Genomic DNA, 144179 nt, shown 5'->3' on the forward strand with positions numbered 1-144179 from the left:
TGCTTTTAAAGATGTGATCCTGAATTGTAAAGAGGGTCGTGCTTGGAATAAATATATGCTGAATGATGGGTATTTGTTTAGAGCTAACCGCCTATGCATTCCAGTTGGATCCGTTCGTCTTCTCTTGTTGCAGGAAGCACAATGGTGGAGGTTTGATGGGCCACTTTGGAGCCACAAAGATGTTGGATGTGTTGGCCAACCATTTCTTTTGGCCACAGATGAGGCGAGATGTTCAGAGGTTCGTGAGTCACTGCACTACATGTCAAAAGGCTAAGTCACACTTGAATTCACATGGTTTGTATATGCCTCTTCCTGTTCCTTCTATTCCTTGGGCGGATATTTCTATAAATTTTGTGTTAGGATTGCCTAGGACTAAGAGGGGGAGTGATAGCATTTTTGTTATGGTGGATCGGTTTTCTAAAATGGCACATTTTATACCATGTCATAAAAGTTATGATGCTGTTCATATTGCTGACCTCTTTTTCCAAGACATTGTACGCTTGCATGGTATGCCTTCTACTATTGTTTCAGATCATGATGCGAAGTTTTTGAGTCACTTCTGGCGTACTTTGTGGAACAAGTTGGGTACAAAATTGTTATTTTCTACCACTTGTCATCCGCAAACTGATGGACAAATGGAGGTGGTGAACCGTACCTTGGGGACCATGTTGAGGGCTGTTTTAAAGATGAATTTGAAGATGTGGGAAGAATATTTGCCTCATGTGGAGTTTGCATACAATCGGGCAACACATTCTACCACCAAGGTAAGTCCTTTTCAGGTAGTGTATGGTTTTAACCCCCGCGCTCCTATTGATATTTTACCTTTGCCTACTAGTGAGCGAATTCATAGTGAGGCTAAAGAAGGTGCTGAATTTATATTGAAAATACACGAAACAACTAAGCAAAATATTGAAAAGATGACTGAAAAATATAGAGTTGCTGGTAGCAAAGGTAAGAAAGAATTAAAGCTTGAACCGGGTGATCTAGTGTGGTTGCACTTGAGAAAAGAATATTTTCCAGATTTGAGGCAGTCTAAGTTAATGCCAAGAGCTGATGGTCCATTCAAAATACTTGAGAAAATTAATGATAATGCATACAAACTTGAGTTGCCTCCCGAGTTCGGGGTTAGTCCCACCTTTAACATTTCAGATTTGAAACCTTACTTGGGAGAAGAGGATGTGCTTGAGTCGAGGACGACTCCGATTCAAGAGGGGGAGGATGATGAGGACATCACTTCTATGGATATACAAGAGGTTCCTCAGCTGGATATTCAAACCATTCAAGGTCCAATCACAAGAGCTCGCGCGCGATAATTAAATTTAGAGGCGAGCTCGCTCCTAAGCGTTTCTATTAATAATTGTGAGAATGTTTTGCTACCTAATTTTTACAATGTGATTAGGAACCAAGAAGAGGTCCAGGAAATATATGGAGAGGAGCATGGAGGTGTGGAGGAACAGCAAGGGCCGCCAAGCCACATGGAGCCCAATCCAATTTAATTTCGAGTCCACCTCAGAGTCCAAGACCAGCCTGACGTAAATTGGATGCCCAGGCCACATCCGAAGTCCAAATTTGACGATCCACATATGGACGGAAAGCTAATTTCATGGAGCTTCTATTGGCGTTGGTTTCAGGCCCAAACTCATTCTGAGTCGTCGGGAATTGTCCGAGGAAGTTGGCATCCAGAATCTGTCCCGGTGCTGCGACGGCGTAATTTGGCCTTTGGGCCGTGTATCTTCGTTGAGCCCATTAGGGGCGCGTCCAGGGGGAAGCCACGCCCCTATTCCCTATATCTCCGTAGCCGCTGCCCTCATTAGAGTTCGGGTTTTGCTTTAGATCAATCTGTCTTTGAATAGTCGCCGTCTTTCGGTTTGTAGAACCCCAACTTTTGAGCTTAATCATTCATCTGCAGTTGTCACTTCAATTTGAGTGCTGCGTTTCTTTCGAGTTCTTGCTTGTGTTCTTCGTTTCGCAGGCAGGGATTAGCCTTCTCGGCGAGGTCAACCGGATTGTGACTGCGGTTGATAACCAGAGGAGTTGTGGTGCTAAGATTGCGGGGTTCGAGTTGCCGACTCGAAGCCGGATCGGTGTGTCGCATTCCGACCAAAACGAGTTATCCTTCACCTGACGAAAGATCGGGCACCCCGTTCATATCAATGTCTTTGATGGAATCCGATTTCTCTTGTTGCCGCAGGAAGTCATCGACGGCAATGCACTTCACCCCTGGCTGGAGTTTCTACTTCACGCGCGACACGCGGCAAAGCGGCAACCTGTCCATGGCCGCGTATGAGGCCAGCACCAGCCATTCCCTTTGGTTAATTCCATGACAGCCGCCAAAGCTAACTTCTTCGCTGGTATACGTGTAAATGTACGGATATTTTCCGACCGACCGTCCTGCCGAGAAGGATCGGATAGTGATTTGGATATCATTTTCGGATATCCGGTCATTTTTTCGGATATCCGATACGAATTCGGATACTTTATCGGGATATTGGATTCGGATATAAGAAGGACGGTATCCGTCAGATATCTGATCGGATAATCTAGATAGTTCAATCAGATATTAAATTCGGATAGTTGAATTACACTAGATATATACATTAATAAAAAATCTGATTTAATCTCTAAAAAATTATGACTTATTCATTTCAAATCAGAAAAATATAAATTTAGCACCATAGTTTTCTGAAAAATATAATCTACCTATTGGCACTCTAGTGAAGTTGGATCTTATTTATTCCTAGTCTAGTTCAAGAACTAAACTTGAACTTTAGCAATAATTCGACGGTTCAAAATAGACTTGTTCTATTTTAATAAAAACTTAATATCATCACTCTAGCAATAATTCAATCGCTTCTACATCTGTATACATGAAATAATTTAGAATTACAATGTTATGTAATTGAGTGCCTAGAATGGTATTGGCATTTATTGTTAATTTGGTTAATCAAGCACGATTTTAGTTTGAATCTAACCTCCTGAAACAGATGAATCTATTCGAGTGCTTGTAAAGTATTATCAATATAATAAGTCACAGTGTTGTATAATTGAGTGTCTCTAATCTAAGCTATGTAGCAAGTTGGAATATCATGTAATCGGATCTCTCTCATCTATATAATAAGTTAGAAATGTCATGTAATAATTTGTTAATTTACTTCGAGAAGCATAATTCAATTAAAATTTAGACTCAAAGGATGTTCGAATGTTAAAACACGTGTGATATCAATAAATGTTACCTTTACTCGATATCTGAATAAACATCCGTGTCCGATATGATCCGCATCCGATTCACTCCGCATTCGATACACATCTATTCGTATTTGTAACCGAAGCAATCCGGATTCGTATTTGTATCCGAGACTATTCGTGTTTGAATTTAAATTCCATAGAAGATGTGAAAACAAATACAGTATCGGTGATATCTGTCATTATGGGATCCGTTTACATCGTTGGGGCGCTGGGTTGACCTGGTTCTACCTCATCGACGGTACGGTATGGAGGAAAGCAGATATCTGTCCGTGAACAAGGATCGCTTGTGTTGAGGAATTTGACGGCGAGATCCACGTAGGACAAGTTTGATACGCAGTAAAAATAGAAAAAAACAGATTTACTCGATCCTAAAGTAGAAAATAATGGTACAACCTTTCGAACGAAGTACGCAGACAGAAGCTGCCGTTAGCTGTGGGTCGTGAAAAAGCTAATGTAAAAAAGCTGCTGTGGGAAAAGTAGAAGAATGTTTGGGTATAGCAGCTGTGAGCTGTGGGAAACTGTATGCTGTGGGTGAAATACCTGTAATACCCCTGAAGGTTTGTGGGACTGTCCATATACCAAAATACTCGTATAAACCTAATTGTTCACTATTTCGCATGTAAATATATCTTTTGAAAAGGAAAACATTAAATTTTCTAAGTTTTTCATCCATACAGTCCACATAAATAGAACTGTAGTAATTACACAGGGCAAATGGCTCATAAAATTATGATACATGTTAACATAAGCTTAGTGTTTGGCAATTCTGATTATTTTCAGCCGATTCTCTGAGGTGAGTGGTAAGATATCTGAAGTGCCCCCGAGACTGACAATATCTTATTTATTTACTAAATATAAAGAGATGTCAATAATTTCTTTATTTTTTTATCTTAAATAGATATACAATACATTTACAAGAAATTAAAATAATAATTAGCAGCCAATCCATACATCAACTTTACACTAATGGTCCATTAACATATCTAAAATCTAATAGTGCCGGGGCAGGGCGGCGCGGGGTGGGGCGGCTCCAAGCGGGGCGGGGAGCTAGGTCGGGGCGGCGATGCGGCGATCGGCGGGGCGGCAACGGATCGGGGCAGCGGGGCGGGGCGGCGTCGGGTCAGGGACGGCGACGGACCGGGGCGGGGTGGCGCCGGGGCGGGGCGGGGCGGCGATGGATCAGGGCGGGGTGGAGCGGCGCCGAGGTACAGGGGCGAGGCGGTGACGGGGCGGGGCGGGAGGTGCGGGTGGGACAGGGGACGGAGTCGAACGGGTGGGGGGAATAGAAGTGAACCGTTTTTTCATAACTAGTGGCAGGTGGGTAATTTTTTACCCTAAAAGCCACTAAAAGTAGGGGGAGATGTTCTTTTGCATTTGTACTACGGTGAAAGCTGCTTTTGGGCAAAAGCACCTAGAGCGTTTAAATCTTTTGGTTGGCTTTTGGCTTTTGCAAAAATAAAAACATATTGAAAAGCCCGACCAAACGCACCCTCACACTAAGCCACTCAGGGGCAGTTTTAGGTTCCCAACATTCCGTAACCCTGGCACCTGAGTTTAGCTACGCTTGTTCGCTGCGCGCGTCTCCATGAATTTTGATGAGATACACACTGCTCTCCTATTTGAAGGACAGCTTTGTGTTTGGGTTGAGCCGTTGAGGCGCAAAGGAAGTCTGCACATACGGCTGAAGCTTGAGGTTGACCAGAGTCGTTACCAACCTTGAGGAGGGAACGCTTCGTTGCTGGGCTCGGTGTATGCATGTCATGTGCTGTGTTGATCAGATTGTTCATCGCCTCACGCTCACGAAGCCAGTCACCAGAAAGCTCAGAGACAGACAGTACAATCATGAACCATCTGCAGCCTGAACGCCAAACTGACGAGGCGAGCGCCTACAGAGAACTTGAGACGTGACCGACCCGGGGCTGAATTATGGCTGCAATTGTCGCATCAAAATCCAGCCAGCAATAGCTAATTCAACCATTTGCACTCCCATACATGCTCCGTATAAATTCCTCCTGGAGATCACATTTTTTAGCCGCTTTCTGGGCTGGGCCCATCGGTACAAGGGGATGTTTGGATCCAGAAGCTAACGGCTAAACTTTACTCCATATCATATGATTACTAATTAGGAGTATTGATTATAGACTAATTACACGACGGATGGAAGCTATTTCAGGAGATAAATATATTGAGGCTAATTAATCCACCATTAGCGCATATTTACTGTAGCAACATATTATCAAATCATAGACTAATTAGGGTTAATAGATTCGTCTCGCGAATTAGCATCCATCTGTACAATCTGTTTTGTAATTAGTCTATATTTAATATTTCTAAGTAATCAAATATTCGAAATAATATATGCTAAAATTTAGCGTTGGGATCAAGCACCTGCTGCAGAGGCCGCCGGAAGATTTGTTGGTTCGGTGGATTCAGGAGATCGTTCTCGCGTCCATGCTGCTGGCATGAATGAAGAGCGCGCGCACGTGGCAGCGGGAACGGGACGCCAAGCGGGATCGGGGCGCTGCTGCTGCTGCTGCTGAGCACGACGACCGGAGGAAGGCAGACACGCCAGACAGCGCCAGCCAGCTGCGTCCAGCTACGCACCGTGCGTACCGATTCAACGGGAGGGGGAGGGCTCTCCATTGGTGTCGACCCCTGCCTAGCCAGTTGAGTTTCGACTGAACCCACGGACGCACGGGGACGACGACGACTTGGTCGTGGGCGCTGCCGCTCACGCTAACCGAGAGAGAAGAGAAGTCGGTCAACCGTCAAAGCTAGCCGCGGCCACACGCGATGCGCTCGATGGAGAGCTTTCTTTCTTTCATGCGATCGCACGACGTGAGCACCAAAAAAAAAAGAAAAAAATTAAAGAGGCGTGGAGGCAGGCAAGTTGGCAAGTGATTGACAGGAACGGGTGTGAACGGGACAGTGTGGACGCACGACGGTGGACGGACGTGCGTGCTCCTACTTCGGCCCCGTTGAGCTTGAGCAGCGGGGAGGGGTTCTTCTTGATCGCGGCGGAGCTTTTGTCCGGTTCCAACTTTTTATTTCAGGCACACAAACGGTAGACATGTGGGAGCTGTCATGTCCATATCCTCGGAAAACACCGCACACGGTTGACATTCCACGGATCGGCGCACGGGGAGCCATCAGGAGCCAGAGAGGTGGGGTGGGGGGGGGGGGGGGAGGGGCAGCCAGCTCGGATCTGCCCAGCGGCCCGGCCCGGAGGGGCAACAACCGCCGAGAATGGCCGCACGCCACGCCGAGCTGGCTAGCTGGACAGCCGCGGAAACGGAATCATTTCTTTTTTTCTTTGTCCCGAGAGAGAGAAAAAAACGGAATGGAAGTGAAGAGGTTACTACTCGGCAAGCTTGGATGCTAGCTGGGAAAAAATCTTTTACGATGAACTCGTCGCGAATCCAGAGCTTCGCCACGAACGCACAACCAAACCTGAAGGAGGAAAAAAAAACAGCTGATTTTTGTTCGTGTCCCTAAGTAGGAGTAAACAAACCTCCCTACACAGCCTACAGATTCCGAGCGCCAGCGAGGCGCTTCTAGCCACCACCACCGACGTGCGCTCGCGTTTCCACCCTGTCCCCGTCGCCGCTCCCCCACTCGGCCACTCCCACTCCCACTCCCACTCCCGCCGGTCAAACCCCGGCTGCCCCCGCCGTCCGCCGCACCCCACGCACCTCGACCCCACCCGCCCTCGCTGCCCGGTGGACCCGCCCGCCCCGCGCCTCCGGCCGCGCGGCTCACATGTAGGCGCGCCGCCCGGGCCCCGAGAACGCCCGGTAGAAGCCGATTTTTCAGGCGCCTTTTCCTTTTCTTTTCAGTTATTTATTTTATTTTTCCTTTTTTTTACGGGGAGGAGAGAAATACTCCCTCCACTCGAGGTACAAGTTCTCCCCCTTTCTTTCCACCTCGATTCGTCTCCGCTCTTATCCCCCGCTGCGCCCCTGCCTTTCCTCTCCGTCTCCGCCGTCGTCGTTGCCTCCCACCCGCAACCGCACTACTTTCCCCGGCGGATCGGGACCTCTGCTCGGCGCGGTCCATCCATGGCGGTAAGTGCTGCTGCTCTGGACTGGCTTCGCCGTGTGCGGGTGTCTTTTCTCTCTCTTTTTTTTCCACCCCTCCCGGTGATGTTAGCTTCCGGAGTTGGTGTTTCTTGTCTGGATCGAGGTGAGCGCGCCGTGTGATGAATTTCGGCGCAGATACTTTGGAGCGGGGATTTGTTTGTCCTGTTTGTTGGTATATGCAACTCGAGTGGTGGAGTAGGGGATGGGGGGAACGCTTGCGCAGGATGCGATAGGATTTGCTGGTGGGATGGTGTCTTCTCTCGTGTGGTTGTATTGGGGTTCAGATGATCCATGGCTCCTGCAAGTGTTGGGGGTACGTACGTGTAGGGAGGAGGCGTTCCGTTCCGCTGGATTGGTGGGGGTCCTTCATTTTTGCTTTGGATGAGAGCGGCTGATAAGGAATATTGCAAGGTTTTGCTGTAACTGAAACAAAACCATTTAGTGGTCCAGGATTGAAATTTAGCTGTTGTCGCGTATATGCAGAGATAGAAACTCAGCATGAGGGGTTTGAATTTCTTTGTTCGTTACATTTGTGGGTAATACCTTGGGCTGCAGTTTTACTGATCAAACAATAGATTAACATGTTAAAATTATTTGAGGTTAGCATTGAAAATGCAGATGCGGAGATGTAAATTCGAATGGGTGGAGATGGGTGCATGATTTTTGAGGGAACTTCTGTTCACTGAATGTGTGCAGAGTTAGACTTTTCATTCCCGCATGCTGAACCTTGCAGAATTAGAGGCTAATTGTCGTTCAAGAGGCCTGATGCCTTACTAGTACAAATAGAAAGCTACCCCCTCCGTTTCAAATTGTAGGTCGTTTTGGCTTCTCTAGATACTTAATTTTTACTATGTATTTAGACATAGTCTATATCTAGGTGCTGTGCATAGCAAACTCCCTTTACCTAGAAAAGCCAAAACAACATATAATTTGAAATGGGGGGAGTAGTTTAGTTAGTAAAACTTACATTGATGCCCCTTGTATTTCTGAATAGCATGCTTGTCAAGTGTGGTTTGCAGCATTATGAAACTGGATTATTGGTTTCATAATGGAGTATTAGGTTGTCCTTAAGAAAGATACTGGTGGATCTCGTTTTTATATTAGCTCAATGATCAATTTATCAGTTACAAATACAAATAGTGATGCTGCACTTGATGATTGGTTTCATAATGGAGCAGTTGGTTGTCCTTAAGGAAGAAACTGGTGGATCCCTTTCTTTTGTAGTATAGCTCAGTGATCAATTAATCTGTTGCAAATACAAATAGTGACACTGCAGCCTATCCTTCATATAAAGGATGAACCTAATTCCTGTTTTAAGGGGCTGCCGATAGAATCATGCCTGGAAATATCAGCACGGCAGCTGAATCTTCCCATGAAGCTGTTCAACATCTCAGTCTTACCAGATCAAATTTGGCTAACTCTTTATTGTTGTCAGTTGGATCTCTCTCTTTCTGATTGAATATGAACTGTCAACGGTCAAGATATGCTTGTGCAATAAGTCCATAACTTTGTACACAATGTCTTTCGTCTAATGAACTTTGAGCTGCTACTATTCTCCCATGGTGGCATATTATGTTTGTAATCAGAGTACATATATAACTCATGATTGCTGCAAGGCTATTCTCTGCCCTTCTCTGAATATTTTGTTTTGTTTGCATCATCATTCGCATCATCAAGACGCCTGCATATGATGAAGCACAGTCATTATTAGATGCATCTGCCCTGCAATAGGACACCAGCATAATTAGTGGAACCCAACCACCAAAGTCTTGTATGATATATTTGATTTATTTTTCTGTTTTTTCCCCTCAATGGTCTCCTTTGTACCATGACGGCAATCTGCTACTTGCAAAAGCCTGTATTTACTTTATTATTAGTAGATAACACAGTCACACTCAGTATGTGTATTTTGCATGCTGACATGAGCTTGGCATTTCTGATTTCTAATAACAGCTGTTGCTTGGGCACCAGCAAGTCAGCAATATAATGCAGTTTTCACCCTTATTCTTGTCTCCTTACAAAATCACAAGTAGATTCACCCTTTTAACATGGGTAATGGTGTTGTTTCCAGGAGGAATCAGGTCGCCCCTTGCCTAAGTTTGGTGAATGGGACGTGAATGACCCAGCTTCCGCTGATGGATTCACAGTGATATTCAACAAAGCCAGAGATGAGAAGAAGGGTGGCAATGGACAAGAGACCGATTCTCCTTCCAAGGACACCAGGACCGAGAGGGTGGAATCTTATGCTGCCAAGCCGAACTCGGTATGTTTCTTCATGACTTGGATCAGTGCTCATCTTTGAACTCCACCTGATGTCAACACTCGCATGCTCATGATCTTTCCAGTTATCGTTAATGGTATTCTTTGCACTTGCAGAAGAAATGGTTTTGCTGCGTGACAGCCAGCCCCACACAATCCTGAGGAAGACAATCGCCCCCTTGCGGGAATACTGCCCCTTTAATTTTTCTATACATACTATCCATAAGACAGTGTAGAGGTACCCAGGGCTCTCGGGCTCCAGGATGGGTACCTCGTAAAACTCTGGAGTGCGTGTATGTATGTGTGTGTGAGGGTTGTCGACGCACATTTGCAAAGTGGACTTCTGAGTTCTGATTGTAATTGTAGTCCCCCGTCTGTCTTATTTTTGTTGGTTTCGCTGCCTGAGTGATGCGAATGGTTGCTGACTTTGCCCTAGGATATGTGGATTGGTAGAGACGGTGTCGATGCAGCAGGGAGCCGGGAGCGGTAGTTCTATTAGACGCATTCAATCTTGTTACATTTCACGTGGGGGCTCGTAGTGATTAACTGCTGATATCTCGTATCTATGTGGCAGGACAGATATGCTATCCCCCGGCCCCGAGAAATCTGAGAGCACATATCGATGTGTCTTCTCTAGTTTAGCTCGTAGCAACAGAAAAATGTTTTCCAAATAAATGTAAAAGATAAATAGGTAAGAGTGGTAACATATTATGACCTCATGTTCTCACAATTTAATTAAATTTTGAGCCTAAACTTTAAAACTTTTAGACCCTTCACTACCCGTAGAAATTGGGGGGGGGGGGGGGGGGGCGATATATATCCTCTTCCAAAGTTGCTTACATACCTTTCATTTTAACAAAGTTGCTTACATACCTTTCATTTTAAGAGGGTGTTTGGTTTCAAGGTTTATTTTAAGTCCTGTCACATCGAACGTTTCAATACCAGTTAAAAAGACTAAATATAAGTTAATTATAAAAGTAAGTGCATAAGTTTAGAGCTTATTTTCGAGACAAATCTATTAAGGCTAATTAATTTATGATCAGTACATATTTACTATAGCATCACATGAACTAATCATGGACTAATTAGGTTTAATAGATTCATCTCGTGAATAATCCTAGAGGTTATGAAATTTATTTTATTATTAATCTATATTTAATACTTCTAATTAGCATCAAATATCTTTCAGGGTTTAAAATAAAGCTCGGGAACCACGCATGCATGTTTCGGAGATGGGCTGAGGCAGATCGGGTTGGCCCATCAATGAACGTGCGAGCATGCTAGCTAGGACTAGAGGGCAAGGTTTTAAATAACCGGCTATAGCCGCCGCTATAGCCGGATTTAGCTTTTTGGGAGCATAGACGCTAGGAGAAGGTCCATTTGGTGCTAAGCAGGATAGCCCGCTAATAACCTGCTATAGCCAGCTAAATCAGCTAAATTACCATCTCTTAGCCCGCTAAATTTTGACTGGAGATCGAATGGGTCGCTGTCGCTGGCCCGCCTGCTAAACGCAGTGCATCATTTAGGCCGCTAACTTATGGTTGTTGCATCATCTGAACTTTGTGTTAGATTTGTGAAAGCATGAAGTTGAAGTCCTATGTTGTTTCTCTACATGATGAATTGATGATGTACTGAATATTCTGAAAATGTGAACTTGATTTGCAAAATAGCTAAATAGGTTAGCTAAGGCTATAGCTGGATATAGTCTTTTCTTAGCTTTTGAAAAGGTAACCGCTAAGGATCTTAGCAGGATATTTAAAACCTTGGTAGAAGGTCAGCGGGGACAGGTGCAGACAGGTTAACAAAATGATTCGTAATTCAAATGTCAACATTTTAAATATAACACTTCAACATTTTAGGTATACTATTTCAATATTACCTGATAAAATGTTGAACTCGTTTATTTAAAATGTTGAATTGCATCTGCAAAAACGTTGAATCTAGTATTTTGAATGTTGAATATACTAGCTCAGCGTTTATTCTATTTTCTTTTGCCAAAAGATAAGTAAGATATAACGAAAGCGAGTAAAAAAATATTACCATGATCGATGCCCACATCATTTTATTAACGACAGCAGCTCACGCGGTTCTGTACACCCCCACCCCCCGGGGCTCCCATCTGCCTTCCGGTAGATAGATAGCTTGTATATCTATAATCCACTAGAAGCCCAGTAAGCAGCCCAAAACAGCCCGCGAAAGCTGGTCGTTGCCTTCTTTTAGTCTGATGCGCTGCTCCAACGAAAACACAGACGTCTTAGAGTGTGATTGGTTGGGTGGCTTAGCCCCTAGCCAGGCTTATGTAATGCAACTTTGGCCAACATGAGCTAATGCAAAAGAGAGGAGATATCCTGGCTTAGCTAGAATGGAAATATCGGCCGTGCTAGGTAAGCAGTAAGCCAGGCTTGCGCTGGCTCATGTTGGCCAAGCGGCGTGATGCGGTCACCTCTGTCCATGCTTCCAATCCGCATACCCCTACCACGCCGGCATCGGCGTCGCCGAAGCCGCGGCTATTTGGGTACATCGCCTCCATCTCTCCAAGTGAAGGTGCCGCCGCTGCCGCCCATGCCCGCACGGCGGAGGCCCTGGCCGCGGATGGCATGCAGCAGCGCCGGCCCTGCTCCAGTGCTCCTCCACCATCCTCCACCTCCAATCGCTGGATTGAGAGAGGAACAGCAGCAAGGGATTGGTGGAGGAGCTCAAGCTGCTTGGATTGAAGGAAATTCAGAAGAGGGAGATAGTTGTGTGCTGCAGCTGTTTGCTGCCGATTGGAGAGGCCGAGAGGGGAGCAAAGGGAGAGAGGAGCAGAGATTGGATGCAGCACTAGGTGCTGCTCTGCTTGCTAGCTTGCTCGATAGGGAGAAAAGAGCAGAGGAGATGGCGCCATGAACTGCTTGCCATGTACACGGAGGACGGGAGGAGACGACATAAATTCGGAGGAAAATTTAGGTCAGCGGTGCTCTAATTTTGGCCGAATTGAAGGAGTCAGACGGGGAGATTGACCTGGTTACTGAAGGCTGGAGTTTTAAAACTAGAGATTGATTTTTTTTTAAACGAATGAGATTGATGGCTTTGATAGCTGCTGCTCCCTGGGGAAGAAGAATGAAATTGATGGTAAACTCACCGTATGCAAGAAAAGGTGAGCGCATACAATGCAAGTTACACAACCAAACACGATCTTAGAGAGCCAGGATAACCTTACACGACAACCAAACACAGTATTCTTTACTACTACCAGGTTAAGTGTGGCCATGGCTAATTCTTGAGACAATTCTCTGTGAGCCATTATAAAAATTCTCAATTCCATATGTGCCACTGAAAAAAATACTCGCTCCCACCCAGCTACTAATCCAACTTTGTCTGGACTCCGGAACCCTCGCCGTCTATATCAGTCACGTTGACTCTTTGTTTGACTGAATATGAACCAGCAGAGGATGAGGAAGTGCCTGTTTTACCCCTTTGTGTCCTGTGAACTGACCTTGACCCTATCCTTGACCAAACCCAAGTCTCATTTGCCTACTCTTTCTCTTCTCTCCTCCGGCCCGGTCTCCATTCCCACTCGAAACCCTAACAATAGTGTCGGCGGAAGTGGCGGGCGCGGCAAGGGCGTTGAAGACCCCATCCAATCCCTTTAATCTAGCAACAAGAAAAAGGGGGCATAGATGGGTTAGGGAGGGAGGAAGCAAGATGCTGGATCTGTGATCGCGCATCCTGTGCGAAGGCTCGCCGATTCGCAATGGCTGGAGCGGATGAGAGACCTGCATGGCTTCCAGAAGGGTGAGTGTTCCTTTTCTTTCCTTCATTTTCAAGCATTTCATGGTGTTCTTGTAGATGCTAGGGTTAGTGTAGTGTGGTATGTGGAAATCGGTAGTAATGCCTCCATTGGTGTGTGTTCATCTGTAGGATGGACCCAAAAACGAGCTACAACTTAGAAATAAGGATTATTGCCTACAATACCCAAAGCAAATGGTATAGCTTTTCAAAGGTTGTTGATGCTTACACAATAAATTTTAAAGATCTGGTGGAGAAAATTGAGGATAAGTACCCCTGTGGGTATGGTGATGTAGTGAAATTATTCTACTATGCCACTGACACAAAGTCCAACATTGAAGTGACATCTGACCAGGAATTACTTGATATGTTTGACAAACATATCAGTACTAAAAAATGCTACCTGTCCATTGCTTATCATACTCCTAGTCTTGAGCCACCACCCATACTAATATGGGATGATTGTGTTGATTTCCTATATACCCCTTCTATACCAGTTCCTTTGGCAATAGATGGAAGCCATAGCCACTTCACACAGACACCAGCTTGTAGTGAGATAAATGCTGAGGACAAGTTCCTAGAAAACCCTAAACCAGAAAATGAACATGTTGGTGTAGATAGGGAAGGCTTGTACATTGACATTGAAGATGGTAATGCTGCTGATTGGGCTGAAGATGGTAAGGCTGAGATTGACCTTGGCTATAAAGGGCTTTCTGACTCTGAGGATGACTCTGACTCTAATTCTGACTATGTGGAGGATGAGGTTGATGAGATGGTGAAAGATAAATTGCCACCTCATAATCCTAAAATAGTGTATGATAAAGTTGATCCCCTATGGCTGCAGAAAGCATATATCCTGATATAAATGCTTTTAAGTTAGCTTTAGCAACCCATGCAATAAGGAATGAGTTTGAGTTTAACATTCAGAAGAGTGAACCAGGGAGGTACAGGGCATATTGCAGTGGGAGAGCTGATGGTTGTAGATGGAGGATTCATGCTTCTACAATGGGAGACAATTTGATAGTGAAGGTAAATGTTTGTTGTTTTATTTTTTTAATTTTAATTATGAATGTGTTGCTGTTAATTTGTTCATTTGACATATGCAGGTGAAGAAGAACCCTCATGAACATGACTGCCATAGCACCAGAAGAAGTGGAAAGGTGAAATGTGCAACAAAGTAGTGGGTATGTGAGAAGGTAAAGGACTAGGTCTTAGAGAATCCAAAGGTGACTGCTAAGAAACTGCAGAGGAGGATAAATGATGAATACAATGTACTTGTGCACTACAAGAGAGTTTATCATAGTAGAGAGCTTGCAGGGTTCACTAAGCTTGCACTTACTGAGTTGTTTGGTGATTGGAAAGAGAGTTTTGACAACTTGTATAGATTCAAGCTTCAAATTGAGCAGTCTTACCCTGGGAGCTTTGTAGTGATAGATCATCATACAATCAATAATAAGATTAGGTTTAACAGACTATTCTTTGCACTAAAACCATGCATAGATGGGTTTCTTCAAGGTTATAGGCCATATTTGACAGTAGACAATACATTTCTAACTGGCAAGTTCAAAGGCCAGTTGTGTGTAGCTTGTGCAGTAAATGGACACAACTGGATGTATCCGGTTGCTGTAAGAGTAATAGATTCAGAAACAAATGAGAATTAGGAATGGTTCATGGAGAGACTTAAAAGAGGCTATTGGAAACCCAGATGGTCTCACATTCTGCACTCATTGTGGTCAAGCTGTTATGCATGGGTCAGTGAGGTTTTTCCATATGCAGAGCACAGAGAGTGCATGCGACACCTTGTATAGAATTTCAAGAAAAGGTATTCAGGTAAAGTTTTTTATGATAATTTATGGGCATCAGCATACAGTTGGAACTCTTATCTGTTTGAGAAGCAATGGCTATAGCAAAGCCTAAAGAAATGCAGTACTTGCAGCAGAATCATAGTAAGATATGGACAAGGAGTCAGTTCTGCACACTCCCAAAGGTGGACTATGTGACAAATAATCTGGCTGAAAGCTTTAACAACTGGATCAAGCATGACAAGAGTAAGCATTTGGATGATTTGTTGGATGCTATCAGGTAGAAGCTTTTGATCAAGTGGAACCACAGCAAGAAGATTGCAAGGAACATGGATGGCAAGATTCTTGAGCATATTGTGAGAAAGCTGAAGGAACAAAGCAGGAACTTAGATATCAATGTCATATCCAATTGTGATGCCATTGCAGAGGTGAGTGCAAGAGGAGCTTCAGGTTACAGGTTTGTTGTTAATATAGATGAAAGGACTTGTTCATGTAGGGCTTGGCAAGTATTTGGGCTACCTTGCAAGCATGCTCTTGCCTTCTTTACAAGCATCAGTAGAGAGAAAATTGAAGATCATGTGGACCATTTCTATTCAGTTGAAAAGTTCAGAGCAGCATATGAGGGCATCATTCCTACTATACCAGACAAGACCATGTGGCCCAAGTCAGACCATGGGTTTTTCATGTATCCAGCTCTACTGAAGGCAACAACTGGTAGGAGAAGGCATAATAGGAACAAATCAAGTGCAGAAGGTGGCACTGGCACCAAGGGCAAGCACCAATGTCCAATTTGTCGTGATTATGGCCATCACTGGTACACTTGTAAAGAAGTAGATCCTGCTGATATTGCAACAATATTTGCTGAAAGGTCTGCTCAGCAACTTATGAATATTTTACAACTCTATACCATATCTACTAACACAATCTGTTACAATGTAGGGGACCCCCAAAGAAGAGGAAGAAGACACAATCAGCATCAACTGAAAGAAGCCTTGTGCCTGTCTGTGACCCTATGCAAACCAGTATGGTTTTCCCAGCATTGCCCAGTACAACATCTTCTAGGAACCAAAGGAACAGCATAAACACATCATCAGCAACCGATAAGAAGAAAAAGAGGAGCACAAGCACATCATCAGCAGCTGCAAAGAAGGAAAAGAGCACAAGCACACCATCTACAGCTTTCGACTCTGTCAGGTTAGCTACCTATTGTTGCTCATCATCAATAACTACATAAACAACATGTGTTCTAACTGGTTCTGGTTCTAACATATCTGCAGTAAAAGATCTGCTACTGGTTCTAACCAGCTGGATCATGTCACTCTCAGCACTGAGTTCCCTGCAGGATGCATCATGAACAACAACCAGATGAACTCTCTCCATTATCACATGTGCATGTTAGATTCCCCCCTCTCGATCTCATTGTATACTTTAAGCTGATGATGTTCACTTCAATTTTTGAAAAGAACATGAGTAAAAGCAAAGCCAATATGTTCAACATTTTGAAATAACACTTTCCACATTTCTTCAGATCTAACTCAACATTTGAGATAAACTAATTCTACATTTTATATAGTAACGTTGAAAAGAGTATGTCGAAAATATTGGAACAATATATTCACAATTTTAAAATGTTATATTCAGTTTGTTGATTTTTTAAAGAACAAATAATATAAAAGTATATTCAAATTGGATCTCATTTTGTTGTATTAATTCTAAATAATATTTAGGTTCAAACGGAATCTAAAATAGGTGCATGGTTTAAGATAAGTTCCTTTGAATGTTCAGTTTCTAAAAGTTTTACAACCCAGAGCTGCAATTATACTTGGCTTTGCTACGTACGGACGTACCTCCGTTTCCTCCACATGGTCTGGGAAAGCGCTCGGTCACTTGGATGGGATTGGTTGCAATGCGGCTGATTTCTAGATATTGGATTCATGCATGCACACGGATCTTAAACGGAAGTTAGAGCATCTCCAAAAGACTAGATATATCCCTAGTTAAAAATAGAGATTTGGAGGGCAGCTAAAAAATAAAATACTTCCTATGGGGTAAACCAACGGCCTAGCTAAAGCTGGACTCTCCATATTCAAAAAAGGCCCACGTCATCTCCTGAAGCGTCGCTGCGCCGCCCCTCGCGATTTCGCGCGCCGCCGCGCCTCGCGATCTCCCGCGACGCTGTGCCGCTGGCCATCTCAAGCTGCATAACTGATAAACATTCTTGCCAAAATAAGATTGATTGCATACTGGCCTGACGATCTGTGCAATGCCTAATTGCCTAACTGATCCGAAAAGAAAGCAAAAGACAAGGGACTCCAACTAGGAGTTGAACATCGATACTAGCTAGGAAGATTGAACAGGACTCTGAAAGCAACGACAACACCTGAAGTTGAGCAGGACTCTGACGAACTGAAAGTCTAAAACAAAGACACTAGCTAGGAAGCTTTTTTTGTCTCAAGCACCATTCCAGTGCATACATATAATAAACATTATCCTGATAATTAAGATAACAGTACCCATAATTTAAAATCTAGACTATCTGTCAGTGAAATCTAGATACGATAAACAGTATCCATAATTAAGATAACAACACTTCCAAAAAAGATAACAGTTTAATCACTTCCAAAGATCACATGGGTGTATATTTGACATATACTTGATTTTCAAGCAAAATAGTGTCTCTGCCCATCAGGATAGCACCGTTCCTTCCCAGAACATGTGAATTAGAGTGGAAACCGAATTAGTTTCCACCTCGATCTATCTCAATATGTATGGATTGGAAGGGATTTCCCTCCCTATTCAATTAAGGACTAATGCAGCCATGTAGGTTTAGTTGAAATCACACAATTTCTCCCTATTGGAAAATAACACCATTATTATTACTTAGTTCTTTGACTGCCATGCACATGCCTATATACGTAGTACATTTGCACCTTTAAATAGTTTGGGACTTGTATGATTTTATCCCATCACAAAATTTCAAGCTCTGCATCCATTGTTGATGACTCAAGTCATTTGCAGTATCAAAGATGAAACCCCCCACTTTTTCATGGTTGTGTACACCGTGCTCACAGTGTTAACTTGACTGCAAATAGTGTTAACTTAGTTCAATTTCAACTCTTCCATGATAACGATTTGTGGCCGCACCAAATTCTTATTCTTTTCTCGTTCTTAAGTGCATTACTGCTCTGACCAAATTTTTTGCTTATCCCAGTTATCTGTACCAACCATAGTACATTTACTAATATAATGATTTGTAGCATACATGTGCTGACACTATTTTCATATAATCTCTACTGGCCCTTTTACCTATGTTAGCAGTTGATCCCAAGCTCTATAAAACAACACCTAAGGCAGAAGTATGGCATCGTATCTGGGGCTATTAGGTTATTGATGAAATTTTCTCCCTCTGCCATTGAAGTAGTAAAAATACCAGCATGCCTTAGTGCCATACTGTCATTCAACCGCTTGTTTTGAATGAACGGATTTAATTGTTTAGCTGGGACCTTAGCACTCTGAATACTCTTCTGTTCCATGACCCTTCCACTTGAACATAACAAAATGGCCAGGGATTCATCTCCTGGTTAGCAATTCCACAGTCTCATGGATTCTATGAAATTATGATTGCTTTGTTTGATTATCTAGCCAAGGTGTTTGATTATGCAATCTCTGTGTGGTGCACAGCCACCACGGCTGTTTCACAGTTATTCTAGAGTTGAGAGACCAACTGACGACCTTGTATGCTTGACACAGTTTACCAGTGACCTTGAGGACATGTAATGTTCATTTGCTGGTTCAGTTTTTGAGAGATTAACTCGGGTTCCTATATATCTATGTTATTAATTACAAGTAAACTTCTGAGACCAAGCCCCAATCCTTTGGACAAATCAACTAATATAGTGTATCTCCTATTCCTGCACCTGTAGGCAGTAAACACGGATAGAAAGGATGTTCGTGTACGCAGACTTAGGAAGGAGAAGAGTCAAGAGATATGGTCCAAGCTAATTGTGTTCATTCATGGGAAGTAGCAGTTGAATTTCACTAAGACACACTGGTGTCGTAACTACAGCAAGGGCAGGGATTTGTGCCCGCTAGTAATACTTCTTGTTAGTTGAGCTTGGTTGCCCCATTTCAATATTGTGAAGCGCGAACCATTGGCACTAGTTCCTGAAAATATGTAGTGGTGATCATACACAAAAGAGTTGTATTTGGATTTGACACCAGTGTGAAATTAAGTACTGTTATAATATATCTGTATAAATAGATAAAATGAATGCTATTATTAAACTTTTTGGTTTATAAAATACACTCATTTCCTTTAATATTTATTGCATTGAAATCTAATTCTTGTGCCACTGATTGTGGGTTTCTCAAAGGCAGTTCTGAATGGATTTTGGACTTGCGTTAAAATACTGATCTAATTTTCTATGAACCAATGTATGGTAGGTACATCAAGGATGAGTTAAAAACAATCCAGGCAGTCCTAAGAGCTGCCGAAGTAGAGAAGAAGAAAGATGAGTTACTAAGGGCGTGTTTGGCATGACTCTCGAGTCCAACTCCAAAGGGGAGCCGGCCAGAGCTAGCCAAATGTCGCAACTTCAGAGCAAAATGCTCCCGGAGCCGTAGTGCATTTTCGATCGGAGTTTCGGAGCACCTGGTTTCCAGCTCCGAATGCTCCTCTTACGAACCTCGTCGTGGAGTTCCGATGAAATTACCCGCCACTGCCACTCGTTACAAGAAAACGTTTCAATTCTCTCTTTTTTCTTCTCTCCCGAACTCGTCTCTCCCGCTCCCCACAACTCTCCACCGCCCCTTCTCCCCTAACCCTAGCCGCCCGTCCGGCCACCCGCCGCCGCCCCTCCTCCGGCCCCCAGCCGACCCTCCGCCGCCCGTCCTACCAGGAGCCGCCACCCGCCACCGCCGCCCGTCCGGCCAACCGCCGCTGCCGTCCTCCGGCCACCCGCCACTGCCGCCCGTCCGGCCAGGAGCCGCCCCTCCTCCGGCCCCCCGCCGACTCTCCGCCCCTCCACAGACCGGCACTGCGTCGCCCCTATCTCCCTCCGCTGCCCCTGCCCAATGTGAGTTCATTTGTTTCTGTAACATCCCAATTTTCATCACTTTGAAGAAGATGCAAGACAACTCTCTAAGACCTTCTCCATTAAGCAAAAGCGAGATATTTTCAAGGCAACTCTCTAGATCCTTAGCCACTAAGCCATAGTGAGATATTTTCAAGACAACTCTCTAGATTCTTAGCCACTAAGCAATAGTGAGATATTTTCAAGGCAACTCTCTAGATCCTTAGCCCCTAAGCAAGAATAAAATATTCTCAAGGATCCTTCTCCACTAAGCAAGGGGGGAGATATTTTCCATGGAAGACTCTAGAAATAGTAATAAATAAAATTTTGAAAATGTTAAGATATTTTGGAATTCTCTAGAAGGAGGACACTTGTCCTAATACCATGGCTTCCCTTGACCTATAAATAGAGCCCCCTCCTTGCCATGACATCCACCCATGAGCAAGGTAGATAGGTTGTGGTAGGGCTAGGAGGGTTAGTGCTGGACTAGCCACTTAAAGGCGCGTGTTCCTTCGGGACTTTGCCGCTCCAATAAGGTAAGTGTTTTTATAAGCGTTAGCCTCCTAGTTAATCTTAAGTACTTAGTATATAAGTTGTGATTCAAAAGGACCCGGTACACTAAGTAACCAGAAGCCTCTCAAGTCACCGCACCACGCCCTAATTCTCAGATAATCATAACATCGCCTACTTCCTTCACAATAACTTCATCATCCCCTGGAAACCACAAAGTACTCACACCATTGACCTTGGAATAAACCGTCATGCACAGTGCCGGCCAAGATATTTTTCCGCCGCGCACGCTCGCTCTCGCCCGCGCACGTGCAACACGTCGGCCCCACGACGGGACCGCGCACTGCCGCCGGCACCACGCCGTGCCGCCCACCTCCGTGGCCCCACGACGGGACCGCACACTGCCGCCGGCACCGCGTCGTGCCGCCCACCTCCGTGTCCCCACGTCGCCCACGCCACCGCAGCGTCCTTGCCGGCTTTGCCGCCTCGATGCTCGCGCCTTCAGCACCGTCACTGTTTGAGTTGACGGCGAGCTGCCGCAGCCCACGCCGTCGCCCGTCCCCGTGCGACGCCACTGCTACTCCCCTCGCCTATAAAAGGAGCGAGGCCGTGACGAACTCCATCACCAGCCCAAGTACACCGAGCCGCTTCACTCCGCTAGCTGAACCACTCCTCACGAGCCCAGCTCACTCACGAGACGAAGCCCCAACAGTGGACCCTATTCCTCGAGCTGTTGCACGCCAAGGTGAGATGGCAGGCAGCCCCGATCATTAACTCCGCAATACTAATAAAGGCCCAAAACATCCACCAGGCCGTGAGCACCTAACCCAAATCATACTATTTAAGTACCAACCAAAACTATAAACCCAATATCTCCTTCATATCAACTCCTATTGTCATTTCCATTTGAGCTTATTTTATAGCTTGCTTGTGTTTGTTTGCCGGTTGTGCCGTTTCCGCCCGTAGATCACGCAGTGACCGAGGAGGAGCCTGCCAAGGAGCCAGAAGACCCATACCGCGAGCAGGAAGCCGCCGCCAACGACGCATACGTAAGCGAAGGCAAGTTTCATTGACCCTTACGTGAGCGATTGCATCCATGTGAGGACGTTTAGTTGTAGCCTGATTTAGGATCGATTACATGTACCGGTACTTGAGTGATCGAGTGTGCTCATACCTACATATGAGTAGTTATGCATATCCAGAGTTGAGGCTAGGTTATGAAGGAATTTGGCTGAGGCTAGGGCAGCTGGGTATGCTGGAAGCCGGCGCTACCGTGGTGGTAGACTGGCAGGTGAGTGCTACCGTGGAGGTAGGCTCGAGTTGATGTGTTGAGGGATGGCTGCTGCCCTGGCGAACCATAAGGACCGAGTTGTTTTGACATCTCACCTAGCTTACCTTAGTACGACCACAGGTTCCGTTATGGGGCGGACTTAGCCTAATCCCACTGGTTAGCCTGACGGTCGCGGGGATGTTTCATGGGTATAGACTATTGTGGTCAGGGCCCGAGGGTTTGTGCAGCCGGGCTGGGGCGTGACCACGGCTGGGTGTCAGCTATGTCGATTGTCCATGCGGGCAGTCGAGCTTGTGGGTACAGTGTACGACCTCTGCAGAGTGTAGAATCCATTCAAATGGTCCGTGTCCACGGAATGGACAAGCTACGGTGTGGTCCTAACAACTAGTGAGCTACCTACTGTGGGTTGTGTCGGGAAGAAGGGCGTACCATGAGTTGCATTGCATATGCATTGTGGTTAATGTGAGTCATGCATGACATTCCCCTCCCGTAGGGTGAGGTGGAACTTGCTGAGTACTCTTGTACTCAACCCTTGTTGATTTTTCTCTAGAGGATCCCGACGTTGTTCCAAAAGACTGTGAGTAGATCGTGTCCGCACCCAAGCTGGTCGAGTGGAGTCATGATGGATGAAGAGCTAGTCCTCCACGCCGTCATGATAGTCACTATCCTATGTTTGAGTTGTGTAGCTCTGTGTTGTCGCATTACTCCTCGTGTACTTGTAGAATAAAGCTCTGTATGACTCTGGACTCCACTTGATGTAACATGTATTATGCCGGAGACTTTGTTCGGTAATTAATACATGGTTTAGCCTTGATCTTCGGGTCGGGGCGCTTCAGGTGGTATCAGAGCCATGCTTGGCTGTAGGACACGAATCGGTAGTAACGAGGACCGTAGGAGCCCTAGGATGGTCAATTCTTGAAACCCTATTACTCCTTATAACTTTATCCTTATTATGCTAACCCTACCTTTGTAAGTTAGATGGCGGATGACTGGACCACCACCTACTGCATCAACGAGGATGGATTCCCCAGGGTGCTTTATGCTGCCACGGTGTGACTAGATATTCCGGAACGATCGGAGTACGTGGGTCGCGAGTTCATGGAGCATGGCACCGAAAGCTGTGAGGTCACCGTCCATATTGGCGCCAGCGATAAATACTTGGAGATGCAACCCTGGAGTGTCACCGCCACTGGAGCCCGTATGCCTGACACCATTCAACTTGCAGCTCGCAAGGCACTGCGGCACCTGTGCCAGATGTTCGAATGGCACTTGGGTTCCACTCCCATGAAGTACTTTCCACTGTTGGATCGTAACCGTCCTGCTTGGGCGGCAAGGATCCGCAACCTAGAAAGTCCTGCTGGGACAGAGAAGAACCCCACAGTTGTCGCTATGTCGGGCTATTTGCTTAGCCTCGATGATTTGTGCGACCAACTGCATCAACGCGTGAGAAATTTGATCCAACGTGCTGAGAGAGCGGAGTCCCGTTGGCATAAGGCTAAGCTGGCCTTAGCGCAGGCAGAAGCCCGAGCAGCTGAAGCAGAGAGCCGCCTCGCCATGGCCGAAGAAAATCTTAGGGAGCAGGCAGACCGCCATAGCCAGCTTCTTAGAGGTGTCTACCTAGTAGATCGCGCCAAGCGTAAGGGACACCATCCTGGGACTGCCACTGAGTCAACCATCCTAGAGGGGATCCCACTATACCCTTTGTCTCAACCGCGCAGGAGGATTTGCGAACCAGTGCCGCCCACGCCTCCCGCGTCTCCCCGAGATCCTGGAAACAGTGATCCCGAGGACCGTGTTGTAGGGATCAGTAGTCGAGTCATCCCGGCTGACCCTTAAAAGTCGAGCCTCGTTATTGTAATCCGTCGTGACATGTATCCCTGCTTGTTTGAATGAATGCTTGTGTGGTGCTTGAATGACTTGTTGATATTGTGTGCTATTATATATTTATATACATGCAAATCTACCCTAGTAATAAATAGGGAGAGCCACCTAATTTTATCCTATCCCTCCTTGACCGCAGATGTCCCATCGTTCGAGCCGAGTCCAGGGACTCCATGCTCAGGAGGGCGGTGACGAGGTCAATCCGAGGAACCAGGCCCCTCCGAATGTAGCTCTAGAAGAAAATGGACACCTACCGCAGCTACCTCCTCGTGCCCCCGCACCCATTGACCTAGCAGCCATACTACAGCAACAGAACCAACTCCTTCAAGTTCTTGTGACCACCCTCACAGCTCAAGCTCAAGGCAATCTTGGCAACAGTAGACCTGCAATGCATCAAGGCAATGGCAGCAGGATTGCAGACTTCAACCGCTTGCAGCCACCTAAGTTTGGAGGATCCGACAACCCGATTGAGGCTGATGACTGGATCAGAGAAATCGAGATGAAGCTAGAAGTTGTTCATGCTGATGACCGTGATAAGGTGTTATTGGCCGTCCAGCAACTGAGAGGACCAGCTTTAGCATGGTGGCAAAGCTACAGAGAGATGAATGAGGATGCTAACGCCATGCTTTGGGATAGATTTGTCAAAGTGTTTAAGGAGCATCACATTCCTAGGAGTGTGATGAAGCTTAAGTTGGAGGAGTTCATGAGTCTCCAGCAAGGGAATCTGTCAGTGACAGAGTATCTGCATAAATTCATGGAGCTGTCCCGTTATACCTCAGAAGTGCTGAAGACAGATGAACAGAAGCAAGATGCCTTCCTTCGTGGTTTGGATCCGGAGATAAGGACCCTTCTTGGAGTTTCTATTTACCCGGATTTCAACACCCTAGTTAACAAGGCTATCACTAGTACGAAGCACAAGAAGGAAGAAATGAAGGACAAAAAGAGGAAGTTTGAAAGCAAGAAGGTGTTTCACCAGGAGAAGGCCCAGAAAATTTAGCACCCAGCTTATTCTGGACCGAAGAGTCATAGTGTGGTGTCTTACAAGGTGCCTACTACATCATTCAGGCAGCCATCTCAGTCTGCACCTGCTAAGACTCAAGGTATTAACCACACTCAGTCAGCCGGAGGGAGCCAGCTGACCAACCCGAAGGCTTGCTTTAACTGCCGTGAGACAGGGCACTTTATTGCCAACTGTCCCTATAAGAACAAGCCAGCACCGTCTGTCTTCTCCAACTCAGTGAATGGACCAAAGCAAGCATCTGGAGCCAGCCGTGGAGCACCAGCAAAGAGTCAACAGTCATTTGGAAAGGCGAAGGTGAACCACGTCTACGCCGAAGAAGCTGAGGATGCCCCAGGAGTGATACTCGGTGAGTTCCTGGTCCAATCAGTTCTTGCAACTGTGCTTTTCGACTCCGGTGCATCGCATTCCTTTATCTCGTCAAGCTTTGCGGAAGCTAATAATGTTGATACGGTAGCCCTTAAGGGGCCATTAATAACTCAGTCCCCGGGAGGCCACATACCTTGCCACTTAGGAGTTATCGGCATCCCTATTAACCTAAGTGGGTAGTGTTCTTAGCCAACCTAGTGGTACTCAACTCCCAAGGGATAGATGTTATCCTCGGGATGGATTGGTTAACCAAGCACCGAGGAAGCATAGCGTGTGCAGAAAGGACTGTGACCGTGACCAATCATCATGGAGAAACGGTCACTTGCCATGTTAAGGTCAGTAGACCAGGCCCCATGCTGCACAACCTAAAGGCTGAAACACCGAAGGAGGTACCGGTAGTAGCGGAGTATATGGATATGTTCCCTGAAGAATTACCGGGTATGCCTCCAGAGCGTGAAGTGGAATTCGCCATTGACCTAGTCCCCGGTACAGCCCCTATTGCTAAGAGACCCTATAGGATGGCAGCCCCAGAGCTAGCCGAGTTGAAAAAGCAATTAGATGAGCTTTTGCAAAAAGGTTATATAAGACCTAGCTCATCGCCGTGGGGAGCACCTGTCCTTTTTGTCAAGAAGAAGGATGGAAGCATGAGGCTATGTGTGGATTATAGAGCCCTGAATGAGGTCACCATCAAGAACAAGTACCCATTGCCTCGGATAGATGATCTGTTTGATTAGCTGAAAGGAGCCAAGTTCTTTTCCAAGATAGACCTGAGGTTAGGCTATTACCAGTTGAGGATTAGGCCAGAAGATGTGCCTAAGACGGCTTTTGTGACTCGTTATGGTCAATACGAGTTCACGGTAATGCCGTTCGGTTTAACCAATGCTCCTGCTTACTTCATGAACCTCATGAATAAAGTGTTCATGGAGGAGTTGGACCAGTTTGTCATTGTTTTTATCGACGACATACTAGTCTACTCTCGGAGTGCCGAAGAGCACGAGCAGCACCTTAGAGTAGTTTGGGCAAGCTTAGGAGCCACCAACTGTATGCCAAGTTCAGTAAGTGTGAATTCTGGCTACAGAAGGTAAGCTTCCTTGGGCATGTCCTGACTGCTGAAGGAGTAGCAGTGGACTCGGAGAAAGTAACTGCGGTGTCAGAGTGGAAACAGCCAACCTCCGTCTCAGAAATCCGAAGTTTCCTTAGATTAGCTGGCTATTATCGGAGATTCATTGAAGGATTTTCTAAGATAGCCAGACCAATGACGGAGCTGCTCAAGAAGGACAAGAAGTTTGTCTGGACAGAAGCTTGTGAGCGGAGTTTCCATGAACTAAAGGAAAGACTAACTACCGCACCCGTGTTGGTCTTACCTGACATTCGCAAGGACTTTGTTATTTTCTGTCATGCTTCCAGACAAGGCTTAGGCTGTGTGCTTATGCAAGAAGGGAGAGTTGTAGCCTATGCCTCTCGTCAATTAAGGTCCCATGAGCAGAACTATCCAACTCATGATTTGGAGTTAGCAGCGGTAGTGCATGCTCTGAAGATTTGGAGGCACTATCTGATTGGGAATAAGTGTGAGATCTATACGGATCATAAGAGCCTTAAGTATATCTTCACCCAACCGGACCTTAATCTCAGGCAAAGGAGATGGTTGGAGTTAATTAAGGATTATGATCTGGAGATTCATTATCATCCGGGTAAAGCAAATGTAGTGGCAGATGCCTTAAGCAGAAAAGCTTATTGCCACCACTTGGTTACCCAGGAGCCACGGTTACGTGAGGAAATGGAGAAGTTGAACCTAAGTGTTGTACCCCATTCCTATAATTACAACCTTAGTGTTCGACCAGTCCTGGATGACCAAATCAAAGAGGCTCAAAAGGATGATGAGAAGCTAATGGAGATCAAGGCCCAAACCGGAGAAAACAAGGCCTCGGATTTTAGGGTGGATAAGGATGGAGTTCTATGGTTTAAGAAGCGGCTGTGTGTGCCAAAGCAAGGTCATTACCGTCAAACCATTTTGGATGAGGCACACAACTCAGCTTACTCTATTCACCCTGGTGCCACCAAAATGTACTTGGACCTTAAGGAAAAGTACTGGTGGAATGGAATGAAAGGCGATATAGCTAAGTTTGTGGCATACTATGATGTATGTCGACGGATAAAGGCTGAGCATCAGAAGCCTAGTGGATTACTCCAACCGTTGCCAATTCCAGTTTGGAAATGGGATGAAGTTGGTATGGACTTCATTATTGGCCTGCCCAGAACCAAGAGTGTAATGATTCCGTCTGGGTAGTGGTTGACCGCCTCACAAAAGTTGCCCACTTCATACCTGTGCGCACCACTTACGGAGGTGACAAACTAGCTAAGCTGTACATCGACCGTATAGTGAAGTTACATGGAGTGCCCAAGCGTATAGTCTCAGATCGAGGGACCCAGTTCACCTCAAGGTTTTGGAGGAGTCTGCATGAAGCACTCGGCACTAAGTTGGATTTTAGTTCGGCTTATCATCCTCAAACAGATGGCCAAACTGAGAGGATCAACCAGATCCTAGAAGATATGCTGAGAGCTTGTGTCCTCACTTATGGTAAGGACTGGGAAGATAGTCTGCCATATGCCGAGTTTTCCTATAATAATAGCTATCAAACCAGCCTCAAAATGTCGCCGTTCGAAGCCCTCTATGGAAGGAAGTGTCGGACTCCGCTGATGTGGTCTGAAGTTGGGGATCGCATCGTGGAGCGACCGGATTTTATTGAAGCAGCAGAAGACAAAGTGGCCGAGATAAGAGCAAATTTGAAGGCAGCTCAATCGCGCAAGAAAAGCTATGCGGATAAGAGAAGGCGTGAGCTCAGCTTTGAGGTTGGAGATCATGTGTACCTTAAAGTCTCTCCAATCCGTGGCACGCGCAGATTCCAAGTGCGTGGGAAGCTGGCCCCAAGATTTATCGGTCCTTTCCCGATCTTGAAGAAAGTGGGAGCCGTAGCTTATAAGATCCAATTGCCGGAGGAGATGTCAGATGTGCACAATGTCTTTCATGTGTCCCAGCTGAGAAAATGTTTAAGAGTGCCAGAAGAACAAGTGGTACAGGACACCATTGATCTGCAAGATGACTTGAGGTATCAAGAGGTGCCCGTTAAGATTTTGGACACTGTGACTCGTAAGACCAGGACGTCCACCGTCAAGCTTTGCCGAGTCCAGTGGAGCAGGCACTCAGAAGCGGAAGCGACATGGGAGAGAGAGGAAGCGCTGAGAGCCGAGTTTCCCCACCTTTTTCAGGACCCACCCGAATCTCGAGGACGAGATTCAACCTAAGTGGGGTAGGTTTGTAACATCCCAATTTTCATCACTTTGAAGAAGATGCAAGGCAACTCTCTAAGACCTTCTCCATTAAGCAAAAGCGAGATATTTTCAAGGCAACTCTCTAGATCCTTAGCCACTAAGCCATAGTGAGATATTTTCAAGACAACTCTCTAGATCCTTAGCCACTAAGCAATAGTGAGATATTTTCAAGGCAACTCTCTAGATCCTTAGCCCCTAAGCAAGAATAAATATTCTCAAGGATCCTTCTCCACTAAGCAAGGGGGGAGATATTTTCCATGGAAGACTCTAGAAATAGTAATAAATAAAATTTTGAAAATGTTAAGATATTTTGGAATTCTCTAGAAGGAGGACACTTGTCCTAATACCATGGCTTCCCTTGACCTATAAATAGAGCCCCTCCTTGCCATGACATCCACCCATGAGCAAGGTAGATAGGTTGTGGTAGGGCTAGGAGGGTTAGTGCTGGACTAGCCACTTAAAGGCGCGTGTTCCTTCGGGACTTTGCCGCTCCAATAAGGTAAGTGTTTTTATAAGCGTTAGCCTCCTAGTTAAACTTAAGTACTTAGTATATAAGTTGTGATTCAAAAGGACCCGGTACACTAAGTAACCAGAAGCCTCTCAAGTCACCGCACCACGCCCTAATTCTCAGATAATCATAACAGCGCCTACTTCCTTCACAATAACTTCATCATCCCTGGAAACCACAAAGTACTCACACCATTGACCTTGGAATAAACCGTCATGCACAGTGCCGACCGAGATATTTTTCCGCCGCGCACGCTCGCTCTCGTCCGCGCACGCGCGACACGCCGGCCCCACGACGGGACCGCGCACTGCCGCCGGCACCGCGCCGTGCCGCCCACCTCCGTGGCCCCACGACGGGACCGCACACTGCCGCCGGCACCGCGCCGTGCCGCCCACCTCCGTGTCCCCACCTCGCCCACGCCACCGCAGCGTCCTCGCCGGCTTTGCCGCCTCGACGCTCGCGCCTTCAGCACCGTCACTGTTTGAGTGGACGGCGAGCTGCCGCAGCCCACACTGTCGCCCGTCCCCGTGCGACGCCACTGCTACTCCCCTCGCCTATAAAAGGAGCGAGGCCGTGACGAACTCCATCACCAGCCAAAGCACACCGAGCTGCTTCACTCCGCTAGCTGAACCACTCCTCACGAGCCCAGCTCACTCACGAGACGAAGCCCCAACAGTGGACCCTATTCCTCGAGCTGTTGCACGCTAAGGTGAGATGGCAGGCAGCCCCGATCATTAACTCCGCAATACTAATAAAGGCCAAAACATCCACCAGGCCGTGAGCACCTAACCCAAATCATTCTATTTAAGTACCAACCAAAACTATAAACCTAATATCTCCTTCATATCAACTCCTATTGTCATTTCCATTTGAGCTTATTTTATAGCTTGCTTGTGTTTGTTTTGCCGGTTGTGCCGTTTCCGCCCGTAGATCACGGAGTGACCGAGGAGGAGCCTGCCAAGGAGCCAGAAGACCCATACCGCGAGCAGGAAGCCGCCGCCAATGACGCATACGTAAGCGAAGGCAAGTTTCATCGACCCTTACGTGAGCGATTGCATCCATGTGAGGACGTTTAGTTGTAGCCTGATTTAGGATCGATTACATGTACCGTACTTGAGTGATCGAGTGTGCTCATACCTACATATGAGTAGTTATGCATATCCAGAGTTGAGGCTAGGTTATGAAGGAATTTGGCTGAGGCTAGGGCAGCTAGGTATGCTGGAAGCCGGCGCTACCGTGGTGGTAGACTGGCAGGTGAGTGCTACCGTGGAGGTAGGCTCGAGTTGATGTGTTGAGGGATGGCTGCTGCCCTGGCGAACCATACGGACCGAGTTGTTTTGACATCTCACCTAGCTTACCTTAGTACGACCACAGGTTCCGTTATGGGCGGACTTAGCCTAATCCCACTGGTTAGCCTGACGGTCGCGGGGATGTTTCATGGGTATAGACTATTGTGGTCAGGGCCCGAGGGTTTGTGCGGCCGGGCTGGGGCGTGACCACGGCTGGGTGTCGGCTATGTCGATTGTCCGTGGCGGGCAGTCGAGCTTGTGGGTACAGTGTATGACCTCTGCAGAGTGTAGAATCCATTCGAATGGTTCGTGTCCACGGAATGGACAAGCTACGGTGTGGTCCTAACAACTAATGAGCTACCTACTGTGGGTTGTGTCGGGAAGAAGGGCGTACAATGAGTTGCATTGCATATGCATTGTGGTTAATGTGAGTCATGCATGACATTCCCCTCCCGTAGGGTGAGGTGGAACTTGCTGAGTACTCTTGTACTCAACCCTTGTTGATTTTTCTCCAGAGGATCCCGACTTTGTTTCCAGAAGACTGTGAGTAGATCGTGTCCGCACCCAAGCTGGTCGAGTGGAGTCGTGATGGATGAAGAGCTAGTCCTCCACGCCGTCGTGATAGTCACTATCCTATGTTTTGAGTTGTGTAGCTCTGTGTTGTCGCATTACTCCTCGTGTACTTGTGAATAAAGCTCTGTATGACTCTGGACTCCACTTGATGTAACATGTATTATGCCGGAGACTTTGTTCGGTAATTAATACATGGTTTAGCCTTGATCTTCGGGTTGGGGCGCTTCAGTTTCCCTCTTTTATTGATTTGTACACTGTGATGTGTTGAATGGATTGGGGATGTTTTAGAGGATAGAAATTGATGATTTCTGAGTTGTTTTAGATGGTTGAATTGATTGGAATGCTGTGAACACTCGGGAACTTTGCAAATTGTTTGCTGAACAAGTTCGTAGAGGGAATCATCCCAACACGTATTTGAATTCGGTTAGGTATGCTGAAGTTGAGAAAGGGATGAAAGATAGACTCGGTATTGAGGTGAGCAAGCTGCAAATAAAAAACAAATGGGACAAGCTGAAAGAAGATTTCAGGGCATGGAAAAAATTGTTGTTGAGGCAAACAGGAACAGGTTGGTGTCCTATAAAGGGCACCATCGTTATGGACAATGAATGGTGGAAGAAAGCTAGAGCGGTAAGTGTTGAGCTGTTGCTTACATGTTGCATCTTTGTGTACATTTCAGGTTGTATTTATGTGGTTTTTTGTTGCATCTTTCAGGACATTCCAGGTTGTGGAAAATTCAGGAAACAAGGACTCCAAAATGAGGAGGAACTCCAAGTGTGTTTTGGTAGCATCATTAGTATTGGTATAGATCATTGGTCTCCGCATATGGCGAGTGCTGAGGAAGGACAAAATGGCACCAATGAAGAAGACACAGAAGAGGATGCAGCTGATGTTGGGCAAAATAGCACCAATGAAGAAGACACACAAGACGATGCATCTCCTGTCAATGTAAATGGCAAAAGAGCACCAAGGTTTATCCAAGATAAAGGCAAGAAGCTGAAAACAGGGACTGCACTACTCATTCAAGAGGCAGTGACATCCATGGCTACTTCAGCTAGCTCTTATGCTTCCAAGAAAGAAGGAAAATATTCTATTGATGAAGTGATGGGCCACGTTCTTGCTTGTGGTGCCGATTATTTGTGAATTATTTAATTGCATCTGAATTATTTGTGAAAAAGGAACAGAGAGAAATGTTCATGAGGTTTCCTTCTAATGAGCTTAGGTTCAGCTGGCTTACTAGGAAGTATATGGGCAAGTATAGAAAGTAGTGATTGTGGGGCTCCTATATTTTTTTCCCATTTCATGGTATGACTTGTGTCATGTGTTTTTTCCAGATTGTGGGGCTCCTATGTTTTTTTTCAGATTGTTAAACATTCATGTTTTTTTAGATTGTTAAACATGTATCATGTTCTTTTTCCAGATTGTTGCCTATGTGTTCCCTTATCTATTAATTCAGCTTATATCACTTAATAATTTCTTATATTTTCAGATGTCAGAAAGTGAGAGTGACAATTCTAGTGATGATGGTGACCAATTTTTTGACATAATCAGCAAAGGTGCTAAACTTGCTGAGATTTATTGTGATTAGTATTTGCACAAGGCTCCACCAAGAGTATCAATTCAAACTGGAATTGGATGGTTACAAGAGACCATGAATACACCAGGAGAGTGTCACAAAATGTTTTGGATGAACAAAGAAATATTCATTGATCTTCATGATGTATTGGTTGAGAGGTACGGGCTACAACCATCCAAACATATGAATACTTATGAGATGCTTGCAATTTTCCTCTTCATTTGTTCCGGTTGTGACTCCAATAGGAGGGGCCAAAACAGGTTCAAACACTCAGGTGAAACTATTAGTAGAAAATTCCATGAGGTGCTAGATTGTCTGGTGGCGATGGCTGAACACTACTTGAGACCAACCAATCCTAATTTTCCCACCGTCCACAAGAGGATTCGGAATGATAAAAGAGCATATCCACACTTCAAGGATTGCATTGGTGCACTTGATGGCACTCATATTCGTGTCTCTCTTTCACCTGATGAACAAGTCAGGTACATTGGAATGACGGGCATTCCTACTCAAAATGTGCTTGCTGTTTGTGATTTTGATTTGCGTTTCACCTATGTGGCTGCTGGTCAACCGGGGTCTTACCATGACACAAGTGTATTGTACCATGCATTTGAGGTAGATGAAGATCACTTTCCACATGCTCCAGAAGGGAAGTACTATATTGTAGATGCGGGCTATCCTAACCGCCCGGGATACTTGACTCCATACAAAGGTGAAAGATATCATTTGCCCGAGTGGCATAGAGGTATGGAACCTAATAGTCCAAAAGAGAAGTTCAATCGGGTGCACTCGTCTGTTCGTAACATTATTGAGCGGACATTTGGACTATGGAAGATGAAATGGCAAATCTTGTACAAAATGCCTAAATATGCCATGCACACACAAAAAAAGATTGTTGCTGCCACTATGGTCCTCCACAATTTCATTCGTGAGCACTCAAGTGGTGATGTGGATTTTGCTAACTTTGATCGAGATCCTGACTTTGTGCCTACAATCCCTGATAGGTACAACAAGTATGCAGTGTCACCACATGCCTCTGATGATTCAACAACTGAAGCAAGCTTTCTTACCATGGATGGATTTCGTGATAGAATAGCAACATCTCTTTCTCTAGCTTGGAATTAGAATCTAATAATGGTTAGATGAAGATAATGGCCTTGTAATATTTTAGTAATTTTGATGAGTACAATGACTCATTTCTCAGTAACTTGGGCGAATATTTTAATTTCCTTTCATGAATTAACGGCAAAAACAATTACATATGCTTCATTATGCTCAACAAACATACATTCAATAAACAGAGGTAAGAATGTCTTTCGACACTCAAAAACCTATTTTCTGGAGTTGTGGACACCAATCTTGCCAAACACCACAAAAACTCTGGAGCAGAGTTGCTCCACTATGGAGTTCTGGAGCAGAGCATCTCCGGGACGGAGCAGAGCCCTGCCAAACACCCCCTAAAGGTATGGGCCGAGCAAGTACAAGATCTATCGTATGACATTGAAGATTGTCTAGATGAGTTTAAAGTTCATGTAAAGAGCCAAAGCCTGTCTGGCCAACTGCTGAAGCTTGGTGATCGCCATCGGATTGCTGTCCAGATTCGCAACCTCAAATCAAGAGTTGAAGAAGTGAGCAGCAGGAACACACGGTACAGCCTAATGAAGCCCATTTCCTCTAGCAGTGCAGTTGAGAGGGATTCCTACACGGAAGACATTCGCAACCAAACAGCTAACAACATAGATGAATCAGGACTCGTGGGCTTTGCCACTCCTAAAAAGGAGTTGCTTAGGCTGATAGATGTCAGCTCTGACGATGGTCCTACTAAGGTAATCTGTGTTGTTGGTATGGGTGGTTTAGGCAAGACTACTCTGGCAAGGAAGACCTACGAAAGCAAGGAAGATATCCCAAGCTACTTCTCTTGCTGTGCTTGGGTCACTGTATTCCAGTCATTTGACAGGAAGGAGATTCTAAAAAATATGATCAGACAACTCACTACTAGATTTTAGGGCTAATGCCACGGAGCACATTGCAACAACACAAAATATATTACATTAGATATGTGTTATTGCAACCATTTTGTAATTCCGTTGCAAATGATTGATGCAATTGCAACCATTTGAAATATGGTTGTGAGTAGCTGATAATTTTGCAACATTTATTATCCGTTGTTATAGTTTTTATTTTTGTTGCAATATGTAAGGGTTATTGCCACCAAATTCAAAGTGGTTGCGAGTAGTAAATGATATTGCTACGAATTTGTTGCATTGCATTAAATCCTCACGTGCATTGCAATACATTTATCTATATTGCAACAAAAAATTTAGTGGTTGCATGAAGATGATGCTATTGCTACCGATTATACTTTTTGGTATATGCTAATTTAATTTGTGGCAATAAATCATTGTATTGCAACAAGATATATTTCGCTGGCTCAATATGTAGGTGGACCCAAATAACCAGCACCTGGGCCTGCAAAGAAAAGAATAGATTGATCGGGACTTGTTCGATTTCACGATATTGATCTAGTATACTGCAGTGGCGCCGTGGTCGAGACGGGCGGCAGACGGAGGAGGGGAGACTAGGCAACGCGCCATCGTGAGCAAAGCAGCTAGTGCGGCTGGCCGGCCGGCGGGCGCCTTGCCGGTGTGCCTTTGCGAATGCAGCTGATCAATTTGCCCCGCAGTAGATCGACGACGGACATACTACCTGCAGGTGAGTTTAGATTAGGTATTGTAAATTAAATATGCTGCTTTTCTCTGTCGTTTGCAGTTTTCGTTAAACATTATAGCTTGAGCGGCAGCAGGAGAAAGGCAAAGAATAGACGTTGTTCGTCGTGTGTAGGTGAGTTTAGATTAGGAAGTAAATTAAATCTGCTGCAAACCTACTAGGACTATTTGTGTGCTTTGTGTTAAATAAGTTGCTTTTTTTAAAGAATTGAGATGTAGTACAATAGGGTAAAGATGACCAAACAAAAGTTCCGGCAAAGGGCCCTGGTTAAAGAGAACATCTAATTGGAAATTTATACATATAATTTTTTAACTGCTTGTCCGATGGCCAAAAAGTCAGAGGACTCGATGTTGTCTCTTAGGCCCCTCTGCAGTGAAGATTTCATAGTAATTTTGCATAAAATTCTTTTTTTTTGTTTTGCTGGACGAAGCCCATTCTAGTTATCTGTTTCTATTACAGATTAATTTAATTATGTGCCTTTTTCTTTGTCATACATGTAGGCCATAGATCACTTTAATTCGTGTCACTTTCATTGAAAAAAGATTTGGAAGCATGTCGTTGCATGATTATAGGTCTTGGATGCGCCTGCAGAATAAACAGATGAGTGGCAGAAAGGATTCAAGAAATTTATGTCATTTGTAGTTTCAATTTAATTAAAAACTTGCGCGACAGCAAGAGGAGGAAGGCAAAGGATAGCCATTCATCGTGTGTTGGTGAGTTTAGATTAGGAAGTAAAATAAATCTTCTGCTAATTTAGCTAAATTTTTGTGCATTATGTTAAATAAAGTTGTTGTTTTCCAACAGAAGTGAGATGTAGCGCATATACAGTAAACATCATGTGACACTCAGGTAATTAGTATTATCACACCCTCAATTTTAGTATGATGTTATGGGCAAAATATGGTGAAAGTATGTTTAAAAATTTAAATGCTAAGAAAAAAGGTTGGTTTTATATAATTATAAACTAATAAAGGTCCTTAGTGTTAAATAGATAAGAATGGGAAGAGGAATTCAAATACATAAAGGTTGTTTTGGCAAAAGTCAAAAACTTGTGTTTAAATTGTAAATATAGATGAAACTACACATTGGATGTATATGTAGTGTAGTTTTTAAATAGGATTTGTATAAAGTTTGGAAACTTTGCTAAGTTTTATACTAACTCCAAATCCTTAGCTCTTCTGTGGATGAACCTTAAAGCAAAGTTGTACATTTTGAAAAACCTTACATTTTTCGCTTTTGGACCCATCTTCATTTGAGCTCTGGTTTGAAAGTTATTTGGGCATTACAGTAGGGTCCCTGCCCTTTCTGGAAATAGCAATCCAGTCCTCCTTCGTCTACCTCTCTCCCCCTCTCCTCTGTTTCTCTGCCGCGCGCCGCCGTTGCTCTGCCGGCCATGTGCCGTGCACTTCCCCGCTCCAGAGCCACCCTGAGGCAGGCCACGTGCCGCCCCAGCACCTGCCCCGCCGCTCCCCGGCCTCGCGCGGGCTTCTTCTTGCCTCGCCACGTCGCCCACTGTCTGCCCGGCGCCACCTCCTGCTTCCCGGCGATCCCACGCGTCACTCCCAGGCCTTGCCGCCGCCCTCCCGACCTTGTGCTGTCTCGCCCCTGCGTTCCCCACGTCGCACTGCCTCTGCCCGAGCTGCGCCGCGGTCGCCACGCGCGCCGCCGATGTGCCAGCTCCTGCTTCAGCTCGGCCCCGTCTTGTTCTTGATCCCGAGCACATCCTGGAGCCCCTAGCACACTCGTTCTTGCGTTGCACACACACATTTTCGCTCAATTTCTCTTGCTCCGACTACCGCTCCCACCGGACCTCCGCCGCGCCTCCTGACCACCGTCGACCGACACCCACACCACCCCCGGACCCCGATCGAGTGCTCCTAGGGCACCACCATGGCCGTCTGCAGCTCATCAACCCACCCAATTTCGTTTTCTTGCACCCGAGCGACATTCCCCACAGCGCCGGTGAGCTTCCAGCTCCGCCGCCGCTCGGCCTCCCGTCGACCCGCCCGTACAAGGCCTCTCCACCCCAACCAAAGGCACCATCTGTCAGACCCGGGGCCACCGGGCTGGGCACGTTACGAAGTTTAAGAGATTAAGCCCGTCTTGTCTCTTATTTGTTTTGTTTATCTCTTGTTTATCCCGTTTAAATAGGAGATAGAGTTAACCAACACGGAGAGGATCTACTCGAGATCAGTTTGGGTGTGATCCCTCGGAGGGGGTTGGTTAGCATCTTTGTAACCCTGGCCTCTCGGATATATAAGGGAGGTCAGGGACCCCCCTAAAAACAGAAGATCATTAGGTCATTCTATACAGAAGGCAATACAAGCCATACAGGACGTAGGGTGTTACGCTCCGTGCGGCCCGAACCTGTCTAAGTCTTGTGTTCCTTGCACCTTCGAGTTCCTGATCTCGGCGTCTCCTCACCCAAAACTTACCACCTTGGGTATATCCCACGGTGGGCAGCCGGTTAAACACCGACAGCTGGCGCGCCAGGTAGGGGTGCACGTCGAAGATCCACCGGCGAGCTCGATGGCATCGTTCGGATTCATCAGATCAGTTCCCTCTCAGGGCACGACGTTCGTTTTTGGTTCATGGGTCTGCATCGCAGATGGTGCGGGCAGTTTCCGGCGATTCCTCGTCGACATGAAGCCAAAAACCTCCGCTGCGGATCTCCGCAGCAACCTTGACAAGTTCGTCGACGGGCTCGACAACTTGCTGCTCCACGCTTCCGCAGCACAGATCGAGTTGGAGTCCGATCCAGCTTCGACTTCTTCTGGTATTGTGTCAACTCCCCCTGGTTTGGATTCGTTCCAATCTAGGGACCAGCACAGCCGATATCAACTCGGTTTGTGCGATTTGGCCACTAACCTTCGGGAGGCTCACGACTCTGGGTCCTTCTCCATGTCTGAGAAGGACCTGGACGTGTTACTCCAGACCGAAAAGCTTGAGGCCACCGCGTGTCGGGGGGCTTCGGGTTGTCCCGGTACCGGTGATCTGGTGGTCACCCCCCTGCCGGAGGGGCACGTGGTGTACTGGAGGGGCATGACGCCCCCCAAACTACTCGAGGCAGAGGGCTGACTCGTGGCAAACCTCGAGCCCTTGCCTTTTCAAGAAGGCAGGCCGTTGGCCACCGAGGCTGAGGGGTCGACCGAACTAGTCGACGAAAGTTCTCATGAGCTTTCATCCCGCCAGGTGCTGATGGCCGAAGAAGGCGAGGACGATGGGGATTTTCCCATCGACAACTTTGAAGCGATCTCCGAGGATGAGATCACAGCCAACGTCGGCGACGAAAACGACGCCGATCGTGAAGCGCGGAGGGCCAGAAACAGGGCCCGCACAATCCGGCGGAGGAGGGCCAACGAGCGTAGGAGATCTATGCATCGTGAGCTCGATCCTGAGTTCGCCGCCGTCAGCGAATGGGGGTTTCGGACTCCGGTGGCCAACATCGCCAGGGTTACGGCTATCCTCGAGCGCAGCCATGACCCGGAGGTACGTCAAGCACTCTTGTACGCACAGAGGGCTTGGATCCAGTTGGATCAACACAACCCGGCGCCTACCATCAGGGAGGAGCGTGCGGGTGAAAGTCGAAGTCAGAACCACAGCCGAGCGGCCGGCGGCTGTCCTCGACGTCAACCCAGCAACGACAACGCTTGCGGGAGCCAGACCCCTGGCGGGAGGCAGCAGCCACCGCAAGGGGGTCAGCCACGACAAGCCCATCATCGACTCCCTCTGGAGGATCTGCGTCAACACATCAATGAAGGCCGCGATGCGCGCACCGTGATTTCTTCCAGGCGCAAGACCCGTGAAGAAGTCGAGAATGAAGGTACTGATTGTAGCGATCGATTTCCTGCTTTTTCCGCTCGTTTCAGCAGCTACAATACCCGGAGGGCTTCAAGCCGATCGGCATCACCAAGTACGACGGCAAGCAGGCTCCCCAGCAGTGGCTTCGTTGCTACTCTACGGCCATTGACGTCGCAGGGGGTTCAAACATCACCAAAGTCGTCTACTTCCCGATGGCTTTGGACCCTGCGCCGCTCACTTGGCTGGAGAGCCTCGGCAGCAACACAATCGACTCCTGGGAACGGCTTAAGAAAGTCTTCATCGACAATTTCCAGGGAGCGATCGCTCGTGCAGGAACTCGACATGATCTTGCCCAGTGCAAGCAAGAACGCAATGAGCTCCTGCGATCCTACACGCGTCGCTTCTTCGACGTCCGCACCACTATCGCGAACATCTCGGAAGAAGACATCATCGACTATTTCTACAACGGCATCACCGACCCCAGCATCTACAGGGATTTCGGGCGGAACAGGCCAAAGACTGTTGCGGGCCTTCGTGACATGATGCACGATTGGTCCGAAAAAGAGGAGAAGATGCGGGAGCGGTTCCCGCGGCGTCAAGATAATAATTTGCGGCGCTCAAACGACAACCGCAACGACACAAGCCAGCGGGACTTTTCGGGTTCACTCCGAAAACGAAAGCCAGATAATGTTATCGCGGCTATCGATCGTCCTTCGCGGGGCAAGAAGTCGACGACGCAGGAGGAGTTCGAGAAGCTCCTGCAGAAGAAGTGCCCATGGCATCCGGGCGCTAGCCACGCCACCATTGACTGCTACCACCTTCGGAGGACGTTCAGTAACACCGGTGGTGGAAAGAAGAATAAGAAGCCTGCCGACAAAGAACCCGAGGATGATGATCACGACGACCAGGGGCGTAATCCGAAGTTTCAGGATGCCTCGAAGGTCGTCAACGTTATCTTCGGCGGTGATGAGGATTTCGGTTCCAGGAGGGACCAGAAGCTGCTTCTTCGTGAAATCTTGTCCGTCGAGCCGGCGGTACCACGGCCGCTCCGTTGGTCGGAGGTCCCCATCTCGTTCTCTCGCGACGATCAATGGACGAGCTTCTCGGATCCCGGTAAGTTCCCATTGGTTCTGGATCCCGTGGTGGCGGAGGTCAAGCTCACCAAGGTCCTCATCGATGGCGGAAGCGGGCTCAATCTCATCTTCGTCAGTACTTTGAAGAAGATGGGCCTGGATTTCAAGGATATGCTGGTGCCCAGCAAGTCTCCCTTCTACGGGATCGTCCCAGGTAATGCGGCGCACCCGCTTGGCACGGTAGTCCTCCCAGTCACCTTTGGCACGCGGGAGAATTATCGTACCGAGTTTATCAAGTTTGAGGTGGCTACTTTTGATTCCTCTTACCATGCAATATTGGGTCGTCCGGCACTAGCTAAGTTCATGGCAGTGCCGCACTATGTTTATCTGCTTCTTAAGATGCCAGGGCTCGGTGGAGTTCTCACCCTCCGTGGCGACTTGAAGAAGTCATATGACTGCAACCAGGAGGCGATCCAATATGCTTCGACTACTCGTGTGCCAGATGCTTCGGGAGAAGTACTCGCGGCCGCGCAGCAGCTTTCCCAGTCTGGGCTGGAAATTCCCTCCAAGAAGGCCAGCAAGTCGAGCATCCAGTCGACTGATGGCGTGGCCCTCAAGTCGATCCAACTCCAGGAGGGAGATCCGTCTAAGACCGCCGTCATTGGCGCGGGCTTAGGCGACAAATAGGAACTCGCGCTCGTCAGCTTTCTTCAGGCTAACCGAGACATATTCGCATGGAAACCTGCGGACATGCCAGGGGTGCCCAGGGAGTTGATTGAGCATGCTTTGAATGTAGACCCGAAGGCCACGCCCAAAAAGCAACGCCTCCGGAGGTTTGCCCACGACAAGCGTGAGGCCATCAAACGAGAGATCGCTAAACTTCTCGCGGCTGGATTCATTAAAGAAGTAATCCATCCAGAGTGGGTAGCGAATCCCGTTCTTGTAAAGAAAAAAAATAATGAATGGAGAATGTGTGTCGACTACACTGATCTCAACAAGCATTGCCCAAAAGATCATTTTGGGCTGCCGCGTATTGACCAAGTTGTCGACTCAACAGCCGGCTGCGTCCTTCTTTGTTTCCTCGATTGTTACTCAGGCTATCACCAGATCGCGCTTAAGGAGGAGGACCAAATCAAGACTGCCTTCATCACCCCGTACGGGACCTACGCTTACAAAACAATGTCCTTCGGGTTGAAGAATGCGGGAGCAACTTACCAACGCGCGATCCAGATGTGTTTCGCGGATCAGTTGCACCGGAACGTCGAGGCCTACGTGGACGACGTGGTCATCAAGACCAGGGAGTCCGATAACTTGATCACAGATCTGGAAGAAACTTTTAGCAGTCTACGCAGATATCGGTGGAAACTCAATCCCACCAAATGCGTTTTTGGAGTACCTTCAGGGAAACTGCTCGGGTTCATTGTCAGCAACCGGGGCATCGAAGCCAACCCTGTAAAGATCACGGCCATCACTGATATGGAGGCTCCGGCCACAGTCAAGGATGTGCAGAAGCTGACAGGTTGTATGGCGGCCTTGAACAGGTTCATCTCCCGACTCGGGGAGAGAGGACTACCTTTCTTCAAGCTCCTAAAACGCCAAGACAGATTCCAATGGACGGAGGAGGCCGAGTGAGCCCTACAAGACCTGAAAATTCATCTCCAGTCGCCTCCGATCCTCACCGCTCCGCTACCAGAAGAGGACCTACTACTCTACATTGCGGCAACAACCCATGTTGTCAGCAGCGCTATTGTAGTCGAGCGAGGCGAAGAAGGCCATGCGTTTGGAGTGCAGAGGCCCGTCTACTTCGTCAGCGAGGTCCTCTCCGAGTCAAAGGTACTCCTCGAACCGCTCGTCCGAGCAGTCCGCCGCCATCCCTTGCGCGAAGATGCTCAGCTGCGCGGTCGGCACGAAGGACTTGACGTACGCAAGGGCGTTGCTTACGCAAGCGACTGGAGCTTCGGATAAGAACTTGAGCATCTTTTTCGGGGCCTCACGGAGCCGTCCCAGCAGGGGCCGCGGGCCGGCCTCGCCTTCTTCGGGCGGGTCCACCATGTCCACCAGTTCCTGGGCGGCTCCCTGGAGATCCTCCAGCTCCTTGCGCCGCTGCCCGTCCCTCTCGCCCAGCGCTTTGACTTGCTGAAGGCAGTCGACGAACTGCCGTTCAGTGTCGTCGATCACCTTCTGCAGCTTTTCGACTTCATCTGTACGACGATACAGCATATTCTTCACGTCAGTAAGCAGCTCCTCTTTGTGTTTTATTACTTTCCTAAGCTCTGTGGTGAAGATGTTTCAGCAAGCAAGTGAAATCACTAAGGAAAAGTACTCGAGGGAAGCGGGGGCCTACCTTGGTGCGCCTTCTTTTCCGCCTTGAGCTGCTCCTGGTACTCTGCTTGTTGCTCCTTGACCCGTTGGTGGAGCTCGGAGTTGGCCGCTTCAAGGTTCTTCAGGTCATTCTTGAGCAGCCAGGTCTCTCGAGTCCTTTCCTGCTTCAGCATGTCCAGCTCGCGCTGCAGATAGCAGTTCTTCGTCTTCTCCTCGGAGATGCGCTTGTGCAGGGCACCTAACTCCCGCGCGTCGCTCACAACCGCGCGGAGTTTCTCCGACTTCTTCTGGGATTTGGTAATCACATGCTGCGCCAAAGGAGGAGAATGAGTACTAAACAACTCACCAATGCACACACCCGGAACTTTACGCGAGTACTACCATGGAGAAGTTGTATAACTCCTTGAAGGTGCTCTTGAAGGTCTCCAGGTTCTTGGCCGTTAGCAGAAGATCATCCACCAGGTCGGTGGTGATGATGTGCTGGTACCCTGGCCCGGTCCTCAGCACCTCACGGGGACTCTCCGAGGGCCCGGCGGCATCCCCGGTCGGCGGCGGTTGGACACCTGCAAGCATCCAAAGTAGTCACCATATTGCCCTCGGACCCTGACATCAAGCCGCGGGCGGGTAAGCGCGTACCTGTACCACTGGTAGGAGCGGCACCAGGGGCCACGACTTGTTCCCCGCCACTGGGCCCGGCTCCCTCTCGCTTGGACCCGGGAGGCGGCGAGTCGGGGAGCCCCGCATCCGCTTCCGGGGCCACGACTTGTTCATCGCCACCGGGCCCGGCCCCACCTTGTTGGGACTCGGGAGGCGGCAAGTCGGGGAGCCCCGCATCCGCTTCAGGGGCCGCCTCTGCGAGTACAGGTCCCCCAGGCGCCGAGGGCTCGGGGGCTGCTGCAGCTGAGGCAGGCGCCGCAGCCCTGCCTGGTTCCAGCTGGAGTCGCACCGCACTTGCAGCCCTGGCGACATCGACAACATGGTTATTCACGCAGGCGCGGCCAAGCTTTTCAAGCGATCGAAGCAAAACTCACAGTGTCGACTTCTTCTTAGCAGCCTTCTTCACTCGCCAGGCCCGACGGGGGACGCCCGCCGCGGACGGAGGGGTCTGATCGGCCGATGGAGGGGTCCCCGACACGGCGATGGTCACCGTCGTGGCGGCAGAAGGGCCCGCCTCCACCCCTTCGGGCTCCGTCCCGGGCGGCGGTGCAGGGAGGCTGCAAGGGGACGCTGTCAGTTCTCAGCACCATGGAAACTTTGGAATTGGCCAACACAGTAATTCCGTACCTGGAGGACTCGACTTCTTGAGCCTTGCGTTTGCGCACCTGGCGCTGGCCCTTCGGCACCGGTGGCAGAGCGTTGGTCAACTCCACGCTCTGATCGGAGGAGTTGTCCCCGTGCGGTTCCTCCACGGTCCCTTCACTCGCCTGCGAGCCCACGCACCCGGTAGACTCGCTGCTGCCTTGAACTGCAGCATGGCGAGCCGCCTTGGTGGCAACGGCGGCAACAGGGCGCGGGCCTCCCTCGGCTTCTTCCCCCGCTGGCGAGACCCCGCGTTCGGTGGCATCGTTGCGGTTCTGGATCGCAGCAAGGCGAGCTCTCTTGGCCGCCGTAACTGCAGAAGGAAGGAGGTGATACGCTCGGGGGAGGTCCGGCTGCGGCGGGTAGCTGCAGTACAGTTCCGAGTGTCCCTGCGGAAAGTCCCTCAGTTCAGTATCGGCGCAGTAGTCGATTTCTTCGGCAACAAGGAGTCGAGCACTTACCGGCGGGGGCGGATGTTGCGCGGAGTACAGGGTGGGCACGTACGGCACGGCGTTCACGTCCAGCAGCACCCGCTGAACCCGCTGGAGCGCGACCTCATCTGGCACCTCTTCTGTGCACATGCGAGAAGGGTCAGCAGGGCCGGTGTACTCGAAGCCCAGGCAACATCTCTGTTGGATGGGTTGGACGCGGCGCTTGTAAAAGGAGAACATGACGGAGGCGCCGGTCACCCCCTCCCTCTTCAGTGCGTCGATGGCCTCCAGCAGCTCCTTGACTTGGATCATTTCCATACCGGAGGGTTCAAGGTTCCATTCCCCCCTCACCACGGGCGGTTTGCTCGACTTCGTCGGCAGGGGGGGCGCATGGTTCTTGATGTAGAACCAGAGGGATTTCCACCCAGGAAGGTTGGAGGGGAATTTATATGCAAGGTATTTTTCGCCGGCCTGCTGTCGCAGTTGGATGCCGGCGCCCCCTACCACAGCGAGTTTTTTCGTGGTCGGTTGGGGTTTCAAGCGGAAAAGGAAGCAGAATAGATCCCAGTGGGGCTCAATTCCGAGAAATGCTTCACAAAAGTGGATGAAAATGGAGATGTGGCAGATGGAATTCGGGTTGAGGTGATGGAGCTCAAGCCCGTAGTAGTAAAGAAGGCCGCGGAAGAAAGAACAAGTGGGGAGGGCCAATCCCCGTTCGGCAAAATGGTAGAATGTGACGATTTCGTCGACATTCTCCATGGGGAACGGTTCACGGAAAGAGGGGCGCCAGTTGACGAGATTTTTCTCTTGCAGCAACCCCTCGGAAACAAGTTTTTTCAGATTGTTGAGGGAGCACTTACTGTGTGTCCACTCCGCGGTTGTTGGTTCCGCATCCTTCTTCACTCCCTCGATCTCCGACTTCTTGGACGTCATCTCCGATGCGCCGGCCACGAGATGCTCGGGGGCTGCGGGGAGAGGGGCGGTGAGGTCGGGGTGGGAGCTCTTCTTGGGGGAAGGCGGCGGCGCTTGGTTTGGATTGGGGAATTTGGTGGTTCTCGATGGAATGCAGATTGAAAGCGTGGTTTTTCCCTCCAGTTATCGCGGGGTTAAATAACCAGCGGAGTGGGGGAAAATTACTGTTCTGAAGGTCAAGCGCCGTTTCATGGACTAATCCGAAGATGAGGGGTCATTTGGTGATTTGATTAGATGGCATATTTGATTAATCATTTTTTCAGGGCTAATAAGCCCGGAAAAAGGGGTTTTTCGAATCTTTGGTCTAGTTACATCATTTGTACCGTCCCTTTGTTTTCCTCGTTAACGTGTCATTGTTTAGCCTGTATGCCACGATTTTTGGACCCTTATCTCCAAACTTTGTGGGATTTGGATTCAAGGCTCGGGGGCTGCGGGGTACGTGGCATCGACTACTTATTTTTCAAATTTCTTTGAAGGGTAAGGAAGACTACTGACAAGCGGGATCCCCAGCCTGATTCTCCGATTCAACCTAAGGCTCGGGGGCTACTCCATATGGAGTGCGATTTTGCAATCGCACGCCATATCAGAAATAAAATTCAGGGCATGAGCACCTCATAGCTTCGATGCAGCTAAGCAAGTACTCAAAGAAGGACTTCAGGACGAATCGTCAGGAAGAAGTCGAAGACTGCTTCGAAAGTACTCGATAAGCCTGCAGTGCTCAGCTACGAAGAGCTCGGGGGCTTGTCAAACCCGGGGCCACCGGGCTGGGCACGTTACGAAGTTTAAGAGATTAAGCCCGTCTTGTCTCTTATTTGTTTTGTTTATCTCTTGTTTATCCCGTTTAAATAGGAGATAGAGTTAACCAACACGGAGAGGATCTACTCGAGATCAGTTTGGGTGTGATCCCTCGGAGGGGGTTGGTTAGCATCTTTGTAACCCTGGCCTCTCGGATATATAAGGGAGGTCAGGGACCCCCCTAAAAACAGAAGATCATTAGGTCATTCTATACAGAAGGCAATACAAGCCATACAGGACGTAGGGTGTTACACTCCGTGCGGCCCGAACCTGTCTAAGTCTTGTGTTCCTTGCACCTTCGAGTTCCTGATCTCGGCGTCTCCTCACCCAAAACTTACCACCTTGGGTATATCCCACGGTGGGCAGCCGGTTAAACACCGACACCATCAGCACCATATCATCCCCCTGAAGCGATCCCGCCCCTCCTTCACCGCCCTCCGTCGCCCTAGCCCGCAGAACACCGGCCGCCATCGCCGCCGGTAAGAACCCGACGTCCACCCCACCGTCGAGCACCACCCTCTGCCCTGTCTCCGACCAAATTGAGTATGGGAATAGCATCCCCACCCTCTCCCGGTGCTCATGCGCGCCTTGTCCCTCCATGTTCGCCGGCCCCTCGCCGGGACCGTGAGCACCCCGACACGGCCGCCGCGATCCATCGCTGCCGGCCATGCTCCGTCGCATGTCTTGGTGCACATCACCCACCCGTGAACCCAGTAGATCACGTAGGTCACGTAGGACCGTATCATCCTCGGCCAAACCCTCGCCGCCGGCGAGAACGCCGTGGACAGAGCCGCCGGTCGCCGTCGAGAGCCGGCTAGGGCGTATTTGTGATTTATTTTTCTGTTCTAGGGGTCTCTGTGCAAGTAACCGAGGACCCCCGTGTAAACTTCTTATTATTTCATGTGAGCAAGCTGCCAGCTTGTAAAATCGATAGGAAATTGTAGAAAATTCCAAAAATTGTGAAACCAGTTTTGTTAGAAATTAGAAATCAAGATCTACAACTTTTGTAAATAAAGTTTAGTGTGAAACTAACTGAATTTTGATCTATTTTAAACTCAAAGTAAAAGAGTGTCTTATACATAACTTTTGCATACTAACTTATTTTCTTATGATTTTTGGTATGTAGCTTCTTTAGGTCATGTGTGAGCTTGTGTAAAAGTTTCAAGCTTAGTACTATTTGTAGTTTAAGTTCTTTTGAACTTGGGCAATTCAAATTTGAAATAGTTTGAATATTAATTAAGCATGTTCCTAAGACTTCTATGATTAGATCTTTTTACCATAACTTAATAGGTTGATAATTAGTTCATAATTAAATTTTTCAAGACTTTATAGTTCTATTTACTCAGGATTTGAATTCAAACTTAAAGTTTGAAATCAAATTCAAATGTTTTAGTTTCTGTTTCCAGAAAATTATGAAAAATTCACCATAAGCTTATTTGTTGAAAATAAACTTAACCATAAAAATTCAAGGTCAGAATCTTATTAGTATTTAAAATAAAAAAATTTAAATTGGTTGAATTACTTTAAAGTAATTCTAATAAAATGACATAACTTAAATATAGATAGTAATTTAAAATCCCACCCCCCTTGTTACATGAGTTTATGTGCACTAATTTATTGGATTGCAACTTGATCATGAAATAAAAATCTTAATTCAAGAACCATCTCACTTAAATCCTTGCATACCATGTAGAATCAACGACGCTCGACGACGAAGACTACAAGCTAGTTCTGGAACAAGACCCAGGGTTTTCTGAAGACCCAACAAACGTCGCCGAGACTCTAACTGAAGCCCCGAACCAAAGTTCGGAAGTCTCTCACATTCCTGCCCCCAACCCCACTCAAGAAGGCAACCCCCGATGCATACCCCAATATTTCAATTTATTACCAATTTACTTATATATATATTATATATCTTGCATTACGTCTAACAGTTGAAATGATACCATAGTTGCATAAATCCTAGGAATCCAATGTATTGTACCCGAGTCCTTATCGCATAGACGCTCTGCTAAATAGGATAGGTAAAAGTCGAGTGATTTCCTATCACTCGCGCGATATAGGAGTTGCATGTTTACTATTCTGCAATCACTATAAGGATAATGGACAGGGTCATGTACAGTATCATGACCTGGAGGTTTACCCTGTCTATTTTGATAAAAGTTATTAAGGTCGCAGTGTGTGGTAGTGGTGGCTAAGCGTTTGAAAGTACTAGCCACATACCGCGAAATATGGTAAAGTGGCAAGCCTAGTAACCGATCGGCCCGGCAAGTGGACATACCTCCAACCACCCGTAATTTGGTTTTTCTCACGCACCGACGTGCGGGAGTACGTTCCGCACAGCGGACAGGAGTACGGTCATGTAGTCGTGCTACAGACGTATGTCCTGCACAATTGGTGTGCGTACGGTCCTACAGTCGCTTGTGGTGGCCCTGTTCCACAACCCGGAATGAAAGGCAAACGGTTCCTTTGGAACGACCTTATGGTGTTCCAAGCGTGTGTGTTAGGTTTGCCTTGCAAGGTTTGAAAATCGATTCAGAATCGTCCGTTTCTCGCGGAGATTGAGACTGTTTATTCGTTCTGCCACATAGAGTAAGAAGTGTAACTATTGATGGAATAATCTTGATGAATGATAATCTCTACCTTGCTTGCCTAGTGTAGGTGCTTACCTAGAATGGCTAATCAAATAGAATTTGAAAGCTAAAATCTGAAAATAGATCATACTCTTTGTTGCTTTTCAGCTGAAATTAAACCCAGAACCTTTCAATGCCTTCATGAGTCTAATTAAGGGCTAAGTATACCCAATTCCGGATAAGCCTTGCTGAGTATTAGTATACTCAGTCTTACTAGTGAATCTTTCAGGTATAACCTTCGAGAACCCTACGGATAACCCTGCATGGCCAACTTCTGTTTCTTTTGGCTGGTCCGTGGAGTGGGATCCGTCCCCGGCTGGCAGTGACCCTCCTGAGTGACACCAAGCTTTGGGCTGAGTACGGTGTCAACCTCCATGACGTGCGTAGTCGCGTGTTTATTTTTCTTCCACTGTGAACTTAGACAAGCTATGTAGCTTGCAGTGTTAAACACTGTTTGTATAAGTTTACATTAAACTTGAACAGGGTTTGTAATAATATTTGCATTTCTATAAATTAAAAGTTGATGAGCTGTATTGTGATTATAAACTCACCTTCGTGCGAGGTAAACCTACTTCGATCCTGTTGAACCGTGGTTGTATCGGGCGGAGACCCGACAGACCAATGAGTTGTTCCGTTTGAAGTGCGTTGAGTTAGTATCGACTACTTAGCGATGACTAGCGCACTTGAGCTGAAATAATTCAGGTGGTTCTGCCATAGCTGGTATCAGAGCCGTAGGTTATCGTATAGTCGATACTATTGAGGGAGCAGCTCTGGAAGCCATCTACCTTTTCTGCAACCAGCATCCAAGGGAAGTTGCAGGACAGCCTATCAGACTATTCCCTACAACAGATCCCAACGATCCTGAGTGGAATCTCAAGGTAGTCCCTGAAAGTCACAGGTTGGAAGGCTCAATGAAAGAAGCGCTTCAGGGTACTATGCGGTTCATGAATGTTCAGCATCATTATCAACTTCTGCTACATCGCGGTATGGGTCAGTTGATCAACATCGCGCAAGGTCACTTCCGAAATACTGACCGACAAGTCACCCAAATTGCGCAGCTTCAAGCCTTGGTGACAGAGAAAGATGAAATCATTGCTGCTCGAGAGGAGACTATTCATCACCGGGAAGATCAAATCAACGAGAGTGACGCAATGATCACCCAACGCAACACGATCATTGAGTTTCTTCAGGAACAAATCCATGACCTCATCCTCGAGGTTGATGATGCTCAAGCCCAAATCAATGAACTCCAACAGCAGCCAGCACCTCCTGCTGTACCAGCACCCGAAGCCGAAGAAGAAGATCCAGAGGAAATCGAGGGAGTTTCAGACCTCAATTCTGAGCATGGAGATCCTGTCTTGAGTCCTCATCACTCCACTTCAGGCAGTCAGTCATCCGTGGGCAACTACGATGACTTTTAGTCTTGTTTAAGTTGGTAACATCCTAGCTGTAATTAGTGTAGAAAAATGTGACTTAGGTAGTGCGTAGTCTACCTAGATCTAGAGCCACTTGTTGTGTTATATGTGGCATGTGTACTTATGTGGTGGCTTGTAGTAGTGAAAGTGCCCTGATGTAAGATATAAAGACCACCAGTGTTCGTGTAGTAATCTAAACCCCGTGTTCTACTATCTTACTTAATCTCCTTGCATCTGAAATGAGTCGATTGAATGGAGCATATGAATTACATTTCTATTTGGTAATTGTATATCATCTGAAATTGGAGTAAGGATATGATTGATAATGGATATCTCCTTTGTTTCAGATGGTTGGAGCTACTCGCAGAACCCCGGAAGGTTTCCGGGCAGATCAGGCCAGCGGTTCCCAGCAACCGCCACCACCACCTCCAAATCTAGCCGAGGTTATGGCTCAGCAAACAGAACTTTTAAACCTGCTAGTGCAGGTGAAGCAGAACCAACACCGCCAGCAATCATGGGGAGGTCGTGATGATCCTCACCCCAAGATGGCAAATTATCAAGACTTCCTCAGCACCCAGCCTCCACTGTTCCATAAGGCGGATGAGCCTCTTTACGCTGACGCTTGGCTCCGCACCATCGAGTCTAAGTTCGCCTTACTGCCTGCCCCATGTTCAGATGAGAACAAGGCACTCTTTGCAGCCCAACAACTCCAGGGCACTGCCCGCATCTGGTGGGATAATTATCATGCCATGCAGCCTGCCGATCATGTCGTCACTTGGGACAAGTTTCGGACTGCTTTTCGAGCGCACTACATCCCCGAAGGACTCATTGAGCAGAAGCTCAATGAATTTCTGAATTTGACTCAGGGAACCCGCACCGTTCTGCAATATGCACAAGTCTTTAACCACTTGTGCCAGTATGCGGGATACCATGCGGACAATGATGCCCGCAAACAAGATCGTTTTCGTCGAGGCCTGAACACCAAACTTAAAGAACGACTGAATTTGGTAAAGGCTGAGAATTTCAATGAGCTGGTCAATATGGCCATCACTCAGGAAGACTGCATCTCAGCCCACAGAGCAGAGAAGAAAAGGAAGACACCCACAGGGCCTTTAGCTACACAACCGTCAAGGTATCGGTTGGTCCCGAGCACTGCTACCCGAGCACCGCCTCGAAGTAACTTGCCTGGCAGATGGGTAGCCAGACCACCCCAGCAAGCACGATTTAACCGACCACCGACACCTCAACCTCAGCAGCAACAACAACAGGGTCCGCGGCCGAGTTTTCCACCAGTCAACCAAGGAAGCAACAACTATCATTGTTTCAATTGCGGAAGCCCGTCCCACTTTATCAAAGATTGCCCTCAACCTAGGAAATCTTTCCAAGGGCAAACATCCAATCCAACCAGCAAGGGCAAGGGCAAGAGGCAAGTGGTCCAGATCCACCAGGGAAGGGTGAACCTCACCACTCTCTCCGAACTCTCCGAAGGGACACCAATAATGACGGGTACTTTTTCTATCAACCATCACCCAGTAATTGTTCTTTTTGACTCTGGTGCCACCCATAGCTTTGTCAGTGCAAAGTCTGGGACTAAAATAGGCTTGGATATCTATCCTACTAATGGAGATTATAAGATAACAACTCCTGGTGGAAAAATCTTATCAAATCAAATCTGTAGGAAGGTACCGCTTCAGCTGGTAGTCAATTGATAAAAACAGATTTGCTTCTACTAGACCTAGAAGGAATGGATGTCCTCTTAGGTATGAATTGGATGACCCAGCATCAAGTGTCATTAGATATCTCTTCCCGAACTGTGGAGATAGATTCATCTGAGTATGAACCTACTATTCTCTATCTTCCACAACGGGAGTGCATTAACTCCTGCACCTATGCTGCAACCGGGATTAAGTTAAAGGATATCCCTATTGTCTGTGAATACCCAAACGTCTTTCCAGACGATTTGTCTGGAATAACCCCAGATCGAGATATCAAGTTTATCATAGAACTCCAACCTGGCACAGCCCCTATTTCTAAGAGACCTTATCGTATGCCTCCTAACGAGGTAGCCGAGTTAAAAATCCAACTCCAAGACCTCCTTGATAAGGGTTTCATTCATTCGAGTGCATCACCATGGGGTTGTCCAGCTCTATTCGTGAAAAAGAAAGATAATAGCTTAAGGCTATGTGTAGATTATCATCCTCTCAATGCGGTGACTATTAAAAACAAATATCCCCTACCCCGCATTGATATTCTCTTCGATTAGCTAGCCGGAGCTAAAGTATTCTCCAAGATTGATCTTCGTTCCGGCTATCATCAAATTAAAATCCGGCCAAGTGACATTCCAAAAACGGCCTTCTCTACCCGATATGGTCTATATGAATATCTCGTCATGTCATTTGGTCTTACCAATGCTCCAGCATATTTCTTGTATCTCATGAATTTCGTCTTCATGCAAGAACTCGACAAATTTGTTGTGGTTTTCATTGATGACATTCTGATCTACTCTAATAATCCAGAAGATCATGCAAAACATCTTCATGTTATTCTTCTGCGATTAAGAGACCACCACTTATACGTCAAATTCTCCAAGTGTGAGTTCTAGTTAGATACTGTGAAATTTCTAGGCCATACCATCTCTGGTGACGGTATATCCGTTGACCCCAGTAAAGTACAAGAAGTGATGGATTGGAAACCTCCCACATCAGTCCATCAGATCTGTAGTTTTCTTGGTCTAGCTGGCTATTATCGTTGCTTCATTCCTGACTTCTCCAGAATAGCCAAACCTATGACTGAACTACTAAAGAAGGGTGTCAAATTCTCTTGGGATCAAAAATGCGAAGATGCATTCCACACTCTCCAAGACCATCTTACAACTGCCCTAGTCCTAGCTCAACTAGATGTGTCAAAACCTTTCAACATCTATTGTGATGCTTCAGGAACCGGACTTGGTTGTGTGCTTATGCAGGACAACCGAGTAATTGCATATGCATCATGAGCACTCAGGGTTCATGAACAGAACTACCCAACCCATGATCTTGAACTCATAGCTGTCATTCATGCCCTGAAGATCTGGAGACATCATTTGATGGGTACGAAATGTCATATTTATACTGACCACAAAAGCCTCAAGTACATCTTTACACAAGCAGACCTGAATATGAGGCAAAGATGTTGGTTAGAACTTATCAAAGACTATGACTTGGAAGTACATTATCATCCCGGCAAGGCCAATGTCGTTGCGGATGCACTTAGTCGCAAGGCACATTGTTCTTGTTTATCTATAGAAGCTTTCAACGAGAGTCTTTGTTGGGAAATGGGAAAACTTAATCTAGAAATCATTCTCCAAGGTGACTTGAACCATCTCTCAGTTGAAGCCACGCTTAGAGATAGTATTATTCTAGCTCAACAGCGCAATAAAGGAGTCAGAATTATTAAGCAGAAGATAACATAAGGAGAAGGAAAGTATAAGTGCTTCCGAGTAGATCCAGAAGGAGTTGTATGGTTCAACGAACGTATTGTTGTACCTAAGGACCATAAGCTCCGTAAACAGATATTGGATGAAGCCCATCTATCCAAATTCTCTATGCACCCTGGCAGTACGAAGATGTACCAGGATCTGAAACAGAATTTCTGGTGGACTCGTATGAAATGAGAAATTGCCAAGTATGTCTCAGAATGTGATATCTGTCAAAGAGTCAAAGCCAGTCACCTGCAGACTGCTGGTATCCTTCAACCTCTAACTATTCCCTCTTGGAAGTGGGAGGATTTCAGTATGGACTTTATTGTTGGCCTACCCAACACTTCTCTAAGGCATGACTCCATTTGGGTAATGGTTGATCGATTGACCAAGACTGCACATTTCCTTCCTGTGCATACTACGTATAATGCCAAAAAGTACGCCGAGATCTACCTAGATCAAATCGTTCGTCTCCATGGAGTACCTAAGATGATCATTTCTGATCGTGGAGCACAGTTTAGTGCTCGGTTCTGGGAGCAACTTCAATATGCTCTTGGAACTAAGTTAATTCGAAGCTCCGCATATCACCCTCAGACCGACGGACAGACTGAAAGAGTAAATAAGATTTTGGAAGATTTGCTTAGAGCCTGTGTCCTTCAGTATGACAAGAATTGGGACAAATGTTTGTCGCTGGCAGAATTCTCTTACAACAATAGTTATCAGATAAGCATTAAGATGGCTCCGTTTGAAGCATTGTACGGTTGCTGATGTCGAACTCCTTTGAGTTGGTCACAAACCGGCGAGCGTAAAATCTTTGGACCGGACCTTGTCACTGAAGCAGAGGAAAAGGTAAAGACTATTCAAAGCAATCTAAAGGCAGCCCAAGCCCGGCAGAAAAGCTACACTGATATACGAAGAAGACCATTATAGTTTCAAATTGGAGATTTCGTCAATCTTCGAGTATCCCCTGCCCGAGGTGTTCAAAGGTTCGGCGTAAAAGGGAAACTTGCTCCTCGATACATCGGACCCTTCGAAATTCTTGAAATCTGTGGACCCGTAGCTTACAGTCTTCAACTTCCTTCTCAATTAGCGGCCATCCATAACATCTTCCATGTGTCTCAACTTAGGAAATGCGTCAAGGTTCCTACTGAGACCATCGATTCCCAAGCTATCGAAATCGAACCTGATCTGACCTATACATAACATCCACTTAGAGTGCTAGACACTACAGAGAGAAGCACTAGAAGAGAAACCGTTAGAATGTTTAAGATTCAGTGGAACCATCACACGGAAGAAGAAGCAACATGGGAAGCCGAATCTTATCTTCAGCATAATTTTCCAGACTTCTTTCAAGCCAACCTCCGAACTTGATCATCCAAATTCATTCTGTTCCGGAATCTTGGGATGAGATTCTTTTTAGGGGGAAGGCTGTGACACTCAGGTAATTAGTATTGTCACACCCTCAATTTTAGTATGATGTTATGTGCAAAATGTGGTGAAAGTATGTTTAAAAATTTAAATGCTAAAAAAAAGGGTTGGTTTTATATAATTATAAACTAATAAAGGTCCTTAGTGTTAAATAGATAAGAATGGGAAGAGGAATTCAAATACATAAAGGTTGTTTTGGCAAAAGTCAAAAACTTGTGTTTAAATCGTAAATATAGATGAAACTACACATTGGATGTATATGTAGTGTAGTTTTTAAATAGGATTTGTATAAAGTTTGGAAACTTTGCTAAGTTTTATACTAACTCCAAATCCTTAGCTCTTCTGTGGATGAACCTTAAAGCAAAGTTGTACATTTTGAAAAACCTTACATTTTTGCTTTTGGACCCATCTTCATTTGAGCTCTGGTTTGAAAGTTGTTTGGGCATTATAGTAGGGTCCCTATCCTTTCTGGAAATTGCAATCCAGTCCTCCTTTGTCTACCTCTCTCCCCCTCTCCTCTGTTTCTCTGCCGCGCGCCGCCGCCGCTCTGCCGGCCATGTGCCGTGCACTTCCCCGCCCCAGAGCCGCCCTGAGGCAGGCCACGTGCCGCCCTAGCACCTACCCCGCCGCTCCCCAGCATCGCGCGGGCTTCTCCTTGCCTCACCATGTCGCCCGCTGTCTGCCCGAGCTGCTCCTCGCCGCCGCTCGCCATCGCAGCAACCCCAGCGCCACCTCCTGCTTCCCGGCGATCCCACGTGTCACTCCCCGGCCTTGCCGCGACCCTCCCGACCTTGTGCTGTCTCGCCCCTGCGTTCCCCACATCGCACTGCCTCTGCCCGAGCTCCGCCGCGGTTGCCACGCACGCCGCCGATGTGCCAGCTCCTGCTTCAGCTCGACCACATCTTGTTCTTGTGTTGCACATCCTGGAGCCCCTAGCACACTCGTTCTTGCATTGCACACACACATTTTTGCTCAATTTCTCTTGCTCCGACTTCCACTTCCACCGGACCTCCGCCACGCCTCCTGACCACCGTCGACCGACACCCACACCACCCCCGGACCCCGATCGAGTGCTCCTAGAGCACCACCGTGGCCCTCTGCAGCTCATCAACCCACCCAATTTCGTTTTCTTGCACCCGAGCGACATTCCCCACAGCGCCGGTGAGCTTCCAGCTCCGCCGCCGCTCGGCCTCCCGTCGACCCGCCGGTACAAGGCCTCTCCACCCCAACCAAAGGCACCATCAGCACCACATCATCCCCCTGAAGCGATCCCGCCCCTCCTTCACTGCCCTCCGTTGCCCTAGCTCGCAGAACACCAGCCGCCATCGCCGCCGGTAAGAACCCGACGTCCACCCCACAGTCGAGCACCACCCTCTGCCCTGTCTCTGACTAAATTGAGTACGGGAATAGCATCCCCACTCTCTCCCGGTGCTCATGCGCGCCTTGTCCCTCAATGTTCGCTTGCCCCTCGCCGGGACCGTGAGCACCCCGACACGGCCGCTACGATCCATCGCTGCCGGCCATGCTCCGTTGCTTGTCTTGGTGCACATCACCCACCCGTGAACCCAGTAGATCACGTAGGTCACGTAGGACCAGATCATCCCCGGCCAAACCCTCGCCGCCGGCGAGAACGCCGTGGACAGAGCCGCCGGTCGCCATCGAGAGCAGGCAAGGGCATATTTGTGATTTATTTTTCTGTTCTAGGGGTCTCTGTGCAAGTAACCGAGTACCCCCGTGTAAACTTCTTATTATTTCATGTGAGCAAGCTGTCGGTTTGTAAAATTGATAGAAATTGTAGAAAATTCCAAAAATTGTCAAACTAGTTTTGTTAGAAACTGGAAATCAAGATCTACAACTTTTGTTAATAAAGTTCGGTATGAAACTAACTGCATTTTGATCTATTTTAAACTCAAAGTAAAAGAGTGTCTTACACATAACTTTTGCATACTAACTTATTTTCTTATAATTATTGGTATGTAGCTTCATTAGGTCATATGTGAGCTTGTGTAAAAGTTTCAAGCTTAGTACTGTTTGTAGTTTAAGTTCTTTTGAACTTGGGCAATTCAAATTTGAAATAGTTTGAATATTAATTAAGCATGTTCCTAAGACTTCTATGATTAGATCTTTTTACCATAACTTAATAGGTTGATAATTAGTTCATAATTAAATTTCTCAAGAATTTATAGTTCTATTTACTCAGGATTTGAATTCAAACTTAAAGTTTGAAATCAAATTCAAATGTTTTAGTTTCTGTTTCCAGAAAATTATGAAAAATTCACCATAAGCTTATTTGTTGAAAATAAACTTAACCATAAAAATTCAAGGTCAGAATCTTATTAGTATTTAAAATAAAAAAAATTAAATTGGTTGAATTACTTTAAAGTAATTCCAATAAAATGACATAACTTAAATATAGATAGTAATTTAAAATCCCACCCCCCTTGTTACATGAGTTTATGTGCACTAATTTATTGGATTGGAACTTTATCGTGAAATAAAAATCTTAATTCAAGCACCATCTCACTTAAATCCTTGCATACCATGTAGAATCAACAACGCTCGACGACGGAGACTACGAGCTAGTCTTGGAACAAGACCCAGGGTTTTCTGAAGACCTAAGAAATGTCGCCGAGACTCTAACTAAAGCCCCGAACCAAAGTTCGGAAGTCTCTGACATTCCTGCCCCTAACCCCACTCAAGAAGGCAAGCCCCGATGCATACCCCAGTATTTCAATTTATTACCAATTTATTTATATATATATATATATATATATTATATCTTGCGTTACGTCTAGGAGTTGAAATGAAACCCTAGTTGCATAAATTCTAGGAATCCAATGTATTGTACCCGAGTCCTTATCGCATAGACGCTCTGCTAAATAGGACCGGTAAAAGTCGAGTGATTTCCTGTCACTCGCGTGATATAGGAGTTGCATGTTTACTATTCTGCAATCACTATAAGGATAATGGACAGGGTCATGTACAGTATCATGACCTAGAGGTTAACCCTGTCTATTTTGATAAAAGTTGTTAAGATCGCAGTGTGTGGTAGTGGTGGCTAAGCGTTTGAAAGTACTAGCCACATACCGCGAAATATGGTAAAGCGGCAAGCCTAGTAACCGATCGGCCCGGCAAGTGGACATACCTCCCACCACCCATAATTTGGTTTTTCTCGCGCACCGACGTGCGGGAGTACGTTCTGCATAGCGGACAGGAGTACGGTCATGTAGTCGTGCTACAGATGTATGTCCTGCACAATTGGTGTGCGTACGGTCCTACAGTCGCTCGTGGTTGCCCTGTTCCACAACCCGGAATGAAAGGCAAATGGTTGCTTTGGAACGACCTTATGGTGTTCCAAGCGTATGAGTTAGGTTTGCCTTGCAAGGTTTGAAAATCGATTCAGAATCGTCCGTTTCTCACGAAGATTGAGACTCCTTATTCCTTCTGCCATATAGAGTAAGAAGTGTAACTGTTGATGGAATAATCTTGATGAATGATATTCTCTACCTTGCTTGCCTAGTGTAGGTGATTACCTAGAATGGCTAATCAAATAGAATTTGAAAGCTAAAATCTGAAAATAGATCATACTCTTTGTTGCTTTTCAGATGAAATTAAACCCAGAACCTTTCAATGCCTTCATGATTCTAATTACGGGCTAAGTATACCCAATTCCGGATAAGTCTTGCTGAGTATTAGTATATTCAGTCTTGCTAGTGAATCTTTCAGGTATAACCTTCGAGAATCCTACGGATAACCCTGCATGGCCAACTTCTGTTTCTTTTGGCTGGTCCGTGGAGTGGGATCCGTCCCCGGCTGGCAGTGACCCTCCTGAGTGACACCAAGCTTTGGGCTGAGTACGGTGTCAACCTCCGCGATGTGGGTAGTCGCGTGTTTATTTTCCTTCCGCTGTGAACTTAGACAAGCTATGTAGCTTGTAGTGTTAAACACTGTTTGTATAAGTTTACATTAAACTTGAACAGGGTTTGTAATAATATTTGCATTTCTATAAATTAAAAGTTGATGAGCTGTACTGTGATTATAAACTCGCCTTCGTGCGAGGTAAACCTGCTTCGATCCTATTGAACCGTGGTTGTATCGGGCGGAGATCCGACAGACCAATGGGTTGTTCTGTTTGAAGTGCGTTGAGTTAGTATCGACTACTTAGCGATGACTAGCGCACTTGAGCCGGAATAATTCAGGCGGTTCTACCACACATCAGTAGAGAACATCTTATAGGGAATTTATAAACAGAAAATTTCTCAATCTGTTTGTCTGTTGGCAAAGAATTCAAAGGACTCTATGTATAAACACACATTTGTATTACAGATTTATTTAATTGAGTGCCTTTTTCATTGGTGTATATGCAGGCCATTGATCACTTTAATTAGTGTATCATTTTAATTGAAAAGATTGAGGGGCATGTCTTCGCGTCATGATAGGTCTTGGATGCGCCTGCCACAACAAACAGAAGAGTGGCAAAAAGGATTCAAGAAATTTATAGAGGCTACATTTGCTGGTACATCTAAAGGAGAAACGGTACCCTGTCCATGTACGAGATGTCGTACAATGTCCTACCGAACAATTAAAGAAGTTAGAACTCATTTGATTTTTAGAGGGTTTTCTGAAAGTTTGATCGAAGGGGAAGGAGAAGAAAAGAATTCATCTGAGGGCATTAGTGAAGGGGTTGGCAATGACGGTGCAACAGGTGACTGTGATATTATGAGGGATCTGGTTTCTTCACTAATCAGTGGTGCAATACATGGAGACATCATGGGTAGTGAATGTGGCAGAACCAACCTGAATTATACCGGCTCAAGTACGCGAGCTCACTCCAGAGGGCTCCAACGTGCTTCAAACGGTATAATCCCGTGGCCTGTCGGGTAACGTCCCGATAAACCACCGAATACAGGATCAAATAAGGTTACCTCACACGAAGGTGAGTCCAGAGATACAGTCACCATCATATTATACATCACAGGGAATTACTTTACAATAGTTTCTAAAAGTAGTAAGAAGTTTCCAATCTAGAGAAATGATTACAAACTGTTAAAGCTATGGTTTTTTTTTGCAGCGGAAAACATACGCGATGATTTACAGCACGTCGTCAAGACGGATGTCATGCTAAGCCCAGGCACGACATCACTCAGGGTCATCAGTGTTGGCCGGGGACGAATCCCATTCCACGGACCATCCTTCTGGAAAAGCACAGGGCCAAGACAGGGGAAGAGTAGGGTCTTCAAAGACATTACCTGAAAACACATAACTAGCAAGGCTGAGTATACTAATACTCAGCAAGGCTTACCCGTCTTATGATATACTTAGCCATGTAACTAGACTTATGAAAGTTTATAATGGTTCTGGGTTTAATTTCAGCTGAAAAGCAACAGAGAGTAGGTCCTTAATTTCAATTTTTAGCTTTCAGGTTCTAGTTGATTATCCATTCTAGGTAAGCAACTGTAGCTATTCAAGCATGGTAGAACTTATTATAACAAACATCAACATTACTCATCATATAGTTGCTTTTGTTACTCTGTGTGATAAAGGGATCAAGCAGTCTCAATCTCCGCGAGAAACGGACGATTCTGAATCGAATTTTCAACCTTGCAAGGTAAACCTAACTCACACGCTTGGAACATCCAACGATTGTTCCGAAGCAACCGTTTGCCTTTCATTCCGACTCATGGACAGGTCCACCACAAGCGACTGCAGGACCATACGCACTTCCAAAGTGCATGACATACGTCTGTAGCGCGACTACAAAACCCGTATTCCTGGTTGCCCTTGCAACACGTATTCCCACACGTCGAACTAAGTAACCAGAAGAAGCAAGACGAGTGGTGGGAGGTATGTCCACTCCTCAGGCCGATTGGTTACTAGGCTTGCCGCTTACCCAAAACTCACGGCATGTGGTTAGTACTTTCAAATGCTTAACCCCGATCGGCACACACCGCGACCTTAACCAATTTAACAACACAGATGGGGTATCATTCCTTTCCATGATACTGCACATAACCCCGTCCGTCATCCTTATAGTGTTTACAGTAATGTAAACATTACAACTCCTATATCGCGCGAGTGACAGGAAATCACCCGACTTCTACCGGTCCTATTAGCAGAGCATCTATTCGATATGAACTCAGGAGCAATACATTGGTTCCTAGGATTCATGCATCTAGGGTTTCATTTCATCTCCTAGACTTAATGCAAGATATAATATGTAAATATAAGATTGCATCATGTAGTAATTTGAAATACTAGGTTATGCATCGGGGCTTGCCTTCTTGCACGAGGTTGGGGCAGTTAGTATTTTCCGAACTTTGGTTCGGTACTTCAGTTAGACTTTCGACGGCGTCTTCGGGGTCTGCAGGAATTTCCACGGCTTGGTCCGCGATCAGCTCGTAATCACCGTCGGCGAGAGTAGTCGGGTCTACATGATATGCAAGGATATAAAATTAAGAAATGCATAGTCTTTTTTTTACTTTATTTCACGATAAGCTGCAATTCCAAAAGGCTAACACTCAAGAACTTATGGTACAAAAAGGGATCTAAGTTTTGAATCATTTACATTCAACTTATGACTATAGCATTGATTTAATTGAAAACAAGAACTAAAATATTTCAAGTTTAAATTAAATTCAAATTTAAATGTAAACCTTGGATATTAAAGTTATAAAGTTTTGAAAATTTAAACATAGATCAATTGCATACTTTAAAAGATTATGACCAAGAGGTCTAGTTAGTTAAGCTTTAATGGGTATACTTAGCTAATTCTACTATAAAACAAATTGAGTTGATCAACTTAAAAGAATTTAAATTACAAAACAAAATTAGGTTTGAAAATTCCACATCAGTTTATATTTAATCTCTAGAAATTGTATACTCCCTTATCTTAGATTTAAAATAGATTCAAAAATACTCAGATTCAAACCAAAGTCATTTAACAAAAGTTGTAGGATTTAAGATCTAGTTTCCAGCAAAATTAGTTTGACAATTTTTGGAATTTCCTACAATTTTCTATTGAATTTACAAGCCAGCAGCACTACTCACATGAAATAACACCACATTTACACAGAGATCCCCAAACAGCACTGTTCCTATGAGTCTAGAACTTTACAGAAAACCCCCTGAACTTGTTCCAATTGTTGCACGAGGTCCTTCACCTGCATTTGGAGCAGAGGAGGCGCTTGGGGGGGGGGGCTCGGTTCCACGGGAGGAAGCCAAAAAGGGGAACCTCGGCATTAGGGGGCGGAGCTTAGGGACGCGCGCTGCTCAGACCGGCCGGGCAGGAGGCATCTGGGGGCTGCTAGCTGGGGCGAGGCCGTGGAGGCGCCGAAGCGTGCTGCCGTGTTGGCATCAAGGCGCGGCGGCACGGAGGCGAAGCGAGGCGCGCATGGCCTGCGCGGCGAGGGAACCTGGGGAGGTAGGGCCCACGGACGGCGGGTGGTGATGCTCGAAGGAGGGCGGCGCGTAGGCGGCCTCGGGAGGAGATGGAGAGGAGCAGCGAGTGCAGGGAGGCGACGGGGATGGGGACGGAGCACGACCTGAGCCGTCCGTAGAGGCGGGGGGAGGTGGCGTGGGGGCGAGTGGCGGCGGAGGTAGTGAGGAGGAAGTGCGGCAACAACGGGGATGCGACAAGGTGCGGCAGCACGGCGAGCGGACAGAGGGCCCGGTGTCGTGCGCGGGGTGAAGGCGAGCTCGTGGCGTGGGAAGAAGATAAGGCCACGCGGAGGATGGGGCGATGGAGGGAAAGCACAGCTGCCTGCAGAAGAATTCAAGGCGCGTGGAGTTTTGCAGCAGGAGGTGGCGAGGGCGGCCGGAACAGCGGCGGGCTGCAGAGCAGAGAAACGGAGCAGCGTCAGAGGAGGAAGAGAAAGGGAGTTTCTCAAGGACTTGTTTGTAAAACTAAAGAATTACAGGGACTCTATGGTAAACTAACTTTTCCCACTGATATAGAGATCTAATGAGAAGGTGCCCAAAACAAAAGTTGTAGAACTTTTCAAGCCCTACAACATTATTTTAGGGCTCAAGCTTAAAAACTCAAAACTTGCAGCATTACATGCTGAATTTTGAACAAAGGTAAAATTTTGAATTACCTTGGTCCTTACCAAAAGGGGTTTGGTCAAAAATTTGGACCTATTTATAAGTTTTCATGATTGTCATGATGACTGGCATTCTTGCAGTTTAGTCCTAAGTAAACTTTAGAAGTCATTTTTACACTCTACTTAGCTTGCATAAAAGAACCCATATTTTTGTATTAATTACATTTAGGTCCTTGTTTTCCACACAAAAACCCATTTTTCATGTGATTTAGCATATCTATTACACTTTCTTTCTTATGATGATATAGACTTAACACCTAGTGTTATATTTATCCTAGGTTTTAAAGCTATCTTCCATTCCACTTAAACAACACTCAAGGACCTATATTCAATAGAAATTACAAATATACTCTTAATTATTTGTACTATACATAAATACCATAGCAAGCACATACTCTTTACACTAAGTCTAGTATCTATATATCTAATTACCTGGTTGTCACAGCGAAACTGAAGAGCCGAATGAAAGTGCCAAGACATTCTTTAAATTATTAACAGAGGCACAGAGGGAACTTTACCCAGATTGCAAGGAGGCTACTAAGGTATCTTTCATTGTCAGGCTATTTCAGATAAAGTAGATGTTTGGTCTTAGTAACGGTGCATTAGAGGCCATTCTTCAGTTGTTCTCGCTTGTGGTTCCTGAAGGCCACTGTGTTTCGGACACTTTAGAGAAAGTGCAAAAGGTAGCCCGTGATCTTGGCCTGGACTATCAAAAGATACATGCATGCATCAATGATTGTGTTTTATTTCGGAAGGAATACGTTGACATGGATACATGTCCAATGTGTGGTGAGTCTAGATGGCAAATGACTAATTCAAGTGAAAAGGAGGCGTCGAGTAGTGATGCTGCACCGAAGAAGCATGTTCCACAGAAAATCTTGAGGTATCTTTTGGTTACTCCTCATCTACAAAGGTTATACATGAGAGCGAGCACATCTGAATATATACGTTGGCATAAGGAGGGACTGGTCCAAGATGGAAAAATGCGACACCCTGCTAACTCCATGGCATGGAAGCACGTGGATGAAAAGTATAAGGATTTAGCATTGGATCCTCGTAATGTAAGGTTGGGTCTTGCATCTGATGGCTTTAATCCATTTGGGATGATGAATGTGACATACACTATATGGCCTGTGATCCTAATACCTTACAATTTGCCTCCTTGGTTGTGTTTGAAACAACCGTTCTGGATGATGCCAATGTTGATACCAGGGCCAAAATCTCCAGGCAATAACATAGATGTATATTTGCAGCCCCTAATCGATGAGCTAAAAGATCTTTGGGTAAAAGGTGTTGAGACATGGGATGCAAAGGTGAAAAAGAATTTCAGTCTGCGTGTAGTTCTACTTTGGACAATTAATGATTTTCCTGCATATGGCATGCTATCTGCCTGGAGCACAAAAGGCAAGTTTTCATGTCCATACTGCAATAAGGATACTGACTATTTATGGTTGAAATTTGGGTCCAAGCACTGCTACATGGGTCATCGCCGTATTTTGCCAATGGGCCACAAGTGGCGTTGCAACAAGATTAGCTTCAACAACAAGGTGGAAACCAGGGAGGCTCCAGTACCGTTGACTGGTGAACAGGTGCTGCAGTAGTATGAAAGCTTTGAGCAAGTGATATTTGGGAACGCCTCAAAAAAGAGGAAGCAACGTGAGGAAGAAACCAGGTGGCACAACTGGAGGAAGAAGAGTATTTTTTTTTGAACTGCTGTACTGGGAAACATTGCTTGTAAGGCATAATTTGGATGTGATGCATATTGAAAAAAACATTTGTGAGAACATACTAGGGACTTTGCTTGGCATGGCTGGTAAATCAAAGGATAGCGAAAAGGCTCGCCTTGACATGGAAGAATTGGGCATGAGAAAGGATCAACATCCCTTTGGTGAAGAATGACAAGTACACTTTGCCTCCTGCATTGTACTCTCTGGGCCCGGATGAGAAGACATATTTATGCAAATTTCTTCAAGGTGTGAAGATGCCTGATGGTTATGCCTCTAATATCAAGAGATGCGTGGACATGACGAGGTGTAAGATTTTCGGACTTAAAACTCATGACTATCATGTTATATTCCAAAAACTATTACCCATAGCAGTACGTAACATATTGCCAGAAGAGGTTGTTATCCCATTGATTGAGCTTAGTAGGTTCTTCAATGCAATATGTTCAAAGGAGTTGAGCACTGAAGAGTTAGATAAACTGAGCATTTCGATTAGAGAAACTCTTTGTCGTCTTGAAATGATCTTCCCACCAGCTTTCTTTGATATCATGATGCATTTGCCGGTTCATCTTGCTGAAGAGGCTAAACTAGGAGGACCTGTATGCTATAGATGGATGCACCCAATTGAGAGGTATCTGCGTACGCTTAAAGGCTATGTGCGGAACAAAGCGTACCCTGAAGGTTCAATAGCTGAGGGATATGTCTTAGAGGAGTGCATGACATTTTGCTCTCGCTTCTTGGAAGATTTTGACACCAAGATGAACCGTCCAGAGAGACACGAAAGTGCCGCCGTAAATGAACCACCATCTGGTCTAAGCATATTTGGCAACATTGGTTATACTAAGAAAGGATTTACCTTGGAGACCATTCCTAAGACATATGTGCAGCGCATGAGGCACTGGATATTAACAAATTGTGATGAGGCCATTCCCTGGGTCAAGTAAGTTGTAATTTTAAGTTATTTATCTTTGCAGTATGCTATATATATAATTTTCTATTAACTGATTGGTGCCATCTTATGTTTTAACTGTAGTGAGCATTTGAATATACTCGGGAAACAGTGAGTCAGAAATGTTGAGCAGCATCATAGGGAGCAATTTGTAGGCTGGTTCGAGCGTACGGTGAGCTAGAATTAATTATTTTCATCTCTTTTTGTAGTGCACATGTATACTAGCTAGTTGATGCACAAGAAAAAATTTACTGCTTGCAGATCAACAAACTCTATGCAGAAGGAAAAACAAGTGATGGGATACATGCACTTTCTCAAGGACCAGACGACCGTGCACGTGTTTTCAATAGATGCTTCATCAATGGTTTTCTGTTCCGAACAGCTCAAATAGATAAGAATCTGAGTACATAGAATAGTGGTGTTGTTGTGAGAGGCGATGGTAGTGCTGGCGACATCAACTGGTATGGTGTTGTTAAAAAGATTTATGCACTTGATTTTCCAACCCAAAAGGAAGTTGTCCTGTTTGAATGTAACTGGTACAACGTACCTGCTACTAGTAAGAGCAAAGGTAGAGGATTTAAAAGGGACCGGTATGGGATTATCGACATTGACGCATCTCGATTGCGATATCCAAATGATCCTTACATTTTGGGCACACAAGCTGAGCAGGTGTTTTATGTGAAAGGTACCAAGAGACCAGATTTGTGCACTGTTATCACAATGAAGTTTAGAAATTTATTCGCCATGCCAGACTCAATACATACAGATAATGAGGGAGAAATTGATGTTGACTCACTAGATGTCGGAGTGGAAGACATGGTAGATTCATGCAGACATGAAGAGTTGACAAATTGAACTAGGTCGGGTATTGAAGGTGTTACTGGTGATGCTTCTATTATTAAAAAGGCACATGCTGATTCTATACCTGAACCACCAGCTATTGATATAGCAGACGATGAAGAAGATGACACCTCCGACGACTATATTGATGATGGATATGTAGCACCAGTGAATTCTAACGTTGAAGGACCTGATGGTGCATTTTTCATATAGTGCATTTCTAAATGTAGCAGCAGAGAAGGAACTAGATATGTTTCAGTATTTTAGACCTCAGAGTTTATTTTTGCAATTTATCCATGCCCTTGGACCTTCTGATTTCTAAATGTAGTAGCACAACTGGCCATGAGAATGAACTAGATATCTTATTTCAGACTTGATCAGAGTATTTTATTTTTGCAATTTATCAATGCCCCTGGGTGTATGTGCATCAAAGCATTATCACATGAAAAGTAAAAGGTTTAACAAACATGGTTTAACTGGCCCAAATTTCTAGTAAAAGATTTGTCAATCAATAATATAATGAAGACATCGTTTTGAACCACCTCTTTTTTTGAGAGGTCCCCTGATCTGTGGCTTGGGGGATCTTCCCCTTGTGGAACTTATTGCCGATGGATACACGTGGCTCATCAGACGAGGACAAGTCCATACAGAGTACCACCTTCTTCTTTTTGGTGCGGACCTACACAGGGGATCTCGCGCATCGCTGGTGGGGATGCGGTGGATGCCGGAGGAGGAAGAAGGGATGCGGTGTAGGAAGGGGAAGGGGAAAGGATGCGGTGCCCGGGCACTGGAAGGGGAAGGGGCCCATATACGTGGCACTTGCACTGGCCCATCTTCATGTCACCAGCACTGCTGGGTGCACAGCCACCACTTTAGTCCCACCTCGCTTGCTGAAGCTCCAGTTGCTCAGCTTAAAGGCTCGGGCGTGCATGCTGGCCCTATTGGCTGCCCTGGTTTTTTTAGGCAGTAGCATCATTTTAAATTTATTTTCCTCAAAATTCTGACTATGTTTCATTTTCTTTGCTATACTTCTGTGTTTACGCATTTTTTGTTACTATTTTATTTTTAACATAGTTTATAACAATTAAAAATTCCAACCCACTTACGATTCATTAGTACAACTCGTTACATTTGTACAACAATCAATATATTCCATGCTTACTTCATGGTCGAGCTAAATAGGGATGCCAAGCCATACTATTTTTCACTAATTTTTATTGAACACATAGTTCAACAAACTTGATCACTCTATTTTTTTTCAACCTTATTCACATAATAGCTAGGTACCTTTGATGGTACTTATGTTTTTGCACATATTTCAACAAACTTGATCACCCGATTCTAATTATTCTAATGTATGTAATATTAAGAATCGAGATTTTGACTTGGTCAAACTTGCTCCCATCTTGGTACACAAATTTAAAATAAATATTATACAAACATCTTTGCCTGACAAAGTATAAACATATTTTATAAGTAAACATGAGTAGAGGCCAGAGAGTAGATTAGCCTCCTGCCACCCCGAGGAACGTGGCATGGGGACTGAGATTTAAATCCCGACCGGTCCGTCCCGCACTCTACTAGAGACGTAACCCACAGGATTCGAACTCTGGTTGCCATCTCGTACCCACGAGGGCTGACCAACTGAGCTGAGCCCTGGCCCACTCCCAAACACGTTTCTGATATAACCCAAACCTTATGAAAACTTGATAACTCATTCCAAATGTTGCAAATGTTTATATATTTTTAATGCAAAATTTGACACGGTCAACCTTATTCACATAGCTAGGTACCTTTCATGCTACTTATGATTTTCCACATATTTGAACAAACTTGATCACTCGACAATGATTAAATCCAAATGCATATATTTATTGACAATCCAAATTTTTACTTGGCAGAACTTTATCCACATATCTTGGGTTGTGTTGATCGTACTTTTATTTTACACACATCCCAAAATTCACATTATGATAACTTGATCTCACCATGACACCATGCATGACCCAGCTGACAGGCCTAATCCCGCCAGGACTCTCGCTGCTCCCCTCCAATTTTTTTTCCCACGTACTAATAATCCCGCCAGATTTCCCCTAAATATTCCCCTACAAAACCTTCTAAAAGGCCGGCCCCTAACTCCCGCACGACTGCACTCCCATCTAAATCTGGCCGGGCACAGAGGGGGGTGCGACAACAACGTATGGCGACTCCATCTGCTGGCGCCGCCATCGACGGGAGTCCTGTTCCTGGTGCCGCCGGGGACGAATCGACACATGATGCTAGTGCCGCCGGCGACAAAGGGACCAAGGGCGAACATCGTCGTCCGCCTTCTCAGGTCCATGGGATCAATGGTGACAACATAGCATCTTTTGATCCTCCCCATACCAGCAGGTACGCTATGATCTAGGTCTGAAATCCTATAATTAGTTCTGCATCTGGACTCTCTATTTATTTATGGGGAGATTCATGGATTTCAGATCCCTGCAAGAGCCAAACTAGGGGCAGACGCAGGGCATATAGATGCATGTAGCAGTACGAGTGTTTTTGGTTGCATGTATAGGTACTTGTTATCCTGTTCATGACAGGGCCGTCCATGGGAATAGAAAGAACTTTACTTGCTCTTTCTCAATCAATCTCTTCTAATTGTTTTCTGGCCATATGCAAATCATCTCATATGCAAATCATCTCTGTTTTTGATTGCAAATATTTTTTGGCTGGTTATGTATAAATATTTTCTAGTCCTTCATCTCATCTTATTTCATATATTTCTAATGGATGGTTTCTGGTCAGCCTATACCTCTTATTGTTATTCTTTTCATCTTATTAGATATATTTGTAATAATTATTTTCCGGTCAGATTAGCTATATCTCTTAATGCTTTATTGATTTGTGTCCACAATATTAATTAAATAATATACTAAATTTGACCGAATTTTTGTTGATGCAGTCTCACTGGTGAGATGTGGACTGTAATTATCCATCACGATGGGGTGCCTCCGGATACAGAAATCGTTGAGCTCGAATGTGATAGGGCTTATATCACATTTTACAACTTGGTTTTACTAAAATCAAGACTGGGCTACAGTGGGCGGGACTTCTTGTACTATAAGGAGCGATGTGGCAATCACACAGCAAGCCTCATCTTGGTTGATTATGAGAACTAAACAACAGCCATGCTTGCTGCCAATGAGAGAGAGAGAGGAAACTCAGAATAGTGATGACAACGGTTCAACAGACCGAATTGGAGGTGAGCATAACACCCATGAAGCGACCAAGGGATAAAACTACAGAAAAAACTGTAGATGTACCTACTGCAGAAGAACCAATTGATGGTTACAAGGAGTGGTTTGTGAACCTACAACAAGATCAACCAGATACGGGTAAGTTAAGTTCCTCCACTCATCACAACTAATTTAAGTTTCCCGTTGCTTTGTCCAATAAACTTACATTTCCATGACATGTAGAATTCAGAGATGATTATAGGGATAAAACCATAAAGACATATAAAGAATGGTTAAAGCATCAAGAATTTCTTCCAGACATTTGTAATCTCTATTCTTTGTTTCTCCACTCAATTATATTACTACTTGTGCAAACCATATAATTGTATATACTGATGCTTCCATTAATTGCAGTATCATATTTAGATGATGATGACAGTGATGATGACAATCTTCCTGATGATGGACGTCTTGCTAGCAACCCATCTCCACAAAAAGAATTGCCATCTCATGCTCGGCGGAAAAAAAGAAAAGGACATGGTGTGCTATGCGTCCTACATTTTTTTACAACTTCATCTCCCTGCTCAAATTGTGTCATCATATCCAACTTATTATTTTCGTAGCAGGTTCCAATGAAGGGCGCAATAAAGGTGGACGTGGTGCAGCCAAGGGTTTAGCAGCAGCCATAAAGAGAATAAAGAGCGGCTCCCAGAAACTAAAAATTGATTTTTCATCAAGACTTGGAGGTCCCTTAGGCCCTAACGCTCGCTCGTTTGTCGTTGAAGTGGTAATGTTCACTAGAAAAAGTGCTCCTCTTATTGGAGTCCAAAAATGGAAAGATATAGAGCTAAATGTGAAGAATTCTATAGCACTTGATATAATGGTATGCAGATTATTTAATATTGTTGCCTACATTTTTCTTTAGTTAGCTAAATACTTCACCTTCTGAACGTGCTTTCAAATAAACTGAATCGGTGGGACCTACAAAACACGGATGATCAAAAGGAAAAGATATGGGCCATAGCTAAGGAGCGGTACAAAGGATGCCGATCAACATTAAGTGCTACATACAAGGCATATGATAGTTATGATGCAAGGATGAAACACAAGCCTGAAGACTTAGATATTGTTGAGTGGCACTACTTGATTCTGTACTTTGGAAGTGATGATTTCAAGGTCTGATAGCGTTTCCTTTCATTTCCATTTCTTATATGCATGTGCAATATGTTCAGTGGAGTACTAATATATGTTGTTACTTCAACAATTTGCAGAAGGTTAGCAACAGGAACTCTATTAACCGTGAGAAAAAAAGGACCAATCATTGCATGGGATCAAAACCATTTTCCCAACTTAGCGATGAGCAGGTAATGCTACAGCATACTTTATGGTTCTTTTTCCTATGGTATTCTCTATGGTTCTTTCTTAACAAGTGTACAATCAACTCATGTGATACATTGTTGGCATCTTAGAGAGACCCTGAAACAGGTGAAGAACCAGGGGATCTAAGTCTTTGGATGTGCACGCACATGAAGAATGGGCAATGGTCAGACGAAGCATCTAGGGCTGTATATGTGAGTAATAATGCACCACTCACAGCAAGAGTCATAAATTGTTTTATTTTTGAAGTGAAATACTAACTCCATTGCTGCTGTTTCTTTAGGATGATGCATTGTTTAAAGTTGTAGAGAGACAATGCAGCATTGATCCTACTTTCGTCTCCACTGATGAGGAAAATAATATTTTTCCAGTCAAGCTACAAGCAAAGCACAGGATGCAAAACATCCACTGTTCATGGTCATGGGTACTTGTCTAAACGTCCAACAATGATGGAACAATGAGGGAATCCATGCAGCATCAACTCCAAGAACAAGCTCGTGCTATAGATGCAGCCAACCAAAAAAATATTGAGCTACAAGAAGAGGTTGTCAGGTTAAATGAAAAACTTGCAAATCAAGAAGCTGAAAGTGAAAGGAGATTGGAAGAAAAATTGCAACAGTTTAAAGAGGAAGAGAGTAACAAACTCCAAGCACTTAGGGAAGAATTTATGGCTGCGCTTGCAGGATCTAGAGGAACCCCATTAGTTCAGGTAAAAAATTATTTGGATATCGACATACCCATGATGGTATTGGAATGTGATCTAATAAGTTCCTTCCACTATCTTTTTATATGCAGACTGCCACAAAAAGCATCGACCCAAGTGAAGCTACGCCAACAGTCGAGAAAAGTGTTGCTGATATTCCAACTTCAAATGCGTGCGAAATCCGAACAGTTCAGGTAAATAATATTTTGATATTGATTGCACCCATGATGGTATTGGAATATGAGCTAAGTTTCTTCCACAATTTCTTCCTATGCAGACTACCCCAAAAAGCATCGACCCGAGTGAAGCTACACCAACAGTTCAGAAAACTGCTACAAAAACTCCAGCTTCTAAGGCGACGCGAAGTGTTTCTGAAAACAACAAGAATTATATTTCTACACATCAACTGATGAATGTTGCTATAAAATGTGTACGGACAAGAAGCCAACAGGTATAAAATGCAAATCTGATTTCTAGACAATATTTGGAAATTTTTTTACGACCTAAACTCTGTGTCCATTAATAATGACTTGTAGCTTAGTTCAGAAAAAAAAATCCTGAATTTTTCATCTTGTCAATATTCTGATTGAAGTCAATAGCTAGTAGGTTTGCTAATTGCTTCACCTGCTTCTATTTTCCAACAAAAAAATGAAAGAAATGGTCCATGGTACATCTCCTGGGAGAAGATTAAGCATAGCTATGACTTATTATGTGTGATTAGGTGATAAGTTATGTTAGGTAAGAACTGAGCATTCCTTTTCTCATTATTTATGTGATCAGAATATGCATACATGAATTGCAATAGCTGAGATGACTGCTGTTCACTTTGTATGTTCCTTTTAACACTGTTCTTTTTCTATGGTAGCTTTCATAATTATAATTCAGATCACACTACTTTAGCACATATTGGGGGATTCAGTATCAAAGTAGTTAGGCCTGGTCAATATACATGAATATATCATTGCTGAACTAGTGTAGGCACAAATTGGCTGCTTTAGCACATAAATGTAGGCTGCTAACCTTTTTTTTAATTCTCTATGGGGGTTTAGTTTGATTTCAGTCGAATAGGGTGTTGAGCGGACTTGTTTTAGTTCAAAAAAAAATCCTTAATTTTTCTATCTAACTTTGCTACTGTCATTGTCTTTTTTTAAAAAAATAGAAATCCCTGTGTTGCTGTTCCCTTGGATTATTTAATTTCCCCAGGGTTGCTGACTTGAGGCCACAATAGAATTCTATCTATTTGTCTACTTTGTCATATATTATTCTATGTCATTACCTATGGTGAATTGATACTATAACTCTATTATAAGATTTCTATCTACCATCAGTAAATTGGTCATGGCTGAGAATTATTTTCGTCTCTTTCATATTTGTTCCAAAAAGAATGACTTGCTACTGAGTATTGCTGATGCATACAAATTCTTTTTTTTAGTAGGATATTTGAACTTAAATGGATCACTCGAACTTGGATGCCTTTCTTGGTCAACATAAGGAATCATGCAGTGTTAACCAAAGTTTGATGTAGCCTACATAAGATAGATGTTGTCGTAGTGTTGATTATCTATGAACTATTTTCAATTCAGACAATGTATTGGACACTTTACATACTATTTTTTACCGATTGGCACAATTGATGATGGATTCATTTCATATTCATGATGATACAATTCACATTTTTGTACAATTCTTTTTTTCCAAATATGATTTATATTGCAACATAGATCTGGCTGATGCAAAAACTCTAAATGCAACGAGTGTAGTTTGTTGCTACATACTATTGCCACAACTCTAGTTCTATCCATACATGCTTTTGCACACATTATTGAATGATGCTACAATAGTTAATAACCTTAAACAACATGTTGTTGCGGCATCATTTTTTGCTTCTAACTATTTTCCGTTGCACTAATAATTATTGCCACCATACATGTATCATGGCAATATAGTCTATTTCAACGAAATGGTTTCTGTTGCCATAGGATAAATCACAACTAAATATATGCGTGGCAATACCCCCTATTGCCATGATGTTGGCCATGGCCAAACAATCTATTGCCATAGTGTCAGTCCGTTGCAACTAAATGCTATGGCAATGGCTGACTTGTGTGGCAATACCATGTATTGCCACGACATCGGAAGTTGCAACAGCTAGCTAATGCAATGCTTCTTTGTGTGGCAATTACAAGTATCGCAACATGAAACAAATACCATTGCAAAGCACCTATTGCCTCAAAGCTAATTGCAATGGCTCGCAACTAAATTTCTGTTGTGGCAATTTATACCTATTGCAACTATATTGGCTCTATCGCCACGTTTCTTTAGCCGTTGCCATATACCTAAAATCTAGTAGTGACTTTTGGGTGCTGATTCATTAGACAAACTCTTGGAAGAGCTCCAGGGGAAACTACTGGTTCAAGTGCAGCATCTTGCTGATTGCTTGGTACATGGTTTAAAATATAAAAAAATGTACTTTGTTGTCCTTGATGACCTATGGAGCATAGATGCATGGAATTGGATTAATGATATTGCTTTTACAAAGAATAACAACAGAGGTAGTCGCATATTAGTAAAAACACGAGATGCTGGCTTAGCTGAGAGGTGTCCTTCTGAACCACTTATTTACCACCTTGAACCCCTTCAAATAGATGATGCTGTACATTTGCTACTGAGAAAGACAAGCAAAGGACAAGTCAGGGAAACCAGTGAGAACATGAATAACATAGTTACAAAACTAGTAAAAAAGTGTGGTTGTTTACCACTTGCTATACTCATTGTAGGAGGCATTCTTGCAACTAAAAAGATAGCAGAGTGGGGTAAGTTTTATGAAGAACTCCCTTCAGAACTTGAGAGCAATCCAAGCCTTGAAGCAATGAGGAGGATAGTCACCCTAAGCTACGACCACTTGCCATCTCATCTTAAGCCATGCTTTCTATACCTAAAAGCATCTTCCCCGAGGATTTTGAAATTTGAAGGAGGCGCTTGGTAGATCGGTGGATAGCAGAGGGGTTTGTTAAAGCTAGGGATGTGGTGAATATTGAGGATGTTGGAAATAGTTACTTCAATGATCTTGTCAACCGAAGTATGATTCAACCATCAGCAGTTAATATAGGAGTGGTTAAAAAATGTAGAATCCATGATATCATGCGTGATATCATGGTTTCAGTTTCTAGAGAGCAAAATTTTGTAGTCTTGACCAAGGATAACGTCACTAATGTAGAAGAGGAAAAAATCCATCATGTTGCATTCCATGTGAACAAGTTCTCAGAAATATGTTTGGACTGGAGCCGCGTCCGTTCAATATCTGTATTTGGTGACAGGCCCATGGAGCCATCACATTCATTTTGTCCACCACAACTGAGAATTTGAGGGTCTTGGATCTGGAAGATGTATATTTAGACTAACACAAAAAGATGTGAAGAACATAGGGTTATTGCGCCACATGAAGTATCTGAACATTGCAGGAGGTTCGTATAATTTAGCACTTCTAAGGTCCATAGGGAAACTGCAATGCCTACAAACCTTGGACATGAGGGAAGCAAGTATTTCAGCACTAACAACTGCAATTACTGAACTCAGAAATCTCCGAAGTCTCCATTGCAGCAAAAGGTTGGATTATGTGTGGCAGAACCGCCTGAATTATTCCGGCTCAAGTGCGCTAGTCATTGCTATTTAGCCGATACTAACTCAACGGACTTCAAACGGAACAACCCATTGGTCTGTCGGGTCTCCGCCCGATGCAACCACGGTTCAACAGGATCGAAGCAGGTTTACCTCGCACGAAGATGAGTTTACAATCACAGTACAGCTCATCAACTTTTAATTTACAGATATGCAAATATTATTACAAACCTTATTCAAACTTATAGGAAACTTATACAACAGTGTTCAAACCGACAAGCTAAACAGCTTATCCTTGCTCACAGCGGAAGGAAACAATAAACACGCGACTACATACGTCACAAAGGTTGACACCATGCTCAGCCCAAGGCCTGGTGTCACTCAGGAGGGTCATTGCCAGCCGGGGACGGATCCCACTCCACAGACCAGCCATGTGGAATAGAAGTTGACCACGCAGAACTATCTGTAGGGTTTTCGAAGGTTATACCTGAAAAAGATACTAGCAAGGCTGAGTATTCTAATACTCAGCAAGGCTTACCCGAGATTGGGTATATTTTATCCCATAACTAGACTCATGAAGGCATTATAAAGGTTCGGGGTTTATTTTCAGCTGAAAAGCAATAAAGAGTATGATCTATTTTCAAATTTTAGCTTTCATATTCTAGTTGATTATCCATTCTAGATTAGCACCTACACTAAGCAAGTAAGGTAGAGATTACCATTCATCAAGATTATTCCATCAATATTACACTTCTTACTCTATGTGGCAGAAGGAATAAGCAGTCTCAATTTTTGCGAGAGACGGACGATTCTGAATCGAGTTTCAAACCTTGCAAGGGTAAACCTAACTCACATGCTTGGAACATCCAAAGATCGTTCCGAAGCAACCATTTGCCTTTCATTCCGGGTCGTGGATCAGGGCCACCACAAGCGACTGTAGGATCGTACGCACACCAATTGTGCAGGACATATGTCTGTAGCGCGACTACATGACCGTACTCCTGTCCGCAGTGCGGAACGCACTCCCGCATGTCGGTGTGTGATAAAAACCAAATTACGAGTGGTGGGAGGTATGTCCACTTGCTGGACCGATTGGTTACTAGGTTTACCGCTTTACCATATTTCACGGCATGTGGCTAGTACTTTCAAACGCTTAGCCACCACTACCACACACTGTGACCTTAACAACTTTTGTCAAAACAGACAGGGTAAACCTTCAGGTCATGATACAACACATGACCCTGTCTATTATCCTTATAGTGATTGCGGAATTGTAAACATGCAACTCCTATATCGCGCGAGTGACCGGAAATCACTCGTCTTTTACCGGTCCTATTAAGCAGAGCGTCTACACGATAAGGACTCGGGTACAATACATTGGAACCCTATGATTTTATGCAACTAGGGCTTCACTTCAACTCCTAGACGTAATGCAAGATATATAATATAATAATAAAATTGTGATAAATTGAAATACTGGGGTATGTATTGGGGCTTGCCTTCTTGAGTAGGGTTGGGAGCAGGAGTGTCAGAGACTTCCGAACTTTGGTTCGGGGCTTCAGCTAGATCCTCGGCGACGTTTGTAGGGTCTTCAGAAAATGCTTGGTCTTGTCCCAAGACCAGCTCGTAGTCTCCATCGTCGAGAGTCGTTGATTCTATATGACATGCAATAACTTAAAATGAGATGGTACTTGAGTTCAAAAAATTTTATTTCACAATAAAGTTGCAATTCAACAATTAACACATGAGAATTCATGAAATAAGAGGGTCTTACTTTTAAATTAGCATTTATACTTGAGTTATGGTGGCAGTAATGGAATTACCAAAAGTAGAAACTAAAACAGCTAAATTTGAATTCAAACTTCAAGTTTAAATTCAAAACTTAGGTAAATGAAATTACAAAATCTTAAAAATTTTAATTATAAGCTAATTATCAACACATTAGATTATGATAAAAAGATCTAATTAAATAAACCTAAGGAACATGCTTAATTAATTTCAAATCATCCCAAATTTGAATTGCCCAATTTCAAAAGAACTTGAACTACAAATCAAAGCTAAGTTTGAAACTTTTACACAAGCTCACACATGACCTATAGAAGCTATTTACCAAAAATTACAAGAAACAAAGTTAGTATGTAAAAGTTATGTATCCTATACCCTTTTACTTTAAATTTAAAATAGATTCAAAAATATTTAGTTTCAAACCAAACTTCATTAATAAAAGTTGTAGGGTTTGAAATCTAGTTTCCAATAGAATTAGTTTGACAATTTTTGGAATTTTCTACAATTTCCTATGAATTTTACAAGTCAGCAACTTTACACACATAAAATAACACATGGGTTTACACCGGGGCCCCTGGATTCTTGCACACAGACCCCTAGAACAAAACAAAGTATCACAAATATGCCCTTGCCGGCTCTCGACGGCGTCCGGCGTTCCTATCTCCGGCGTTCTCGCCGGCGGCGAGGTCCGGGGTGAGGATGGACCGGTGCCACATGACCTACAGAGGCTACTGATCATGATGGGGGGTGATGTGCTCGAAGGGCACTAGCGGAGCACAGCCGGCGACGAGCAATGGCGGCGGCCGTGTCGGGGCGTCGTCGTTCCCGGCGAGGGGCCGGCGAACACGGGGGAACAAGGTGCGCACGAGCACCGGGGAAGTGCGGGAATGCTTTCCCCCAACTCAATTTGGACAGAAGTAGGCCGGAGAGGGGTGATCGACGGCGGGGTGGAGCTCGGGTTCTCACCAGCGGCAATGGTGGCCGGCGTTCTGCAAGCTAGGGCGATGGAGGGCGGTGAAGGGGTGGCGGGATCGCTTCAGGAGGATGATGTGGTGCTGACGGTGCTATTGATCGGGGCGGAGAGGGTCTGTATCGGTGGGTCGACGAGAGGCCGAGCGGCGGCGGAGGAAGAGGGCTCGCCAGCGCTGCGGTCTGGTGGTTCTGGTGAAGGAAAACGGGATTGGATCACTCGGTGAGCTGCGGTGGATCATAGGGGTGCTGATCGCACTTCGGATCGAGGATGGGGAGCGGTGGTGGGAGCTGCCGACGGTGAGCAGGGACGGCGGAGGAGGTCCGGTGAGCAATGGCGATCGGGGCAGGGGGAATTGGATGGAAGGGAAGTGTGCAAATGCCAGGACGTGCACTAGAGGAGCTAGAGGAAGCGCTCGGGGTCCAGAAAAGGAGGTGATCGGGTGCAAGCAGGAGCTGGCATCTCGGCGGCGTGCGTGGCGATCGCGGCGGCGCTCGGGCAGAAGCTCAGCGACGTGGAGAACGCACGGGCAAGCCAGCACGGGGTGGGGAGGGCGGTGGCACAGTAGAGGGGTGACGTGTGGAACATCGGAAGGCAGGAGGTGGCGCGGGAGATGCTGCGACGGCGAGCGGCGGTGAGGCGCAGCTCGGGCAGACGGCGGGCGACGTGGCCGGGCGGGGAGAGGCCAGCGCGGGGGTGGGAAGCGGCGGGGCAGAGGCCGGGGCGACACGTGCACGGGTGCAGAGGGGTGCGGGAGCGGCAGGGGCGGCGCATATGGCCGGGGCAGAGCAGCGGCGGCGCGCGGCAAAGAAACAGAGAGGAGGGAGAGAGAGGTAGACGAAGGAGGATCTGGTTGTAAAAACCAGAAAAGATAGGGACTCCACTGTAATGCATCAACAACTTTTAAACCAGTGCTCAAATGGAGATGGGCCCAAAAGCAAAAGTGTATGGTTTTTTAAAATGTACAACTTTGCTTTAAGGTTCATCCACAGAAGAGCTAAGGATTTGCAAGTAATTTGAAATTTAACAACATTTCCAAACTTTACATAAATCCTATTTTAAAACTACACTACACATGTATCCTATGTGTAGTTTCACCTACATTTTCGATTTAAACACAAGTTTTTGGATTTTGCAAAACAACTCTCATACATTGAATTCTACCCTCCATGTTCACCCATTTAGCACTAAAGGACCTTTATTATAATATAATTATATAAACAACCTTTTTCCCTTAATCTTTAAATTTTTAAACACACTTTTACCACATTTTGCACATAACACTACACTAAAGTTTAGGGTGTGACAATACTAATTATCTGAGTGTCATATTATGGTTGCTAATTTAATAGACAATCCAAAAGGTTGCCAGACTATCACGATGTGCTTTCCCATGATATTCACAACTCTAGTTAATTTCAGTGACCGGACCAACTTAATAGCCGAGGTACGGATGGCCTGTTCTACCCGTTGGTCTGATACAAAAGGTGTAAGGGTGCCAAGAGGGATCAACAACCTAAAAAGTTACAGATATTAGAGGTTGTAGACATCAAAGGAACTAGTAAGGAAGTGCTTGAGGAGCTCGGGAAACTCAGTCAGCTAAGAAAATTAAGTGTGACATCAAAAGGTGCCACTGAGAACAAATACAAGGTATTTTGTGCGGCTATTGAAAAGCTTTCTGCACTCCAATCTCTCTATGTGGATGCTGAGGGATCCTCGGATGTTGGAACACTGGAGTGGCTGGACTCTGTTTGCTCTCCTCCACCGATCTTAAGGATTCTAAAGTTGAATGGATCTCTTTCGGATCTGCCAAATTGGTTCGGTAACCTTAAGCAGCTGGTGAAGATGCATTTATCGAGGAGTAGGCTAAAGGAAGGTAAAACAATGGAGATTCTTGGGGCATTGCCCAATCTCATGCTCCTTCGTCTTTATCGGAATGCCAACGTCGGGGAGAAATTAGTATTCAGAAGGGAGGCATTCCCAAATCTCAAGGAAATCGATATTTACTTCCTCAAGCAGTTGAGAGAGAGGAGATTTGAGGAGGGCACTGCACCCCAGATGAGAAGTATTGAAATCTATGGTTGCAGGTTGAAGTCAGGGATTGTTGGTACCAAGCATCTTCCAAGGCTTAAGACCATTGCAGTTCAAGATGATGGTGATGCGGCAAACTTTTGAGTTGCTTCGCGTGGAAGTGGATGCACACCCAAACCCTCCTTTATTGCAAGTGTCGAAGAACCAAGGCCACAATGATTTGGGAGGCATTGAAGGATCCAACGTAGCAGCTGAAGCAACGGAATCCCTTCCTGCTGATTAAGTTGACAGTTCATAATCCTGACCTGGCTTTCATGGATGCTGTGCCAACAACCACAACAGTGCACCTATAAACTCTGAAGTTATCATGTTCAGAAAGAGAGGCCTACAAGTTTGTGTAATCATCAACTCACATGACCTTAGGTTTGCTGTTTTTTCTATCAGTTTCCAGTAAATTTGAATATTGTCAACCGTACAAGCGCTGATTATTGTTTCAAAGTAAACTGTGCTCTCTGTCAGATCCGGAGCTACGGGAATGCGCACATGGAGTATATATTCTAGAATAAGGAATAGGATATGGCTCACACCCAGTTGTAACTACTCGTACATGAGTGGACTAGTCGGAACGAAAGAAAACTACCTGAACAGTACTCGGTAGGACTCATAAGCTCGTATTTGGCTAGAATTTTCATGTAACCCTGTTCTCCTAGAGACTATGTAAGGGCGGGTAGGGACCCTCTCCAAAAGGATAACAATCAACATCTAAGGCAATACAGATCACCACATAGGACGTAGAGTATTACGCTCTCGGCGGTCCGAAACTGCCTAAAGTTTCGTGTTCCTTACACCTTCGAGTTTCTGATCTGGGCGACACCCCACTTACAATCTACCATCTCGGGGATATCCCTTGGTGGGCTTGGAGGTTAACACCGACACTCTCTTAAAAACTTGACTAACCTAGAATGAACTAAGTGGCATTGTAAATAAGAAGAAATGTGCACTCAAGTTTGAAACAGAGAGGAATCAAATATTTGAGGAACTAAGTGGCATGTAAATAGGAAGAAATAGACACTCAAATTTGAGTCTTGGAGGACACAAATCTAGGTGTCATGGGGTTTACATTCACACATCCCACAAGCTGATCTAGGCTCAATTCTTTAATGAGGTTTGTAATAAATGAATAAATACCTGACCAACCTAGAGGAACTAGGTGGCATTGTAAATAAGATGAAATTCTATTGGTTTCATAATGTAGTAGTAGGTTGTCCTTGGGGAAGATACTGGTGGATCTTGTTTTTGTATTATAGCATAGTGATCAGTTTATCTGTTACAAATACAAATAATGACACCTAATTCCTATTTTAAGGGGCTGCCAATAAAATCATGCCTGCAGGTATCAGCATGGCAGCTGAATCTTCCCATGAAGCGTTTCAGCAGCTCAATGCCTCAATGTGTGTGATCAAATTTTGGAAACTAGATATGCTAAAACTCTTTCTACTTGGTAGTTGGACCTAGATTCTAATTGGAAAACACTATGTATGAACTGTCAGCTGTCAAATATGCTCGTGTCATAAGTCCATAACTTTGTACAGTGTCTTTGGTGCCGATGAACTTTGTGCCGCTAATATTTTCCCATGCTGGCGTGCTGTGTTTCTAATCAGAATACAGGGCTGGTTAATAACAGAAGGTTTTTATGAATTGGTTGCTGATAAATGGCAATAGGGGACAAGGGGAACTACTGCAATTGGCAAATAGCAAAATAAAATAAGGTTCCTCAGGCAATTTCTTAGAGGTTGGGCATGGGTGGGAAAAATATACAGAAAAAAAGTGTAGCTACACTATGTTGGGCTCTAGAACTTTTCTAATAAATTATCTACAAAATTTAAAATGGCTCAAATTTTTATTGAATTTAAATGCTTTAATAACTTGTATTACAACCAGCTTTGTGAACACCAACGCCCCAGACAACAGGAGATCAAGATAAGGTTATGTTGCTTGGGTGGAGGAAGATCTTCTTGGCCTTCTTCAAGTTGAGCTGCTCGACAGCGTGTGCAGCTCGACGGTGCCTCGAGTAGCGGACAGTGCGGTAAAGCGGAGCTCGATGGCCATGCCACACAAAGTGATATTGACGCCATAGCATAGCACAGGGTATATTTTACAACATCACATCTCGCCAGTCGCAACACATATACACATTTTAGTGCGATATACATTCATATATGACCTTCACTATGGTTAGTCTATGAAACTGAGTATTAGAAATATTGTTTCATTCATCAACTCAAACATCGTTAGATCAAATTGCACATGAAAACTGAACTCCCCAGTTTTAGAATGATTGCTGTTGACCGAACGGGGACATTTGATATATATATTTCTTGAATGCCTCCACCTGATTATTTAGTTCTTAATTTTCTGTCTCAGAAGATATTTGAGAGGGCCAAAAAAATTTATAAACAAGCAAGAAAAAGTCTATAAGACCTCTCTTGACTAGACTATATAGATACATCGTACGTCACCGTGTCTTCTGAATTTATTAAATTAACATTCTAAAAAACTGCCTATCCATGATGTGGCGCCTAGTCAGCTATCGTATATCTGAATGTATCTAATCTAGATCTAGGACCCACATGAGCGGGGCAGCCTGACGACAGTAGATATTTCCAGTAGACAACATCTTCTATTTTGAGACCAATGGTGCAGTACGACAACAAGAAAACACGGATGCTCCATGGCCTTTAGCTTGCCGTGAGCGCCTTGTCACCAGCCGCCCTGGCCCGTGAAAGCGCCGAGGGCCATCCAATTAGATTCCTGCAACGGTCTAAAAAATGTTTGTGCTGCTCTCGGATTAGTGTGATGCTGCTACATCACTCATCAGACAAACCAGCCAACATCAACAAAGCTTTTCTAGCTGTACGATTGAAAACTAATCCTCACATCAAACTTATCTGCCAGATCAATGATGGTTTAATTCAATCCATCTACATGACGATGACTCCATTTGAGAAAAAAAAACTAATCCAAGCTCCCAAGCCTGTTTTGTGAATGATTTGTAAACATGCAAACATTGTGCTGTAAACCAAGTGTAGTTGCTTTTGTGACAAAACTAGCTAGCTAGTTAATTAGTTGGATGATTTGGAAAGATGATGGTAACTTATGAGCACGTGAAGGATTGCTTAATGAAGTCATTAACTTGATACAAGTCATTTGTGATGATTTCTTGCTTGTTTACTCAGTTGGCATTTTGAATCTTCCATGACAAATAGCCCTGAATTAACAATTGTTATTAGTGTGCCATTTATTCAGATTATATCAGGCGTCATAACTTAATGTTGGTTGCTAAATAGGTTGTACAATCGGTTGGTAAAGATATAGAGCAGCTATGGAGGGGCGGTTGCTAAAGAGGTGGTCAGTTGCTAAAGACTTTTAGCAACCCCATTTGCAGCGACAGATCGGTTGCTAAAAGTCTATAGCAACTAATCGCAAGTTGCTGCGAGTTACAATAAGCCAACCGTGGTGTAGTGAGAGTATACTATAAAAATATGCCACGATGAATATAATGATACTTACAATTTTGTATCATAAATATTGGTATACTTGAGATGATTTTGTCTTAGGATATTGATAGACGATTGGCACTTTTTTGAGGGATGTAGTATATTTTTATTTGAAGCTTTTGAGTACCGCTTACGGAGGACTGCAAACATTGCAATTATAGTGGTTCGTTTTGGTTGTGTAATTGATGGATGCATTTCAACTACCAGAACATGCGTAGAAATGGCGAAATTACAGAAACCCCAAGTCTTCCAGGGTCTGTCGTTTGTGTTTTTCTCACTATGTTTCAACTGTATGTAAATGCACTCCTATTGTATCACCTTCTAGCAACTCATGATCAATCCATTAACCGCTTGTTTTGCATTTCCACTACTGGGAATTGAAATTTCAATTCACTGTGTGCCAAAACCTACAGAGAAATATGAAAAAAAAACCTTTAGACCCGTTTGGATCCTTCGAATTGAATTCCATTCTAATAATCATAATTTAGATATAAATTAATTAAGCTAATATAGTTGTATGTGTAATATATTTGTATATTATTGTTGGCCATATGAGAGAGATACTTATGCACTGCACTTTTGCTATAGGGAAGCGAATCGAAGAGTGTGTTATAAATTGTACATTAGAAACATAACATGAGGATCTGTAAAATTAATTTTCATCTCTCACCCTCTGAATTTGAGATAAGCTTATATATACTTTGAAAAGTTGTTAAATGCCATATTTCAAGATAAATAGCCTACTCTATTAAGTAGATTCCAATTTCTTAAAATGAAGGATCCAAAAAATAGGGTCTTAGGGGAAATTATTCTGTCGGCCACTCGATATGCAAATCCCGACTGGGATAGCTCTACAGATAAACATAATTTGTTTGCCGGTTGCCTGACGGAAATCTTATTCTTAACAGGATTAGTGCGTCGGTTTCTCTACGGAAAATTAGATTGCCGTCAGGTTTATAAACTGCTGCCGGGTTCATGTTACAAACCGGTGGTGAAAGTTGTACAACCATCACCGCCGGATGGTAATACGAACCAGCGCGGTGATGGCTGCTTTCACCACCGGATGGTAACACAAATTGGCAGTGACAAGCGAACAATATAAGCTTTCATGCTGCTCTCTCTTATCCATTATCTTCCGTCATTTTTCTCCCTTTTGTTCCTCTCCCGTGCTCTCTCCCTCTCCCTTGATCCTCCCTCAGTCCGTCGTGACGGCCGCCGGTCGGGTCCCCCCTCCTCTGCTACGGTAGCGGGGGGTCGCGGCGGCGGCGCGAGTCCTCTGCGCCAGCGTGAAGAGCTGCAGCCGTGGTGCACAGGGCCACGACGGCGGTGCGGTCCCTGCGGTGGCGCCCGGGGCTGCTGCGGTGCCAGGAGCGGCGGCAGCGGGGCGAATCCCCCTCTCCCTCTCTCTCTGTGCTGCTGCCACAACACAGGGTTGCGGAGGCGGTGCGTATCCCTGGCGGTGCAAGGAGCTGGAGTGGCAACACGTGGGGCAGCAGCAGGGTGAGTCCCCCACGGCGTTGAGAGGGGTGGCGGTGTGCGGGGCTGCGGCGGCGGTGCACGGGGCTGCTGCATTGCAGTGGGTTTTTATTTTTCTTTGTTTTGTGAAAAGTGAAAGGTGCTTGATGTCGCCTAGAGGGAGGAGGGGGGTGAATCATATCCGAAATTTAATCAAAACAATTCGCAATGGATGAACCAAGTCCGACTCAGCTGGTCCTGCCCCGGCTCAGCCTGTTCTGACAAGCTCAACCGATTCTAGGAGTTTGATGTTAAAAACCACACAAAGATAGCCAACAAAATTTAGATCCACGAGTTACCACAACCTTGTGAGGATGTAATCTTGTAGATCCGTAGAGCACCTACACTTTAATCACACTAAACAAAGAGAACAGGCTATGAACTCTAAAAGTTAACTAGAACAAGGATATGAAGACCAAGAACACAAGAATAAGCAAACCGAGGGTGGAGACTCGTCGATTGGTTTACCGAAGTTCAGTTACTTCTAAGGAAGCACCTATGTCTCCATTGAGGGGCTCAGTAGCACTTGAGCAGGGTCTCTTTCTACTCTTTTCCTCACTTCATTATCTTGATCTCTTCCCTTACGGATGTCTTCACAAACTTCCCACAGCACACCACATGCTTAGGAGCTCACCGGGCAACGTAGCCTTCTAGGAGGCTTCACCTCCAATAATAACAAATGCTTCATAGATTGCTTGACGAAGTCCACAAGTGCTCAAGGATGGGAATGGCTCACTCTTGCTTTCAATCATCCAATCTTTCACCCTCTCAACTCAAACCACAGGATGTCTCAAGGAAACTCATGGAGAGGGAGCGGGGAGAGCTCAAATGGTCTCTAGGAGTGTGTTTTTCGTGTTGGAGTCAGCAGCCAAAGAATGAGGGGGTGAGGGGTAAAAATACCCAACCCTCCCAAACTAGCCGTTGTGTGCATTCCTGCTCAGCCGGTCTGGACCAGTTCAGCTGCTATTTGTGCATAACCACTTTCTCAGCTGATGGTCTGGTCAGCTAGTGAAATACCAGCTTAGCCGCTATCTGTGCAGAAACACTTTCTCGGCTAATGGTCCGGCTGAGCATGGAAATCCCGGCTGAGCCAAACCAGACAACACAACGCTAACTAAAAGGGCATAACTTCTTACTCGGAAACCCGAATTAGATGATCTTGGACTCAATGGAAATCTTATTTAGAGGGTTATCCAACCCAACAAAAAAAAAGCACCAAGACCCCCCAAATGCATGTGTTGTGCCATGTGTTTCTCTCAAGTTAGCACTTGGATTTTGTTAGTTTGGGCACTGAGACTAGTCAAACCATTCAATGTTGCATCCCTCTTGATAGAGCGCTATACTCAAGATCAATGATAAAATCTAATTCAACCACTTGAGCTTGAATAACTTGAGCCATGCCACTTTTCTTCAATTTTCACTTCATGAAGGTGCAACATTTCTTGTCACTTGAGCACACCATCTTTGAATTAGTGACTTGTGATTCCTCAATGAATATTATCATCAAATAACTTCATGTCCACAAGTCACTTTGATTCATAATGATTCAACAATGATTTGATGCTTTGCAACATGCGACTCCTTATGCCCTTGATCGGTCCCTCAGCGTTAGACCAATACTTGCTACTTCACGCTAGCATCGGTTCTTCGGCGCCAAGCCATTTGCTTACCCTTCACCATTGCTTAGTTTCTTATAGCCAAGCTATCTCTAACCCTTCACCATCTTGCCATCTTGAGTCACATATAGCATTACATCAACAATAAGCACTCATTGAATTCCATCTCAATATTTTGGTCATCTTTCTAATTATATTAACCATGAAGTATCATTTCTACAACATAAGTATTCATTGAACTCCATTTTTTCAATATCGTCAGGGGCGGGCCCAGTATTGGTGCATGGGTATTCAGCTGAATACCAAAATTTTTTGGCTATATACATAGTATGTAACATATATATGTATCAAAAATAGAAAATAATATTACAAAACAGGCTTCCCGATCTCATATTGCCTCTTGGGCTCAAATAGCTCACTTCTCAATTCCATTTTGGTATTTAATTATGTGCTATAAATCTATACTTTATGCTGTCAATTTTTTTCATCTTTTGAAAATTTTGAATACCCAGACCCCAAATCCTTGGCCCGGCTCTGAATATCGTGATCTTTTGCTTTTGACTATATACTTCCATACCAATATTATGGCCAAGTAAACTTCTCTCTTGATTGTACTTTGTCAACAATCTTCTTTCTTGATTAAGAATACCATCCATATGACCAAGCAAACTATTATTCCGAAACCCTTGGGTTCACCATTGCTCTTGATCAATAATCTCTTCACATCAATGTTTACACATATATTCTATTTGTTTACCATTTCTTCATTTCACTACCTTTCTTCATATTGATATTATGACCAAACAACTTTCCATATAAACTTCTTAGACAACTAAGCCCTTGGTCAACATTCCTCTCAAAGTCATAGATTTGATCAATCTTCATGCAATTTTCACTTTTCTTTTAGTATGCAAGCAAATCATCAATAAGATCATACAATTGCATTGCATCTTTGATTCTATTGCTTAGTCCAACCTTTACTTGTCATAGCTTTACTTGTTTTATACTTCATATGACATGAGCTTTCCTTTGTCATTTACTATAAAGTCTATGCAAAACTCAACAAGCACATTAGTATTTTTATCTTTTATGTCATTCAATCATCAAAACCCAAAAGGGGCCTAAAATTCACTTTCAAAAAGGGCAACACTGTAGGAAGATAAAACAACGGTGATGGGTACGACTGTCATCGTCGATGCAAATCCAACGGTGTCCAAAACCAATTGTGATGGTGATTTTAGAACCGGCGGTGATGGGGTGGATATAGTAGTTGTAGATGGTTATGAAGTTGGCCGTGCTTATTTTAGTATGCACTTCATTTGTAGTATTATAATTGCAGATAATATTGATAGTTTGCCCTAACAAATGGTATGAAGTATATATATGATCAGGTGTATGAAGCTTATAATTATTTTACCTCAACGATAAAGTACATAGAATTGCTCTATCCAAAGGGGGCCATTAGACGGCAAACATTCGCTGCAACTTGTTAGCAGCGACTGCACATGCCTCTTACTGTTCTTCTTCCTCCTTTTCTCTTTCTTCTTTCTTCTTCACAACAAGGATCGGCCAGCCCCCATCGCCGGCCTCCACCGCTGCCCGCGCACGGGCGGTGACTTGCCGCCGCACCACTCCACCCCCGATCCGCCCCTACCTCGCCACCCCGCCCGCCACCCGCCCCCGCATCGGTGCCGGCGCTTGCCCCCACCGCCGGCACTGCCCACCGGGGCTCCTCCACCACCCGACCGGCGGCACCATCGCCGCCCACAACCCGTAACCTCTGCCGGGCTTGCCGTCGCCCCGATCATCCCTTCTAACCCCGCCGGCCATGGAACCCCTAAACCCCAAATCCCTAACCCTAACCCTAACCCATCCACCGCTGCCATCCCCGCCGGCCTCCACCGCCGCCCACGACCGTCGGTGCCTCGCTGCTGGCCGTTCGGTCCACCTCCCGCCCCAGCTGCCTTCATCCCCACCTTCCTCTCCCTCGAGCTCGGCACGGCACAGCATGATGAAGACGGCGTTCGCTGGCGATTGTAGCAGCGAACATTCGTCAAATAAGATTTTTGCTGACCGAATGATATTATTAGACTGCCGTCCTAAGCTAAATTTATTCTCGTGACTTCTAGGTGTACAAATCGCTATTATATTTCATAGCTCCGGACGAGCCTCTATATAAACTGCAGCCTTGGAGCGTTGGTAGCCACTATATAAACTGCAGGGACTGGCAAGCAGTGCCCGCAGCTTCACTTGCAACAGCATCGTCGAGGAATCACAGGCAGAGAGAGCTAGCAATGGCTGCTCTCCTTCTGTGGCTGGCATGGCTAGTTATCTCCCTCCTCTCTGTCTACGTTCTCGACCTCCTTATCCACTCGCGCAGCGGCCTTCCCCCTGGTCCCCGTCCACTGCCGCTCATCGGCAGCCTGCAGCTTCTGGGCAAGCAGCCTCACCGCTCCCTCGCCTGCCTGGCCAAGATCCACGGCCCGCTCATGTCCCTCCGCCTGGGCACGGTCACCACAGTGGTCGTCTCCTCCCCTGATGTCGCCCGAGAGTTCCTGCAGAAGCACGACGCCATCTTCGCCTCCCGGTCCGTGCCGGACGCCACCGGTGAGCACGCCAAGAACTCCGTCCCCTGGCTGCCCAACGGGCCGCGGTGGCGCGCGCTCAGGAGGACCATGGCCGCGGAGCTGTTCGCTCTGCACCGGCTCGAGACGCTTCACCATATTCGGCGCGAGAAGGTGCGCGAGCTCGTGGACCACGTCGGCCGCCTGACGCGCGAGGGCGCCGCGGTGGACATCGGCCAGGTGGTGTTCACGACGGGTCTGAACCTGCTCTCGCGCATGATCTTCTCGCGCGACCTCACGGACTTCGATCGCCATGGCGAGTCGAAGGAGTTCCAGGGCGTGTGCGCGGAGATCATGGAGGTGGCGGGTATCTCGAACGTCTCGGACTTCTTCCCCGTGCTCGCGGCCGTCGACTTGCAGGGTGCACGGCGGCGGATGGCGAGGCTGTTCGCGAGGCTTCACCGGGTGTTCGACGTGGAGATTGCCCAGAGGCTGCGTGGCCGTAGCGCCAGCGAGCCCCGCAAGAATGACTTCCTCGACGTGCTGCTCGACAACAGCAAGGCCGGCATTGATCGCGACACTCTGCTGTCACTGTTCACGGTAACATTTGCATTCGCCATGACTGTTCACGGTGACTTTATATCACTAACTTATTGGCACGAAAATGAAAAGAACTTATGGCGTTCAAAAAGGTCTCATGCGCCATGGAAATTAAATAATTAATTATCAATGTCTAAAGCTTATATAAGATTTTGTGACCCCCCAAGAAATATTTTGAGATTTGTTAAGACAACAAGCTACTTTTGGAACTTCAAAGCAAATATTATGCGTGATTAATGATTTTCCAACATATCTGCATTTTAGGACTTGTATGCTGCTGGGATGAACAACATTTCCAATACCATGGAGTGGGCAATGTCAGAGTTGCTTCAAAACCCATTAGCTATGTCTAAGGCTTGCGATGAGCTTTCACAGGTTATTGGCGCAAGCAGAAATGTTGAGGAATCTGAAATTAGCCAGTTGCCCTATCTCCAAGCTGTGGTAAAAGAAACTTTTCGATTACATCCTCCAGCACCACTTTTGCTACCGCGCCAAGCCGATACGACAACAAAGGTAATGGGTTACACAATACCTAAAGGTGCACGAGTACTTGTAAATGTATGGGCAATGGGTTGAGACGAAGATATTTGGCCTGAGCCTGAGAAGTTTATGCCGGAGAGGTTTTTGAACAGAGCAGTCGACATAAGAGGTGGAGATTTTGAGCTCATTCCATTTGGTTCTGGCCGCCGTATCTGCCCTGGGATGACATTGGCTATCCGCATGGTGCATTCGGTTCTTGCATCATTGTTAAATCAGTACAAGTGGAGCCTCCCAGATGAGGTGCAAAGAAATGGGATTGATATGTCAGAGAAGTTTGGAGTGAATGTTACAAAGGTTGTCCCACTCTGTGCTATAGCCACACCAATCTGAGACTAAATTAGCAATCCATCAGAATAAAGCTTTGGATGTCCTCCTTATCGTGTAAGCAGTGTGGTGGTGTATTGGTGTGACTGTATCTTTGTATGAATTTCAAGAGTATATGAATCAATTAGAATAAGTGAAGCCTTTCATATTAGCAATCTCTGTCACTGTGCACTAAAACCAATAATGGTCACATTTTTCTTCCTGTACATCTGCATAATATCTCATCCCTGTAGGCTCCAAATTAAACTCCTTTAGAGAATCAAGATGAATCTTTCTGTTACAGCACTAAATATTTGCTTGATTTTTACAGTATTTAAGTATATGAAATGTAAACTGAGCCTACGAAGCACAAAATCATCCCCATAAAGCAGAAAATTTCTTAGCAGACATAGTATGTTTTCTTATTTGTCAAAGGTAATAAATATCTATTGACTATCAGTAATATTTGTATAAAAACACATGATACCTTCAAGATTGTATACATGTTCGGGCGCAAAATAGCCCTACATCTCATGTTCCTCTTCTCCTTTATTGATGATGCAAAGTACAAAAAGTAGGGCGTCAAGACCCAATTACGAAGATTTCGGTACCTAACCTAGGCTACAACTACCTAACCTAGGCTACAACAATTGCTAGCACGATATGCGGGCTCAAAGCTAGATCACCTAGATTTCACCACAAAAACGTGGTGTTGTAGGCTTGTAGCAAAGGCTTAACCAGCAGCATTGGACAGTTGAGCACCAGCCGACCATTCCGTCTGAAAGATTCCAGTGTAGTTATCACTGCAAATTTTCCCATGACCTTGACCTGCCTTGGTTTTCTTCAGGTACCTTGCCTTGCATTTCTGGAGACGATGGGACAAACAATTAAGCATTGCAGTGCATCAATGTGCCCCATTTAATTGGATACTCTGCATCTTCTGCCCAAAACAAAGTGCGAGTGTGTATCATCGAACTGACATGCCCAAAACAAAGGACGTGAAGGTAATCTGCAAAATGACTTCGTTCTTGACATAGCAGGGCTGTGCATAGATGATGTTCTAAATGATAATGATAACATGCAGAGGTCTAGTCATAATATTCCACGTTCTTGTTTGAAAAAGGTATATCTTAGCTTTACTGTCTCTTTGTCCTATTCAACTGATCCTTTCCGGAGAATTAGACGGTCTACCCAAACAGGCCTTTTATTCGGTGGGTAATTTGTGACGAAAAAGGGAAGGGGGAAGTAGTTGAAGAAAAGAGACTTTAGGCAATTGGTTCTGGTAGTTTTAATTAATATTTTTATTTTTCCTAGTCTTCTCATGATGGTCAAACATCGTCACAGAAAGCCCCCCTAAAATCTTCTGATCATTTGCACCCCAATCCTATGATCTCCTCTACTTCCAGATTTGATTCAACCAAGGTAGAATTTGAGCTCATTTATTCAATGCTTTAGCTCATTCTTATTGATGTTGTATTCTTTCTCTGCCTTTATACCTATTTTTATATTTTTGGTTTCTTTTTTCTTAGTTTAGTGAGGATCATGTTGGTACAATTCTTCAGAAGTTGATGAAAACAAGTATGTATTATTTCTAATCTTTAGTTCAGTATACATTCTAAAGTTCTTTTTCATTTACTTGAAAATATTGTTTTCTATTTATATCAGCTTTAGATAATTCTCCTTGTACTCCTATTTCAAAATCTCAAGGATTTGTGTTCCCTCCAAGTGGTTATCCTAAAGGTCGTAAGTATTTTCTACTATTATGTTTTAAATAATTGTTCTGTTGTTTCAATAATTATTTGGAATCTAATTTTTCCCTTTTTTATTATCCCAGGTGGTTCTGAGGCTCTAATGAGAAAGTACAAGGGCAGGTTGAATTCTAGTTCCCAAGTTGTGTCTGAATCTAAGCTTGTTGAAATTTAGATCCAGTTCGTGATATATCTAATTTGGACATTGTTGAAACTCAACCAAAGTCCAATGCTGCTAAGAAATCACCTGCTAAAGTTGATAATATTGATATTATCCTTCTTGATAATGAAGATGGTTTTATTCCTGATTCTCTATCTCCTCGCACACGTTCTGGTCGTAAAATTCCTATGTCTGAAAAGGTATGGTTTTACCTCTTGTTTTGCTTATACTTTCTTTTACAATATTTCTTCTACTTCTAGTTTATTTATATACAATATGTTATTCTTTTTTCAGCCATCTTCTGATTCTGAGTATGGTTCCCCTCTTCTCGCCCAAAGGGTATGTATTTCTTTGTATTTATTTTCTTCTTTTAAATTTTATTTATTAAGTTTTCTATATTTTCTTTCCTAATTTTTCCTTTTTTTCCTTCATTTCATTAGTCTCAGTTGACTCCTCCAAGAGTTACTCCTAATCTGTCAGTGAAGCGTAAAAGTGTTTCAACCAATAATCATGTCAGATTTGATTCTTCTATTGATGGTGCCAAGAAGAATGTATGTTGTCGTATCTTATATTTCTATTAATCATGTTTCATACTTCTCGTTTTCATTTTATTATTTGTAATTTATTTGTCAGTTAATTTTATTTTTTAATTTTGCTATTCAGAATATGTGATCTCTCTACTTCAGTTAACTTTTATCTTACAACTCATAGGTTAATTTTTTTTAGGACTCTCCTGAGATTGAAGTTGTCGGAGGAAATCTCCAGCCGGGTGGTGGAATGCACCCGCCTAATTCTAGTTAAGAATGGATTTGGAGGAGACTTAGGAGCGCTTGATCGGTGAGCGAATGAACGCAGGAAAGACACAAGGATTTAGAGTGGTTCAGGCTGCCGGAGCGTAATACCCTACGTCCACTTTGGTGTTGTATTGATTGTGTGAGCTTGGATGCCCCTTAGCTAGTGTTCGTGTGAACCTGACCCTGTCTTCTAACGAGTGCACTCTCCCTTTTATAGTCCAAGGAGAGTGCTTACACTGTGCGGGGCCCCGACAGGTGGGCCTGCCAACAGGAGCCTGTTCTATGAGAGATGGAGATCTTCATCTCCAGCTCCTCTCCATAGTCCTCTCTATCGAGAAGTTGATGTGCGTATCTGCAGCCAGGATATGGCCATGTGCAGCCTTGCCTGCACAGTGACCGCTGTCAGTGTTACCCAACAGTGAAGCCGTGCTGCCACTGTTGGGTGAGAACTTGTCAGGCGAAGGAGCAGTGCTGACCTGCTGCGCCGTTGCCTCCGCGCGCACTGTGGCAGCGCACGCCTCGGCTCTTGTCACACCCGATTTATAAGAACATAAATCGAGCAATTATATATGCGCCAGGATCAAGTCACACATATATACAACAAATTATCAAGATATCACAACACATGTCACGAATAAGAGCGTATAAATTATAAAATGAATATCTTTATTACAACTGAATCAAGAATCAGTTCAAGGGATGCGGAAGCGTAAAATGAATACATTACATAGAAATAGCACACAAAACTATGCTAGAACTATTCTACGCGTTACAACGATCGCGTGGATATAAAGAACACCTAAAACGGAGCTAAAACGCAAAATCTAGGGCTAAAACAAGGTCCAGGGACCTATTTGCGAGAAAAACAGAACTTCCAGGGGGTTCTGTGCGAAAACTGGGGACCTAAACGTAAATAAACCCTAGACACAGGGGCTAGCTGGCTAAAAACCTCAGGCTGGACGGCGGGCACTAAATCCCGGAAGCTCAGGGGTCTAAAAGCATAAAACAGGACTTAACCGTAATTACTTTTGAACTAAAGAGTACTGCGGGTTGAATATAGGAAAAGCCGGGGACTCTTTAGCAAAAACGACGGGCTGAACCGTTAACTTCTGTTCTGGGCCCTTGGATCGCCATCTAACGGCTCGGATTAGATCTATTACGCGAAGGGGTATCAACGCGTATCGGCCGTCGGATCTCGATCCGACGCTCCGGACCCTCCCTTAGCATGGATCTAATGCCTCCCGCTGGATTTGAAACCGACGGCTTGGATCTAATCTGATCCGCGAACCGGTACGCTCCGTTTGGGGTCGTTGGATCTGGATCTAGCGGTGCGGAGCAGGGGGGTACGCGGCTTCTAATCCTACGCGTCCAACACGGATCGGGCGGCCAGGACTACACGGACGCGCCGGCGGCGGTGCAGGTCGCCGGAGACCAGCATCCCGCGGTGGCGCTTCGCCGGAGACGGCCCAACTTGGTGCTCCGGCTCAGGTTTGGATGAGAACTGGTCCGGGAGCGAGAGCATGACGTGGCGAACACGTCCAGGTACTCGAGGTGGTGGATTAGGGTTTGGGTCATGGCTCCCCACGGCGGGGGCGGCACGGGTTCGCCGGCGTGCCGTGGTTGGGTGGCTGCGGGGGTTTACAGACTACCACACCTAGCGCAAACGGTTACCGGAGATGATGTGCTGCTCACCGAGGCGTCGTGGGGACCGGAGATGCGACGGAGGATGGTCGTCGACGAGGGCCGTGCGGCGGAGGCAGGGCGGCGCTCGCGGACAGACGGCAGCAGCGGGGCTCGGGGTTCCTTGGTCGCGCGGATCGGTCGGGGAAGTCCCTGCGGAGGTAACCAGGGGGTTAGAGCAGCCTGAGACCGGCCGGCGACAAGGGAATTGGGGCGGCGGCACAGCTCACCGGCGGTGGTTCTTCGCGGAATCTCGACGATGCAGAGGCTCGGGGTGAAATTGTGGGGCTCGGGAAGCTTCTAGGGGACGAGGCGGAGCTCTTGCGGGGGCTGTGGTGGTCTAGAGCGCGGCGGAACGGCGGCTCAACGGTGAGGCCGAGGGAGCTCGCGCGGCGGAGGAAAGGGGTGGCGGCGCTGGGGGTTTGGTGGCCGGCGAGGGTTAGGGTTAGAACTCTGGGCTCAGGAGATTCCCTTTGTAGGGCAGCGAGGCTACCCTGGCGTGCGGGCCCGGATTAAGGGAGCTCGCCGGAGATCTCGGAGGAGGACGTTACGCCGGGGAAGAAAGGAGAAGGGGGGAGGGAAGGCGCTGACACGCGGGGCCGGCCTGGCAGAGAGAGGAAAGAGAGGAGCGGCCGCTCGGGCTGGGGAAAGAGAAATGGGCCGGCTTGGCCCATGCGGTGGAGAAAGAGAGGGAAAGGAGCCCGAGAGGGAAAGAGAGTTGGGCTGCTGGGCTCTATTTCCTTTTCTTCTTCTTTGCTTTTCCTTTTCTATAATCTAATTATTCAAACAATCCAATTGAATTGAAAATACAATTTGAATTCAAACCTATAAACTCAACACAAATAAAACAATGCTGCGGCATGAATGCACAAACACTTTAATCCTATGATAAATTTTATTTTCTCGTGTTATCAAATTAATTTAAATGCGAGATAAATTAGGGAAAACCCTGGAAAATTTATTTAAGCCCAAATAAATTCATTAAAATTTAAGGAATTACCTTAGGGTGTTACAAACCTACCCCTCTTACAGGAATCTCGTCCCGAGATTCGAATAGGCTAGCTAGCAAAGAGATCGGGGTATGTCTTCCTCAGCTCATCTTCTCGCTCCCAAGTAGCCTCATCTTCCGTATGATGGCTCCACTGCACACGGCACATCTTGATCTTCTTGTTCCGGGTAACTCTCTCGGATGTCTCGAGAATCTTTACCGGATGCTCGATGTAGGTCAGATCCTCCTGCACCTCCAACCCTTCTAGCGGTGCTTGCTCTTCTGGCACCCTCAAGCACTTCTTCAGCTGAGATACGTGGAACACATCGTGCACTCCTGAGAGACTGGGAGGTAACTCCAAACGATATGCCACTTCACCTTTCCGTTCCAACACCTTGAACGGACCAATGTATCGAGAGGCTAGCTTCCCTCTCACATTAAACCTGCGGATTCCTCTCATCGGCGAGACCTTCAGGTACACATGATCACCTACTGCAAAGGTCAGATCTCGACGACGAACATCCGCGTAGCTCTTCTGACGAGTCTGAGCGACCCTCAGATTCTCTCGCACCTGCTGTACCAGCGTTCGGCCTCCTCAACAATATCCGGACCAAACACCTGCCTCTCACCAATCTGATCCCAATACAATGGAGTCCTGCATTTCCGACCATACAGGGCCTCGAAAGGAGATTTCTTCAGACTGGCCTGATAGCTGTTGTTATAAGAAAACTCTGCATACGGCAGGTATTTATCCCAGCTGGTACCATATTGAATAGCACAGGCTCGAAGCATATCCTCCAACACTTGGTTGGTTCTCTCTGTCTGCCCATCTGTCTGAGGATGATAAGCAGTACTGAAACGCAGCTTCGTATCCAACGAATCATGCAGCTGCTCCCAGAACCGCGAAGTGAACTGAGATCCTCGGTCAGATATGATCTTCTTAGGAACACCATGCAGACATACAATCCTGGAGATGTACAACTCTGCGAGTCTAGCACCGGAGTAAGTAGTGTTCACCGGAATGAAGTGAGCAACCTTCGTCAACCGATCCACTACTACCCATATAGAGTTGTACCCCTTCTGAGTACAAGGCAATCCAACAATGAAGTCCATAGTGATTTCCTCCCATTTCCACTCTGGAATCTTCAACGGCTGCAATAGACCTGCTGGCCTCTGATGCTCTGCCTTGACACGCTGACAAGTGTCACAGATAGCCATGTACTCCGCAACGGAACGCTTCATTCCATACCACCAGAATCGTTCCTTCAGGTCGTAATACATCTTCGTGCTGCCTGGATGGATAGAATATGCTGTATCATGAGCCTCACTCAGAATCAACTTCCTGAGATCTGCTACATCCGGCACACTTATACGACCCTTGTACCACAAGGTACCCTGATCATCCTCTCTGAAATGAGGTGCTTCTCCAATCTTGAGCAACTCACGAATTTCCTGCAGCTTCTTATCATCTTTCTGATGCTGCCTGATCTCTGCCTCTAGAGTAGGTTCTGCCTCGAATGATGTACCCGAGGTGTGATGCAAGAAACCCAGGCTCAACTGCTCAAACTCCTCGCATAACTCCTGAGGCATCTGAAAAGCCACGGCCATGTTAGCATAGCTCTTCCTGCTCAGAGCATCTGCTACAACATTGGCCTTACCCGGATGATAGTGAATCTCCAGGTCATAATCCTTGACCAACTCTAGCCATCTTCTCTGCCGCATGTTCAGCTCACTCTGGGTGAAGATATACTTGAGGCTCTTGTGATCGGTGTAAATATCACACCTCTGCCCAAACAAGTAATGCCTCCATATCTTCAGAGCATGCACAACTGCGGCTAACTCCAGATCATGAGTGGGATAATTCAGCTCGTGCCGGCGCAACTGCCGCGAGGCATAAGCTATCACTCTGCCTTCCTGCATCAGAATGCAACCAAGACCATCCCTCGAAGCATCACAATACACTGTGAACCTCTTGCTCTGGTCTGGCAGAGTAAGGACTGGTGCCGTAGTCAACCTCATCTTCAGCTCCTCAAAGGCCTTCTGACGCTCATCAGTCCAAGAGAAATCCACACCCTTCTCCAGCAAGGAAGTCAAAGGCTTCGCAATCTTGGAGAAATTCTCAATGAACCTCCGATAATAACCTGCTAAGCCTAGAAAAGAGCGGACTTCCTTCACTGTCTGCGGTACAACCCAGTCAAGCACATCCTTCACCTTCCCGGGGTCCACAGCAATACCTCCCTTGGAGATGACATGGCCGAGGAAAGGAACCTCGTCAATTCAGAATTCGCACTTGCTGAGCTTGTCATACAGCTTGTGCTCTCTGAGCCTCTGCAACACAAGCCTCAGATGCTTCTCATGCTCTGCTTCTGATTTGGAATAGATCAGGATATCATCAATGAATATCACCACAAAGGTGTCCAGATAATCCATGAAAACCTTGTTCATCAGATGCATGAAGAAAGCCGGAGCATTGGTCAAGCCAAAGGACATGACCGTATACTCGTATAGCCCATACTTGCAAGTGAATGCCGTCTTCGGAATATCCTCAGGACGAATCTTCAGCTGATGATAACCCGAACGCAGATCAATCTTCGAGAATACACAAGCACCCTGAAGCTGATCAAAGAGATCCTCAATACGCGGCAATGGATGCTTGTTCTTGATGGTGACTGCATTCAGATCCCGATAATCGACGCACATCCTCTTCGCGCCATCCTTCTTCTCTACAAGCAATACAGGAAAAGCCCAAGGAGAGAAACTGCGACGGATATAGCCCTTGGCTGGCAACTCGTCGATGGTCTTCTTAACTTCCTCATGCTCAACAGGTGCCATACGATAGGGCCGCTTAGCAATAGGAGCTGTGCCAGGCAAGAGATCAATAGAAAACTCAATGTCGCGATCAGGCGGCATACCTGGCAAATCATCCGGAAAGACATCCGGGAATTCAGACACCACGCGAATACCATCCGTAGGTCTAGCCTCCATCTGATGAAGAAATCCAGAAGGCTCTGTAGCTCCAACAGTGACCTCCTGACCATCCGGTGCTGACAGAAGAACCGTCCTCTGAGCACAGTCTATCCGGACTCCCCACTTAGCAAGAGTCTCCATCCCGAGGATCACATCAATGCCCTTGGAGTCTAGCACCATCAGATTCGCACTGAAATCTACCCCCCTTATGGCCACACTGACTCTGGGACAGAAGACATGAGACCTCAACTGCCCTCCCGGTGAAGATACTAACATGCACCTCTTTAATGTGCTAGTAGGAATACCATGATGCTCAACAAAAGACTGGGTGATGAAAGAATGCGTAGCACCGGTATCAAAAAGCACTGTAGCAGGATGGGTGTTGACAATAAACGTACCAATAACCACGTTAGGAGCATCGGCCGCTGACTCGGCCGTCACGTGGTTCACCCTGCCCTGAGCTGGGGCCTTGGGCTGAGCTGCACGCCCCTGCTGTCCTGGCTGCGCCTTCCGAGGGCAGACGTTGGCGTAGTGCCCCGGCTCGCCGCAGTGGAAGCACACTCGCGGAAATGCAGCGGCCTGCTGCCCAGGAGGAGGAGTGGGCGCTCCCTGCCTCTGAGCTGGTGGAGCCGGAGGTGCTGGAAGCCTCTGACCCTGTCCCACCTGCTGCTGCGGCTGAGGACGAGGCGGGTACTGCTGCCGCTGCTGGTACTGCTGGGGCGGCCTCTGCTGCTGCTGCTGCGGATGCTGATAGCGGGGACGAGTGTTGCTGCCCGAAGAAGATGGATCCATCTTCCTCTTCTTATCCTCGATTTCCCGGCGCTTACGCTCGGTGTTGAGGGCAGCATCAACCAGTTGGTTGAAGTTGTCGAAGCGGTGGTTCAGCAGCACATACTGGATGTGATCATCCAGTCCCTCCTTGAAGTACTCCTGCTTATCGCTATCACGAGCGACGTCAGCAGGGGCGTAGCGGGCAAGCTGAAGGAAACGATCACGGTACTCCGTCACCGTCATCGAACCCTGAAATAATGAACAAGGATAGCAAGGATAGAAATCGCTCAGGGTGTCAGGCTCACGAAAGAGATCAAGGATAAATCGAAGCTCAAAAGAAGTTGCAGGTAATTCCATTCAAATTTACCTGCTTAAGGGCACGGAACTCCTTCTGCTTCATCTTCATTATGCCCTCAGGGATGTGATGGTTCCTGAAGCGCTCACGGAACTGGTCCCACGTGAGGGCATCACGATCCCTAGCTGGGTAGGACTCCCACCAGTCGAGAGCGGAGCCTCGCAGCTGCCCTGCTGCGTACAGAACTCGCTCCCGGTCGTCGCACTGCACAACAACCAACTGGCGCTCCACCGAATGAAGCTAGTCATCCGCCTGGAGTGGGTCCATGGCGTGAGAGAAGGTTGGAGGGTGACCTCTCAGGAAATCCGCACGCTGATCACGAGGCTGAGGTGGCGGAGGAGGCGGCGGCTGGGCATGGATATGCTGAAGAGCCTGAACGGTGTTGTTCAGGGTCGCCATCATCTGCATCTGGAGCTGGAAGAACTGCTCCGGGGTCAGTGGTGGCGGCATCGGCAATGGCTGACCAGTACCCTGGTTGTTCTGCTCCTGCTGGTCAGAACCGGAACCGGTACGCCTGGTGTTCACCATCTGATTGCAACAACGAAATTTCATAAGAAATGATAGGGTATAACTTCGGGAAGGAAAACGCTGACAGGATAAAATAGGGAGAAAGGAATGTACGGTTTTACCCCCACGTTCTATCTCAATTTTATTACTCGATTCAAGTTTGCGTTAAGATCGATTTGCATCAAGAGATTTACTTCTAACCTATGCAATCAATCAAAAATCCAAATTAAACATTTGCACAATAACAAACAGTCAATATTCACAACTTAGTCGAGTTTATCACCCCACTCGACTAGCACACTCGTTCTAGCGTATTTTTATCGGGATAGCCTAAACTTATAGCTTATAAGATTGGGCGACTCAGGCCAACGTCTACGGAAAACTCAAGCTACTTCTCAGAAAGGACAGGAGAGATAGCAAATCGAGGGCTTAAGACTCAAGGAATAGAAGCAGAAAAATGATGGTTGAAGATTCTAAACTCGACCAGTTCTATCTAGGCTTCGTCCTACAGTCAACATGGCTCTGATACCAATCTGTCACACCCGATTTATAAGAACATAAATCGAGCAATCATATATGCGCCAGGATCAAGTCACGCATATATATAACAAATTATCAAGATATCACAACACATGTCACGAATAAGAGCGTATAAATTATAAAATGAATATCTTTATTACAACTGAATCAAGAATCAGTTCAAGGGATGCAGAAGCGTAAAATGAATACATGAAGAGCTGGGCGCCACAGGGACGTCGACTGGGAGACAAACGCCTAGAAGTCGTCGAAGCCGCTGATGTAGTCCTCCACGTTGTCGGGCACTGAGCAGTAGTCGAAGATATCCGAAATAGAACAGAAGAGTAGAGAGGCAAGTGTGAGTACAAACTAGTACTCAACAAGTATAACACAAACTATGAGGCTCTAGGCTAGCTGACTCAACTGCATTAGCTTTTAGTCTTGGCAAATTTTATTAAAGCTAGTTACTACAAGTGGATGAATTACCATAACCCAATTGCATAAGAAATTAATCAATATTAATTAAGAACTACTAAGAACCATCCAAACCAAACCACCCGGGGAATCTCCCTAATCAAAGGTTGATAACCCCACTAATCAAAAGGAGGATCTGGGCCGCTCATGACTGTGAGCACAGCTGATATATCAGTTTTACACTCTCGAGAGGTTGCACAACTTTACCCACAAGTTGTGAGCTACGCTAGTTGTTCATCACACTTCCTTAGGTGAGATGGCTAGCAAGCACACTACGAGACCGTTACAAAGGATCACGTTGGTAAGGTGTAACCGCTAAGGATTCTGGATCAGCGACGATGGGGCCCACCTCCGGGAGTACAAGACACACAGCACAGACCAAGCCGGAGGAGCAGGGACCATTGAAGCTTACCACCCCTCTTGCCCATGCAGGTAAGTTACTCCCGAACCAACACGACCTAATTACTAAGTCAAGACCGTCCCATTCCAGTCTTGTGGTTGCGCGGTTGTCCCAGGTTGTCGCTCTATGAACCGGTCCTTATGGAGAGTAGCCAACCAAGCACTAAGCACCGTGCTGGCCCCCTAAACCATGTTTCTACAAAAACATATTTTTAAGGACGCACAAACCACTCAAGCACACAGCACAGAGGGTCGGCTCCAGAATTAAGTTGCATAAGATCATTAACAATTTAATTAAAAAGGACCAAGTGTGTTATAGCGCAGCAACCTAGCACAACTAACCAAAATGCAACCCAAAGGACATATATATAGGATATAAAGTGGCTAGGAAAGTCCTTATAGGCATACAGTATTAAAATGCAGTATGAGATTGTATTAAAAAGTGATAGGAGATTCATGTTATACTTGCCTTCCTCGTACTCTCCCGGCTGCTGCTCGAACTGCTCGGAAGATGGCTGCTCCTGGTACTGATCCAAAGGCTCCGCGTCTACTCACGATCGCAACGCCAAAACACAGTCCAGCACATACGCATACATGCAAACAAGGACAAAATATAAGAAACAGTACAACATTACATAGAAATAGCACACAAAACTATGCTAGAACTATTCTACGCGTTACAACGATCGTGTGGATATAAAGAACACCTAAAACGGAGCTAACACGCAAAATCTAGGGCTAAAACAAGGTCCAGGGACCTATTTGCGAGAAAAATAGAACTTCCAGGGGGTTCTGTGCGAAAACTGGGGACCTAAACGTAAATAAACCCTAGACACAGGGGCTAGCTGGCTAAAAACCTCAGGCTGGACGGCGGGCACTAAATCCCGGAAGCTCAGGGGTCTAAAAGCATAAAACAGGACTTAACCGTAATTACTTTTGACTAAAGAGTACTGCGGGTTGAATATAGGAAAAGCCGGGGACTCTTTAGCAAAAACGATGGGCGGAACCGTTAACTTCTATTCTGGGCCCATGGATCGCCATCTAACGGCTCGGATTAGATCCATTACGCGAAGGGGTATCTACGCGTATCGGCCGTCGGATCTCGATCCGACGCTCCGGACCCTCCCTTAGCACGGATCTAATGCCTCCCGCTGGATTTGAAACCGACGGCTTGGATCTAATCTGATCTGCGAACCGGTACGCTCCGTTTGGGGTCGTTGGATCTGGATCTAGCGGTGCGGAGCAGGGGGGTACGCGGCTTCTAATCCTACGCGTCCAACACGGATCGAGCGGCCAGGACTACACGGACGCGCCAGCGGCGGTGCAGGTCGCCGGAGACCAGCATCCCACGGTGGCGCTTCGCCGGAGACGGCCCAACTTGGTGCTCCGGCTCAGGTTTGGACGAGAACTGGTCTGGGAGCGAGAGCATGACGTGGTGAACACGTCCAGGTACTCGAGGTGGTGGATTAGGGTTTGGGTCATGGCTCCCCACGGCGGGGGCGGCACGGGTTCGCCGGCGTGCCGTGGTTGGGTGGCTGCGGGGGTTTACAGACTACCACACCTAGCGCAAACGGTTACCGGAGATGATGTGCTGCTCACCGAGGCGTCGTGGGGACCGGAGATGCGACGGAGGATGGTCGTCGACGAGGGCCGTGCGGCGGAGGCGGGGCGGCGCTCGCGGACAGACGGCAGCAGCGGGGCTCGGGGTTCCTTGGTCGCGCGGATCGGTCGGGGAAGTCCCTGCGGAGGTAACCAGGGGGTTAGAGCAGCTCGAGACCGGCCGGCGACAAGGGAATTGGGGCGGCGGCACAGCTCACCGGCGGTGGTTCTTCGCGGAATCTCGACGATGCAGAGGCTCGGGGTGAAATTGCGGGGCTCGGGAAGCTTCTAGGGGACGGGGCGGAGCTCTTGCGGGGGCTGTGGTGGTCTAGAGCGCGGCAGAACGGTGGCTCAACGGTGAGGCCGAGGGAGCTCGCGCGGCGGAGGAAAGGGGTGGCGGCGCTGGGGGTTTGGTGGCTGGCGAGGGTTAGGGTTAGAACTCTGGGCTCAGGAGATTCCCTTTGTAGGGCGGCGAGGCTACCCTGGCGTGCGGGCCCGGAGCAAGGGAGCTCGCCGGAGATCTCGGAGGAGGACGTTACGCCGGGGAAGAAAGGAGAAAGGGGGAGGGAAGGCGCTGACACGCGGGGCCGGCCTGGCAGAGAGAGGAAAGAGAGGAGCGGCCGCTCGGGCTGGGGAAAGAGAAATGGGCCGGCTTGGCCCATGCGGTGTTGGAAGAGAGGGAAAGGAGCCCGAGAGGGAAAGAGAGTTGGGCTGCTGGGCTCTATTTCCTTTTCTTCTTCTTTGCTTTTCCTTTTCTATACTCTAATTATTCAAACAATCCAATTGAATTCAAAATACAATTTGAATTCAAACCTATAAACTCAACACAAATAAAATAATGCTGCGGCATGAATGCACAAACACTTTAATCCTATGATAAATTTTATTTTCTCGTGTTATCAAATTAATTTAAATGCGAGATAAATTAGGAAAACCCTGGAAAATTTATTTAAGCCCAAATAAATTCATTAAAATTTAAGGAATTACCTTAGGGTGTTACAGCTCTCCTGTTACAAGCCATCATCATGCCCGCGCGCGGCGCCGTGACGGGACTGTACGCCGCTTGCGCATAGTATACGATGACACGACGCGCCGCCTTGGAAACAGGCGGGCTTACCGTGGTGTCAGCCTATATGCCCCGTGTGTCAGTGGCAGGCCATACTTTTTAACTTGGGCGCGCCCGGCCCAGCTACCGCATTAAATGCTGGTAGGTGGGCTGGAGACCTGCGAAGGGCCTCCTGCCACAGGCACGTGGCAGGGCCAGGCCCGCTCCCACTGCGGGGGTAGCACGTGGCGGCACCGGACCCCTTCCCGGGGGTAGGGGGTCCGGGTCCCCGAGGCCGGTCGGAGCGATCAGGCCTGCGGAAGCCTGGCCTCCACACGTGGCGGTCCCGGACCTCCCTGGGGAGTCCGGGTCCGCGGGGGCTACCCGCGAGCCACCCTGCCTTCATGGGCACATGGAGGCCCCGAACCTCTAAGAGCACGGGAAAGGTCCGGAGACCATGATCCCAGCTGTCAGGCCCAGGCCGTATGCCACGTCACCCAGAAGACGAGGGGGAGATTACGGATGGTGAGACCCTAAGGGCCTGGACACCCTAGCAGGAGGTACCCCTGTCCGTATGTACCGACAGAGGCCCCCAGGCCCACCTCGGGTGAGGGATGAACCCGCAGGTGGGGCCAGATCCCAGCATTGCGCCGGGTGGACAGCTTGTTCCCGCCGGGGAAGGGCATGGATGTCCTTTCCCTCATAGCGGGATCCCCGAGGGGCCCGTCCTCCGCCCGCGCCATGCGCGTCAGGCGGTTCATATTCTTGTCTTATTCGAGCCCGTCCCGCGGCTCGGGCGGTTCGGATTCCGCCTTCCCCCTTCCCCCCCAGCGGCCAGGCCTTTGACTGGCGGGCCCGGGCCCACCAGGCATTGGGTGCGAGAGGAGGGGGCCTGGTGCAGGCAACCGTTCGACTTCTCCTCGGTCGCCGCGGAGCGTGAGAGGGCAACAGCTTTTGCATAAAAGATAGGCGCCGAAGCGAACGGCTACCTTTTCGCTCTTGCCATCAACGGACGCTGTAGCGCCCCTTTGTCTCCGCACACTCCTTGCAATCAGTTTCCTTGCGCTCGGCTTCCTTCTCCTTCCTACTCCCTTGCGATCCATCTCCCGCCATTGCTGCGTTCATCGCCATGTCTTCACTCCCTTTTCCGCGCCGCTTCCAAAGCCAGGCCCAGCTGGACATGGTGCACTGCCTTGTGGGATGGACCACGCCGGAACACGCGAAGAAGATCAGGGCCGTCAAAATCCTACTCCGCGACCTTGCCGCGGGGGAGTTTATTCTCTTCAACTCGTACGCCATGTGCGGGTTGGTTCCTCCGATCTCCTCCTTCTTCCTCCTGCTCTTGCAGGAGTTCGGACTCCAGCTTCATCATCTCACCCCACACTCCGTTCTCCTCATGGCGGTCTTCGCCCACTTCATGGAGATGTTCATGGGGGTGCGCCCCTGCACCACCATTTTCAGGCATTTCTATGCCTTGGTCGGGACTGGGACGAGCAAGTGCGAAGTCAGCGCCTACTACTTCCAGCTCCGGCACGGGATGGCGAACTCCTACATCAGCGCCTTCTCCATCTCCAAGTGGGAGGACTGGCGTGAAGGTTGGGTTATCGTGGAGGCTGACCCCCACTACCGCCTGGAGCTGCCAACAGAGGGACCCCAGAGCGAGCGGAGCACCTGGAAGGCCAAGCCGACGATACCGGAGGAGCTCGGCCCGGTCCTTAATCGGGTCAAGAATCTCTACCGGAGCGGCCTGACATTCATGATGGTGCTGGGCGACTTCCTGAAGCGGCGAATTGCTCCCCTGCAGCAGCGGTCCCGGATGGCCTACATGTACACAGGGCCAAATGATTGCTGCAGGATCGCGCGCGGGCTCAGCACCGACTTCTCTAGGGCGGAGCTGGAGGTCGCGATCCGGGGAATGACTGGCGACGCATTCAGCCCGGAGTCCCTGATCCTCCTGAGCAGGGTGAAGGCCCTGTGCGAGGACCAGGCGTTGCGGGCGTCAGTCCTGGCATTGATGCCGACCCTGGATGAGGGAGGCCTAGCGGTCCGGCAGCTGGGAGGCGACCCCAATCGCGGGCTCCACATCCCCGGCGCCACACCCAACCGCCAGCAGCGTACCAGCCAAGGTCCCGGGGGGCCAAGACCCGGAGGTCCGGCCCCCGCCGGGAATGGAAAGGAGAAGGTGCCGGTGCCAGAGCACTGGCACAAGGACCATACGGAGGGGTCCAAGTCCCGGAGGCTCCAGCGCGGCAATGGCTCCTTCATCGGGGAGCCGGCCCCCAAGTGCCAAAAGACGGTGGAGGCGGAGAGGTAGAGCGGAGCTCCACCACCTCCGCCGCAGCGCTAGCAGTCGGAGAGGAGATCGGAGGAAGCGCGACGGGCTTCCCCAGAGCGGCGGATTGCTTCGCCGCCACCGACGACGCAGCGGCCAGCGACACCACCACCGACAGAGCCAAGGCCACAAACTCGACCCCCGCCACCAGAGGCGCCAGTAGTCGAGGACATCCACCAAAGGTCTAGTGGGCCTTCGGCGGAAAAGGTGGTCCCCCCAAATGCACGGGGCAGTTGGGAGTGGTTTGACTTTGTGTAAGTGGTCTTCCTTGGAATTTTTTATTTCTCCATTTGTCTTCCTAGGGCCCTAACCTTGTTGATGGTCTGACAGGCCCCTTTCTTCGGACGCATTGAGCACGTCCGCCGGAGCCGCCCCTGCTGGGGGGTCCGGGCCCCCAGCTAGTACCAGCACCTGCCGGACCTAGAGGTCCGGAACCGGAGGTCACCACACCCCCAAGGCCCGAATCCACCCCGGAGGAGGAGGAGGCCGCCAGACCTGCTACATCGACCGAGGCGCCAGCAGCAGCAGACGCCATGTCGGAGCCTCCTCCAGCTGAACCAGCAGTAGTAGCTGAGGCAGCAGCGCCGGAGGCCGCGGAGGTGCCGGAGGTGGTGGCGCCAGAGGCAGCGGTAGTGCCGGAGGTGGCGGCGCCGGAGGTCGCAGAGGCCGCCAGCGCCACCACTCCACCTGCGCAGGAGGAGGAGCCGTAGGTGGTGCTGGGGAGGCGCCTTCTGCCAAGTCCAGCGGAGGTCCCGCTCCCCCGCCTCTTTGCCAAGAGCCAGTAGGTTCATGAGAAGCTGGAGGCAGGCATCCGCCGAGAGTGGGAGAAGCTGGAGGCGGAGCGCCTCAGGCTCTCCGACTGGGAGGACCGCCTGGGAGACCGCATCAAGATCGTCTCCACCTGTTACGCCAGGGAGCGCGCCGAGCTCGTGCTGGAGCGCGAACTCCTGTAGGAGTAGTTGCAGTAGGCTCTCGATCGGGAGGCGGCAGCTGCTCAACGGGAGAGAGCGGCCGTACGGCGGGAGAAGCACACCCTCATGCGGGAGCTCGCAGCGGAGGAGAGGGTGCAGGCGGCGGCGGACAGGGAGAAGACCGCCTTGGAGCTAGCCAACCAGGCCAAGAAGGTGGTGGAGATGACCAAGGCGCAGGAAGCCACCCTTGCAGAACCGGAGGCAGCCGCGGTGGAGAGAGAACGCAGGCTTGCCGCCCGCGAAGCAGAGGAGGTGGCCCGGCTCGAGGAGCTCTAGGAGCGGGTGGCGGCCGTGGAGAAGGAACTGGCAGCCGGGACCAGGAGGCTTCGGGAGAGCGAAGCGGCCCTCCAGGAAAGGGAGGCCAAGGTGGAGGAGTTCCAGGTGGAGCGGCGCGCTAGCATCGGCTGGATTGTAAGGTGGGCCGGTGAGGTGAACTCCTCCCTGGGAGCTCTCGGAGCAAGCCCCATCTGGGTGGCGGAGGCTCCTTCTTCACTTGGTGTCGCCCTCCAGGTGCTGGACTCCACTGCCGAGCGACTACAAGGCCTGGAGTCCGGCATGCACGAACTCCTGGAGACAGAAGGGCGAGCAGTTGCCCGGGGGATGGCAGAGTATATCCTTACCTGTTTCCGGAGCCACGACCCCACCATCCAACTAACTCCCGTCCTGGTCGGTCCCATCCGGGCGATGGTGGCCGCCGCACAGGAGGGAGTGCAGGAGGCGGCAGACATGGTGGTGTCCCGCATCCGACGCCGTCCCGACCTGCAAGGAGTGGGGACGCCTCCGGACCACTAGGACAATAGGACTAGTATCTTTGTTATTGTTTTTGTAATATAACTTTGTGATGTAACATAATTCCGTGTACATTATCAGTAATGTATTTAAGTATTTCGTGCGTCTACTTTTTGCGAAAAACTTAGCTGTTTTGCTGATTGTCGATCCTGTAAAGTGTTCTCAAGCATACCAAGGTCCCGTGGCCCCCTGGGAGGTAGTCGCAATAGGTCGGGACTAGCTGCCATAGAACCGAGGTCCTGCACACGACTTAGGATCGACGCTTAGTAGACGTCCCCACGAGGTCCCAGTCTGGCGAGCGAGGGCCTCCTGAATTGCGTAGCGGGTCAGGGCGCCAGGGCCTAGATTCGGGGATTAAAGGGGTCCCGGCCCCCGGGTCCATGGTTCGAGGTACAACGGTACTCGCCCTAGGGGGGTAGGGCATGTAGGCTTAGGGTACGGAACCAGGCTAAGCGGCTACACAACCCTGGACCCCAGCAAAGAACGAGCACGTCTCCCTGAAGCCAGTTCCTAGGTGTCTGGTTCCTTTTCTCCTGCGAGACAGTGGTCCTGGGGTAGAGACATAGCGTAGCAACTCAAGTAAGGCCTCGGGCGCGGCACAGACGTAAAAGACCACGTGGGGGGTTAGTGTAATGAGAAGCAAAGAAAAACTAGAATCGTATAAACCTTACAAACACACTGAGAACAAATCTTTCCTTAATGAATTGGTACAGAAAATTGTGCGATGTACGCCAGGGGCCGGGTTTACGAGGGCGGACCTCCACCGCCCTGGTCCGCACGGTGATGCTACCAATTACAAAGGAAAAATTTCCTCTCAACTAGGTCCTAGGGATAGAACTTATGGAGGTGCTCAATGTTCCATGGATTGGGTAGTTGCATGCCTTCCTCCGTAGCCAAACGAACAGATCCGGGTCGGCACACCTTTGTCACCTTGAAGGGCCCCTCCCAGCTGGGGGAGAGCTTGTGCAGGCCCTCTCGGTTCAGGATTCGTCTTAGGACTAGGTCCCCGACCCGGAGCTCCCTACTACGCAAGAACCGTTGGTGATAGCGCCTGAGCGCTTGGTTGTACCGTGCATTTTGGACTGCTGCTCGCCATCTCCGCTCGTCGACGAGGTCCACGTCTTGGCGACGCTGTTGTTCCTGCAAGTCCTCATCAAAAGCCTGGACTCATAGAGAGCTCATGGTAATCTCCGGGGGAAGGCACGCTTCGGCCCCGTAGACCAAGAAGAAAGGGGTTTCCCCTGTCGCCCAGCTGAGTGTGGTCCGGTTCCCCCATAGCACGCTCGGAAGCTGATCAATCCATTTTGCGCCATGCTTCTCAAGATCGCAGTAGGTCTGAATCTTGAGTCCTCTGAGGATCTCAGCATTAGCTCGCTCGACTTGGCCATTGCTCCTGGGATGCGCCACTGAGGCGAAATAGAGCTGGATGCCAATGTCCTCGCAGTACTCCTGGAAGTATTGGCTCGTGAACTGAGTCCCATTATCGGTGATGACCCGGTTCAGGATCCCGAACCGGCACACAATTGACCTAAGAAAGGCAGTTGCTGATGCCTTGGTGATGTTCACCACTGGGGTTGCTTCTGGCCACTTGATGAATTTGTCAATGGCGACATAGAGGTACCGGTACCCGCCGACGGCCCTAGGGAAGGGTCCCAAGATATCCAACCCCCATACAGCAAAGGGCCAAGAGGGAGGAATCATCTGCAGTGCCTGAGCTGGAGTGTATATCTGCTTTGCATGGAACTAACACGCTTTGCAGGACCTTACTAACTCAGCTGCATCCTGGAGCGCTGTCGGCCAGTAAAAACCATGCCGGAAGGCTTTACCGACCAGCGTGCGGGACGAAGAATGACTTCCGCACTCGCCTCCATGGATCTCCGCGAGCAAGTCGCGGCCCTCTTCCTGGGTGATGCACCGCATGAGGATGCCGTTGGCGCCACGGCGGTAGAGATCCCCTTCTACCACTGTGTACCGCTTAGCCATCCGGACTATGCGCTCAGCAGATGCTTGGTCTTCAGGAAGGAAATTATCTTTCAGGTAGTCCCGGACCTTAGAGATCCATGCATCGGGACCTTCCTGAGAAACTGGGTGTGGCTCCCTGAGGTCTTCGGGACCCTTGAGGGAGCACACAACCCTTGGCGGGCTCCACTGATGTAGCGCCGCCGGGACCGCTAGCTTCGAGGTGCCAGTCCGACCCCCTTCGCCCAGGTCAGGCTGGGTGGAAGGCTTCAGCAGATGCCTCTGGAAGACGCCCTCGGGCACGGGTGCCTGAGTCGATGCGCTCGCGGAGAGTGCATCAGCCGCTGAGTTGCCTTCGCGTGGAACATGTTGCAGCTCTAGCACATGGAAGTCCTTCTCCAGCCTCTTCACATGAATGAGGTAGGCTGCGAGCTGGGGATTGTTACAGCAACACTCTCCCCGGACCTGTCTGATGACGAGTTGGGAGTCTCCATTGACTAGGAGCTCCTGGACCCCCAGGGACAGAGCCGCCGTGAGTCCAAAGATTAAGGCCTCATATTCTGCCATGTTGTTGGTGGCTTCAAAGTCGAGGTGCACCATGTACTTCAACTGCTCGCCACGTGGGTTGATGAGGACCACGTCGGCCCCTGCCCTCTTGCTGCGGGCGGACCCATCAAAGAATATCATCCAGTGGGGTCCGGTGAACACCGGAGCCCTGACTTCCGGACGTGGGGGGTCCGTCCCATCATCCGGACCCCCTGGGACGCTTGGTGCTGGTGTCCATTCTGCAACGAAGTCAGCAAGGACCTGGCTCTTGATGGCATGGCGTGGCTGGAAGTCGAGTTGGAATCCAGCGAGCTCAGCTGCCCACTTGGCGATGTTGCCCGTGGCGTTGGAATTGTGGCGGATGGCCCTCAATGGATAGGAGGTCACCACCACAATCTTGTGGGCCTGGAAATAGTGACGGAGTTTCCTGGACGCAACGAGTATAGCATAAAGGAGCTTATGCGTCTCAGGATACCTGGCCTTTGCTTCGTGAAGGACCTCACCGAAGTAGTAGACCAGCTTCTGGATGGTCCTGACTCTGCCAGCCGGACTGGATCCTTCTGATTGAGTTGGGGACTCGCCGGACCCCGGGTCGCTTGATGTTTTTCAGGCCGGGACCTGACCGGACCCTCGAAGTAGGGCCAGTTGCCAGACTGGTGGAGGTCGGACCTCCTTCTCCTGCAGGAGGGTCCACGGAGGCCCCCTGCGAGAGATGCCCGGACCTCTCAGTGACCAGCACCATGCTGATCACTTCGGTCGTCGTTGCAAGATAAAGAAACAGTGTCTCACCTGGGTCCGGTGCGACCAGGACCGGCAAGGAGGTGAGGTACTGCTTCATCTCCTGGAAGGCACATTCTGCCTCTTCAGTCCTTGTGAATGGACCGGACCCCCTCATGAGCTTGAAGAAGGGGCTGAGGGCTGCAAGGGACCCCGTTAACCTCTGCACATCTTTGAGGCGCGCAGGGGGTCTCATTGCCTCAATCGCCGGACCTTGTCCGGGTTTGCCTCGATCCCCTGGTGGGAGACCAAGAAACTAAGAAACCAAGAGCTTTCCCGCCGACACACCAAAGACATATTTCTCGGGGTTAAGCTTGGTGGAGGTCGCTCGTAGCTTGTCGAAGACTTGAGCTAAATCTTCCAGGAGGGAATTTGATTCTCTAGTCCTGACAATGATGTCATCAACATACACCTCAACTATATCTCTAACCAAATCACCTAGAGTGATGTTCATTGCACGAGCAAAGGTGGGTAGAGCATTAAGCAATCCATAAGGCATTACTATATAACAATAAAGACCATCCACTGTTACAAAAGCTGTATGCTTCCTATCATCCCTAGCCATTTTGATTTGGTGAAAACCAGAATAGGCATCTATGAAGGACAGCAAATCACACCCGGAGGTGGAGTCTACAATCTGATCTATATGCGAAAGTGGATAAGGGTCTTTTGGACATGCCTTATTAAGATTGGTGTAGTCGATGCACATCCGAAGCTTCCCGTTAGCCTTCGGGACCACGACTGGATTGGCCAACCACACTGGGTGGTAGACCTCCTCAATGAAGCCAGCCTGGAGCAGCTTGCTAACCTCTTCACGGATGAAGTTTTGCCGCTCGATGGACTGCTTGCGTGGCTTCTGCTGGACCGGCCTGGCGTCGGGGTGGATCTTCAGATGATGCTCAATCACCTGAAAAGATCGATGGACCAAGAGGGGGGGTGAATTGGGCCTTTTTCAATTTCTAAAACAAGATAAAGCAACCTTAACCTATGCAAAACTAGAAAGGCACCAATTCACCAACCGGATAACTAAACCTACACAAGCTAGATAAGATAAAAAAGAGATAAAGCCTAGCAAGGTAGAGCTAACTAGTCATCCCTAAATCAAGCACATGAATGAATTGCATGAAAGATAATGCTTGAATAAGTAAAGTGGACAAGAGACAACCGGATTTTTCCCGTGGTATCGATGTGTTGGCACACACCCCTAATCCACGTTGTGACACTCACAAAGAGTATTGTCACCTCCCAAGTCACCAAGACGAGGGCGCTCACTAAGAGTCTCCGTTCACCATCCCGGTGTGGTGGAGATCAAGCCACGTACAAGTCTCTTCTCCGGGCTTCCACAGTCCTTGGCAAGCTCCGCGAGAATCACCTCGATCACCAAGATCGCCTAGGTGATGCCAATCACCAAGAGTAACAAGCTAAGGCCTTCACTTGAGCAAGAACCAATCACCAAGAATGGATGCACACAAGCTTCTCTCTACTCAAGTCCTTAATCTTGCTTCTTGAATGATTGAATGAACAAGTGTATGAAATGTTGAAGCTCAAAGTGGCTCTTGACTAAAGTATGTGTGTTTGGGTGTTGCCTGGTGTCAAGAGTAGTAGAATGACCCATTGGAGGGGTATATATGGGCAGCTCACACGAATAGAGCCGTTGGAGAAAAAGCTGCCAGAAAAACTGCGTATCGCCGGTTAATCCGACGTCCCTCCAATAATCATCGTCGGTTTAACCGGTGAATGTAAACTCCCCATCTGAAAACTAGCCGTTACTGTTTGGGAAGATTAACCGACGTGTCATAGGTTTAACCGGTGAGTGTAGCCATCCACAGATCAACTGAAATACCAAGTCACTGGACAACTGCACCGACGTCCAATTTCAAATATCGTCGGTTTAATCGGTGAGTGTAGTTGTCCACTGATCAACAGAAAAACAAAGTCTCTGGACAACTGCACCGACGTCCTTTTTCAAATATCATCGGTTGAACCGGTGAATTGACTTGTCAAACTCTGCTGACCTTGTTTAACCGACGTATAGAAGAGTTGAAGCGTCGGTTAAACCGGTGAATAGGATTTTTCTGATTTTGCCTTTTCTGACTTGAGTCTTGAATGAAATCCAAATATTTCTTGAGATATAAGTTAAGAACCACTTATTTGAGCTTCTAGAAACCTGAGTGACCATTGTGTGCATCCATTTTCAAATGACCATGTCCATGCTCAAGTTACTAAGCCTAAACCCCTCTTAATAGTGCGATCACTACAAAACTATAAAACCTATACTAACCTAAGTGTCCTTCTCAACCTTATGACACTCAGGACTAGAAAGATCCTTAGTCTTGACATATTATTGAGTTGAAAGCCGAGATCGCCTTTTTGAATAATGAAAATTAGGGGCCTCTTTTGACATATAACCAAATGAGCGATAATGATCTAAAAATATGCACAAACTCATTAGTCACAATAATGGTTGTCATTAATCACCGAAACAAGCCTTAAGGGCCTAGATGCTTACAATCTCCCCCTTTTTGGTGATTGATGACAACATAGATGTAAATAACGAGAGACGAGAAAGATATGGCAAGAATAAACACAAGGAAACTCGAAAGAAAAGAACCAAAGAGCTCAAAGGCTCAAACGAAATCCATAGATATGTCTCAAAAGCTCAGCATGCTCAAATGACAAATGTACATATCCATGAACTAACACCAAATATAATACAATAAGGAACATCAAGGTCCTGATCGAGCTCTCTCTAATGCTACCCTCCTCCCCCTGACTCCCTCTCCCCCTTTGGCATCAAAGCCCAAAAAGGAGTGATCTACGGATCCAGCTGACGCGGTACTGCAAGAAAGCGATCTGGGTCATCGTCGTCGTCGTCGTCGGACGGTGGATCCTCGGAGACTGAAGGTAGCTGCTGATCTGAGGTGCCGGCAGGTGCTGAGCTGACTGGAGGTGTAGCTGTCGTCGAGGCTCTGGTGCTAGCACTGCCGGGGAGAGGATCCGTGGAAGTAGTAGCCGGCTCAGCAGAAGATGTGTCAACATCTGAAGTAGTAAGAGCTGATGCTGCCGGCTGTGACGACTGCTGAACTAAGGACACCTCTCCGCCTCCCCCTGAAGGTAGTGGCTGTGGTACGACGGGGAGGCCAACTGACTGCACTGCTGTGGGTGACTCCTGGAAGAGTGAGGTCGCAGGCAGCGGAGAGAAGAGGGGACAACTCGCAGACCCAAGCAGTGCTGACAATGAGAACATGATCTCTGGGGTCGCGGAAGAAGCTGGAGCAGTGGAGGCCGGAGCAGGTGTAACTGCAAGTGGTGGTGCTCCGGCGCCCTGAAGGCCTGACTGTCCTGGCTGCTGAGGGGCGAGTCCGGTGTGAGAATATAGCTGTGAAATCATCCCGAACATCGCCATCATGCCCTGCTGCATCTGCTGAAACTGAGCGTCTGTCCTCTGAGATACTCGGTCAATGAGTCCGACAAACCGCTCCTCTGTAGCAGCTCGCTCTCGGGCGGCCTCCCTCTGGATCTCTGCAAGCTGGGCCTCATGGGCTCTCCTGGCCTCCTCCTGAGCACGACGATCCTCCCTCTGCTGTGTGACCAGCTGTTGCAAAAGTGCGGTGAGCTCAGACGGCTGAGACACCTGAGACTCGGAAACTGTGGTAGCTGCAGCAGCTGACACTGGAGCTGGCTCTCCGGAACCTCCTGCCTCGTGATCATGACTCGCTGGAGCAGGTGCAGGGAAGTACTCCTCGTCCTCGGAGGAGTCTGACTCTAGGTCTGACCAATGAATCTCATCATCTCCTCCGGGAAGCTGAGCCTCTGCGGCAAGCAGTGCCTCATCCTCCTGAGCCACTCGGGCCTGTACCTCGGGTGACAATCGTGCCATGGCAGCTCTATCAGCCTGCCTGCCTCTCCTCCGGTCCGAAGGTGCTGTAGGACGGTAAACTGGGAACCAGGGAGTCTCGTCCTGTCTGTAGACTGCACTGACGGGTGACTCAGCTGGCACTATCATAGAGCAAATGAAACTGATCCAGTGAGCATAAGGAAACTGTCGTACTACGCCCATCCCGTCAGTGATAACATCCTCGATCTCAGCTAAGATGAAGTCGACAATATCAAAGGGCTCGTGAGTGAGGATGTGAAGAAGTAGAAGCTGCTGCAGACCTGTGAACCCCTCTGGGTAGCCACTCCTCGGGAGCAACGTCCTCCGGAGTGCCATGTGAACTGCGTAGGCCTCTGGGGTCAGCAAGCTCGGTACTCTGGCGTAAGAAGCCGGAAAGGGCTGGCGGAAGCACTGTGAGATCGCCTCGTGTGAAGGTGCAATCCCGCCAATCATGGCCCTGCGAGGTGGATCAGCATCACCATATACCATCTCGTGCAGGGAGACGTCAACCAAATCAACTCCTAGAATCCCTGCGAGTGTCGCTCTGGACAAACCAAACACCTGCCCTCCGAACATGAAGTGAACAGCTCTGCGCTCTGGGGCTATCCAAGCTGTGGCATAGAAAACCCTGACCCAATCCTCAATGTATCTATTCCTCTCAATCGAGAGCAACCTGGGCAGACCCCTGAAGTGATCAAAGTGTTCCCGGACATCGGCTCCCCCTGCGGCTGTCCTCAGTGAAACCCAGTCTAGTACTCTGTGAGGGAAAATCCTGTGGCCCCGCCTCTAATAGGTCTCGTAGAAACTGGCCTGAAGGAGCGTCCAGAATCTACGATCGACCCTGCTGTCTCGTGTCACCGGGAACCACTCCTCCTCCTGAACACTCCACCTGAGCCTCTTGACCTTTGCCGCATTGGCCTTGGTCAAGTTCTGGAGCAGCACACCTGGCTCCAGACGCACGACAGTGTCCATGCGGAACACTGCGCGCTCGGCCGCTAGGGCCTCGGCTCGTCGAGCTGCTGCTGCTGCTGCGGTGGACCTGCGAGGCTCCTGTGGCTGGTGGCCTCCTCGCGTCCTAGGTCCGGTGCGACGCTCGGTCGCAGGTGAAGTCTCCTCTATGGGGGACGTCTGCCGGGTGCGGCCAGAACGTCGCAGAGCAGGTGACTGCTGTGTATCCTGCCCCTGAGACTGCTCGGACTGCGCTGTCTCTGAATCTGAAGCTGTCTCCAACTCTGCCGCTGAATGTGACTGACCAGACTCAGACTCTGCTGCTGCTGCTGCTGTCACGGCTCTGGTGGCCCTGGCACCTCGGACTCTGCCCATACCTCTGCCTCTGCCTCTGCCCCTGGCTGGCGGATCTCTGATAGCGAACGGACGAGCACGGCCTGACGCCTGCTCCTCGGTGGCCTTAGCCACCATCTCGGCCCTCTCGGCCTCTTTGGCTGCGCGAGTCCGCTTGCGAGCGGGCTCCTCGACCACGATCTCCTTACCCTTCCTTTTGTCACGACCCATCTCGACACTGTGAGTAACACGGACGCGACGATGCGATGGCAAGCGGGCGACGCGGTGATGCGCGGGTGGCACAGTGGCGTGCAGGACGGTGGTTGCGTGCGGGCCCAGGCGGCGGCGGCGCGCAGGGCGGTGGCGGCGGCACGGGGGCGACGCAGTGACGTGTGAGCGGCGCCGGCGAGAATGTGAGCGGGCGGCAGAAAGCGGCGGCGCGCGAACGGCGGTGGTGCGGTTGTGCGGGCGGCAGATGACGCGAGCGGCGGACGGCGGTGGACGGCGGCGAACGGCGCAAGGCGGCGGCAGTGTGGAGGAGACGGCGAAGGCGAGGAGGCGGCAACAACTGAAGACGAGCGGGCGGTAGTGAGAGAGTAAGAGAATAATATGACAAGTGGACCCCGCAAATTTTTCTTATCGCCGGTTGATCCGACGCTTAGGTTTTGAACACCGGTTGATCGCGTCGGTGTAGTTTACCAGAAACCCTGCCAAATCTGTATCTGTACGCCGGTTGAACCGATGATCTGAAAAGTGAACTCGTCGGTTGAACGATGTAGATAACAGTTGATTTTCAGGTCAGAATTGTGTTCTGTTCATCGGTTGATCCGATGCTGCAAACTTTGCATACGCCGGTTGAACGCCTGAAATGACTGAGCTGTGGCTGACACTTAGTAACGCCGGTTAAACCGATGGGTATAGATCCATTGAATCGGTTTAACCGGTGAACCCAAAAACCCTCTCTCAGCTCACTTTTCTATGCTAAGTCCAAAGAACTTATAAGATTCAACTAAACTCAAGTTAATGGACTTGCATAGGCGACTTTACCCCTCAAAATAGGATAGCTTAATAACTTAAATAGTTTTTCTTTTCAAAATCAAGGATAAGTCGCAAGTGAGACAAAGCGCCAAATTTAAAATGTATGAGCCATGTCATAGGAATATTGAAGGAGGAAAGCTTCAAACTCACCATGACATTGCTCACTAGGCAATAACGCACCTAACACTTTACTCTTTTCACTTCTCATGAATTAAGATCTTGCACGTAAAACAAGTCTCATTTTCATCAAGTGATCTCCTTTGTGACCCTTACGCATGCAATGATAATGCAAACTACAACCACATGCAAAGGAAAGGTAAACATGAAGTGCACAACTATATGACAAGAAATGCATAGCGAGAATTTAAAATCTACTTGTCAAGTTTGATCCCACGGAAAGCTTCATCATGATGAGCCTTTCTACAAGCCTAGAGGAAAACAAGTGGACCACCACCTCTAGCTAAACCCTTGCTCATCACTATCTTACCACGGTTAGACAAGTGTCCTATATGTATGCATTTTTCTATATGACATGGCAACTTACATGACGTTTGCCGCATCTAACACATTTAGCTCATTTCTTAGCCTAACAAAGATACTCTCGTCTAAAGGTTTTGTGAAAATATCCGCCAATTGCTCCTCGGATCTCACACCTTGAAGGGAAATATCCCCCTTGGCTTCGTGATCACGCAAGAAGTGATGGCGAATATCAATGTGCTTTGTGCGAGAGTGTTGAACCGGATTCTTGGCAATTTTTACGGCACTTTCATTGTCACAAAGGAGTGGTATTCTTCCTAGTTTCACACCAAAGTCCAAAAGGGTTTGCTTCATATATAGAATTTGGGCACAACATGCCCCGGCAGCTATATATTCCGCTTCCGCGGTGGACAAAGCCACGGAATTTTGCTTCTTACTCGACCAAGAAACTAGAGAACGCCCAAGCAAGTGGCAACCCCCGGAGGTACTCTTGCGATCGACACGGCTTCCGGCAAAATCCGAATCCGAGTATCCCAAGAGATCTAAGCTAGCGCCTTTGGGGTACCACAAGCCTATGCTAGGGGTGTGCTTGAGATACCGAAGGATCCTATTCACAGCCGAAAGATGTGATTCCTTAGGGTTAGCTTGAAAACGGGCACACAAGCACACGCTAAACATTATATCAGGCCTAGATGCGGTAAGGTAAAGCAAAGACCCTATCATTGAACGATAGAGGGATTGATCAACAGGTTTACCGTCCACATCCAAGTCGAGATGCCCATTTGTAGCCATAGGAGTCTTAATTGGCTTACATTCATCCATCTTGAACTTCTTCAAGATATCTCTAGTATATTTTTCTTGATAGATGAATGTCCCTTCCTTCATTTGTTTGACTTGAAAACCAAGGAAGAAAGTCAATTCGCCAATCATGGACATCTCGAATTCCCTAGACATCATGGTAGCAAACTCATGGCTTAGCAAATCATTAGTTGAGCCAAAGATAATATCGTCAACATAAATTTGACAAATGAAAAGATCCCCGTTGACGTCTTTTGTGAACAAAGTGGTGTCCACCCTCCCGATTTTGAAGCCTTGCATGATTAGGAAGTCACGAAGCCTCTCATACCAAGCCCTTGGAGCTTGTTTGAGTCCATAGAGTGCCTTGTGTAACCTATAAACATGGTTAGGATTCCTCGGATCTTCAAACCCGGGAGGTTGCTCAACATAAATAAGTTCGTTAATAAAGCCATTTAAGAAAGCACTTTTCACATCCATTTGATATAACTTAATATTATGATGTGAAGAGTAAGCAAGAAGAATGCGGATAGCTTCAAGTCTTGCGACCGGAGCAAAAGTTTCACCAAAATCCAAACCTTCGACTTGAGAAAACCCTTTTGCCACAAGTCTTGCTTTGTTGCGTACCACCACCCCATGTTCATCTTGCTTGTTTCGAAAGACCCACTTTGTGCCGATGATGTTCTTGTCTTTCGGAGGAGCTTCGAGGACCCATACTTCATTGCGGGTGAAATTATTCAACTCTTCTTGCATGGCCATCACCCAATCCGAGTCCTCAAGTGCTTCCTCTATGCTAGTGGGTTCAATACAAGAAACAAACGAGTGATGTTCGCAAAATGAAGCATACTTAGAGCGAGTTCTTACTCCTTTGGAAGGACTACCAATGATTTGACCGATTGGATGATCCTTGGAGATGCGACCATGCTTCACTAGCGGTATTTGCGTGGATGCTTGTTGAGGTGGATCATGAGTGACTTGTGCTTGTGGTGGATCATTTTGCTTTTCTTGTTCTTGGACTTGGGGTGTTGGCGTTGACACATTTTCTTGAGGTAGTGGATCAACTTTATCTTGATCTTCATTCACTTGGGGTGCCGTGGAGGTGTTTGGCAAAGATGAGGAAGTTCCTCCCCCTTGATCATTGTCTTCATGCACCTCTTCCGGCTTGATATCCCCAATGGACATTTTCTTTAAGGCTTCTTCAATTTCTTCATCTCCTACATTTTCATAGCCAACAACCTCCTCTTGGGAGCCATTAGATTCATCAAACTCCACATCACATGTTTCTTCAACTAACCCGGAGGTTTGATTGAATACTCTATATGCTTTGGAGTTTGATGCATAACCAAGAAAGAAACCTTCATCACATCTACTTTCAAACTTACCGAGCCTTTTCTTCTTATAAATGAAGCATTTGCAACCAAAGACTCGAAAGTATGATATATTTGGTTTCCTCCCGGTGATGAGCTCATATGGAGTTTTCTTGAGGAGTCGATGAGGATACACTCGGTTGGATGCATGACACGCCGTGTTGATTGCTTCCGCCCAAAACTTCTCGGACGTGCCATAATCATCCAACATTGCTCTTGCTAGGGTGATGAGTGTCTTGTTCTTTCTTTCCACCACTCCATTTTGTTGAGGCGTGTAGGTGGCGGAAAACTCATGTTTGACTCCTTCTTCATCGCACCATTCTTCAATCTTCATATTTTTGAACTCGGTGCCGTTGTCACTCCGAATCTTCACGATTGGGGAATTGTATTCCCTTTGAGCTTTTCTTGCAAATGACTTGAAGATTTCCGGAGTTTCACCCTTATCGCCTAGAAACATGACCCAAGTGTAACGTGAAAAATCATCAACGATTACTAGGCAATAGAGGTTACCACCAATGCTCTTGTATGAAGTTGGACCAAAGAGATCCATGTGTAGTAGTTCGAGCGGCTTGGAGGTAGACAACATCGTCTTGATAGGATGATGAGTTGCAACTTGCTTCCCGGCTTGACATGCTTTGCATAGCTTGTTCTTGTCAAAGGTGACGTCCTTTATGCCGGTGATCATCCCTCTCTTGTGGGCTTTCTTGAGGTTGCTCATGCCAATATGAGCAATTCTTCTATGCCAAAGCCACCCAAGAGACGACTTGGTGAAGAGGCAAGTCATGGTGCTTGTTTGCTTTGAAGAGAAATCCACCAAATAGATATTGCCATGCCTAAACCCCGTAAATACCAATGACTTGTCTTTTTCATGAGTCACTACAACACCATTCTTGTCAAAGGCACACGTTAGTCCAAGATCACACAATTGTGCAATAGAGATGAGGTTAAAACTAAGTGCTTCTACAAACAAAACATTTGAAATAGATAAATCTTTTGAAATTGCAATTCTACCCAAACCTAGGACTTTCCCCTTTGAGTTATCACCATAGGTGACATGTTCATGATCGCCGGGGTCTTCAAGTGAGGTGAACATGCTATCATTGCCGGTCATGTGTTGAGAGCAACCGCTATCAAGTACCCAATGTTTTCCGCCGGCTTTGTAGTTCACCTACACACATGAGAATTTATTTTTGAGTTTTCGGAACCCAAACAAGCTTTGGGCCTTGCACATGTGTGACAAGAGCTTTTGGGATCCAAAGTTGCTTGGGGAGCTTCTTCTTCGACTGCTTAGCAATATTGCCAATGAACTTGGCCTTCACCTTGCCCTTTACTTTACTCAAGAGAAAATGATTATTTTGAAACATTGATGAGTAATTCTTGGGTAATTTAGGAAGAGACGTGATGGTAAAGTGCACTCCCTAGTGTGGTGCCCGGTGACTTGGCAATGTTGGCAATATGAGCCAACTTTCTTGATGAAGCTTGTCTTGATCTCCGGAGAAGGAGTTGTAGCCATGTTTGGGCTCCGGAAAGGAACCAAGACCTCTCTTACCATAGTCACGGGCATTGTTAAAGAGAATCTCCTTGTGGATGTATTCTCCCCTTGAGAGTTTCTCCACACTACTCTTGAGGCTTGCCACTTGATCCATCAATTCCTTTTCCCTAGAAGAGGCAAGCTTGGGCACAACGTTAGTGGCATATGCATCAATGAGTAGGTCATCACATGAAGTAGAAGCATTGACCTTTTCATGAACAATTTTCTCAAGACTTGGGTCAATTACTTCATAAGCAAATTCAAGTTCTTGATACTTGTGAGCCAACTCCCTATGCTCTTGTTTGAGCTTTTTGTGGCTCTCTTCAACTTGCTTAGCAAGTACAAGTAACTCATTGTGCTTTTTGAGCAAGTCATTGTACTTACTAAGTAAGTCGGAGTGGGCAAGCTCTAACTTGGCATGAGTGCTCTCAAGAATTTTGACTTTGCCTTTTTCCCTCTTGATGACGGATGTATACTCATTGATGAGGTTAGTGAATTCATTAGGATCAAGCTCTTCATCACTGTCATCTTCACTATCCACCTCACATACCTTGGTGTTACCTTTTGCCATGAGGCACATAGGAGGCGGTGGTAGAGGTGGTTCTTCATTGGTGAGGGCGATAGTGACAATGTCTTCTCCATCACTTGAGTCTTCGCTTGATGAGACATCGGTCACCCACTCTTGTTTCTCCACCAAGAAACTCTTCTTGGTGTGCCCCTTTCTTCTTTGGGAAGAGCTTGATCTTCTTGTCATGGGTCTTCTTCTTCCCAAATCTCTTGTTTTTGTTCTTTCTCTCCTCTTCTTCATCATCGCTTGAATCATGACGATGCTTATTCTTGTTGTCCTTGCTTCTTTTGTCCGGCTTGGGACATTGGACGGATGTGTCCTTTTTCGCCACAATTGTAGCAAATCTTGTTCTTGACATCCATTGGCCGGAACATTCCCTTGGAGTCAAAGTTGAAGCCCTTCTTATTGATCTTCTCATATCAAGCGTGTGAACTTTCTCATCATGAGAGCAAGTTCTCCATCATCTTCAACATCGGATGAGCTCTCATGATGATCATCTTCTTCATTGCTTGAGCTTGAGTCTTGTTTGACCATCTTGAGCTTGTGGGATTTGTTTGTCTTGGTCTTTAGAGCAATTGACTTGCTTGATGTTGGCTCTTCGGTCATACCAAGAATGCTCATTTCATGAGCGCGAATTTCGCCCACAAGTTCTCCTACTTCCATTGTGGCGAGATCCTCCTTTTGAAGCATAGCATTGATAATGTTATACTTGGGCTTCGGGAGGAGCATGAGGATCTTGCGGTTGATGGATGCACTGTCAATTTTGGATATTTCAAGTGCATTAATGTCCTTGACAATGACATTCAAGCGAGAATACATATCATTGCAATTTTCATGAGCTAGCATTTTGAAGGAATCATACTTAGCTCTAAACAAGTGATATTTTTGCTCACGAACTTTGGTGGAACCTTCATGAATCTCAATGAGCTCCTTCCAAATATCACTTGCTAGGTCCATGCCATTAACTCTAGCAAAGACCTCCTCACTAATAGCTTTGAAAATTGCATTTCTAGCTCTAGCATTCCATTTTAATTGGTCGGGGGTGGGATCTCCGGTGAACCCGACTTTAGTTGCCAACCATACTTCGGGGGCAATCGCATCAAGGTATGCGGCCATGCGAACTTTCCAATAGGCAAAGTTCTTGCCCTCGAAGTGAGGCGGCGAACCACCCATCTTGGCCATAGCTCTAGGCGGTGAAGCCTAATGATCCAAATGAGCAACGAGGCTCTGATACCAATTGAAAAGATCGATGGACCAAGAGGGGGGGTGAATTGGGCCTTTTTCAATTTCTAAAACAAGATAAAGCAACCTTAACCTATGCAAAACTAGAAAGGCACCAATTCACCAACCGGATAACTAAACAACCTACACAAGCTAGATAAAAAAGAGATAAAGCCTAGCAAGGTAGAGCTAACTAGTCATCCCTAAATCAAGCACATGAATGAATTGCATGAAAGATAATGCTTGAATAAGTAAAGTGGACAAGAGACAACCGGATTTTTCCCGTGGTATCGATGTGTTGGCACACACCCCTAATCCACATTGTGACACTCACAAAGAGTATTGTCACCTCCCAAGTCACCAAGACGAGGGCGCTCACTAAGAGTCTCCGTTCACCATCCCGGTGTGGTGGAGATCAAGCCACGTACAAGTCTCTTCTCCGGGCTTCCACAATCCTTGGCAAGCTCCGCGAGAATCACCTCGATCACCAAGATCGCCTAGGTGATGCCAATCACCAAGAGTAACAAGCTAAGGCCTTCACTTGAGCAAGAACCAATCACCAAGAATGGATGCACACAAGCTTCTCTCTACTCAAGTCCTTAATCTTGCTTCTTGAATGATTGAATGAACAAGTGTATGAAATGTTGAAGCTCAAAGTGGCTCTTGACTAAAGTATGTGTGTTTGGGTGTTGCCTGGTGTCAAGAGTAGTAGAATGACCCATTGGAGGGGTATATATGGGCAGCTCACACGAATAGAGCCGTTGGAGAAAAAGCTGCCAGAAAAACTGCGTATCGCCGGTTAATCCGACGTCCCTCCAATAATCATCGTCGGTTTAACCGGTGAATGTAAACTCCCCATCTGAAAACTAGCTGTTACTGTTTGGGAAGATTAACCGACGTGTCATAGGTTTAACCGGTGAGTGTAGCCATCCACAGATCAACTGAAATACCAAGTCACTGGACAACTGCACCGACGTCCAATTTCAAATATCGTCGGTTTAACCGGTGAGTGTAGTTGTCCACTGATCAACAGAAAAATAAAGTCTCTGGACAACTGCACCGACGTCCTTTTTCAAATATCATCGGTTGAACCGGTGAATTGACTTGTCAAACTCTGCTGACCTTGTTTAACCGACGTATAGAAGAGTTGAAGCGTCGGTTAAACCGGTGAATAGGATTTTTCTGATTTTGCCTTTTCTGACTTGAGTCTTGAATGAAATCCAAATATTTCTTGAGATATAAGTTAAGAACCACTTATTTGAGCTTCTAGAAACCTGAGTGACCATTGTGTGCATCCATTTTCAAATGACCATGTCCATGCTCAAGTTACTAAGCCTAAACCCCTCTTAATAGTGCGATCACTACAAAACTATAAAACCTATACTAACCTAAGTGTCCTTCTCAACCTTATGACACTCAGGACTAGAAAGATCCTTAGTCTTGACATATTATTGAGTTGAAAGCCGAGATCGCCTTTTTGAATAATGAAAATTAGGGGCCTCTTTTGACATATAACCAAATGAGCGATAATGATCTAAAAATCTGCACAAACTCATTAGTCACAATAATGGTTGTCATTAATCACCGAAACAAACCTTAAGGGCCTAGATGCTTACAACCTCCCTAGGGATCCCGGGCATCTGTGACGGTTCCCAGGCGAACACGTCAACATTTGCCCGGAGGAAGGCGATGAGCGCGCTTTCCTATTTCTCCCCCAAATTCCCACCAATGCGGGTAGTCTGGGAGGTCTCCGCTCCGACCTGGACGGTCTTCATGGGTACATCGTCCGTATCGGATGGAAGGACCTTGGGTGCCTTGGCCAGAGCTATGGCACGCGAGGTTGAGGGGTAGGACCCCTGGGCGCCAGCTACGGGGGCAAGTCCTGTTGCCAGCGCATGGAGTTTTTCGACCACCATGACGGCAGCGGCCCGCTCGCTCTGGACGGTGAGGACACCTGCTGGAGTAGGCATCTTCAGGACCAGGTACCCGTAATGGGCCACGGCCATGAACCGGTACAGGGCCGGTCTGCCGATGATGGCGTTGAAGGGGAGGTTAACCTCCGCAACCTCGAACTGCACGTTCTCGGTACGGAAGTTGTCCTCCGTCCTGAATGTAACTGGTAGGGGGATGGTCCCCACCGGGTACACTGGGTCCAGGCCCACTTCGAGAATGGACGTGAAGGAGTCAGCTTGGACTCCGAGATCTGCAGGTGTTTGAACGCTGCATAGCTGATGACGCTGAGGCATGCACCTCCGTCGATCAGCAGTGGTGGAGGCGGACGTTGGAGATGGTGGGTGCTGTGACGAGCGGCAGCACACCAAGGCCCGCCATGTTCTCCGGGCAGTCCGACGGCCCGAAGGAGATGGTGATGTTCTTCCACCGCTGGTGGGGCGCCGCCTTCGGCGTCGGCGGCTTCACCGAGAGGACCTCTCGGCGGAGGGTCTTGATGTCCCGCCGGGAGACGAGCTCCGAACTGCCGCCGTACATGACGTACAGTTTCTTGCGGCGCTCGTCACCACCGGACTCGGAGTTGGACTGGTGGAAGAGACCCTTGAGGTCTTTGTTGGGGGGTTTGGTACCCCAACTCCCTCTCCGTCGTGGCCGCGTCGGCATCGGAGGCCTTCTCCTTGCCGGACCGCCGCGGAGGGGAGGAGCCTTCCCTTGAGGCTTGGTCACGCCTCTTGCTGAGGCGCTCCGCGAACTTCTGGATCTCGCGGCAGTCGGTGGCGCTGTGGCGAGCCCCAGGATGGACGGGGCACGACCTCGGGTCGGTGCGCTGTTGCCGTGGGTGCTTGCCTCGGGGGTTCTGGCCCCCAGTCGTCGCTGCAGCAACGGCCAGACCCCCGATTCGTGACTTGTCAAAGCCACGGTTCTTCTTGTTCTTTTTCCTGCCGCTGCCAGGGGCAGCGACACTAGGCCCGCTTGTCTGAGCGGGACCTGCCTGGGTCGCAGAGTGCCATGCACGGCCTTCTGCAGCCCTGGCGCATTTGTCTGCCAAGGCGAACAAGGTGGTGACGGTTTCCACCTGATGAGTCGCCAGCTTCTCCAGCATCTTCTCATCACGGACCCCCTGGCAGAAAGCCATGATAATAAACGCATCGGAGATACGCGGAATTGTTCCACGTACCTTGGTGAAGCGGAAGATGAAGGTCCTGAGGGTTTCTCCGGGTTGTTGCCTCACGGCGCGGAGGTGGGCCTCCACACCATGCTGCTGGAACGCACTGGCGAAGTTCGCCGTAAACTGTGCACAGAGCTCACCCCAGGATCGGAAGGATCCCGGAGTGAGGTTCATAAGCCAAGTCCGGGCTGGCCCGGTCAAGGCTACATGAAAGTAACTTGCCATGACGGCGTCGTTACCTCCGGCCGCCGTGATGGTGGTGATGTAGACCTGCAGGAATTTTGACGGGTTGGTGGACCCGTCATATTTTTTAGGCAGGTGCGGCCGAAATTTGGACGGCCAGGCGACTGCGCGAAGGTGGTCTGCGAGCGCTGCGCAGCCCACCCCGAACACCGATGCGTGGACAGGTCCCTGCGGCGCCGGAGCTACCGCAGCGAGTTCGGCATCGAGGTCACATCCCCCGATGTTGAGCCGGTGACCACGCACCCGCACAATGGAGACACGGGCGTCCTCTCCCGCACGTCTGCGGTTGAGTTCCGCCCGGAGGTCCTCGGTCCGTGCACTCCTCACTGATGGTGCGTGCACAGAACCGGACGCGCCGCCCTGACGATGGTGTTGCCTGGAGGCAGACCCCTCCTCTGAGCATGGGGAAGCCTGTGCCAGGTTGAGGAGGCGGTCGACGTCATCACGCCATTGCCTCTGGGCGTCGGGCGAGGCTGCCTCACCAGGAGGGTTGCGAAGCAACTCCCTGGCTGCCATGAGCGGCCCATTCGGTGCAGGCACTGATTGGGCCACGGAAGCCCGCTCCGCCGGACACCGCGGGGCAGCACGCGCGGCCCCCCAGGTGGGGGATGGTGTGAGGCGTGTGGCGTCGAGGATGCCACTTCCTCACCCAGCAGGAGGTCGTGATGACCGTTTTCCTGCGCCATTGCGGTCTTGTGTACCGACCAAGCGCAGACCAAACCTAAGTCCCCTACCTGGCGCGCCAAATGTCGGAGGAAATCTCCAGCCGGGTGGAGGAATGCACCCGCCTAATCCTAGTTAAGGATGGGTTTGGTGGAGACTTAGGAGCGCTTGATCGGTGAGCGAATGAATGTAGGAAAGACACAAGGATTTAGAGTGGTTCGGGCCGTCGGAGCATAATACCCTACGTCCACTTTGGCGTTGTATTGATTATGTGAGCTTGGATGCCCCTTAGCTAGTGTTCGTGTGAACTTGACCTTGTCTTCTAAAGAGTGCACTCTCCCTTTTATAGTCCAAGGGGAGTGCTTACACTGTGCGGGGCCCCGACAGGTGGGCCCGGCCAACAGGAGCCTGTTCTATGAGAGATATGGAGATCTTCATCTCCAGCTCCTCTCCGTAGTCCTCTCTATCGAGAAGTTGATGTGCGTATCTGCAGCCAGGATATGGCCGTGTGCAGCCTTGCCTGCACAGTGACCGCTATCAGTGTTACCCAAAAGTGAAGCCGTGCTGCCACTGTTGGGTGAGAACCTGTCAGGCGAAGGAGCAGTGCTGACCTGCTGCGCCATTGCCTCCGCGCGCACTGTGGCAGCGCACGCCTCGGCTCTCCTGTTACAGGCCATCATCACGCTCGCGCGCGGCGCCGTGACGGGACTGTACCCCGCTTGTGCACAGTATACGGTGACACGACGCGCCGCCAGGCGGGCTTACCGTGGTGTCAGCCTACCTGACCCGTGTGTCAGTGGCAGGCCATACTTTTTGACTTGGGCGCGCCCGGCCCAGCTACCGCATTAAATGCTGGTAGGTGGGCTGGAGACCTGCGAAGGGCCTCCTGCCACAGGCACGTGGCAGGGCCAGCCCCGCTCCCACCGCGGGGGCGGCACGTGGCGGCACCGGACCCCTTCCCGGGGGGAGGGGGTCCGGGTCCTCGAGGCTGGTCGGAGCGGTCAGGCCTGCGGAGGCCTGGCCCTCCACACATGGCGGTCCCGGACCTCCCTGGGGAGTCCGGGTTCGCGGGGGCTACCTGCGAGCCACCCTGCCTTCATGGGCACGTGGAGGCCCCGGACCTCTAAGAGCACGGGGAAGGTCCGGAGACCATGATCCCTGCTGTCAGGCCCGGGTCGTATGCCACGTCACCCAGAAGACGAGGGGGAGATTACGGATGGTGAGACGCTAAGGGCCTGGACACCCTAGCAGGAGGTACCCCTGTCTGTATGTACCGACAGAAGTACTTGGTCAGAAATCTTTATCTCAAAACGTTTGTGAGATGACTCGTAAATTCTGGTGAAATTTATAATAAAAAGTTTTGCTCCACTGATACTACTACAAGGACTCCCTTTGTGCATGTTGGTGCTGGATTATATGCTTCTGGTTCTATTCTGCAAAAATATTCTCCTATCAAGCCATATGTTTCTAGAGATTTATCTACTGTCAGCAAATTACCTTATTATGGCCCTAGAAGAGTTGTTAAACCTGATCCTTTATTTCAAGGCGAATATGAAACTGAGAGGAATAAGATTTCAGTTACCAATTCGGAGTTAAGAAATTACAAAGCCATTTGCCACCTGGCTAGTTCTCAATACAGAAGTAAGTATAATTATTCCACTTTTCTTATTTGTTTTTAGCATCTCCCTATATATTTTGCAATATTTCTAATTAGTTAATTTTAATCTTGTATATTATTTTTCCTGATGTTACTTGTAGCGAGGATGCAGTCAGTGTTGGTAAGGTTCTTTGCACTTATTGATCCCTTGGAGAATCATTAAAGCCTGGTGGTTATGTGAATCCCTTTGTCATATTTGCATTTTGCTACAGCCTGTTTTTGAAGCCCACTGGTCAACCTGATGTTTCTAAGTCACATTACTTTTTTGCTAATATTGGTGTAAGTTTTCATTTCATCACAATTGTTACACACTTTCATGTTTCTTTTCCTATCCCTTTTCTAAATTTGTAATGATTTCTTTGTTTCAATTAGGAGAATCTGTTCAAGGATTTAGATGAAGCTAATCAAGATATATTGTGACACTTCATGTACTTGTAAGCTTGGCACATTATTTGTTAGTGTGAAGTATGTGCTTATTAGTGTAAAGCTTGTGTGTGTTTAAGTAAAGCTTTTAAAAATTTAAATGCACATGAAAAGGGTTTTTTTATAATTACAGAAAAACCTAGGGTTGTTTCTGCAAAATGTATTTGGTTAAGGGGTAACTTCAAAATAAGTGAAGGGTGGTTTTGTAAACACATTTTTCTTGCGTACTTGAGCTGGTGTAATTCAGGTTGGTTCTGCCACAGCTGGTATCAGAGCTAACAAGGGTATACAGGAGGTATAAATTGCCTTAGAAATGCTTTAAATATAAAATTTCACCAACAAAGTATTTGGCAAAACTACGTTGGTTTCGTTAAGAATTGTGCTTAGTACGCAAAGCCCTAGGGTTATGTTTATTAAGGGAATTAGAGGTGGCTATATATATAACCCTAACTACCAACATTACTTTTCTATCAAAACTTAAATTTATGCACAACCCAACTTTATATTCTGTAACGACACCTTCGATGATGAGGTAAGAATGTAAGGATCCTTAGCTAACTGGGGAGTTAGCCTTCCCGTCGGTGATGCGAACCGAACGCTGTTTCTCAAGCAGTGGCCTACTGGAGATGCTGCCAATATATCAACTTAGGTTGGTTATATTGGGAGTATATGGTTCGGCGCAGGTTATGGCGATCGCTGTTCATACCCCCGCATTTTGCTTTACCCCCGTGAATACATTGTTTCGATAATGTATTTTAACATCATCTGTATGGCAGTAATTGTATAGATGCTGTTTCTATAGTGAACAGTAATGATTAGGAACGCTTTCATGACATGCTGGCATGAAAGGTTCAGCATATACATATTGTGTTTTCTGCAGGTATACTAACCACGATTCGATAGGTTCTGAACGGTTAGAATCTATCGACTAGATATTATAGGGAGAGACGTATTCATATGTTGCGACCGTACTTAACTACGTAAGACCAAGATTACTTGGCAGTTATTTTTGTTTGTGAGGATGTGTAGTACGTGCATGCATCATGTTATCTTGGATGGATTTGATTGCCTTGCTTATTACGTTGTTATACTAAAATATGTTGTTTATATCTGAATGCCCGCCTAGACTTTGTGTTGTAGGAGCCAACATAATATGTTAGGCTAGCCTGAAGTTGAGAAGTTCTTTTATGAATCAAGTGGGTTGGGTCATGTTTGAACCTTATTGCCGATCTTAGCTTAATAGCCAAATCAAACCCTTGATCTTGCTTTGAATCTGTTTCGGCAGAAGCACTGAGCTTTTCCTTTGATGGTTAAACCTTGATAATTGTCAGCATTCCCTTCAATCCATCATTCAGTGATTCATCTATCCTCTTTTGATGTTGTACCTTATATTGTTGGCTATTCTGGTTATAACATCTGAAAGTTGCACCTTCAGATTTTGCTCAGATGATTTGGAATAAATTAAAAAGGATTTATGACAATAATTAATTTTTGAATACAATTCTCTCGGCAAAAGTCATGCATCATGACATATACCATTTTTGGTTAGTACATGGTGTTGCATCGTCATCGAAAATCCGTAGACTGACTAACGGGTGTGCATCCAGTACAACTTTGGGTTGTCTTCAGTTTCCTAAATCTATCTGGTTGCTGTTGGCACTATGGGGTTGTTATTCCTTTTTTGTGGTGGTGTTTAGTCACATGACCATGATGCCGTGTCGGAACCTAAGGCCTCATGTGCGCTGCAGCCACATGATTGAGCCATTAGGAGCGCACTGGTGCCTAGGTATATGTGACGTAACTCACTGCAATCTCTTTTTATGCAACCTTACTAGTGTCCTAACTTTTGATCCTCACTCAAGGATATAGAACTACCCAGGTGTTAGTTACGAGAGAACGGTTGCAGGGTGCGAGTCATGTGCGTCCTCAACTCATGCATCATACTTTATGCATTTCTTACGTGCATACATCGCAAGCATCGTCATCCCTGCATCATGGTGTGTGCCTCATTTAGTCAACATCATGGTAATTGCAATGTGTCATATGCACCATTTCGATCGTGCATGGAATTCTCCATCTTCATGTTGCACCATTATTGCAAACATACATCTCAACAGTGCATCACATTCATGGTTATATATCAAACATTGCACTCTGAGTTGGAGCATTTTGTCATTATCCCTTGATTGCATCGGTATAAATAGGCATGTTTGCAATCAACATCATCCAAATCATTCAGGTGATAAACTCTGAGCAGGGGTGTTTCAAACATCACTCGTAACTCAATCTCTCATACTATCCTCACTTGCTATCCATAAGTTCTGTTATGAATGTCGCTGGCATTTATCATCCTCATGTTGTGATCTTAGCTCTATGAGAACTTGATCACCTTTCTCTCTCTTCTCTCGTTAAACTCATCCATGTACAATCTATCCATGCTCTTGTTATACTCATCTCGTCACACTCCAATGGCTTTAACTTCTCTGGTGTGATTGCTTCCTGCCGTTTTTGATGGGTGATTTGCTTCTTTTCCATTAAGAGTCTTTCGTCTTGAATCTCGGGATGAGATTCTTTTTAGGGGGGAAGGCTGTGACAGTTCATGAACTTGTAAGCTCGGCACATTATTTGTTAGTGTGAAGTATGTGCTTGTTAGTGTAAAGCTTTTAAAAATTTAAATGCACATAAAAAGGGTATTTTTATAATTACAGAAAAACCTAGGGTTATTTTTGCAAAATGTATTTGGTTAAGGGGTAACTTCAAAATAAGTGAAGGGTGGTTTTGTAAACACGTTTTTCTTACTTTATCCCCTGTAAAAAATATGTATTTATCCAAAAGTTTCATTTAATATGTATGTGTTGAATTGTATAAAAATTTGAGTAAAGTTGTGGAAATAAGGGTATTTATGTAATTTTACAAAAGTACAAGTCCTTTTATGCAAAATAGGTGATTTACAAAAGTAACTTTCAAAATTACTAGGGCCAAAGGGTAATAATGCAAGTAATCAAGACTTACATAACAACTTGCAAATAGGCCCAAGGTTATATGTAATTTACACTAACAAGGACAAAAACCTTATAATGTTAAAATTTAGTCCAAAGTCTTAAAATAAAGCTTCGTACTTTGAGTTTTTGAGTTCAAACCCTAAAACAATGTTGTAGATCTTGAAAAGTTTTACAACTTTCATTTTGAACACTTTTTCTTTTGAGCTCTAGATTAAAAGTTATTGTTGGTTATAGAAAAGTTCTTGTATTTTCCATAATTTGCAAATAAGCCTTGAACCCCCTCCCATGTTCTTCTTCCACAGGTACATCTCCCCTCTCTCCTGTTCCTCTGTTCTGCCTCTGCTGCACTGCCGCCATTGAATCCAGCCACCCCTTTGACACTCCCTGTGGCCTAGCTCCTCCACGCGTCACTCCTTAGCCCAGCTACGCCCTAGCCCTTCTTGTTGGCCCCTTCGCCGAGTGCCACGCTGCCTCTGGCACTTCTGCTCACCACCACCCCCTTCGGCTCTACCTCCTCCCCGTGGCCACCGTATTCCCCACCTCCTACTCCGCTCCACCATCCTCAAATTGCCACCTCCCATGGCCGCCTCACCTCCCACTCTACTCCCTCGGCCACCACTTGCAGTCGCCGTAGCTCCTGGCACCGGGGATTCAAGATCCCGCGGCAGCCGTTGCCGCCGGTCATCCTCCCGTTCTCGGCGAACTCCCACTACCGTCCCTACAGATCGAGTCGATTCCTTTCACCCACGGTGATGCAGGAGCATGCACACACCATCTCTCAACTCCCCAGCCCACCTACGTCCCTGAGTTCATCGAATTTCAGTAATCTTCGCTGACTCCGAAAGCCGCCGTCGGTCCCCTCCGGTGAGCCCTGCCTTAGGAGCGATTTTAGCACTGGATGTGCTATGTTCCAAGTTGTTTGTGGGCTTGTGGTGCTGTGGCACCCGTGTGTTGGTTTGAGCGCTGCAGATTGGGCTAGCGGCGCCGCCGCCCATGTTCGTCGGCCATGACCTTGAGCAGAGAGGGAAGGGGAAACAGAGGAGGTCCCACCTGCAAGAAGAGAACAGAGAGGGGAGGGGTGGAATTGTAAAAGAGAGAGAGGTCCAAGGAGGTTTTCTGCACTGTCATACACTCATAGGTATAGTCTTTTATGGACCAAATCGCCTAAAGCTTTGAAAATCCGTAGAAAATGGTGTAAAAATCGTAAAATATCAAATGAAGATGTTATGGAATCCTTGTGAGTAGATCTATGCAGTATGTGTATAATTTTGTATGTGTTAGGAGAAAAATTTTGCTCTAGTTTAAATATTATTTTAAGTGGTTGCAAGCTTTGAAAATGCATAGCAAATGGTAGAAAAATGGTAAAAATGTAAAACCAGTTGGGTTAGTTTTATTTTAGCATGAAGAACTTAGGAAAAAGATTTAATCTACTGTTTTGTGGCAGAACCAACTCGAATTACACCGGCTCAAGTATGCGAGTCCATGCAGATATCATGCTAGCCCAGGCATGACATCACTCGGAGGGGTCTGCGTTGGCTGGGGACGGGTCCCACCCCACGGACCAACCATCAGGCAGAGGGTAGGGCCATGGTACAGGCAGAGCTGAGCCGTCAGACGGATTACCTGAACAAAAGTTACAAGGCAAGACTGAGTATTCTAATACTCAGCAAGGCTTACCCGGTCATGGTATACTTAGCCACATATCTAGACTTATGAAGGCTTATACTGGTTCTGGGTTTAGTTTTTAGCTGAAAAGCAACAAAGAGTAAATCCTTATTTTCAATTTTTAGCTTTCAGTTTCTAGTTGATTATCCATTCTAGGTAAGCACGTATATCTAAAGAAGTATGGTATAATCTTTGGTTCAGCATCATCCTTGATAATCATGAAACTTCTCTTGTTACTCTATGTGGTAAAGGGATCAAGCAGTCTCAATCTTTGTGAGAAGCAGACGATTCTGAATCGAATTCAACCTTGCAAGGTAAACCTAACTCACATGCTTGGAACACCAAAGGGTCGTTCCGAAGCAACCATTTGCCTTTCATTCCAACTCGTGGATAGGTCCACCACAAGCGACTGCAGGACCATACACACATCCAATGTGCAGGACGTACGCCTGTAGCGCGACTACATGTCCGTACTCCTGGTTGCCCTTGCAACACGTATTCCCACACGTCGAATTAAGTAACCAGAAGAAGCAAGACGAGTGGTGGGAGGTATGTCCACTCCTCGGGCCGATTGGTTACTAGGCTTTCCGCTTACCATATTTCACGGCATGTGGCTAGTACTTTCAAACGCTTAACCCACACTACCACACACTACGACCTTATCAAATTCAACAACACAGATGGGGTATCATCTCAACCATGATACCTCTCACGAATCCCGTGCGTCATCCTTATAGTGTTTACAGGAATGTAAACATTACAACTCCTATATCGCGCGAGTGACAGGAAATCACCCGACTTCTACCAGTCCTATTAGCATAGCAGCTAGTCGAACTCAAGTTCTAGTGTTCAGTACATCGGTTCCTGGAATTATGCAACTAGGGTTCCAAGCAATTCTTAAGAACTCAATGCATAGAATTACATAAATAGATATAGATTGCAGTGTAATTAAAATAGTGGGTTATGTCCGGGGCTTGCCTTCTTGCGTAGGGTTGGGGGCAGTAGGGTCAAGGTTTTCCGAACTTTGGTTCGGAGCTTCAGTTAGACCTTCGACGGCGTCCTCGGGGTCTTCAGGAACTTCTACGGCTTGATCCAAGATCAGCTCGTAGTCACCGTCGTCGAGTGTCGTTGTTTCTACATGATATGCAACAATTGAGTTGAGATGATGCTTAAGTTAAAGATTTTACTTCCCGATAAAGTTGCAATCCAAAAAGTCACACACATGAACTCATGAAACAAAAGGGTTTTAGCCTTGATTCATCATTTATATTTAACTTATGACTATAGCATTGAATTTACTGAAAACAGGAATTAAAATATTTAAGTTTAGATTCAAATCACAATTTAAATTCAAATTTTAAGTAAATGAAATTATAAAGTCTTGAAAATTTAATCACAAATTAATTGTCTACATATTAGATTATGACAAAAAGATTTAATTAATTAAGCTTTAATTGACATGCTTAACTAATTTCAATTCAAATTTGAATTGCCCAATTTTTAAAAGAACTCAAGCTAAAAAACAAAACTAAGTTTGAAAATTTTACACTAGTTCATACATAATTCATAGAATTTACATACCAAAAAATATAAGTAGCAAAGTCATCATGTAGAAGCTATACATACTAAACTCCCTTATCTTAGATTTAAAATAGATTTAAAAATACTTAGTTTTAAATCAAACTTACTTAATAAAAGTTGTAGAGTTTAAAATCTAGTTTCTAACAAAATTGGTTTGACAATTTTTGGAATTTTCTACAAATTTCTATCAATTTTACAAGTTAACTGCATGGATCACATAAAATAACAGCAATGTTTACACAGGGGTCCTTAGCAGCACTGTTTCTTTGAGTCTTAAGGTTTGCAAATAGCCCCCTGGGCTTTTGCTCCTTCTAACCCGAGATCCTTGACCAAAGATAGACGGGGAGCAAAGAGGGGACGGCTGTGTTCCGGCGAGGAGGGTCGCCGGCGGCGAGGTCCGAGGGGAGGAGAGGACTCAGGAGCTCACGGCGGTCCGGAAACACCAAGTGTCGAGGGCTGCACGGATCGGAAACGTGGGTCTCGACGAGAACCCGAGGTGGTGGCGGAGGGGTCACTGTCGACGGTGAGGTTCCGGTGACTGGCGTCGGTGAAGGGGTAGCACAGGAGCTTCAGTGTGTCGTGGGGAAGGTGTTGACGCAAACCATTGGGAGCGTATGTGTCGGATTAGAAGCAATCGGCGAAGACAGTGGCGGCGGCGGTGAGGACAGACGCCGGCGAGCGTCGGGACGGCAATACAGGGCACTAAAGACCCCACGAAGAGGTCGTAGAGTTGCACGGCGTTGATGTGGTGCTGGTTAGGGGGTCGTGGTGGCGTGGAAATGCTTGGAGTGAGCTACCCACGGTGAGGCCGAAGGCAGCAACGGCGGCGCTCGTCGGAGATGGGGCTCCGGCTGCAATTGGAGGGCAACAGGGGGTCGACGAGCATGAGCAAGGAACGGGAAAGCTCGCACGGGGGTTGACGAGGGTGAGAGATGTCTGGTGGCGGCTGCCCACAGCAAGGCCGATTGTTGCCGGAGTGGAAGAAGAGAGGCGGCAGTGGAATTTGGGTCGGGCGCTCGAGAATTGGCAAAGGGACTGGAGAAACATAATGTGGAGGCTTGTGTAGTGCTGGTGCGCGCGAGAGATAGAGGTTTAAGGCTCCGCGGTGGGCTTTCCTCGGCGGCGATGAGGTGGCGGCCGGCAAATGCTCAGGGAAGCCGTGGCGCGCTCGGAGCGGGACAGCGAGGAGAAGCTACAGCGGCGGCCAAGATTAAGGTGACGCGTGGGGAGGAGGAGAGCAGGTGGTGGACTGCGGCGTCGACGGCAGAGCAGTGGCCAGGGGGGAGTTCTGCACCGGTGGCAGAGACGGGAAGCAGAGGAGCAGAGGGGGTTCAGAGGTAGAAGAAGGGGGGAAGTCCAAGGACTAGTTTGGAATATATAGAAAGTGTAGGGGCCTCGTGGTAAACTTAAAAATTCCCACTGATATAGAGATTAAATGAAGAAAAGCCCAAAATGAAGGTTGTAGAGTTTTTCAAGCTCTACAATTTAGCTTTAAGGCTCAAGTTTCAAAACTCAAAGTTTGCAGCATTACATGCTGAATTTTGAACAAAGTAGAATTTTGAATTACCCTTGTCCCTACCAAGGGGAATTTGATCAAACTTTTGATATATTTGCAAATGTTTAAGGAATGTCATGATGACTAGTATTTTTACAAATAGGCCCTCAAGTAAACATGAAAGTTACTTTTATTCCACAATTATCTTGCATAAAAGACCCTTGTGGCTTATGTGTTATTTACAAATAGGCCCTTACTCTCACTTAAGGGCTTATTTTCCTTAAAATTTAATCTACCTTTACACTTTTTCCTTATGGTAGCATAAATTTAACACCTAGTATTATATTTCTCCTAGGTTTCAAGAATACCTTCCATTCCACCCATCTTACACTTAAAGGCCTATATTGTATAGAAATTACAAATATAACCCTAGCCTAATGTACTACCCGTAACAAACATGCCTATTTCACACTAGAGTCTAATGTCTATATCTCTTATTACGTGAATGTCACATGTTTGTTTAATGCTTTTATGATGTTTTGATTTAATCATGAGTAATGCTTGTTTTAGCTTGCTTATTTAATATCTGCAGTGCTGGAAGTCAAAAATTTATGAAATTTAAGCAGTAGCTTACTCTTTTGCATGTTTAGTTCACTGTAAAAATTTTGTGCCTAGAAACTATGTGCATGCTTGTAAATCTATTTTTGTTCAGTTTGTCTTGTTGAGGCTAAAATAATACTTTAGGTCGACAATAAATGCTGGTAAATTGTTTTTACACTCCTTATCAGTGGGTTATCATGCAAGTTAATCTGTGCTACCAGATCCTTGCTGCATGTCAAGTTACGGCATTTATTTGGTTCCTAGATATAGTTTTCTTGTGGAGTATTACTAAGAGGAGCTTTCCTACCTGTTAATTTCAGTAGCTAACTCTTGTTCCTGAGTAAGTCATGTTACCCTTGTCGGATACTTATAACATGAGTTATGGTTACAACAAGTGTCTCGGTGCGGCTGCTCAGATTCTGAGCATGTGCTTTAAAGTTGATTGCTTAAGCATGGTATTGTTTGTATGCTTGCTAAAACTAGCTCGTAACCTTAGTACAACTTAGCTAACATACCTGAGACCTTGTGACACTTGTGTCATGATGTACGACTTGGAATGATTTATGAACCACTTAAAGCTATATTTAATCATGTGTGCTTGTTGTTGCAATATGTTTCTTGTGCCACTTGTTCGAATCTTAATTAGACTTATTGTGCAACTCTAAAACATAGGAGATGTCTAATCTGAAAATGAAACATTTGATTTATATTTAACCTGCTAGTTGTGTGATGCTAAACTTGATTAGCTCTTAGCTCTTGGTAGCCAAAGTCCTTGCAATAGATTGACTGAAGTTAAATTGTGCACCATGCCTGATGTGCTTGCTGCCCCTATGGCAGACTTTTGTGATGTTTAGTTACCCCTCTCTATCAGCGCACTCCTATCGGCTGATTTATCGGCTGAGATTTTTGGCCACACACGCCCTTTCAGCTATACGTCTATCGGCACGAGCCCATCAGCCTAGTCTAGTCCGATATTATTGTTCTATCCCACCTGGTTCTTGTAGCGAGTTCGGTTTAGATGACCCCATCGGTTGTGCGTCAATCGATTGTTATACTGACGTAATCAAGCCAATGCAACCACACCTAGTATCTAGAATAACATTTAAGCACATCTTAATTAAGACACAGTTGCTTTAATAAACACCCCTCTGCTAAAATAATCGATACCTTCATCGATCAATTAGGGAGTCGATACAACTATCAAACGGCTACACAAGCCAAAGTGCACAACCCTAGATCAGTAAGATAGCACAGTCGACACGCCTCTTTTAGGCACGACCAAAGCACATCAATCGGCTAAACCTGATGCACCCTCGTCGACTAAGACAAGCCGATACACCAACCATCAGTTTGGCAAAAACATGCTGATAACTAGATCTAATCAGCAAGATCCTTGTTTTATCCTTGAAACACTGTACCTTTAATATTCCTACCTCTGTCAGCTGTTTTAACCTTAGGTGAAACCAAATCGGTTAATCTCTTCTGCTCATATACAGAAACTACTCATGCCGATTTCTCTTCTAATCAGAAATCAGCAAATTTCCTAATGCTGTGTAGATAGCTCCCTCCTTTACCGATTCTATCGACTGAACCCCTGTTGTTTCCAATCGGCTCTGTTGTAACTTTCAACAAGTAGCCGATTTTAATTAGTTGTCCACCTAAAGCTCTGTCTAAGTTTAGTTTCAGATCTTTTTGGATTGTTATATGAGTAATATTTTAAATGAGTGTTGGATTGCAACTTTATCATGAATTAAGATAGTTTTATGTGCACACTTTGAATGTAATGTTGCATTGCATGTAGATACGACTACTTCCGCAAACGGTACCTACGAGATCTCCCAGAAGTCTGCAGAGAATGTTTCTGAAGACCAAGGGAACATCACCAAAGGATTATCTGAAGCCCCGAACCAAGTTCGGAAGATAATAATACTAACATCCCTGACTCCAGCCCCACCAGTAAAGGCAAGCCCCGGTGCATGACCCAGTATTTCAAATTACTACATTATGCAATCTTATACCTATATATTATATCTTGCATTAAGTCTAGAAGATGAAATAGAACCCTAGATGCATGAATCCTAGGAACCTATGTATTGCACCTGAGTTCATATCGAATAGATGCTCTGCTAATAGGACCGGTAGAAGTCGGGTGATTTCCTGTCACTCGCGCGATATAGGAATTGAAATGTTTACCTTCCTGTAATCACTATAAGGATGACGGATGAGAATTATGTGAGGTATCATGATTGAGATGATACCCTGTCTGTGTTGTTAAATTTGATAAGGTCGCAGTGTGTGGTAGCGGTGGTTAAGCGTTTGAAAGTACTAGCCACATACCGCGAAATATGGTAAGCGGTAAGCCTAGTAACCAACGGCCCGAGGAGTGGACATACCTCCCACCACTCGTATTTTGGTTCTTCCTGTTACTCGATTCGATGTGTAGGAATACATGTTGCAGGGCAACCAGGAGTACGGCCGTGTAGTCGCTCTACAGGCGTACGTCCTGCACATTGGATGTGCGTATGGTCCTGCCGTCGCTTGTGGTGGATCTGATCCACAAGTCGGAATGAAAGGCAAACGGTTGCTTCGGAACAATCTCTGGATGTTCCAAGCGTGTGAGTTAGGTTTACCCTTGCAAGGCTGAAATTCGATTCAGGAATTGTCCGTTTCTCGCGGAGATTGAGACTGCTTGATCCCTTTACCACATAGAGTAACAAGAGCAACTTTGTGATTATCAAAAATGATGTTTGGCTAAAGATTCTACCATGCTTGAATAGCTATAGGTGCTTATCTAGAATGAATAATCACCTAGAACTTGAAAGCTAAAAGTTGACATTAAGGATCTACTCTTCGTTGCTTTTCAGCTGAAAACTTTACCCAAAACCCGAAAAGCCGTCATAAGTCTAGCTATATGGCTAAGTATATCATGAATCGGGTAAGCCTTGCTGAGTATTAGTATACTCAGCCTTGCCTTGTAACTTGTTTTCAGGTGTTTCCCCTGAGGACTCCACTCTGCTTATGCTATGGCCCTATGCTCTCCCCGATGGTTGGTCCGTAGAGTGGGATCCGTCCCCGGCCAACACAGGTTCCTTTGAGTGATGTTGGGCATGGGCTTAGCTCAAACATCCGTTGTGTGACGTCTGCAGAATCGCGTGTATTTTCCGCTGCAGATACTATAACTTTGGAAAAGTCTTGTATAAATTAGAACTAGTTAGGTTTTTATACTATGGTTGTATGCATGTGATATTATATCTGTGATGTAAAAAGGGTTGGCATTTGTATCTCTGGACTCGCCTTCGTGCGAGTTACCTTGTTTGATCCTGCATTCGGTGGTTTATCGGGACGTTACCCGACAGGCCAAGGGATTACACTGTTTGAAGTACGTTGGAGCCCTTGAGAGAGGACTTACGTACTTGAGCCGGTGTAATTCAGGTTGGTTCTGCCACATATATTGGCTCGTGCTTTCAAAAGATCCTCTCATAATAGACCTCTCAATCACTCCAATAACGTATGATTTCATTTTCATTAATTTTAAGTCTTTCTTTTACTGTAATTTTTCTCCCCACTATTTCTTATTTTTTTGGTGTAGTTATATTTCCCAATTCTGTTCAATAACCACTGGTTTGTCTTTGTTGTCAACATCAAGGATCACAATTTTGTTTCTTTGGATTCTCTTCATCACAAAGACCATGAGTTTCAAGAATTTGTCGGAGAAAGATTGGTTAGTGAAAGTGCTACATATATCTTCTCCTATATTTGGCTCTTTATTTTTTATTTCATAATTATCCTTTTTTTGCATATGTTTATATAGGTTTTATCTTTTCAATTCCATTGGGATAAGTATGTTCCAATCGATATGAATTTTGATGAATACCAACATCTATATCCAATTGTTCCTGACCAGCCAAAAGATAATAGGTGTGCTTTCTTTGCTGTTATCATAATTTTTCTTCTATGTTCTTTTTAAGTCTTTTCTATTGTTACCTGCAACTTAGTTTTGCTACTTTTCAACTGCTTGAGTGCTTATTTTTCAATCTAATTTGCATTTTGACTTTTTTACATAATATAAATTTTAAAAATCAAGAATTCAGTCTACTGTCATTTATATGTAATCTTGGTCGTAGCAGATAAACTAGTGGTTCCTTTCATTTTGATTGGTACTGACATTTCTGACTATGCTTTACTTTGTACTATAATATTTTGGGATTCCTATATAGTACATCTTACAGTCTATTAATTCCAAATTTACAGTACCTATTCTATTGTCATTTATATATAAATAAGGTGTAAGCTAGTATTATGTCATTCTATTTCGGGGAACAATCTAATCAGTTCTTAAGCTTGATCAATTTTTAAGTTATTGATTCAGTGTTGATTCTGGCATATACACAATGATGTTTTTGGAGCACTCGAAATCCCTAAGGACTATGTTGAAAAATATATTTGACTCCAAGGATATTCCTAGCATCAGAGTGGAATAGCCAATGATCATTTGTTCTTGCCTGGTAATTCTGGTATGAAGAATAGGGTCATTGAATTTGACATATAAGGTATTTGATATTTCCTTTTTTATTCATTATGCATTTTAAAATTTTAATGTCTTAAAAAACATGTCATTTATACTATCCCTTTTTCTGCATACCAAAAATAAAGAATTTTAGTAGTACTACTACATAATGAGGATGATATGAGTAATTTGTAATATGTAGGAATAACACTCTAGTTTCGAAATCGTAGTGTTTTTAGTTTTAAACATCATTTTGCTCCTCAGTGAAGCTATTGTAATAGACTAGTTGAAACATTATGTTCCGGCTCCGTACAATACTTCCTTTAATATGTCTTTACATTTGTTATATTGCAGCTACATTATTATAGTCCTTCTCCTCTCATGCTTCTATTTCTTGGTCACTTCTCTTAGTTCTTCACATTTTCATGTCACTCAATGTTATCTTCTGGTCCCTTCCTCATCTTTTTCTTTGCTTTCACCTTCGGACCTGAAATTTTAGAAAATAAATTTTTTTAGCCAACCATTCATGGTCACATTTTTTCAATCATCCTTTTTGTCATTTTAATTACTTGTTTGATTTGTCTTCTTAGCTTTCTTCTTTTCTTCACGTGCTATTTTTTGCTTTATTTCTTCAATTCGCAGCTTTAACTTGGTCGGTAGAGCTGGTCTCCCTTTTTGCTTGACCCTGGTTGGGTCATTGAGGTGTGCAAGTTCTTGAAGTGTTGATGAGGTGCTTTCTACTGCATTGTCTTGTCCTCTA

General features: G+C 46.6%; 2 protein-coding genes and 3 pseudogenes across 2 annotated transcripts; all 5 read left to right on the plus strand.

Annotated features, from left to right (window-relative positions):
* The first annotated feature begins 7136 nt into the window (after positions 1-7136).
* On the plus strand, positions 7137-9980 carry LOC112890034 (protein NOI4-like). The gene is made up of 3 exons (XM_025956859.1): positions 7137-7310; positions 9397-9588; positions 9702-9980. The coding sequence occupies exons 1-3, from the start codon at positions 7305-7307 to the stop codon at positions 9744-9746; spliced, it is 243 nt and encodes an 80-aa protein (XP_025812644.1). The 5' UTR covers positions 7137-7304; the 3' UTR covers positions 9747-9980.
* Positions 9981-26155: 16175 nt separating this feature from the next.
* Positions 26156-32260, plus strand: LOC112890464 (annotated as a pseudogene).
* A 632-nt stretch (positions 32261-32892) lies between these two features.
* LOC112890465 lies at positions 32893-78007 on the plus strand (annotated as a pseudogene).
* A 1581-nt stretch (positions 78008-79588) lies between these two features.
* On the plus strand, positions 79589-80521 carry LOC112890466 (annotated as a pseudogene).
* An 8627-nt stretch (positions 80522-89148) lies between these two features.
* On the plus strand, positions 89149-91109 carry LOC112888353 (geraniol 8-hydroxylase-like). The gene is made up of 2 exons (XM_025954557.1): positions 89149-90090; positions 90355-91109. The coding sequence occupies exons 1-2, from the start codon at positions 89221-89223 to the stop codon at positions 90664-90666; spliced, it is 1182 nt and encodes a 393-aa protein (XP_025810342.1). The 5' UTR covers positions 89149-89220; the 3' UTR covers positions 90667-91109.
* The last annotated feature ends 53070 nt before the right edge of the window (positions 91110-144179 follow it).

This window comes from Panicum hallii, chromosome 4 (genome assembly GCF_002211085.1).
Source record: "Panicum hallii strain FIL2 chromosome 4, PHallii_v3.1, whole genome shotgun sequence".
Classification (NCBI taxonomy): Eukaryota; Viridiplantae; Streptophyta; class Magnoliopsida; order Poales; family Poaceae; genus Panicum; species Panicum hallii.

Coding starts and splice junctions, on each gene's coding strand:
- LOC112890034 (XM_025956859.1), top strand. Junction 9,589..9,701: donor ATGCTGCCAAGCCGAACTCG/GTATGTTTCTTC, acceptor TTGCACTTGCAG/AAGAAATGGTTTTGCTGCGT.
- LOC112888353 (XM_025954557.1), top strand. CDS start 89,221: ATGGCTGCTCTCCTTCTGTGGCTGGCATGGCTAGTTATCTCCCTCCTC. Junction 90,091..90,354: donor CTCTGCTGTCACTGTTCACG/GTAACATTTGCA, acceptor TCTGCATTTTAG/GACTTGTATGCTGCTGGGAT.